Consider the following 138,321-nt stretch of genomic DNA (forward strand, 5'->3'; position numbering starts at 1 on the left):
TTTAGTACTGAGTACTCCGAAGTCTCTCACTCTTTACACATTGTCCAGTTGTGGGTCTCTATGTCAATTTCCATCTACTACAAGAAGCAGCTTCTCTGACGTGGGTTGATCCAGGCACTGACCTGTGAGTATAGCAGTGTGTTATTAGGAGTCTTTTTAAAAATTTGTTTAGTTTTTTTTTTTGTTTGTTTTTTGTTTTTTGAGACAGGGTTTCTCTGTGTCATCCTGGAACTCACCCTGGTCTCAGGCTGGACTCAAACTCAAGAGTTCCACCTGCTTCTATCTCCTGAGTGCTGGGGTTAAAGATATGCACCACCATGCCCAGTGTGGGGGGTCATTTTATTGCTATGTTCCTTTAGTAGAATAAGGATAGTAAGTTTTCCCCTAGACCATGATCTATCTAGTTTCAGGTTCTTGGCCACTTTAACAGTGAGGGGTATGAGTTCCATCTCATAGAGTGGGCCTAAAATCCAACCAGAAAATGGTTGGTTACTCCTATAACAATTGTGCCACTATTGTACCAGTCTATCTTTCAGGCAGGTCACTGTTGAAGGTCACAAGGTTTGTAGCTGGGTGATATTGATGACAATCTTTCCCCTCCAGTAACATGCAGAGTACATTCTAGTATTGTGTGTGCTAGTTGATAGGGGTGAAGCTTCTATCAGGGCATCAGATCAACTTCTCCATGTTTGATGGCATAAGCAAGTATGTCTTAAGTAATAGAGCCTTACCATCAAGTTGTGAAGAACAACCAATAGCTTTGACAATAGCTTGTGATGTTTGGAGGTTTCCATGGGGCCCTTAGGCCAACATTTATCACCTTTCTAAATGTTATCCCATACCCACACTTGCAGCTGTTACGTGTGTGTGTGTGTGTGTGTGTGTGTGTGTGTGTGTGTATGCTTTATAGTCATATGAGGGAGAACATGCTGGTTTCTTTTCCTCACTTAATATTGAACATTCTAAGTCCATCTAATTTCCTAAAACTTTTGTGATTTCATTTTTCTTTGTCACTGAATAATTGTCATCTCTCTCCTGCCCATGCTGCCACATGACTGGTGAGTAAAGGTGTCGTTAGAGTTTTCCTGCCTGGCCCACAGTCAGGACAAATCTCTCTCATCCGCCAGTCCCACAGTCACTCAGACCCAACCAAGTAAGCACACAGAGACTTATATTACTTACAAACTGTATGGCCGTGGCAGGCTTCTTGTTATCTACTTCTTCTATCTTAAATTAACCCATTTCTATTAATCTATACTTTGTCACGTGGCTCGTGGCTTACCAGTACCTTATGTCTTTTCTGTCATGGCGATGGCTGGCTGTGTCTCCCCCTCAGCCTTCACTTCCCAGCCTTCTCCTTTTCCTTCTCCCGCCTACCCTATGCTTCCTGCCTGGCTACTGCCCAATCAGCACTTTATTTATTTTAACCAATCAGAGCAACACATTTGACATACAGAACATCCCATAACAAATAATATTACATTTTATATACATACAAGATTTTCATTACCCTTTCATTTGCTGATGACATCTTGGTTGGTTCCACTTCCTTGCTAACGTGAATAAAGCAGCAATAAACATGGGGTGCTAATATCTGTGTAGTAGGGTAGGGGGCTCTCAAGATGTGCCCAGGAGTGACATAGCTGAGTCATATGGTAGTTCTGGTTTTCGTTTTTTTGAGGACTCTCCAAACTGATTTCCACAATGGCTGTATTAATGTGTACTCCCACCAATGGGAAATAAGAGTTCCTTTCTCTCCACTTCTTCTCCAACATTGTTGACACAGAGAATTTGTTGGTGACAGCCATTCTGACTGGGGCCAGGAGGTATCTCAGAATAGTTTTAAATTGTATTTCCCTGATGATAGGGTGTTGAACACCTTTTAAAACACAAATGACCATTTGTATTTCTTCTTTTGATAATGTCTAGTCAATTCATCTGCCACATGTTCCTTGATATTTAATTTCTGCAATTCAATATAAATTCTAGATATCAACTCCTTCTTTTAGGGGTTTTGTTTTGGTTCTGGTTTTGTTTTTTTGTTTGTTTGTTTGTTTGATTTTGTTTTGTTTTGTTTTGTTTTTGAGACGTGGTCTCTATATGTAAGCCAGGCTGGCCTTGAACTCACAGAGGTCTGCATGCCTCTCAAGTGCTGCGTGCAACCATGCCCAGCTTCTAATAGTTTCTTTTGCTGTGCAGAAACTTTTATTTATGTGTTGTGCCATCTTTAATACTCAGGACCAGTTCCTGTTGTGCTGGTATTCTGTTCAGAAAGCTCTTACCTACGCCAGTGTCCTGCAGAGCATTCCTTATGTTTTCTTCTAGAAGTTTCCATGTTTAAATTAAGGTCTTGGATCCATTTAAATTGATTTTTGTCCAAGATGAAAGATGTGATTCCAGTTTCGTTATTTTGCATGTGAATATCCAACTTTGCTGGCACCATTTCTTGAAAAGGCTTTTTCCACTGGATGTTTTTGTCCCTGTTGTCAAAAATTCAGGAGGCACAGCTTCGTGCGTTTGCTTCCACAATCTCTGTGCCACTGCACTGGTCCGGTCTTCTGCTTCTATGCCAGCTCCAGGATGCTTTGATCACAGCCCCGCCTGAAGCTGGCTGTTGCAATGTTCCAGTTGTTGTGTTCTTAGTCTTTGGGATGCTTTGCTATTTGTAGTCATCTGTGGTTCCAGATGAATTCTTGAATTGCTTTTTTCTGGATCTGTAAAATATGACATTGAGATTTTGTAGGTATTGCATTAAATCTGTAGATTAATTTTGCCAGTACAAACATTTCACATTATTAACTCTGCCAGCCTAGCACCATCTAGAGCCTACTTTGGTTTCCTTTTTGATGTCTTGTAGAGGCCTTGCTCTTCTTTGGTTAGGTGTGTGCCTACTACTTAACTTTTTGGAGCTATTACAAATAGGATATTTTTCTCTCAGAGAGTACATTGTTGGTATATATAAAAGCTACTGTTTGGGTATTGATTTTGTATCCTGCAATGGTGTTATTAGATCTAAGAGTTTTCTAGTATATTCTATAGAATCTTTTCCTTTTTTTTTTCTTTTTCTTTTTCTTTTTTTGTTTGTTTGTTTTGAGTGTCTTTTGTTTTTGTTTTTCGAGACAGGGTTTCTCTGTGTAGCCTTGGCTGTCCTAAAACTTGTTCTGTAGACCAAGCTAGCCTCGAACTCAAAAATTTAATGGCCTCTGCCTCAGAGTGCTGGGATTAAAGGCCTGCACCACCGCTGTCTGGCAAGTCTCTTCCATTTCTAAGTAATGTTAAATACCATGTAGTGAGTCATAGACTCTGGTCTCCTTGGTTAACACCAAAAGATGCAGAGGATGCCTCCTGCTCCATGTGACCTGCTTCTGGTACCCAGTTCTACCTCTTAAAGGGCCCACAGCTTCCCAGGACAATACTCACTGCCTGCTTGGAATCCTATGTTCAAAGTATGAACCTGTGGGGACAGTTCAGATTCAACCACAACTGCTAATCCTGCCGCTTCTAACAGTGACCTGTGTAGTTAGAGAATCACTTGAGGTGGCTTAGTGTTTCCCTAATCCAACTCCATTATCTGCTCAAGGACGGATGTCAGGCTCCTTGAACTCAGTGTCTCACGGATCTCATATGGCTAAAAATAAGTCCCCCCCAGCCTCCAAAGCAATGGCTCCATGGGCAAAGCTCCTGCTGTACAGGTTTGTGGACCAGAGTTGGGAGCGTCAGTATGCGCATAAAAACTGGGCACATGTCTGAAACCTCAATGCTGGTTTAAGGGGAGATAGGTGAGTCTCAGGGGGTTAACTGACCAGTCAGTCCAGCTGAGATTATAAGCTCAAGGCTCAATGAAAGACCCTGTATCAAAATATAAGGCAGAGAGTGGATGAGGAAGATCTTGTTTCACCCTTTAGTTTCCATGTAGACACATGAGTAAGTGCACCTGTGGTATAACACATATATCACATAAACACAGACACATACACACAGCAAAATTCTTCCAGAGTCTAACCCACATCCTTCCTGTTGCTGCCCTGCCCCTCCATCCTTATGTCTCTCTGCAAAGTAAAATTCTGACTATGAATCTCTGAGAACCGGTAGAAAGCTTTCAGAGAAGGGAGAAAGGTCAGATAGCAAGACCTCCTCGACACTTAATAGAGTAAGCCACCAGCACCCGCCGCCGGCCTTCCAGGGCCAGGACTGTCTGCCGTCTTACTGGGCTTTCCATGACGTGGGTCCTCTTCATGACAGAGGAGGTGGGTAAAGCGACGTTTCCTGTCCCTGGGGGAAGGAGTGAGAGAAGAGATGAGCTGCTGCCGAGTGTGCACCTCTTTTGAGAGCACACACACCTGCCTCTATGGAGTTCTGCTTGGCTCAGACATGCCCCCAAGGTACGTGTGAAGTTCAAGACTCTCCTACCCCTTCGGCCTTCCTGGGCCTGAGCTCCCACATCACAGTTACAGCAGCTGACCCAAGCCAGAGCGGCCATAGTGTCCACAACTCCTGCTTCATCTCGGGAGCTCCCTACTATGCATCCCTGCAGGCAAGGGATGGGGTCTTCTGAGATGTTTAGGAGACTGGAACAAAAGGGTAAAAGAAGACAACAGGTGGAAGAACCTAGACAGGGCCTGGCTGAAGGGATTCACCTCTCCACACAGCTTCCGTGCCGTCAGAAGGCCAGCCTGGTTCCCAGGGTTTCTTCTTTATTGACAAGCCTCCTTTTGCCGTCAGTCCCTCTGGACTCCCTTGACTCTTTACTCCTGAGATTCCCACCCACTTCCCCAGTACACACTTACACTTACGCTGTCGTCATGACGGCCCCTGTCAGGAAAAGCTGCTTCAGGCATGTTTAAGAAACACTCTAAGCCTGGGGTGCAGGAGAGAGGGAGAGGCAAACCCCCCCCCAGAAACTCCGGCAACCCCCTTCATTCCAACAGGGCATCATGAAGCCCCCTCCCCCACCTTCAGCACCTTCCAGCCCATGAACTTGACCCAGGGGAGATGCCAGGACCTGAATTTGGGGAGCAAGCCCAGCATGCAGGCTCTGAAGGAACAGGAGGTTCAGCTCAGCCCCAGGGCCACACACACGGTGGTAAGTAGAAACATGGAGAGTTACAGCTGCCTCATCCACTCCCACCCCCTCAAGGATGAGGGCATGTGCATGGATACAGGTCAAGAAGAAAGCTAGCAAGAATGAGTGGCTGGCTGAGGACAGGGACGGGTGCAGAGGAGGAGGAAGTGGGGGTGCCTCCTTCCCGTGCACGGCAACCCACCTGTCCTCAGTTTCTGTGGCTCTGGAAAGCTCAGGCCCAGTCAGCAGGCAACTAGGATATGGTCAGGCACTGATCCTGGCCAGATGCAGCTGTCTGCATTCTGGGTTAGCACCTCCATGAAATGCCCAAAGCACGTAAGATCCTGATTCAGTCCCTTGCCCTCCCAGCTACCAGCTCAATGTCCTTTACCAGAGAAGCCACCCTCTCCTGCCTGGGGCGACGTCCTATACCATCCCCTGCCCTCTGAGGCATCATCAGAAGGCCAGAAGAAATTTAAGTCAGTGGCCTTGGGAAGAACTTTCTGGACAATCTGACCCTAAAATAGGTTGAGGGACCCATATGAAGATAAAAAGGAGGCAGCTTGGGGTCCAAAGCCCTCTAATCATGGCTGTTTCTGTCCCTGACGTCTCTCATGTCCAGGCTTCTGCCTCAGCCCCAGGAGCTGCCTGGGTCCTAGGGAATGCTGACAAGGAGGAAGAGGTACCTGGGAAAGGTGGCCTGTCTCTGCAAGCTGAGATCAGAGCATGGGTCCAGAAGACCCAGGCCCACTGGCTCTTGCTCAGGACCGCCCCTGTTTGGTTCCACGGCTTCATCACCAGGAGGTGAGTCACAGGGGACAAAACCCCCGGAAGGCACGGGGGCTGTGGATCTGAGTCAGTCCGGAAATCACACAGCTAGGACTCTAGTTTCCCAGGCCTTTTGCTGAGGGGGAGCTCTGGTTCAGTCCGCTCGATGCCTCAGTTTCTCTCCCGAGGCTCACTTACCCTACTAGCTGCAGGCCTTGTATTTTCAGCCCCTCTCCCTCCATCTCTGTCGGCTCCGTCCAGCCCTCTCCTCTTTCTTCCTACCCTTGCAGACCCTCCATTTCTCAACCCCACTTTTCCTTCATCTCCTCAGTCCAGCTTCCCACTTCTAAACTCCAGCACGGCAACTGCTGTGTTTGTTGAGGCTGCAGCTCCCCCTCCAGACTATCCTACAGGATGAAGCCCAGGGCCCTCTAAGTAGGACCCCTCATCTCCACCTAGCCGTGATATACTTGCTTAGCGGGAGGTGAGGGTTCCCTTAGGAGAGCCTGAGAGACCGAAATGAGGTCACAAGAGTCAGAACTGACCCCACGCTTCTCTCCAACTGTACAGGGAAGCTGAGAGGCTGCTGCAGCCCCAGCCTCAAGGATGCTATCTGGTGCGCTTCAGCGAGAGCACAGTGACCTTCGTGCTATCCTACAGGTAAGGGGCAGTCCTTGACCATCTGGATGCCGGGCTTTGTGCTAACCAAGGGGCGGGCTCCTGTGCTGACCTGCTCTCTCCAAGGAGGGTTCGGGGCTCTTCCCTCAGCATGGTAGCGGGAGAAATTTGGTATGTCTGACTCAAAGTGGCCCCTCCAGGAGCCGGACCTGCTGCCGTCACTTCCTCCTTGCCCAGCTAGGGGACGGGCGTCACGTGGTGCTGGGCGAAGACAGTGCCCACGCGCAGCTTCAGGACCTGCTTCTACACTACACAGAGTGTCCCCTCAGCCCCTATGGGGAGACGCTCACCCAGCCCCTTGCCCGCCAGGTGAGCCCTTACCCTAAAGCCACAACTGAGGCCGATGTCGATGCCGTTGCTGCCCCCTCCAGGATCACAGTCAGGTCCAGGCTACTAGCACCTGCCTTTCTCATCCCAACCCATGACCGGGCACACTTGCCTATCCACACCTCTTCCAGAAAGGCCCATGACCAGACCAGCAGGGCAAAGGGAGGCAAGCGAGGCAATCAAGTTAAATTAAGCTAGGTGGACGGAGTCTCCGGAGCAAGGTGAGGAGGAGAGGTCCTGTAAACAGAACTATGGCCATGACAGGTGGGCATCTCACTCATAAACCTTACTTACAGTAGCAAGGACAGGGAGTCTGACGATGGGGTCAAGTGCGGAGACTGATGGGTGCCAGGGCATACAAGGTCCACCACTTCGCTTGGCAGGAATTGTCAGGGAGCCCCCACCTTCGAAAGGTGCAGGAGCCCCTGACCACCGCGTGTTAAGAGTGGTTCTAAACCCTGAGGAAATAAACAGTGACCAAAGGCTATCCTGGGCTTCACAAGGCAGCCGTCCTAGGACAAGACTGACTCCGTGAGCAATATAGAGAACACACTGATCGCAGAGACAGTGAGGGCTAGGAAGAGAGCCAAGCGGTGATGGAGAGTACCAGGGTAGGCACTGTCTCACATAGGGACAGCAGAGGAGTTGGGGACATGGAAACAGAGACCCGAATGATTGAAAGAGGGAGGTTTGAAGACAGCTGGAGGAAGAGCATTTGGGGCAAAAGTAACAGCACAGGCGGCCAAGGCCCTGAAGTGGGAGGTTCTTTGGTGTGTTTGGAGAATGAAGAGCAGTGAGGGAGCTGCCATGGGTGGATCAGGATGGTTGATGGATGGAGAGCCGGAAATGGGGTCAGAAGAGTGAGGTAAGGGGCCTGCGCATCTTCCAAGGGTCTGAGGTTCTATTCCAGGTCCGATTACACTGGAGAGTTGGAAGCAAAGGCCTGATCAGACAAATTCATGAGGGCGAGACAGGGCGGCTAGAGATGGAGACGGCTGTAGTGTTTCAGAAGGTGAGGGGGTGGGCTAGTGCAGGGGAACAGCCTGCTGGTCCAAAAGGGCGTGCTGGCTGTTGAGAAGGTGGAGCTGACTGGGTCTTTGCAGAACTAGATGAGGAAGCAGGATGTTTGGATGAGGACAAGAAGAGAAGCCTGTCTGATCCAGAGAGAAACACCATGGAGTTTGAGATGTCAAGTAGGAAGCTGGGGGTTGGGGCATAGCTGGATGGCTTTGTCTAGCTCCAGGCCCTGGGTTCAATCCCCAGATCCACAGGAGAAAAGCAGCTGGAGCCCACAGAGCTGGATCCAGTCTGGAACAGAGGTCAGAATGGGAACTGGGCCCAACACTAACCAAGCTTGAAGGTCTGGGTTCTTCTAGAGCAGGAAGCCCTGCCTGTGGACGGAGAGACAGGACAAAGAGGCTGCAGAGAGTGGGAGGATTCGGTGTGGGGCGGGGGAGTCATGTGCCTAACGATGGTGCCGGCTGTGTGTGAGCCTGGAGAAGATGTGCAGATGTGAAAGACCGATGGTGAGCAGAGCTGATCTCGGGTTGGGTTTGAGGTAGGAGGGTGGTGAGGAACTGAGGCTGATTTTCCTGCCGAATGGGCAGCAGGGTGAATATACCGCTTCCTGGGGGAAGGGCAGGGAAGTACAGGATGAACACCAGAAAGAAGAGTGCTCCATTGGATCTAGAAAGCCTTGAGTGGATTGTAGGAGCCTGAGGAAGCCCTATGGTCTTGGCGTCTGAAGCAGAGGGCACATGGAGCCTTTCATAAGGCCAGCCTTAATGCTAAGCTAAAAGCTTAACCACCCAGGGGTAGTTACCAGGGAATAACTACCTAGGGTCAGTTACCAGGGAAGGCTCATCTTTCCTGAGGTGGTCTCTGCCCCTAAACATTTAGTCTCTGTCTTCACATATTAAACTTCTTGAGCCTGAAGAAATAAGGCCCAGCTGTCATGGAGGTTTGTCCCCATGCAGATTGTTTTGAAGGTAAATTCTCCTCAAGCCTCCTGCTTTGCACAAGCATAGAGACTGTCTTGGCCCTGTATTCTAGATGAATGAAGTCCAGTGCTCGACACACCTGTGACCAGAGTTCACTTCCATCCACAGTCCCCAGGCCTCCTCAACACCTTCTCTTCCTCTTCCTCACACAGAGAACTGGGCCCACGGCACACTTCTCTCTTCATCTCTCCCTGCCTCTCAGACCTGACTGTTTTTCCTCCACTACCCGTCATTCCCACCCCACCTCAGTCCTTCAGGCCTCCTCCTTCTTTCCCTGCAGACTGCTGAGCCAGCTGGACTTTCCCCGAGGACTGAATCAGACTCTGGAAGCAAAAGACAGGAAGATCCAGACAGCCAGCACAGCCTGCTCATCCAACAGGGGCAGGCCCAGTCCCCAGCACACAAAGAGAAAGTGTGGGCCTCCCAAGCCAAGGAGGTACTATATGAGATGAGTGAGCCTGATGGCAGAGGGGATCAGCCTCTGGAGAGGGGATCAGCCTCTGGAGAGGGAGAGGGGACACAGGACAGAGGGAGAGGCCAGGAAGGTAGGGACCTCATGGGTAGAGGCTCAGACGAGATAAGCCTGAGCTTAGACCTCGTCTCTGTGGTTCTTATCACGTCTCTTCCCTGGCCTTGCCTTTTCTCCTAGACTTCACAGGTGTCCAGACCCAGGCCTCCCATCCCTGCCAAGCCTCAGCTTCCTCTTGAAGTCTATACACGTCCTTCTTCACGACCCCATCGGGCTCTACCCGTTCACCCCATCTACCAGGAGCCTGATGAACCCATAGCCTTCTATGCCATGGGACGGGGCAGCCCTGGAGAAGCCCCCAGTAATATCTATGCTGAGGTAGAGGGGCCATCGGGAATGGCACCCACTGGGCACCCCACCCTCCAGAAGTGCTGGTCCAGGCCTATCTCAGGAGGCCAGGCAAAGGGGGTACAGGGGAAGAAAAGTTCAAGAAAGCCAGCAGAAAGAGGGAGCCCCTCCTGAACAGAGGACTGAAGCAGGATGGAGTGGTCCGTGCGGTCGGAAACCTTTGCCCAGCTCCAGGCCTGAGGCTGCTCTGTCCACTCTCCTGGACATTCACACGGGCTCACCTTTGCCAAGCCCTCCCTATCCCTACTTCAGAAAAAAGATTAAGGGAGACAGGGCTCCCTCAACCTTCCTCCTCCCAGCCTGCCTCTTGACTGTCAGGCCTTCCTTGAACAGAGAAGAACACTTAGAACCCCACATGTCAACCCCAGTGGACTCAGAGGAAGTGGCTACTGCACTGTGTGCTCACCCCTTTCAGTCTCCCCACTGAGAGTTTCAGTCACATCTGAAAGTGGTATTGCTATGCCATGAGTCAGACTCCCATACTTCAGGTCCTTCCTCAGACTTCCTCTCTGTGGGCACCGAAGTTGCTCTGCCTGTGCCCGCTGAGCTCACCTGTGCCCCCTGCCACCTTCTGTCTTCACAGTCCTGTCTCCACCCAGGCTTCCCCATGTAACCAGCTCCCAAATAAAGACATGGAGAGTTATTTATGAAAGCTCAGGCTTAGCTTAGGCTTGTCCCACTAGCTCTTAGGACTTAATTTAACCTCTTCCTATTCGTCTATGTTTTTGCCTCGGGCCTTTTACTTGTCTTTCATTCTGTATATCCTACTTTCCTGCTTCCTCCATGGCTGGCTGACTGGCCCCTGGCGTCTCCCTGGCGTCTCTTTTTCTTTCTCCCCCAAGCCTAAATTCCTCCTCCTACTTATTCTCCCTGCCCAAAGTCCCACCTACACCTCCTCCCTCACTATTGGCCTTTCAGCGTTTTACTTATTTATTTATATTTTATGTGTGTTGGTGTTTTGCCTAAATGTGTGTCTGTGTGAGAGTGTAGGATCCCCTGAAACAGGAGTTAGACAGTTGTGAGCTGCCATGTGGGTGCTGGGAATTGAACTCAGGACCTCTGGAAGAGCAGTCAGTGCTCTTAACCACTGAGCCATCTCTCCAGCTCCGTCATTCAGCTTTTTATTAGACCAGTCAGGTGCCGTAGGCAGGCAAGGTAAAACAGCAACACATCTTTACATAATTAAACAAACATTCCACAACATAAACAAATGAAAACACATCTTTACATAGTTAAATATTCCACAACAAACAAATGCAACACATCTTTACATAGTTAAACAAATATTCCACAATATCCCTCTGGTTCCAAAGCCACTCAAATGTCATTCAGGCTAATACCCCCCCCCCTCTCTCTCTCTCTCTCACACACACACACACACACACACACACACACAGGAGTGTCCTCCTGTGTTCCACATCCTGACTGATTACCTCCCAGAACCTAGCTCTCCAACCAGAGATATGGGGTCCCTAAACATCTCCACCCTTTTTACTTTAATCTCTGTAGGCCGATAACATCTGCCCTCTCCCCCATTTCTAGCCCCTGCCATCTTCTCATCAAGACTTTTCTAGGAACTATGTTTTTGTTGATGTTATTTTTGAGACAGGGGCTCACTGGCTGGCCTGGAAGTCACTATGTAGACCAGACTGGCTTAGCATTTACAGATAGTTGCTTGTTTGAGCCTTCCAAAGGATGCTGGGATGATGGGTGTGCATCAAGCTTCCATCTTACTATGAAGCCGATAGACCTTGAACTTCTGACCCTACAGCATCTACCTCCTGCATGCTGGGGTTGCAAATGTGTGCTCCCGAGCAGCTCATACAGCACTAGGGATCGAGCTGGGGGCCTGTGAAGCTAGACAACCTCTTTACTATCTGAGCCATACCCAGTTTCTCTAAGAGCTTCTCACCTGGTCTCCTTCGGACCAAGCTTGTCACTTCTGACCCATTCTTCCCAAGGAAGCCAGATGGGCTTGCTGAAGCACCTGCCTGCTGCCCCTCACCCCCAGGTCTTCCATACTGAGGTGAGATCCCACTTCATCAGCCCCACTCTGAGCTCTCCCGTCACATTTCTCCGAACTCACCAAGAGCTACCAAGCCTCTTCTAGTTTACACATCTGTTCTGCCCACAGCAACTCCTACAAGCTTATCGACCTGCTGCCTGGCAACCCTTAACCCCACATCAAGGCCATTTGCCCTTCTCCCTGGAAAGCCTTCCCTGGCCTGACCTCGGAACACACTTGCTGGGCCCCTGGCCAGCTGGGACACCCCTTCTTCCTTTTTATCTTGTCTTCCCCTTTCCCCACTGAGCATGACTCACTAGGGGTAGTCCTGGGGAATACTCAGCTATCTTTAAAGTACTAGCCCAGGGCTTGGCACAAAGCAGGTGCTTTAGGAAGGGAGGGGAATGGAGAGGAGGAGAGACGGAGGAATGATGGACATGGGTGAGAGTCTAAATGCCCTCTCTGGAGGCCAAAGGGTTAAGACCTTTGCCTAGAGAGAGCGTATCAGCCAAAGAGGCAGCCGGTCTGACTCAGGGCTGTCCTTCTGTCTGCAGAAGACAGGTGGTCCAGAGCTGCATTCTGAGGACTCTGTGACAGAGCAAGGCCCTCTCCCTCCTCATCAGCCCTACCCCTGGAAGCATCATACCCTTTGTAGACAGGTGTTTCAGAACAGAGAACAGGCATGGCTCCTCTCCGACCTCATCAGCAGGTAGTATGTCTGACCTGAGAGAGGCTAGCTTGGGGTATTTTGTGCCCTGAGACCTTCATATTCACCTGGTCCTTTCTTAGGAAAGGCAGGTGGATAGACTACAGGCGAGCTGTGCTCCTTCATCCACCGCAAGGATGGCAAGGAGGTGTCATCCCGCATGCCAACTCCAATCCATTGGTCTCGGCTGCCTAGAGCGCGGCATTGGAAAGGATATTAAGGTCACGTCCAAGCTCAGCAGAAAAGAGCACCGTGACTGATGAGTGATGTCTGCTGTGGGTGCAGGAGCAGCATTTCTTTTGCCTCTATCAATTAAGTTCAATTCCCTCATTATGCAAATAATGAAACCAAGCCAGAGAGGGAGAACGTCTGGGCCAAGGTCAAGGGTTAAAACCTCTGTTCAGGGTTCTCTGTCCTCAGCCTGAATCCTCTCTTCTCCACAAGAGACAGAAGAGATTTCCTCAACTAAGAAGCCTGCTTGCTTTCCAGAGTTCTGTACAGGGGCCTCTCTGCACCCCAGCTTCTCCTGTCCCCTTAACAAGCCTTAACAAAGCAGCCTGGAGGTCACAGGAACAAATGTGGGATCTTCATCACAGCAGCGCACACTCTGGTTCTCCTGACAGTCTCCATGAACCCAATGCAAGGAAGTGTACTAGGCAAGTGGACAGTATCCTGCCTCCTATGCCCTGGTTTTTCCTCCTGAAGAAACTGGACTTTAGGAAACCTTGGCCCTCTGAGCCTTCAAATCTGGGCCCTAGTCCAATGCTACTGTTGTCTGAGGGATGGTTTGGTGAGAACAGATGTTAGAATTTGTTTGTTGGTTCCTGTCTGGCTAATAAATCATCACCAACAATCTCCCTCCGCAGAAATCTGCCCTTCCAGCTCCTCCTCCACCCTTTCCTCTCTCCCACTGTGCTTCCCAGGGCTCTAGGGGTTCAAAGACACTTAGGCAAAGTTATAGATCTTTGGGCTGGATGTTGAGAATCACTAGGGCAAGGCTCCCTTTGCCAAGCGCTTCTCCCCTAGCTGGGGTAGGCTGAATGGGCAGCCAGGGGCATGGGAGTGGATGCTATAGAGATGGGGCAATGACGTAAGACTCAGAAGAGCATCTTACGAGTTTGTGAACCCTTGGAGGATGCAAACTCCTGAAACAGCTCCATGATTCTCTTGGGACTTCTGACACTCCTGGGCTTAGGCCCTTGGCTCACTCAAGAGCCCATTCTCTGCCCTGCTCCACCCTGGAGTGTCTTCTCCCTGCCCTGCCCCACCCTGGGGTGTCTTCTCCCTGCCCTGCCCCATCCTGGGGTGTCTTCTCCCTGCCCTGCCCCATCCTGGGGTGTCTTCTCCCTACCTTGCCCAGACTCACGTCAGACTGACCTCCTGCCCCAGAGCAAAACTCCACTCTGGGGTTGTGGCCAGGCAAAGATCTACCCTAGGTCCCACTTCCATCTCACTGGAGGCTTTCCGAGGCTGGCCATGCATGATCCTGCTAGCTCCAGACAGAGTCTACCTGAGTCCCTGGATGTGACCTTTGCCGCTGCTCCCTACCAGCTGACATCCTGATTCTGCTAAAGCTCATTTAAGGCAACACATGCCCTTTGGGTCACAGGCTCTTCCCTCCAGTTTGTTCCAGACAGCTGGATACTGCCACCATCGCAGCTCCCCAGCCTGGCACCAACACCAGCTCCGGTGACTAGCCAGTTCTCTCTTTTCCACTCCTGTGCTGAGGCTGAAGAGCATAGGTGCTGAGTCAACAGTTAGGGCTCCTTGTCTGCTGAAGATCTAGAGCCCTCCTAAGCCCTGGAGGATGAGAGTGGGGAACACATGCCCCCACCCCAGAATCAGAGAGGAGGCCGAAAGCACAAGAAAGGTCTCACAGGACACTTGGGTAGTCACTTCAGGGGAGGTCCCGAGCAGGCAGAAAAGAAAAGGCTAAGCTTCCGGATAGAGCGTGGTGGGCAGGTATGTCTCCTTAGGGCGTTCTACTGTTGAACAGTGCAGGCTTAGACCAAAGGTAGCCCCCAAAGACAAGGAGGGACTGAGGCCTCACCAGCATATATGTGTCTCACATGAACAGCTCTGACTAGTAGGGCTACTGAGAGGCTTTGGAGATCCTTCATGACATCTAAAGAGGGTTGTGGGGTCAGAGCGGGAGGTGGCAGAGTCTTGATACCAAGAGGTCCCACAAATAGAAGGCTCTCAGAGGTATCCCAGCCCTGAAGATGGAATCAGGGCGGAGATAACTCTGAAGTAGGGCACCTGCCTTGCACCCATAAAGGCCCAGGGCTCAGTCCCCAGCTTATGCATACAGAAATGAAACCCAAGGGGCTGACTCTCTGTGCCCTGCCGGCTTCGCTACAGACAGGTCTAGGGCTGCAATGCGGCCGAAGATGAAAGGTAGAATCACCCGAAGTCAGAAAGGGAGTTGTACAGAGCAGGCTCTTCTCCTCCCCAGTCAGACTCCTCACATGGGAGGTGGGGACCAGCTCAGTCTTCTCTGGCCATTCCATCTGCTAGGGCTAGTGTCATCCAAGGACAAGCCTCCAGGCACTCCTGTGCTGTGCGGACAGTGTCTCTAGATTAAGGCCAGCTTCTAAGAATGTCTGTGAGGGACTACTGCTCATTAATGTGGGAAGACGCACCTTAATTATGGATGGAACCTGGTTCTTCGGTAGGGGATCCTGGGCTAAGAGGAGAAAGGAAGCTAAGCAGCACTCACTGCTGTTTCCTGCAAAGCTGGAAGCAGCGGCTTCAGGCTCCTACTGCCTTGGCTCGCCTGCCATGACACGTCTGCAGTGGGAGCCGGAATAAACCCTCTCCTCCTTGATGTTCTTGTCAGAATATCTTATCACACCAATAGGAAAAGAAACTAAGACACCAACCCTTCTGCCCATTCCGACTGCTCCACATCTGCCAACAGTCTGCTCCCCAGCGGAAAGCCTTGCTGAGTGCAGGCAGTTCCCACTGCAGATCCAGCAGTCCTCAGACCCAGCCTTTGGCCATAGTGACTGATCCTCATGACTGCCGTTTCCCCGGATCCCTCAGTGAACAGACATCAGAAATGTCACTTGTGGTCCTCTCAGGGCAGGGAGATTGGAAAGCAGCAGTGATCTATCTATCCACAGATGCACTCAAAAAGGGCTGTGGGGCCGAACGGTGGTGGCGCACGCCTGTAATCCCAGCACTCGAGAGGCAGAGCCAGGCAGATCTCTGAGTTCGAGGCCAGCCTGGTCTACAAAGTGAGTTCCAGGACAGGCTCCAAAGCTACAGAGAGAAACCCTGTCTCGAAAAACCAAAAAGCAAAAAGGGGAGGGGGGCTGTGGGCTGGTCATCCTTAACTACCTCTCTATAGTCCTCCCCTGAAAGCAAGCTATGACCCTATCCTATGTTATGTCAGCCAACTGCTCAAATCCCCTCATGACAAGATCCCCATCTTTCGCCGGGCAGCGCCCAGCACTTGGGAGGCAGAGGCAGGCAGATCTCTGTGAGTTCGAGGCCAGCCTGGTCTCCAGAGCGAGATCCAGAACAGGCACCAAAACTACAGGGAAAAAAAAAAAAAAAGATCCCCATCTTTCTGCAGTTTGAGTCCAATCTTCAAACACCTCAGCCACCTCAGTTCCTGTCCTGGTCAATGTAACTCAACATAGGGCTATTGTTTGGTTTTGAGGTAGGGTCTCATTCTGAAACCCAGGCTAGCCTTGAATCCAAAGCAGTGCAACACCACAACCAAGGACCCATTTGTGGTCAAGGCCTTCTCACCTCCTACCCTTGACTGCCACTGTTGGGCCAGTTTAGCCAAGTATCCCTACCGCTCTTCTCTCTAATCCACACCCGTCTTCTCTCCTGTTAACCAGAGGCGAGGCTATCACCCCTGGGAAGTGCCTGTTTCTTTCCCCCTTTTCTTGACCCCCTCCCCAACCCCTCTTAGAAAGGGCCTCACTATGTAGCCTTAGCTGACCTGGAAATCAGAGATCCACCTGCCTCTGTCCCCACAGCGCTGAGATTAGAGTGTGCCACCAGACCCAGCCTACCTTTTGGATCTTGATAGTCTCACACTCTAGGCCTCACACTCATGGCAGTCCTCCTGCCTCCACCTTCTAAGTGCAGAACTAAGGTATGAACTAAGATACATATCAGCTTTTCTCTTGGTGACTAGGAAATTCCAATCACCAAATAAATGTCATCTTTGGTAGGATTAAAAAGTGGCTTTTCAAAAATATGTCTGGGAGCTGGTGAGTCGCCTCAGCAGATGAGCACTTGCTCTTGCAGAAGACCTGGGATTTGGTTCCCAGCACCCACACATGGTAGATCACAACCATCCTTAACTCCAGTTCCTGGGGATCCTGATGCCACATTCTGACCTCCATGGGCACTAGGCACACATGTGGAGCATATACACATGAATGCATGCACATAAAACACAATTATGCAAAAGAACTTTTAATTTCATGTATACCGGCATTTTGCTCGTATGTATGTATGTCTATGGGTGCTGGGAATAGAACCCAAGTCTTCTGGAAGGCAGCCAGTGCTCTTAACCTCTAAGTCATCTTTCCTGTCTGACAATTATTTTTTCTAAAGCCGGGCGATGGTGGCACACACCTTTAGTCCCAGCACTCATGAGGCAGAGACAGGCTAATCTCTGAGTTTGAGGCCAGCCTGGTCTACAGAGTGAATTTCAGGACAACAAAGACTTAACAGAAAAATCCTGCTTTAAAAAAAAAATCATTTTCTTTCTAGAGTGGGGCATAGTGGATTATGCCTGTAACCCAGCACTTGGGAGACAGGATTAAGCCCTGGTCCCAGCTATATGGTGAGTTCAAGGTCAACCCAATTCTTTTAGTGACCATTATCAAAACACAAACTTCTTCTAAAAGGGCTGCAGACTCTTTGAGAACTGAAGGTAAAAGGCTCATCTCCTGCCGGGCATTGGTGGCACACCCCTTTAACCCCAGCACTCGGGAGGCAGAGGCAGGTGGATCTCTGTGAGTTTGAGACCAGCCTGGTATACAGAGTGAGTTCCAGGACAGCCAGGGCAACACAGAGAAACCATCTCAATTAAAGGGAAAAAAGGTGGGGGTGGGGGCTCATCTCCTGCCTCCCAGCAATGTAGGGCACTTCCTACTCCATCACAGTGCAGACTCCTAAGACAAGACACCAAATGTAGGGTGGTAACAGACAAAGGCTGCTCTTAGAGTACACTGGACACAGAGAGCAACTGGCACAAAGGGGCCTCAGACTTCTCAGCCCCGCTGGGTCAACTATCACCTAAGACATCCATCTGGAGGTAGACCTCAGCCTTGCCTGGCCAGAGCCTCAGTGGACAGTGGAGGATCATTGGAGTTGATGCTCGCTCCCTACTGAGACTGGCTGGATGTGCAGATCTGAACAACTACAATCCCTGTGGGACTTGGGAGCCCTGTCTGGCTCCAACCCGAAGTAGGTCAGATTTCAGATAAGCGGGTAGTTTTCCTGTAAGTGAAACCCTACAATGTACTTAATGAGAAACAGACTCCTCGACTTACCTCAGCACACAGAACCAGAAAGTGAGATGTCTCATCTGCTGGGCCCTAGTCCACACCACACCCTATTCAAACTGTTCCTCAGGCCATAGCCTTGCCTGTCCAGGACAGCCCCATTAGCAGTGGACTGAAGCACCTGTCTGTCCACAGCTCCTCTGCCTGGCACCCACAGGCTCTGGAGTCTCTCTAGTGCTCCATTCCTGCACACCAGCTAACTCTTGGATGCCTGACATCTGACTCGTGGTTTGACGTGCTATCTTTGTGATCATCCCTACTTGAGTCTTGACCTGAAAGGAAGACACTGCATAGTACACTGTTGCTGGTGTGCACATGGTGCCCTGCAGCTCCTAAGTCTGCATTCTCTTCCATATGCCTTCCCCAAAATGGCTAGAGATTTTGAAGTCTCCAGGAGATATATCTAGCCCCCACCTTCTATGCCTAGCTTCCAAATCAGCTCACAATCTGTATTGGTGGTACAGTGGTGAACACAACTCTCTCCAAACCAGTCCATGCCACAAACCTCAGTGCAAATTTGATTCACTTTGGGAACCGAGTGTCACTTCTATGTATCACAGATGCTTTTCTTTTTTAAATGGTAGGGTCTTGACACTGCGGCTCAGGCTGACCTTGAACTTTTCATCCTTCTACCTCCTCCACCTCCTGAACGCTGAGATTACAGGCCTGCAGCGACCCAGTTTACCAAGGCTTTCTTTGTCACAGGGCCCCTTCTAGTCCATCAGGGCCCCTTCTAGTCCATCGAGATCCCTGAGATCAGCATTACCTCCACATTTGGAAGCCCAGGCCTCGGATTACCATCCTGCCCCAGGTAAAACTACCAGCAACTGGGATGGTCATGGCCACAAAGCCCATGTGCAAGCTGGGCAGAGAGGGTAAAAAAGCAAAGCAATGATAAGGCAGCTCAGGGTGCTGGCAGGGGCACTCTGCACAAGCTGATCCAGACACAGTGCGGGCGCATCTGTCACACTCAATGTTTTATTTCAACAGACATCCCTGGTTTAAAAAAAAAAAAAAAAAAAAAGACTGTGGGAGAGTTCGACGTCTCATCACACCGACAGGGAGCAAAACTCCCAACCAAGAACTCAGGGTCTTTGGGGCAGCAGTCTCTCCAGCCCCAGCACAGAAAGGAGCTGGATTTTCTAACTTAAGAAAAATCTATCAAATCTGTTCCTTCTCCCAGAGGTGAGGGCTGGGTCCTCAAGGTAGAGGTCCTGGACTTGGAGCAGCTGGGGTCCTGGAGGTGAAGCTGGGGGCTGGGCCAGCAGAAGATCCCGGGCCATCGGTTCCTGAGCCCTAGAATCCGTATTTGGCTTGGGTCTGCCGGCGACTGAGCTTGTTCTCTGACCAGGTGTTCTTCAGCTCCAGCTCCCGTTCCTTAGCCTGGGACAGGAAAGAAGCAGGTGGGGTCGCAGTGAGCACCTGCTCCACTGACAGGACAGGGTCACACAGCCTCTGTTCCTGCTAGGTCCACCTGTACCACTGTACATCCCAGACCCAGCCTTCTATTCATTTATTATTTTAAATAAAACTGATAGCCGGGGGTGGGGATGGGGTGGTGACATATGCCTTTAATCCCAGCACTCTGGAAGCAGAGGTAGGGGAATCTCTCTCTGTGAGTTTGAGGCCAGCCTGGTCTACAGAGCAAGAGCCAAGACAGGCTCCAAAGCTACACATAGAAACTCTTGTCTTGAAAAGCCAAACCAAACCAACCAACCAAACAAACAAACCAAAAACAGATAAAGTTGCTATTGAAAAAGCCTGCTTGGGGGAGGGGGGCCTAACAAGATGGCTCAGTGGGTAGAGTGCCTGCCACCAAGCTTGATGACTGAGTTCAATCCCTGGGACCTGCATAGTGGCTAGAGAAAAACAGGGACATTTGTCTTGACCTCCTATAACTTACATTTTGAGTACACACACACACACACACACACACACACACACACACACACACACACAGATGAAGCTCAGTTGGTAGAGTTCTTGCATCAAGCACGGGGTGCTATCCCCTTCACCTTACAAACCAGGCAGAGAACCACATGCCCGTAAATCTTGGCACTCAGAAGCTAAACTCAAGAGAATCAGAAGTTGAAAGTCATCCTGGGCTATAGCCTGGGATGCTTGAAACTTGTCTCAAACAACCAAAAGATTCCTATAACAAACCATGTCACTTCCCTCTGACATAACATGGTTTCTCTAATCACCTGTACCAGAGACAGAGGGAATGATACCAAGGACGCAGCCTCCCCCTAGTGGCCACACGGAGGACAAAAGGGAGCCTATCAAAGGGAGTCTGATACTGGGCCGCCTTTGACTAGCCCCACTTCTCATCCCCAGGTTTAATTGGATCCTGTGAGTGGGGCCCGGAGCATCCTCACCTGATGAATCAGATATGTGATCTGGTGTTTCCTCCGCTGCTGGCCAGTTGGCTGCTCACCTTTCTTCTACAAGAGAAAAAAACAAAAACAACAACAAAAAACAGTCCAAGCCAAGCAGTGGTGGTGCACGCCTTTAATCCCAGCACTTGGGAGGCAGAGGCAGGCGGATCTCTGTGAGTTCGAGGCCAGCCTGGTCTACAGAGGGAGATCCAGGAAAAGGCGCAAATCTACACAGGGAAACCTGTCTCGAAAAACCAAAACCAAACAAAAACAAAAAAACAAAAAACAAACAAACAAAAAAACAGTCCTTAGTCCACAGATGGAAAGACATAAATTTCTCATGTGCCAGGACAGTGTAAGGCTGGTGAACTGAAACACTAAACATATAGCCTAAATCTTTGGGGAGAAAAGTCAACTTGGAGCTACTTTTGCGTCTACATACTTTACAACGCAGACATTTTATCAGTACCATTATGAAAAACAAATCTGACTGGCTACACTTTGAGGTCAGACTGGGATGCCTTTATCTCCCTGATAGCCCACTCTATCTCTAGCCCAGGCCCTAGGCTCTGCCTGTGCACACCGGCCTGTACTAAGTCTAGGACAGCTTTCATGTCCTAGGTATGTGACCTGCTGACCCCTCCAGACCTCCTTACTACCCCTCATCCATCTGCCCCTTAACCCACTTCATTTCTGTGCTCTTCTCCCCAGTCTGACCAGATGTCTAGTCTGACTCCTACCTACCACTTACCAAGCCCTCCATCCATCACCTTTGGCTGAAACTCTGCTGTCCTGTCCTGGGACATGTCAGCCACCTCCCTGGAATTACAAAGTTCACATCTCGCTCTTCCTCAACCCATCTTCCAGCCTCCACCAGTAACTACATCTAACTCCAGACCACACTTCGATGCAAACGATTTACTGTCAAAATCTATACTGGTCTGAGCTTTCACGGTGTGGTTTTTCTGTCCTCTGCCAGAGCTGTCTCTAGCTAGAAGCTTCCTCGCCAGCCCCACCCAACTCTCAACGACTCCTCCCCAGAGTCTCCTCAGCACTTATGTAATCAATTTGCACTGTAATCATTTACACTCAAGTGTCCTTAAATCTCTTCCCAACCATGCGCCAACTTCTTGGGGATAGGGACTGTATCTTTTCTTCTCTTTTGAAAAGCAAGCTCAACAAAATGAAATGGGACAAAACCTGGAGCTGGGAAAAGACCAGATGCTAATTGCTGGTTGCTACTGAATGTCATTAAATGCTACAATTAAAGATGATATACATAAAACATTCTCTCCATTCCACAGTGAGCATCAGACCAGCAGCCACTTGTGTGACGGTGCCTCCCAAGCCCAACTCAGCAGAGCCCTTTCTCCTAAGTGGTTTTTCCAGTAAACAGTGATAGATCTAAGCTGCTCTAACCACAATCCTTTGCTCTATCCTGTATGACCGCCAACATTCAGTTAAAATAAATGATGGAGGCCTGGATGGCCATCTGTGACCATAGAACAAAGAAAAATCAAAGGGGGAGGGGGTAAAAATCCTTGACCTTGGTGTTGCTGGCACGAAGCTCATATTCAGCCACGCCCACTCATGGCCAGCTCCTAAGTGTCCACACTCGCTGTGCCTAGTTGCTAAATGAAGACACATTCACCACACTAACTAAAGAAAATAAGCACAGGGAGGCCAGTGGGGTGGGAAACAGGAAGAAGAGCCTTCAGAGACAGCAGCTGGCCACAATGAGCTATGGAGACAGTGGCAAGAGAAGAGCAGTATGCCTGGCACCCAGGGCCTAGAACCCTCTGAAGATCTGCTATGCCCGCTCCCCAAAGGCAGAGCCAGCTCCCACAGTAAGAGCTGGAGACTGATGTGATTACAGGGAGAGCAGCTGTAGATTCTGACCAGTGAGGAGAACCACACACACCAGAGACCTTCACGGAAACTGTGAAAATTATATCAAGTCCCGAAAGGCAGTTTCCCATGAAGCTTTTATACTCCACCCCCTTGGGCTACAGTATCTGCTAAGGTGTGTCAAGTAACAAAAGGTGAGGGGGAGCAGGACAAGCCCACCTTATGGCCGTCCACGCAGCCACCCAGACGGTCCTTCACACTTACTTTGCTGAAGGACTTCATGGTTTTCTCTTCTGTCAATGACTTGGTCATCCACTGCTGAGCCCCACTGAGTTGGTCATCCCCTTTGATCTCCACAAAGTTGATTTCCTCTCTTCCTCGATTCCTCTTGCCCTGAAGCCGCTTAAACTGAAAGTAAATAAGTAAACAAAACAGAACTGCAGAGGTCTGGAATGTGGGTGAGGACAGCAGAAGACACTGCTAAGGATCCAGAGTCTCCAGAGCATCGGTTCTCAATTTGTGGGTCCAGACCCCTTTGGAGTCAAATATCACATGTCCTGATTTCAGATAGTCACATTATAATTCATAACAGCAGCAAAATACACTTATGAAGTAGCAACAAAGTAACTTTATAGTTGAGGATCACCACAACATCAGAGACTATATATAGTACAGTAAAGGCCGCAACATCAGGAGGTTGGGAATCATGCTCTAGAGCTGGGCCTAGCAGACACACTGCCTGTTTCTCTCTGTGAATACTTCCTTTCCACCCTGCCATCTACTAAACTTCTATGGTGCCAGGGGACATGGGCTTCTCAGGAGGGCTCTTGTAGTCAGAGCCAGGGCAGCCAAGAGTATTTGTAGAGATCCAGGAATACAAACCAGATCACTATACCTTCCTGAAAGGTCTACCACAGCTTTTTTCCTTTCTGTTTTGGACCAACCATGATGGCCTCAAACTCAAAACCCTTTTGCCTCAGCCTACCAAGGACTAGGATTACAATTTTTTTTAAATGAATGTCTTTTTTTTATTTTTTTAAAAATGTATTTATTATTATTATGTATGCAGTATGCATGCCTGCGTGCCAGAAGAGGGCACCAGATCCCATTACAGATGGTTGTGAGCCACCATGTGGTTGCTGGGAATTGAACTCAGGACCTCTGGAAGAGCAGCCAGTACTCTTAACCTCTGAGCCATCTCTCTAACCCCTAGGATTACAATTTTTAAATTAAGAATTGAGGGTAGGCCAGGTTGTGGTGGCACACCCCTTTTATCCCAGAACTTGGGAGGCAGAGGCAGGTGGATCTCCATGAGAGTTCAAGCCCAGCCTGGTCTGCAGAGCTAGTTCCATGACAGCCAGGAACCTGTCTCAAAAACAAAAACAAAAACAAACAAACAGACAAACAAAAAGAATTGAGAATAAGAGGCTAGAGACATGGCTCAGCATTTAAGAACATTGACTGCTCTTGCAGAGGATCTGGGGTTAATTACTAGCATGCACAGGGTGGCTCACAACTGTCTCTAACTTCAGTTCCAGATGACTGAAGCCCTCTTCTGGCCTCTATGCGCAATGCATCTGTATGTACTCGGTACACAGACATACGTGCAGGCAAAACACTCAAACACAAAATATAAGTAAAATCAAGCATGCGCGCGCGTGCGTGCGTGCGTGCGTGCGTGTGTGTGTGTGTGTGTGTGTGTGTGTGTGTGTGTGTGTTTTCAAGGAACTGAGGGTAAACTGAGTGTGATGACAGACATCTGTAGTCCCAACTACTTGGGAGGCAGAGGCAGGGGTTATTTTTGTCTGTTTTTATTTTGTTGTTGCTTGACATTCAAACCAAGGCATGCGTGTGAAGTCAGAGGACAACTTGTGGGCAAAACTCAAGCCATGCGGCGTGGCAGCAGGCCCCTGTACCCACTAAAGCTGTCCATCTCATCAGCCCTGAATCCAGGAGTTTAAAGCAAGACCCTGAATCAAAACTAATACTCTGCAAGATTTCTCCTGTGAAGATCAATTCTCCTTCAGGACCGGGGAGTGCTTCACTAGAGTAGGAACACAGTGTGCACTAAGCCCTGTTCCATCTCCCAGCACTACATAAACTGGCACACGTGTGCAAGCAAAGCCCAGCATTCTGGAGGTGGATGGGAGAATCAAGGTGATCCTTGGCTACACAGAAGTCCAAGGTCAGCCTGGCTGCATGAGATGCTGTCTCTAAGCTAAACAAAAACACACAAGCCAGCAGTTCTCTTCCCACACTTCCCTTTTCACTGAATTGGTGTCATCCATCATCAGATTCCACCCCAAGAATCCACAGACAAAGAGAATGTGGGATGGAGAGCAATGGAACCGCAAAAGGCCAAAGAACTCTCTTTACTATTCCTGTTCTTTCGTCCTCGGGAAGAAGAAAGGGAAGGAGGGAAAGATTAACAAAGATTACTGAGGGGAGGGGAGGGAAGGGAAGAGAAGAGGAGGGGAGCAGAGGGGCAGTGCAGGGCAGGACAACAACCACATGGACACATAGTCCATACCTATAATACCAACAAGGCAGGAGGATTGCCATGACTTTGAGACCAGAACCCCAATGTGTGGGGGGAGGGTACAGGGAGGGAGGGAAAGAGGAAGAAAGAGAGGGAAGGAGGGAAAACCCAGACCACCTGCAACAGAAGTAAATCCCAGCAAGCCTCAAGACCTGCTCTGACCACTGGGGAACGCAATGCTCACGTTAAATACAAGAAACTGAGCCTGGCTACTGAGTGCAAGTTTGCTGCTTCCAAAGATGAGAAACTGAGGGACTCAACCACTGAACTTGCCTAGAAGGCAATACTCAAGGGAGTGAATACACAGATGACCAATCAGAACAAAGGTTAGCAAAGGACACACACCTTTCTGGGGAAAGTGAACATCAGTAATTTTACTAAGAACCTCCACCTCTTGTAATAAACTGAATCTCCCCTGCAATGGGACAGATCTCCATCTTGGGCTGAAGGACACACACAGGACAGGCTTCATTTTGTCTGTCAGTCAAGTTGAACCCAGGGTTACTGATCACAGCTGCCAGGTGTCTTGAAATCCATTCTCCCCTTCTTTGGTGTAAATGAACCAATAATTCGGCCAGATTATCACTCAACTAAAACTTTATTTCATAGGCCCCATTGGAACTAGATCTAGCCATGAGAACAGATCCTTACCTAGTCATAAGTCCTAAGGGCAAGTACCCTAAGGAGTTTCAAAAGTCCTCCAAAGAAAAAAGAGCTGTTCTTCCTTTCTTTCTCCAGCCTGCTGACTGCCATGAAGATGTGATGGCAGGCATTCCGGCTGCTACTGTGAGAATCAAAGCCCCAGTCTAGAGACAGCAGCACAGTTCAGAAAAAAAAACAGATCTCTAACCACTTTCTTTATGGAGCTGAGACTCCAGCCCTGGCCTGCCTACCCCAAACCTTCTTTCATAAGGAAAAACCTAATTGTCATTATACAAACTATTGTTGTTTTTTCAGTTTTTTTTCGTTCTCTATTTTGAGACAGGGTTTCATGTGTATTCCTGGCTGTCCTGGAACTAGCTCTGCAGATCAGGCTGGCCTTGAACTCATGGAGATCTGCCTACCTCTGCCTCCCAAGTGCTGGGATTAAAGGTGAGCAGCACCACTACCCAGCCTCAAACTACTGTTACTTAATTTCTCACTCACATGTTGCCAAACATAATCATAATTGATAAAGCTAAAAATAAATTTCCTGGGGCAGCAAGCTGGCCCAACCTGTGTTCAATCCCTGGTAGAAGGAGAAAATCAGCTCCTGCGTGTTATCCTCTGACAGCTGTGACATGCATGTGTGTGCTGGATAGTTTATGTCAACCTAAGACAAGCTAGAGCCATTTTGGAAACAGAACCTCAATTGAGACAATAACCCCAGCAGACTGGTCTGTGGGCAAGCCTGGAGTAAACTTTCTTGATGACTGATGTGAAAGGGCCCAGCTTACTGTGGGCTGGTGGTTCTGGGTGCTATAAGAAGACAGGCTAAGCAAGCCATAAGGAACAAGCCAGTAAGCAGTGTTTTTCTATGGCCACTGTATCAGTTCCAGTCTTCAGGCTCCTGCCTTGAGTTCCTGCCCTATCTTCCCTAGACGACAGACTACAATCTGGAAAGATGAAATAAACCCTTTCCTTCCCAAGTCTTTCCTTTTGTCATGGTGTTCTATCATAACATCAGAAACACTAAGACAACAAAAATTTAGAAGCAATAAAATTCTTTTTAATTAAAAATAAACTCTCGCCGGGCGCTGGTGGTGCACGCCTTTAATCCCAGCACTCGGGAGGCAGAGGTAAGTGGATCTCTGTGAGTTCAAGGCCCGCCTGGTCTACAGAGAGATCCAGGAAAGGTGCAGTGCTACAGAGAAACCCTGTCTCCGAAAAACAAACAAACAAACAAACAAAACCTCTCACTGGTCATGGTGACCAACAGGAGGCAGAGGCAGGTGATCTCTGTGAGTTCAAGGCCAGCCTGGTCTACAGAGCTAGTTTTTTATTTGTTTGAAGATTTATTTGTTTGTTTGTTTGTTTATTTAATGTACATGAGTGCTCTATCTGCATGTACAACTTTATGCCAGAAAAGGGCCTCAGATCCCACAACAAAGGGTTGTGAGCCACCACGTGGTTGCTGGGAATTCAACTCAGAACCTCTCCAAGAACAGCCAGTGCTCTTAACAGCTCAGCCATCTCTCCAGCCCCAGAATTAGGTCTAGGACAACCAAGGCTACACAGAGAAACCCTGTCTCAAAACAAACAAACGAACATACATTCATAAAATAGTAACAATAAACTCCTATAATCTCAGCTGTCAGAAGACTGAGGAGAAGCCTGCAAGTTCAAAATGAGGCTGGCTACATAGTAACACCCTGTCTCAAAAAAATAACTAAGTAATGGTCATTTGTGGGGCTGGAGAGATGTCTCTGCTAAAAGAGAGTACTGCCCTTGAGAGGACCTGAATTTAGCTCCCAGCACCCACATCAGCTCACAACTGCCTATACTCATTCCAGGGGGCGCTGACTCCTCTGGTCTCTGTAGCTACCTGCACTTATATACATGTACCCTGACACAGATTCACAAACAAACATACACACACACACACACACACACACACACACACACACACACAGACACACACATATACATATAACTGAAAACAAAATAAATCTTAAGTTAAAAAAAGCCACTTGTGGGCTCAGTAATCCACTGTTGTCTAGCAAACACAAGGCCTTGTGTTTGATCCCTAGCACAAAAAATAGAAGTCATTTTGGCTGCGTCTCCCATAGGCTCAGTTTTTGAACACGGTCCCTAGTTGGTAATATTCATTGTGGAGATGGTCCAGGCTTGATGGAACACTGGTGGCGGGTTGAGAGTTTATAGCCTTGCCTGACTTCCAATTAGCTTTCTCTGTTCTCTGCTTTCTTGTGTGTGAATGAATGGAGATGTGAGCTCTCAGCGTCCTGCCTGTTGCTCCTGCCTTGTCTGCTGCTTGACCCCATGCCCTTCCAGCATGATAGTCCCCCATCTCTCTGTAACTGTAAGCCTTTCAAATAACCTTCTATAGGTTGCTTTTAGTTGTGCTATTTTCTCATAGCAACAGAAAAGTAACTGATACATTGTTAACTCACTGCTTCATCATCAATGAAGGAGGCATCTGGGGCAATTTCCTGGGGAGGGACCAGAGCCGGGTCCGGTGCAGGATAGTAGCCACCACTGTAATAATCCTAGAGTCAAAACAGAAAACATACAACTGAAGGCACAATGGAGACAAAACAAAGCAAACTACATGGCAAATGCAGGAGAGATGCCCACATCGAAGTCTTCCGATGAACAAGCAGAGGTCCACCAGGCCCTGCAGCTCCTTCATCTGCACCATCCAGGCAGAGGGGCACTTGTTTAGGAAGGGTGACAAAGAATGCACATTCTCTCCTGCTGTGCCCTGTTCCCTTAGCTCCTTCCCAAGATAACCCACACCTCGCCTCTCCAGTGCCTTAGCCAGGCCTGACCTGTTCCTGAGATCCAACAAGCTCTGCCATTCCATCCCCCTCCTGCCCCCACTGGACAGTTTCACTGACTGGCTATCTGGTGTCATCCTACAGTCAGAAAAGGCACAAACATGTACCATGAGCTACTTGTTGCTGGACATGGTGGCACACACCTTTAATCCCAGCACTCAGGAGGCAGAGGCAGGCGGATCTCTGTGAGTTCAAGGCCAGCATGGTCTATGTAGTAAGTTCCAGGACAGCCAGAATGACACAGGGAGACCCTGTTTCAAAACTAAAACCTATTTGTAAGAGTGTGCACTTGATGACATGGATGCAGAGTCTAGAGGAACACAAGGTGAAGGCAAGGGCAAGCCTGGTTCCTGTGCCTAGCAACCGTTTCCTCCCTGCTGCCATTACTTGTTTCTTGAGATAGCACCTCATTATGTAGCCCTAACTCTCCGCCTCTGCTTCAGTACACCAGTACACTCAAGTTATCTGTAATGTCCTCTGCCTGAAAGGCCCCTAAGAGGGTACATTCTTTGTGTTTTTGTTTTGTTTTGTTTTTGTTTTTCGAAACACGATTTCTCTGTGTAGCTTTGGAGCCTGTCCCAACTTGTTCTGTAGCCCAGGCTGGCCTCAAACTCACAGAGATCCGCCTGCCTCTGCCTCCCAAGTGCTGGGATTAAAGGCGTGTGCTATCACCGCCCAGCCAAGAACATTCATCTTATAATGAACTAAATGGAAAACATGCTTCAAATTCATCACACAGAAAAGCAGAACACAAAAATCCAAAGCGAAGCTGGGTGTGGTAGTGTACACCTGTAATCACAGCACTGGAGAGGTTGAAAAGGGCAGGAAAGGAGGGAAAAAAGAGGGAAAAAAAAGGAGGAAAAGGAAAATATCCACTGTGAAAAAACTTATTTTTTCATATCAATGGTAGTTAGTCCCACAAGAGTCCATAATCCCTGAACCAACCCCTTTCTCTTAGTCAATCAGATTGTGAAGTTGAGTGTCTACCAATGGGATAAGATATAAGTCACCACCTGAGTTAAGGATAAAAGACAAGAGGCCATCTTGGCATTGTGTGCTGGCTAGCTAGGTGAGCTGTTAGGGACCTGTTTTGTTTGTGTGCTCCTTTATGTGAAAATAACTGCTACTCAGAAGCGTACACCAAACTTCCCTGTTCCTCAATATCCACATTCAAAGAGGCATTTCTTAAGATTATAGACCATGCCTCTCGGAAAAAACAAAACAAAACAAAGTCACCAGCCTGTGATACTGCTGGGAAGTGGTGGCACCTTTAAGAGGTGGAGCTTATTGAAAGGAAGGAAGATCAGCGGTAAAAACTGTCAAGAATACTGGGACTCCTTTTCTCTTAGCTTCCTCTGAGGCAGTCTCATGATACACTGCCCAAAAGTAATGTAGCAGATGTACACCCAGAGGCCCAAAAGAAACGGAGCAAAGCAACCATGGACCACAGCCTGAGAACCCGAGCCCAGATAAACTACACGAGTTCTCTAACAGACACCTCAGGTATTCCATCACAGTGACAGGAAGTTGACATGCAGAATGAAAGGATCAAAGTCTGATAGGGGAGTCACTCTATCAGCCTTCCAAATACTTGGGCAATTTAGATCCATAAGAATAGAGGTGGTATGTTTTAAGACCTAGTGGGTGTAAGAAAAAATCAAGCAAAGTGATACACAGGCCATATCACTGGTTCAAATTCTCCTTTAGCTCTGTGTTCCAACAGTCTTGGGCCTGCCCTCTGTCCTTACCCACCTGATAATAAGCACCAGCGGCATTGGCATCGCCATATGTGGAAAACTGATTGTAGCTGTAGTCATCCCCAGGCTTCGGCATCCAGGGAGCCCCACTTGACCCTGCTGCCATCTTAAACTCAAGGGGGGCATTGGCCGCATCGTCCTGGAAAGCTGGCTCTGGTTCTGTGCCTGGAGGCAGCTCTTCAGGGACAGTGGGGACAGGGTAAGTGTATGGCTCAACTCCAGGTGGCTCAGCCTTGTCAGGGAGGGAGAAAAAGTTCTCAGGAGTAACTTCCTCATCACTGTCGTCCTCCTCCTGTGTGATCTGCTTCGTCACCTGCAGGGCAGCACTCTTGGCAGCAGCCTTGATGGCAGAGGGTGATGGAGTGGTGGTTGTGGTGCCCAAAACAGGAGCAAGTGAGGCAGGCTTGGTCTTAGAAGCCAGTCTAGAGGGCTTAGCATCTGAGGAGACATCTGAGGGTTTCCGGGAGAAGGCATGGGGCAGGAGCAACCTGTTAGTCTCTTTCACAGTCAGGTTTTTAGGTTGGGGAAGCAAGGCAGACAAACCAGTCCCCTCGCCGGATCCCTAGTGAGCCCAGGTTTGGAATGAGAGGGAAGAGAGACAAGTGAGACTTCATGTTATGCACCAGCAACAATGACAAACAAGATCATAGGTTTGTGCTTCTCCTGAGAGCCTCACAGCCCTCGAGGGTTTGTTAGCTCCATGTTCTTAATCTCTGAGCCTTCTCCCCAGCCCTCAAGTGCAGATTCTGCTCAAGAGACATCGTACCTGTTGCTAAAAGTTCTATCTGCCAACCCCCCAAGGAAAGCCCTCTGCAGAGTCAAGCACTTCCTACATCACTTTGTACACTAACTGGCCCACCCATCCAGAGTTCCTCTTACTCATACCAATTGCTTGGGTTCTGCTTTCTGTCTGCTGAAGAGCCAGTCTGTCCTAAGTGTGGGGAGGCATCATAGGAAAAAGAGAGTGGACTAAGGTCACTGTCCTGGAGCACTAGGGGTCTTCTCAGCCAAGAAAAGCCCAGAACGAGTTAAATAAGACCTCTGAGGCAAACAGGCCAGGCAGGAGAGGTGTTCAGCTGGAGAAGGGTCCTTCTCACTGCTCTCTGAGTTTACAGTACCGGAAGGAGGTGCTGGGGGGCAGGTGGAGAGCACTGTCAGGCCACCTTACAAGCGTTCCACTTCTCAGCACCATCTGGGATCATGGTGACACCCCTCTGCAGGGGCAGTTCCCACTCCGCTTTCACAGGTCATCCCTTCGTGCTCATCTTTTTTTGCCATCACTTGTGGAATGCCTTTCAAGTAAGTCTACCTTCTCCAGGAAGCCACCTGACAAGGGAATCACTGGCCCCATTCTTCAGTGCCCCTTCCTTCTGCAGTCACTATAAACACACACCCCAATCACCCTCACCAATAGTCTTTTTGACTTCCACAGGACTCTGTCCTAAGACCTGCAAAAACTAGAAGTGACACCTTAACAAAGTGAAGAGAAGGGACAGCGTCCATACTGCCTATGTGAATTCCAAGACAACTACTTTCCCCCAAGATTTAAGAGCAACATGAGAGCAGACAGTGCAGAGGCAACTGGAAGACACTCTGCAGCAGAGTACAGGTGCTGAGATGAGTGGTAGCCAGCCAACAGCAGGGAGGTCACTCAGCTGGTCTGGACCACAGAGAAGCAGCCAAGGACAACAGTTTCTTGGACTCTCCAGGGCTGGGCTGGACTCTGGAGTCAGCACACCAGACACCGGAGTAATCCCAGCTCCACCTATGTTAGCTGTCTAACTCTGGGCCAGTCCCTCAGTTTTCTCATGTAAACTAGGATGATCATAAGCTAGGATTTAGTCCCTATGATGAAAAAGGAATCGGCTAGACACAGGTAAAGCATTTAGAATGTTACCTAGAGCGAAGTAAGCACTACTGGAGTATCTACTTCCAGGTTAGAAACACAACAGGAAGAACAGGCAATTTTACAACACGGATGCTCCTTATCATCTGACCAGCGTGCTTACACCTCCCTATAATCCTTCTGCCTGAAACCTAATGGACTGAATTAGGTTATAGTTCCTCTTCCTACACTGCCTGTCCTTCCAGAAAAGTCAACTCCAATCGTGCTAAGGCCAGGAAGAAAGGAGAAAAAGAGGGGTGCATCCGATTCAGAGCTACCTCAGAAAGCAGTCGGACCAAGCAGTCCTCAGACACCCGCAAACATGCTAGTTCTCAAATGAACACCTTGGGCACTTTAAGCCCTAGCTCTAGAAACAATCTGGAGAGAAGGAGGAGCTTACCTGCAGGACAGTTTTCTTCTTTGCAGGTTCATCTTCCTCCGAATCTGACTGAGACAAAAAGAACCAGAATAAAGCTTAACTGTTTTAGAACAGTAGAAGAAACACCCTCAGCAAACATCTATAAAGACTGGACCACAGAGGCCACCGTGTGTGCCCACTTCTGCAGAGCTGCAGCCACACTAGCCCTAGCCAAGTGTTCTCTCTGGGCACTGCAACAGCTACAGAGGATGAGTATGCCTTGACCGCCTCAGTTTCTACTCTGTTAAACTGAGACCACTTCCTTCATTTGGTCCTTGGTGCAAAGAAATGCTACACCTATTTTTATAAATGCATCCACTAGAAGATGAATAGGATTTGGCCCACAATCTCACCCAATATCAGCCTCACTTTTAAAACCACTTACATAGACTACAAGACCACAGAGCTGGGGAGCTCCAGTGGGATTAAGTGGTGTGTTAACTACTTCTCTATGAGGCATTAAAGGTCAAAATCGTTGGAGAAATCCATTCCCTCTCCAAGTATGATCTATTGTCTGCCAGACACCATCACTCCTGGCTGGGAAGACAGGCAAACGATGGCTGAAAGGTCCTGGCTAAGAAAGGAGGCCACTAATGTTAACCTTTGGACTCAACAGGACTGGACCACACTGAAAAGACCTGCCTGAGCTTTCTGCCAACTATGGTGTATGCCTTTACTCTCAGCACTCAGGAGGCAGTGGTGAGCTCTTGGCTAGCCTCATGTATACAGCAAGTTCCAGATCAGCCAAAGCTACATAGTGAGACCTGGTCTCAAAACAAAAAAACAACAACAACAACAACAAAAAAAACCTTGCTGGGTGGTGGTGACAAACGCCTCTAATCCCAGCACTCCAGAGGCAAGAGGATCTCTGTGAATTCAAGGTCAGCCTGGTTTACAGATCGAGTTCCAGGACAGCCAGAGCTGTTACACAGAGAAAACCTGTCTCAAAAACAAAACAACAACTTGAGTTTTTGTTTTGTTTTTAGATTGGGACTCTGTGTAGTCCTGCCGTCCTAGACTCACTATGCAGATCAGGCTGGCCTCCAGGTAGCTACACTGGCGACCTTGGGCTTGAATTAGCTTACTACCAGTTTCTTAACATCTCCAAATTAAGGAAAGATGAAAGGTACACAGATAGCAAAGGCTTTTTTTTTTTTTTTTTTTTTTTTTTTAAAGATTTTTAAAATCTTGCCAGGCAGTGGTGGCACACACCTTTAATTCTAGCACTCTTCAGAGGCAGAGGCAGATCTCTGAGTTCAAGGCCAGTCTGGTATACAAAGTGAGTTCCAGGACAGCCAGAGCTGTTACACAGAGAAACCCTGTCTTACAAACAAACAGGAAAAAAAAAATCTTTAAAACAAATCAAGCTTAAAATTAAAAACTACCTCCCAAGTAAGTAAGAAGACGATCCCACCACCGATAACAACCATGGTCTTGGTCTAGCATCTGTAAAGTAAAGGTAAGGCTGGCATGGTGGTGCACACCTTTAATCCCAGCACTCAGGAGGCAGAGGGAGGAAGAGCAGCTCTGTGAGTTTAAGGCCAGCATGACCCTGTTTCAACAAAAAAGCAAGTTCCCAATAACTGTCATGGCAAAGCCTAGGCATCAAGAGTACTAGATACTCAGGGCAGGAGAGATGGCTCAGCCCTGAAGAGCACTGGCTGCTCTTCCAGAGGACTCAGGTTCAATTCCCAGCACCCACATGGCAGCTCACAACTGTCTGTAACTAGTGCCAGGAGAACTGACACCAATGCACACAAAATAAAAATTAATTATTAAAAAAGTTTAAAGGGCTGGAGACATGGCTCAGTAGTTAAGAGCACCATCTGCTCTTCCAAAGGTCCTGAGTTCAATTCCCAGCAACCACATGGTGGCTGACAACCACCTGAAATGAGATCTGGTGCCCTCTTCTGGTCGGCAGGGATACATGCAGACAGAATAATGTATACATAATAAAATAAATAAATTTTTTTTTTTTTAATTTTTAAATAGTGGGCTGGAACGCCGGGCGGTGGTGGCACATGCCTTTGATCCCAGCACTTGGGAGGCAGAGCCAGGTGGATCTCTGTGAGTTCAAGGCCAGCCTGGTCTACAAAGTGAGTTCCAGGAAAGGCAACAAAGCTACAGAGAGAAACCCTGTCTCGAAAAAAAAAACAAAAAAAGGGGGGGGGGGGGGGGGGGGGGAGGGCTGGAGAGATGGCTCAGCGGTTAAAAGCACTGGCTGATCTTCCAAAGGTTCTAAGTTCAATTCCCAGCAACCAAATGATGGCTCACAACCATCTGTAATGAGACCTGGTGCCTTCTGGCCTGCAGGCATACATGCAGGCAGAACACTGTATACATAATAAATAAATCTTTTAAAAAAAACAAACAAACAAACAAACAAAAAACAGATGTAGTTCAAGTGTCCCTCAGTGAGTACAGCCATTATGGAAAACCACAGCACCTTATGTGTATGGAGTTTATGTGTGTGTGTTTGAGGGAACTCTTGGTGACCCTGAACTTGTAATGATCCTCCTGCTTCGGCCTTCTGAGTGCTGGGCTTAGGGGACACACCACCATATCTGGCTTCAGAAGCTTCTAATAGCTAAAGCCTCAGGGGGAAGGTGGAACAGTGGTAGAGCTCACGGTCAGCATGTGGAGGGCCCTGGGTTTAATCCATACACTCTAATAAGAAAACTACCAATCTACTCTGTATCTACCTACCCCCAAACTGGAAAGCTGTGCAGTGAGGAAAACATGCCCATGTTCACAGCAGCAGCATCCACAGTAACCGTTACACAGTCAACCTAAGTGCCCATCAACAGGTAAGTGGATAAAGAAAATACAGTATCTATAACAATGAATAGCAGCCTTTAAAACACAGGGCTGGGGGACGGCAAGATGGCCCTGCAAATATGGGTGTTTGCCACCAAACCTGATGACCCGAATCCAAATCCCTGGGATTTAGAAGATGGAAGGAAAGAACTGACTCCCACAAGATGAACATGCTCCATGCCATGCACACACCCACACCTATACCCATACACAAAATAAGTGTAATTTTAAAAATTTTAAGGAAGGCTTGTGATATAATTCAGTGGGAGAGGGTTTGTTTAACATGCACAAGACACTGGTTCAGTCCTTAGCCAGGCCAAAGGGAAAAAGCAGAAAGAATGACCATTATGAAGTTGTGAAATGGGAAGAATGGAGACATGATGATGCTGTAAACTGAGTACTTACATTCCAGAAATACTAAAACGGTGAACTGCACATGTTCTCACCACAAAAATAAGTATTTGGCACAATGAATATGTTAATTACCTTGATTATACCACACTGTTCATAAATTATGATATCATCCTACGCTCCAAAAAATACCCACAATTAATTATAAACTGTCAATTGACAGTACTTTAAGCCCTTCCCATTCTCACTGACTCCTGGTGCCAAGATGACTGGTGTCTCTCTGTGTCCTTTCAGTGTGCTTTGGTATGGTTACCTGTTCCTGACTCTAAGATCCCAAGAAGCCTTCTGCACTGTGTCCTCATGTGCTTATCTGTCTGCAGTGACATCATACCAACGTGCTCACCAGCACTTGCTGTGCAAATGTGACATTTTTCACACGTCTTTCTGTCTTTATTCTGACAACAGTGGCTGTATCTTACACTGGAACCCCACCACCTGGCAATGATTTTCACTGCTAAATGCTCCCAAAATATTAAAAACAAAAAACATTTAAGAGGGAAATCTGTCTTAGACCTAAATGTGAAAAATAAAGGGCAGCAGAGGGGACAATGGCCACTGAACAAGTACCTGCTGTATATTAACTGTGACTTTTGGTTTGTTGTTATTGTTGTTGTTTTCTTTCTTTCTTTCAAGATTTATCTATTTATTATATATATACAGTGTTCTGCTTGCACATATCCCTGCAGGCCAGAAGGCCACACCAGATCTCATTACAGATGGTTGTGAGCCACCATGTGGGTTCTGGGAATTGAACTCAGGACCTCTGAAGAGCAGCCAGTGCTCTTAACCTCTGAGCCATCTCTCAAGTCAGGGTTTCTGTGTAGCTTTTCGACTGTCCTGGAACTCTGTAGCCCAGGTTGATCTCAAACTCACAGAGATCCACCTGCCTCTGCCTCCCAAGTGCTGGGATCAAAGGCGTGAGCCACCACTGCCCGGCAGTGATCCCTCCAGTCCTGGAGCTTTGATCTTTGTTTGAGAAATGATCTCACGTAGCCCAGGCTGCCCTTAAACTCCCTAAATAGCTAAAGGATGACCTTGAATTCCTGATCCTCCTGCTGGTACATCCAAAGTGCTGGAATTACAGGTATGTATGTGGTGCTGGGAATCAAACCCAGGCCCTTATTTGCATGCTACTTAAACACTCAAAGCAACTGAGCCACACCCCGGCCCTCCTTCCAATAGCATGATTTCAGGTTCATAGCTCAGAAGTCCAAGAGTGGCAAGGACACGACAGAACCTGTGCCAGTCTTGGCGTTTGTGTTTGGAAAGTAACACCACACTGACGGTGCACAAACCTGAGGGCCACACTGAAGTCACATTGGGTCTCTCAGGGAACAGCACAGGTCAGAAGACAGGGTTTCTGTCCGCCCTCACCCCCAAAGCTAGCTAGAATACTACTTCTCCCTGTCACCGTGGTGCTGAGACTGCATGGGCTACTGTCCATGAAAATGCACATAACTAAGGTTCCTAGCAGAGCTCAGGGGCTATTATTCTCTGACTCACTACAATGACATAGTCAACCAAGAAAAAGGTGTGAACCCCAGGATCTGGGCATGTTCAACCCTTTCTCTCTTCAATCCCCATTTCTTCTACCCACCTACCCCCAACAACACCCCACACCCCAACTTCTTCTGATCCTGGAGAGCCTAGCCAACCCCACCCAGCACCCAGCCCCCTGGGTTAGCATGGAGTCCTGGGAACATCTATACTAAAGCACCTGCTATAATAGGTCTACTGGCAGCACTGGGGCAACCAATGACCATTCTTTGTGCTCGTGAGGTTTCTCATTTTTTTTTAATTATTTATTTTTATTTTATGTGCATTGGTGTTTTGCCTACATGTGTATCTGTATGAGGGTGCTGGATCCTCTGTAACCAGAGTTATAGGCAATGTGAGCTGCCATGTGGGTGCTGGGAATTGAACCTGGATCCTCTGGAAGAGCAGCCAGTACTCTTAAACCTCTCCTGCCCTGTCATTGTTTTTTTGGTTTTTTTTTTTTTTTTTTTTTTTTGGTTTTTTTGAGACAGGGTTTCTCTGCAGCTTTGGAGCCTGTCCTGGACTAGCTCTGTAGACCAGGCTGGCCTCGAACTCACAGAGATCCACCTGCCTCTGCCTCCCGAGTGCTGGGATTACAGGCGTGTGCCACCACTGCCCGGCCCTCTCATGGTTTTTTGGAGACAACATTTCACTCTGCAGCCCAAACTACACTGAACCCTCAGCAATCATGATTCAGTCTCCCTAGTGCTCGGATTACAGGCACGACATCATGCATCGTAAAAGCATGTCCTCATTTCTCAGATCCTGTGAAACACAGTGGCCACTGTGACAGTGGAGACAAACTGTCCTAAGGCTAATACGAGTGAAGGCCAGATCAGCAGTGAAAAGAAAATTCAATTTCTCTTTAAATGTCACAGACTGTTTCCAGTATACTGACAACCTGAGGTTTTTGTTGGGTTTTGTTTTTATTTATTTATTTAAACAGGGTCTCTCTAAGAAGCTCTGGCTGGCCTCAAACTTAGATCCACTACCTTTGAGAGTGCTAGGATTAAAAGTGTGCCAATATCTCCCAGCTCTGAGTTTATCTGTTAGACACATACAAACAACCCTATATGACTGACCATTTCTAATGTCACTCACTACTTCTGGATCTAGGATTTGCTGACTACTCATATACGTGCGTGTGCACGCGCACGACAGACAGACGGACAGATTGACACATATGCACATGAGCATGCCATAGCATTAGTGTGGCAGAGGACAACTTTTCAGAGGTGATTCTTTCCTTTTTCCCTGTGGGTCCTGGAGATTGAATTCAGCTTGTCAGGCTTGATGGTAAGTGCTGAGCCATCTTGCTGAACCTCATTTAATGATTTTTAATGAAACTCAAATGAGTAATTTTAATTTTTTCTTTTCTTTTTTTTTACATTTTTATTTTAGGGGGTGTGAGTACACTATGTCTATGAGTAGAAGTCAGAGGACAACTGCTCCCAGTGCCCCTGCTCCCCATCTCTGTACAAAATACCAAGACATGCTAAGGAACGATAGCAAAATAACAAAAGCTCTGTTTTTCATAAGTAAATCATATATTCTTACAGGAGAAGAAAACTTCAAATAAACAGTAAAAAATACCACAATTCAGGTCAGGAGCTGACTTGGTAGGTAAATGCATACAAGCATTAGGACCTGAGTTTACTATCTACAGCCTAGATTGAAAAAAAGAAAAGGGGCTGGAGAGATGGCTCAGAGGTTAAGAGTACTGACTGCTCTTCCAGAGGTCCTGAGTTCAATTCCCAGCAACCACATGGTGGCTCACAACCACCTGTAATGAGATCTGGTGCCCTCTTCTGGCCTACATAATAAATAAATAAATCTTAAAAAAACAAAAAAAAAAAAAAAAAAGGAAGGAAGAAAAAACGAAAAAACAGACACAGTAGTGGACACCTGCTTCTGACCTCTACACAAGGGCACAAATACACACACACACACACATACACAAAATAGTTTTATATTTATTTTTCTTTTCTTTAAACAGAATCTCTCTACATATTCCTCACTTTGCTGGGACTAGCTCTGTAGACCAGGCTAGCCTTCTCAGAGATCCACCTGCCTCTGCCTCCCAGTGCTGGTATTAAAGGCTTGTACCTTCGTGCCCAGCTCAACTTTTTTTTTTTTTTTTTTTGGTTTTTCAAGACAGGGTTTCTCTGTATAGCTCTGGAGCCTGTCCTGGATCTCACTTTGTAGATCAAGCTGGCCTCGAACTCACAGAGATTCGCCTGGCTCTGCCTCCCAAGTGCTGGGATTAAAGGCTTGTGCCAGCACCACCCAACCTCAACTTTTTTTTTTTTTTTTTAAGTACATTTTTAAAAAAGACTAGCCAGGCAGTAGTGGTAAATGCCTTTTATCCCCCAGCACTCGGGAGCCAGAGGCAGGCATAACTTTTTGTGCTAAGCCAGGATGATCAGTTCCAGGACAGCCTACACAGAGAAATCATGTCTCAAAAGACCAAAAAAAAAAAGGGGGGGGGGATACCAAAAACCTCAGGAAATAAAGAACTCACAAGTTTCAGGAAGTCCCTGAAATTTACCAAGTTCCTAAGACCTTCTCCATTCCCCAAGGTTATATAAAGAGTATAGACAGTACAGATGGCTGCAAAGTAACTCTCTAAGCTGTGGAGCTGCTTCCATGTCCTGAAGAGCTCTGGAGTGTCAGCTTTTGTGAACATTCGACAATGAACTTTCAGTGACACACCTGCTTCTGAGTTGTGAATACTTATAACCCCAGTGAACTCAATGATGTACCAAGTTAGACTCTGGTAGTATATTTTGATCTGTTGTAGGCTCCCTATCTGGGTTAAGGAGACGTTTGTTCAGAATTCCCCAGGAATAATGCCACACAACAGGAGGCCAGCCTGGACTACTGAGTAAGACCACAATGGAGAATGGTGTTATTATATTTCTTTTTAGCCTCATAGGAACTTTCTAAAGCTCAGGGGCCACCACTGTCCTCTCCAGCTGCCGAGAGTGACACTACACACGAAGAGACAGCTGAGCAAGAGCGGAAACAGACATGTTCCATTAGGCTAGGTCCAGGGGGATCTGCTCCTCTCTCCATGCCGCGTCTCCATGGCAGCCCCCCTCTTATCTTCTCAGGCTCTGGTTCTCAGAGACTCTCCAAAGCAATTGCTAGCTATCAGGGCCAGGAGCCAAGGAGGAAATCGAGGCTAAGAACAGACACCCCACCTCTCCAGACTCCAAATGAATTATACTTTTATCCCATTAGCTAGACTCATCAACTTCTTGAACTCTTTGGTCTCTTATTCGCCCTTGGGTTAGGATTTTGTTTTCTCTATTTTACTTCTTGTTTATCTTCCTTTCTGATTTCTGCCTACCTGTGGGCCTTCTCCTTCCTTTTAAGTAAATACCAAGACAGAGCAAAGCACCCCAGGTTCAAATATAACCTCTGCCACCACTTCAAAACTGTGGTTTGGGGCAACCTGCCTGTGTTCTCTAAACCTGTTTCCTTCTGGGTGAACTGGAGTTATGAGTCTAGCACAAAATGGGTGAGGCAGAGCACATGCATGCCAATAACCCTAGCACCTGGGAGGAGAGAAGCAGATGATCCTCCACTACATAGGGGAGGTGCTGACAGCCTAGGCTAGACCTTGTTTTGAAGGGGAGAGAAAAGAGCTCTGTGCTGTGCCAACACCTTCAGCAGGTCCCCACAAACATTAGCAGGCCCCAACCCTGAAATTTATTGTTGTTGCTATTTGAAACAGGGTCTCACTATGTAGACCAGGTTGGCCAGAAACTACTGAGTTCCACCTGCCTTTCCATTCTAAGTGCTGAGAATTAAAAGTGTGTGTGACCATGCTCCACAAGGAACCAACCCTAAAATTTGTGTCAGAATATATTATATGAGAAAAAACTCTCATAACATAAGAATTGTTATCCTAAGTCTGTCTTTCTCAGTATCTTTATCCCCTGGGCCTAGGAAATCAACCAATGGCCTTTCAGTAAGAACAAGAAGAGCAAGAAAGGGGAAAAAGCAGATAACCCCCACCATGGGTCATTTCCTGCTTAGGTCAACAGGTGAGAGAAGCTGAGCGTGCAGGCACTTTCCTACAGTCCCAGCTCTAGGGAAGGGGAGGCAAAAGGGGTCTTGAATCCAAGGTGAACTGGGGACTGGGCCACACACACAACACAGGCATCGCCCGTTACACACACGCACGCACGCACGCACCCGTTACACACACACACACACACAACACAGGCATCGCCCGTTACACACACGCACGCACGCACGCACCCGTTACACACACACACACACACAACACAGGCATCGCCCGTTACACACACGCACGCACGCACGCACGCACGCACGCACGCACGCGGGGTGGGGGGGCAGAAGATGACAAAAAGAACAGATAATTGAGGTTGGTTGTGGACTGCACCCCTGCATGCCATTCCTCTCCCCTTGATCACAGACAGCTGGTAACCTGGAAACTGGGAGGGCCCAGACCACAGTTTACTCTGAGATGAGCTATAAAAAGAAAGAAATAAAAAATCAAGATGCTGTAGGTGGCTTTCCCCTGCAGCAAAGGTAAGAAGCACCAAATTCTAAGAAAATTCTTTAAGGCAGTGAGCTTATCCTTGTGTGGTGGTTTGAAAGAAAATGGCCCCACCCAGGCGGTGGTGGCACACGTCTTTAACCCTAGCACTCAGGAGGCAGCCAGGAGGATTTGTATGAATTCAAGGCCAGCCTGGTTTACAGAGTGAGATCCAGGATGGGCACCAAAACTACACAGAGAAACTCTGTCTCAGGGAAGAAAAAAAAAAAAGGAAGGAAGAGGTTGGGGATTTAGCTCAGTGGAAGAGCACTTGCCTAGCAAGCACAAGGCCCCGGGTTCAATCCTCAGCTCAAAAAAAAAAAAAAAAGGAAGGAAGGAAAGGAGGGAGGGGAGGAAGGGAAAAGGGAAGGGAAGGAAGAAGGGAAAGAAAAAGGGAAGGGAAGGAAAAGACAAGGGAAGGGAAGGAAAGGAAAAAGGGAAGGGAAAGGAAAGGGAAAGAAAGGAAAGGAAATGGCCCCAATAGCTCATAGGGAGTGGCACTATTAGGAGATGCTGCCTTGCTGGAGTAGGTGTGGCTTTGTTGGAGGAGGTGTGTCACTAGGGGGTAGGCTCTGAGGTCTCAGAAGCTCAAGCCAGGCCTAGTGAGTCTCAGTCTCTTCCTGCTGCCTGGAGGGTCCAGATGTAGAACTCTCAGCTACCTTTCCAGCACCATGTCTGCCTGAATGCCAGCATGCTCCCTGCCATGATGATAGTGGACTAAACCTCTGAACCTGTAAGCCAGCCCCAATTCAAAGCTTTCCTTCCTAAGGGCTGCCTTGGTCACAGTGTCTCTTCACAGCAATAGAAACCCTAACTAAGACAGCTTGCAAACATGCACTGAGCACTGTAGAAGGGTTTGTTCCACCCATGACCGTGGGCTATAGGGCCCGAAGGAGGCAGTGCTTCCTGCTGTTGTATGTGACCACGTAAAAGGAGAGGCAGAAGGGTCACATATCCCTTCTCCCTGCTCCTGCCTGTGAGGTGGATTTGTGAACACTTCAGCTGCCTACCCCACTCTGTATTTGTGAGTGTATTTCCTCAGTTTATATCTTAAAAAATCCCTATTACCCATTAAATAGACTCCACGTGGATTGATCTTAATAGAGGGCCCATGCACAGCATGGGGTTCAGAATCAGAGCTCTTAGGACCAGACAGGGCACAGCTCTTTAAAGACCAGGACGCAGAGGTGGAGAGATGGCTCAGATGTTAAGAGCACTGGCTGCTCTTCCAGAGGACCAGGGTTCAATTCCCAGCACTCACATGGAACTAACAACCAATTTTGAGGATTCCATGCTCTCTCTTCTGGTCTCCATGGACACTGCATGCATGGGTATACAGACACAATCAGGCAAAACACCTATTAACGTAAGGCTACAAAAGACCAGGTAGCCAGGTGTTATATTGCACACCTTTAATCCCAGCACTTGGGAGGCAGAGGCAGGCGGATCTCTGGGTTTGAAGCCAGCCTGGTCTACAGAGTGAGTTCCAGGAGAGCCAGGACAACACAGAGAAAGCCTGTCTGGAAAGACAAAGCAAAACAAAACAAAAACCCTCAGGAAATAAAGAGCTCACAAATTTCAGAAAGTCCCTGAAATTTATCAGGTTCCCAAGACCTTCAAGGTAGAGTCTGCCTCTGCCCGCTGAGTACTGGGATTAAAAACATGAGCCACCACCATCCAGCTGAGAAGGCCAGGTCACATACACCTGAGCACATTCAATATTCTTAGGCTGCCTTTCTCCAAGAGTTATGTTCAAAGAACAAAACTAGCACCTTGAATAGAACACTGGGAAACAAGCAGCTAGGGGCTGGCATTCCAGTGGACCATCCCTCCACACTCCAGAAGCTGCCTGGGTCACATAAGTCAAGTCCTCTGCTGCCTGCCACTTTCACCAGCTTAACTGAAGAGCCTACAGCTTCCACCACAAATCTTTTTCTCTTTTTGGGTATTTGAGGCAGGATCTTGCTATGCAGCCCTGCTTGTTATGTAGATAAGGGGTCCCAAACTCAGGCATTTCCTGTGCCTCAGCCTCTGAAGTGCAAGGATTACAGGTGTCTCACCAAGTTGTTTTAATGCTACCTCCATGAAGAAAGGAGCTGTCACTGTGGAGAGAAACACACTGGCTTAGGTGACACCAGCCTCATGCATTCCCCAAACATAACAATTAAGCTGAGGTAAAGTTGGAGGGGGAGCAGCAGCCAGACCATGTTCTATTCCATCCATGGACGGACCTTTCTTAAGCCCAGTTAAGTCAAGACCAAGGTTAGTTTCAATGGCAAACAGAAAGCTTTTGTAAACTCTCAGACCGAGACATGACAAACTCAGAGGAGAATAAAAGGACAAGTGATCTGAAAGAAAGCTCTGAAGGAGATGAGATTCTAGAATAGCCTTCCAGAAAGAACTCATGTGAGTTCCTCCATTTAGAGAATAAACTTACAGAGTGCTCCCCTCACCAAGAAAATTTCTCTTTACAACAGACAGAGACAACTACAGAAAACCACACCAACCAATCCAAATGCAGAGTTGTGAAACTCCTTCCCAACACCTACAGCTACGAAACAGCTCCGACATCTAAGGCTCAGATCATGGCAGTTGTGAGGCTGTCTCCTAGTAACACCAGAACCTATACCTATACCTAATAACCTACACCCATCAAGTTTCAACAACATGAATGCCTAACTAGGAGCTGAACAAGGACAACAGCAGCAACCCAGGACGCCTCAACCCTACACAAAGAACTACGGGCAACTGAGGAATGAATGCTGAGAGGGAGAACCCGTCTCCCCAAGGAAGAACATACCAATCAATCCGCTGTCCAATACCAAATGGTCAACCCTAAAAACATATACACACTACCATACAGTGTGAGATCATATTTAGAAATATATATGTATATACATAAACATATGCATGTAACAACAATTAATGAAAAAAGAGGCCATGAATTTGAAAAACAGCAAAGAGGTACACATGGAAGAATTTGGAGGGAGAAAGGAAGGGAAAATAATATAATTATAACCTCCAAAATAAGAGAAGTAAGCTGGGCAGTGGTGGCACACTCCTTTAATCCCAGCACTCGGGAGGCAGAGGCAGGTGGGTCTCTGTGAGTTCAAGGCCAGCCTGGTCTACAGAGCTAGTCCAGGACAGGCTCCAAAAGCTACAGAGAAACCCTGTCCCGAAAAACCAAAAAAAAAAAAAAAAAAAAAAAGAAAAGAAAAGAAAAGAAAGAAGTAACCTCTGCTCTGTCTTCATGGAGTCTGCACACTAGAGGAAGGAGAAAAGCTAAGTATATAGTATGCAATATGGTGGTTAAGCTACAGAGAAAAACAAAGCAGGGCCAGGCAATGGCAATGCACACCTTTGACTCCAGCACCAAACTACATCTATAGTTCATGAATGAATCTGTATGAATTTCAGTTTCACTATCTAGGTTCTGTCAAGGTTAGATGAGTTTGGACATGAGGGTACACTTTCTAGAAGAGGCAGTCAGAAGACAGAGAGGCAGATGGATCTCTGAGTTGGAGGCCAAGCCTGGTCTATGTAGCAAGTTCCAGGCCAGCTAGAGTTACATAGTAGGACTGTGCATCAAAAAACCCAGGGAGAAGCATGTGAGAGGCAACCACATGTAAGCAGGTAGGCTAGCAATGCTCCTGAGAACATGCCATTTAGCCAAGACTGGCAGAGAACGGGCAGCACACTGGGATGCCTACTGGGGGAAACTGAGAGAACATGAAGTACAAAAACAGAGCTGGCCCATGCAGGAAAGAACGCTAAAGAAAAGCAGAGCTAGCAAAGGGAGCCCAGGATGGAGCAATTCATGTAGCCAAAGGTAGAAAGCAAAGAGCTCTCGCACGCCTTCTTCCCGAGGGTTACTGTCTGTCTCCCTTATCAAAGGAAGCCTTCATTCCAAGAGGCCTTGTCTTTTTCTGCTCAAACATCTGAAAACAACACAAAGTCAGACATGGCGGCACATCTTTAATCCCAGCACTTAGGAGGCAGAGGCAGAAGGATCTCTGTGAGTTCAAGGCCAGCCTGGTCTACAGAGTAAATTCCAGGGCAGCCAGGACTACATAGAGACCCTGTTTAAATAAATAGACAAATAAACAAAAAAAAAACAACATAAGCTTGTGGTGATATTGTGTTCCCCAAAATATTGTGCACCCTAATAAATTTATCTGGGGGTCAGAGAACAGAAGAGCCACAAGATATACAGGCCAGAAAATGGTGGCACACACATCTTTAATCCTAGCATTCTAGAGGCAGAGATCCATCTGGATCTCTGTGAGCTCAAGGTCACACTGGAAACAGCCAGGCGTGGTGACAAGAGCCTTTAATCCCAGGAAGTGATGGCAGGAAGCAGAAAGGTATATAATATAAGGCAGTGAGGACCAGAAACTAGACCTGGTTAAGCTTTTGGCCTGGTTAAGCTTTTAAGCTTTTAGCAGCAGTTCAGCTGAGATCTATTTGGATGAGGAAACAGGATCAGTTGAGGAACTGGCAAGGTGAGGTGGCTGTGGCCTGTTCTGCTTCTCTGATCATTCAGCATTCACCCCAATACCTGGCTCCAAGTTTGTTTTTATTAATAAGACCTGTTAAGATACTTGCTACAGGGCTGGAGAGATGGCTCAGAGGTTAAGAGCACTGGCTGTTCTTCCAGAGGTCCTGAGTTCAATTCCCAGCAACCACATGGTGGCTCACAGCCATCTGTAATGAGATCTGGTGCCCTCTTCTAGTGTGCAGGCATACATGCACAAGCAGAATACTGTATATATAGTACATAAATAAATCTTAAAAAAAAAAAAAATCATTACCTCCATTTAGAAGATTCAGTATCAGCTTTAGGACTCCCAAGTTAGCTGATACAGCACAATCAGATCAACCTCTCCATACCCATTCTTATGACCCAAGTAGCTGCTACACTGTAAGTCATCTATGCACTTCCAGTTTAAAAAAAAAAAAAAAGATACTTGCTACATAAGCTTGACTGCCTCTTCTAGAAAGTGTACCCTCATGTCCAAACTCATCTAACCTTGACAAAACCTAGATGGTGAAACTGAAATTCATATAGATTCATTCATGAACTACAGATGTAGTACAGTTGATAAGAGTGTTTGCTTGGCTGGCCAGCACTAACACACACCTTTAATTCCAACACTCGGGAGGCAGAGGCAGGCAGATCTCTTCTGTAAGTTCGAGGCCAGCCTGGTCTACAGAGCGAGATCCAGGGCAGGCTCCAAAGCTATACAGAGAAACCATATCTGGAAAAACCAAAATTAAAAAAAGAAAAAAAAAAAAAAAGAGTTTAAGGCTAACCTTAGCTACATAGTAAATCTGAAGCCAGCCTGTGCTACCCAACCCTGGTTGTGTAGGCTGTAATCCACCTACAGGAGAGAGTGAAGCAGAATAATCTAAAATTTAAGGTCATTATAGACAATCAAGAAAAACTATTTCTCAAAATAAAAATTGGAAATAGGGCTGGGGCTGTAGCTCAATGTAAGAGTGTTTACCTAGCATGCATGAAGCCACAGGTTCAACTCCCAGAGTGTGTGTGTGTGTGTGTGTGTGTGTGTGTGTGTGTGTGTGTGTTGAGGGGGGGGGGCGGATTCTCAATTTCTTAAGCCAGGGACAGTGTAGTTACTTCTTAATCCAACACGAGGAGACTAAGATCATAAACTGGAGCCGAGCCTGGGCTACACAGTGAAACCGTCTCAAAATAAATATTTCCATTTCTTCTCTAACGCCCCTCAAAAACAAGTCCAAGAGTCGTGTCCTTTAGCACCTTTATCAAGCCTTATTATTTCAGGGATGGAGCAAAGGATACGGCTGGTCCTGGGTGTTCAACATGAGCACTATGGTCCCTATCAGCGGTCACTTCTGGTGCCCACGTTGTACCTGACCTCAATATGGGAAAGAGGAGGGGCCAGCCTGAGATGAAGATGCTAAAGGGAAGGAAGTGTCCCTATGCATGTACCTTGGCCTGTCAGTGCCAAGGATACCATTTAACCCTTTCTGCAAGCCAGCCCCGGGTTCCAAAATGCCCCGTGGCCAGTACCCTAACTCCCCAAAGTTGACAAGTAAGTTCATCTGAATTAACCGCCTTCTAAGAGGATTCTAGCGGCCTTGAGTCAACGGGTGAGTCTCTAGGGCTCCATTACGGCCACAAGTCCCTCCTACCCCCAAACTCAAACCCAATGGGGCTTGCGGTGGCCCCCTCGGTACTCACATCGCCCTTATGCAGCTCCGGCGCCGCGATCCTCACCGGCTCGCTTCTCTTCTTTGGCCTGGGAAGCCCCAAGGGGGGTCCGACACTGCCCACGGCTGGGGGCAGACTGAGACCGGGGCCTTGGGGCGACGGCAGCCCCAGCCCCTCGCCCACGCCCGCAGCCTCGGCGGGGCTCACTCCTGCAGGTGGCGGGAAGCCGCCCAAGCCGAAGGGCAAAGGCGGAGGAGGCTGCAGCCTGGGGTCTCCGGTGGGCGGGGGCAGCAAGAGCGGCGGGGGAAAGGCTGGAGCCAGCATCTGGGGGGGCGGGGGCAGCAAGGCCGGACCCTTGGGTGCGGGCAGAGAAGCGAACAGGCCTCCTAACGTGGGCCCGGGCATAGGAGCCGCCGCATCCTCTTCCTCCGGCTCCGGCTCCGGTTCATCCGGCTCACTCTCATCGCTGCTGGCATAAGCAACCAGAGACATGGCGCCTCCCGCCTTTGGGACGCCCTTGCCCGCAGACTAGGCCTACTTGAGACCCGGGATGTCCCGGCGGCCTAGTAGGCCCCACCACTGGGCAAGGCGGGGAACTGAAAAGCGCCCCCTGCTCCGTGTTCTAGGGCTACCCTCGGCAGGAACCCATGGCCAGGGTTGATTTACACCGAGTAAGAATTCCCGCTTCACTTAAGCTCCGAGCGCCAGGCAACTACACACAGCTAATGGCCGCCGAGTCACTCCGCCTACTACTCGCCTCACAAACATAAGAACTATAATTCCCAGAGAACACTTTTGCAACAGCCCAGTCTCTACCTCGGGGAACTCAGTGCAGAGCATGGCGGGAGTTGGAGTCCGAAGTTGGAGTAAATGGTGCGCTGAAAGGCTGGGAGAAGCCCTCCTCTGACGCAGGGATTCTTGGGATTCGTAGTTTGTTTATTTGTTTGTTGTTGCCGTGAAAGTCCTAAGTTACTACAAGCCCCATGGATCAGCGCGGTAGTCACGGAAACACTTAGAGCATTTCGGTACTTGAAGTTAGTTCCTTAGAGCCCTTAAGGTTTATGGGAGCTGTGGTACGCTTAGAAACTGCAAGTGTTGTCGGGAAAGTGATGGCGTCTGGGAAAGTGGACGAGCAACTAGCTTAAAGGGAAAGTTACCTGTAAATAAATGGTGATGCTTCCAAGGCTACCTGGGAGTTAGAACAAAGCACTCCAAGAAAAGCCCAAGCCCAAGGGACGTGTATGAAATTAAGCTGCAAAACCAGAAAGAAAATGAGGCCGCAGGCATCTGAGAACTGAAGTAAATGTGACATAAAAAAGGAAAGAGGTGATCTCCTTTGCTATGGCGGGTACACATCCAGGAACACATCTCCCCTGAAGCCTGCCTACCAAGAAGTCTGGGGCTTGGGCTCCTTCCGCAGCAACCAGTGAGACAGAGAGGTGGCCAAGGCGCGGGAAGCTAGGGTGAGGCAGTAAAGGGACAGACTTGGGTATGCCGTCTGTTCTGCCGGCATCTGTATATCCACCCACGTTTATGATAGGCTTTTTCACGTGCTGTCTGCCTGTGAGGATGTGTTTTGCACCTGTTCTTCCCTGCCTACCTGTGATTCTGGATCACATTCTGTCACCCTGTAACGGAGTGCCCGCTACTTGTCAGTCTGTCTGTGCATATCCTCTACATCCATCGCTCTGGGTACTCCCTCCCTGCTCCTAAGAGCAGAAAACTATTGAGATCAGCCAACGAAAGCGCTGTTGAGATTTGGCAAGGAGGCTAAAAAAGATAGTGTGTGCCGAGGTGGTGGCGCACGCCTTTAATCCCAGCACTCGGGAGGCAGAGCCAGGCGGATCTCTGGGAGTTCGAGGCCAGCCTGGTTTACAGAGTGAGTTCCAGGAAAGGCGCAAAGCTACACAGAGAAACCCTGTCTCGAAAAAACACAAACAAAAACAAAGATAGTGTGCTTTGAGAGAAGGATGATGGAGTAAAGACAGCTAAAGGACAAGCCTAATGGGACTCTTCCTCATCATCATCCTCACTATGTCTGAACATCTGGCTTTACAGACAAATTTATACCACCTTCTCTAGACATCTACTTAGATCTGCCTAGAGTAACTTGTGTGCATCTGTGTTTCAACTAGACTGTGGGTCTAGGCAGCTCCATAACAAATTGCTTATCTAACATGTGCAAGGTCCAGGATTTGATACCCCACTGCTACCTGCCCCAAAACAAATTTTAATGTGTATAAGGAAGAAAGTTAGTGTGTCCTAGGAAAAAAAAAATTGAAAACTACATGCCTGCCTGTGCCCAGCATTTGGGAGGTTGGGGCGGGATCAGGACTTGTCTACATAGCAAATCTGAAGCCATCCTGAGAACTGTCTCATAAACAAACGGAAGCTAGAGAGAGAACTCCCTTGGTAAAGTGCTTGCCCATCAAGCATAAGAACCTGTCAATCCCCAGCAACTGTGTAAACATGCAAAGCACAGTATATGGAATCCCAGCACCAGGGAGTAGAGACAAGAGGACCCCAGGAGCTTACTGGCTAAACGGCCCAGCCTTGATGAGGCCCAGGTCCCAGTGAGAGACTCTGTCTTGAAAGGCAAGGTTGAGGGCTGGAGAGATGGCTCAGTTAGTTGTTAAGTTGCTACTCTTGCAGAGGACCTGGGTTCTGTCCCCAGCTCACAACCATCTGTACCTTAACTCACAGAGAATCCAAAGCCCTCCTTCTAATCTTTCAGGCACCAGGCATACATGTGGTGCACGTAATTATATGTTGGCAAAGACGCATAAAGATGAAACAAGGGGGCTGGTGAGATGGCTCAGAGGTTAAGAGCACTGACTGCTCTTCCAGAGGTCCTGAGTTCAGTTCCCAGCAACCACATGGTGGCTCACAACCATCTGTAATGGGATATGATGCCCTCTAAATAAATAAATAAATAAATAAATAAACAAACAAACAAATAAATCTTGAAAAAAAATTTTAAAAGATGAAACAAAAAAAATTTTTTTCCCCAAGACAGAGTTTCGCTGTGTAGTTGGGAGCCCGTCCTGGAACTCACTTTGTAGACCAGGCTGGCCTCGAACTCACAGAGATCCACCTGCCTCTGCCAACTGAGTGCTGGGATTAAAGGTGTGCACCCCTACTCCTTGGCTAATAAATTCTTTTTTTTAAAGGTGAGATAGTAGCTGGATGGTGGTGGCACACACCTATAATCCCAGAACTCGAGAGGCGAGGCAGGCAGATTTCTGTGAATTCAAGGCCAGCATGGTCTACAAAGCAAGTTCCAGAACAGCCAGAGCTGTTATACAGAGAAACCCTGGAAACCCTGTCTCCGGGGCAAGGGGGGTTGCTGAGGGCCACAGGAATATGTCATAAGAACTCAGCTGGTTATGGCAAAGTCACTACCTGGAGGGATCAGGGAATTCCTCCAGAGGAAGCCAAATTCCAAGGAGCTTTTGGTGTTGCTTGGCTTGTTATATATCAGCTGTCTTCTGTTATGAAAATCATGTGTGCCTCCATAGTTTCCCCAATTGACTTTTCCCTAAGAAGGGCTAACAGTGTGGACTGATTCAAGGTATTTGGAGAACAGCCTCAGGAAAGGCTTCCTCTGGAATCTGATATCTCCCTTAGCCATTTTCAAGGACTAGCAGTAATAACAGTCCACAAGCTAGTCTCCTGACTTAAGGTAAATTCCACAAGGAGACACCGCCTAGGTCAGATGGACGTTAAGTAATAGCTTTACACAATTTAGCTCGCACCCTCCTTTCTTACAGCCTTACTAACTTTATAGGCCTCTAACTCCTTGCCTAACCTCTTCTAGGAATATTTAGATAACCTTCTGCGCTGACAGCTATGCTCAGCCAGAACACCAGTTCAAGCCTCCCTGTAATTATCACCATTGGCAGTATCCGGCCAGGTCCATCCCCAGGTGGAGGAAAGTACCTTATCAGAGACACCTCTGTACTCTCTAAGAACAGACTTAAGCATCCAGGCTATCTGTTTGAGAAGGCCTGGCGGATGTGCCAATTAAGCTTAACTTCTTCCTTTACCAAATCTTACCTCTAGTTCCAGATTTCCCTTTAACTATCACCAGAGGCATCTAGCTGTACACAGGTTGCCTAGCGACCGAGCACACTTTCCCCCACCCTGCAGAAAAATGGCAAATAGCTTGGACAGATACAAGCCACAGGAAAAAAGAAGGCAATTTTATTTTCTCTTATTGACCTAGCAACTTAAAGATTCTTTTTTTTCCCCGCTTTAGAGCCTGTCCTGTAGCCCAGGCTGGCCTCGAACTCACAGAGATCCACCTGCCTCTGCCTCCCAAGTGCTGGGACTAACGGCATGCGCCACCACCGCCCGGCAACTTACAGATTCTCAACATTTTATTCCAATCACGTTTAAGACTTTAGTTGAGCACATAAGATCCTCTTCTTAGATATTACCCAAATTTAGCCTTTAGTTAATTCATTTCCCCATTGGCCACTTCCCTTTGGGGGTGCAAGTGATAATTAACAGTTACTGCCCCTCTTTGTGATTCTTATCACCCCTCCGTTTGACCCTGGAAGCCTGGCTTTGCACTGCCAAGGGATTACTGCTTGTAAGTGTGTAAACGGGACTCCCAGGGCACGGGAAGGAGAGGAAGATCTGGAAGAATAAGAGCTCGGTGTGCTGAGATTCTACTTCCTGAAAACAGTCCTCGCCGTTAGGAGTTCTCTCTCCTGGGCCCCTGGGATGTGTAATGTTAAGGAATAATACCCAATATTGAGTTCTGTCCTCTACATGGTTTATTTCTCTCTCTCTCTCTCTCTCTCTCTCTCTCTCTCTCACACACACACACACACACACACACACACACTCTACATCTACATGTTATCTCTCTCACACACACACATACACACACATTACATGTTATCAATCTCTATCTCTAACACACACACACACACACACACACAGCAGATTATGTTAGGAGCCTACCCTCACTCCTGCACATGCGTAGCTCGGGGTCTTGTGTCTTAAGTCATCAGGGGGTGCTAGCGACTACTTACGTCCAGCATGGTCCCGCAGCAATCTGGGGACCTTAAAAGCTGGATGCAGACCCCACACTCTCTCTGCTCTCTGCTCTGCTCCCTTCTTCCCCCACTCCACCACCTTTCTCTGTCACCAGGCCTGGTCCCCTTTCCTCCTAATAAAGTTGTGAATACTGATACTGGGTTCTGTGGTGACCGTGACGGTGACCGTGACCTTTCCACTCAGTAACCTTTGCTGCCACCAGCGCCAATTATCATCCTTTCAGATCTTAGTGGCTCATGCTTGTAATCCCAGCACTGGGGAGGCTGAGCAGGAGGACCATTCATGACTTAGAGAGTGTCTATAGAGTGAGTTCCAGGATAGCCTGGGCTACATACTAGGTTCCAGGACTACAGAGTGAGTGACACGTTGTCTAGCAAGATGACAGCACAGGTAAAGGCATGTGCTGACAAGCGAAAGGAAAGACTGACTCGTACAAGTCTACAGGTTGTTTTCTGTGTCTCACATGTGTGCCATGGCACACACATGTGCAGAGGAAATAAGTAAATACTGTACTCTGACCTAATAGCTTCCTACTGAGGAGATGTGGGGTGGGGCCCAAAGTCTGGCTCTTCAAGAAATGACTCAGTTGACTGCAAAGCAGGCATACAGAAGATTATACTGAGAAACGAGACCATCAAGTCCTACCTCGCAGCTGATGTGGATTACACAATGCTGGCCTGTTTTTTTGTTTTGTTTTTGTTGTATGTGTGGTTTTTGTTTGTTGGTTGGTTGGTTGTTTGTTTTTTTCAAGACAGGGTTTCTCTGTGTAGTTTTGGAGCCTGTCCTGGATCTCGCTCTGTAGCCCAGGATGGCCTCGAACTCACAGAGATCTGCCTGCCTCTGCCTCCCAAGTGCTGGGATTAAAGGCGTATGCCACTGCCACCCGTCGACAGCGCTGCCTTCTAAGACCTGCTTTGAGATCCAGGTTCCTCAGCCTGCCCTCTGGTGACCTGGGACCAATGTTATTCTTCTCTCAGTCTCTCTCATTTTCCTCCTTTGGTTTTGTTTTGGTAGTGGTGGTGGTTTTGTTTTGGTAGTGGTGGTGGTTTTGTTTTGGTAGTGGTGGTGGTTTTGTTTTGGTAGTGGTGGTGGTTTTGTTTTGGTAGTGGTGGTGGTTTTGTTTGTTTGAAACAGGGTCTCATCAGACAACGGTGGCCCACACCTTTAAACTCAAGAGGCAGAGGCAGGGGGATCTCTGTGAGTTCAAGGCCAGCCTGTCTATAGAGTGAGTTCCAGGACAGCCAGGGCTACACAGAGAAAGAAAAAGGAAGGAAGGAAGAGAGAGAGGGAGGAAGGAAAAGAGAAAGAAACAGGCTCTTACTGTGTAGCCTAGGCCAGCTTGGTAGCTTTGAACTCGGCAATGATTTCCTCCCTCCACTTCCCAAGTGCTTGAATCATCAACATGTACTAGGGATCAAACCCAAGGCTTTAGGCATGCTACACAAGAACTCTACCAGATGAGCTACATCTCTAGCCCCACTCAAAATAATTTTTTAAAAAGACAAACTTTTTTGAGTGTTTTGTTTTGGTCTTGTTTGTTTGTTTGTTTTAGGGTGTTTTTATTTTGAGACAGGGTCTCTCTGTGTAGCCCTATCTGTCCTAGAACTCATTGTGTAGACTAGTCTGGCCTCGAACTCAAAGAGATCTTCCTGCCTTTTCCTCGAAAGTGTTAGGATTAAAGGCATGTGCCACCATGCCTAGCTTCAACTTTGTTTTTATTTTTCCTTGTTGGTTTTTTAGGAGAGGTTTTGGTTTTTTGCTTGTTTGTTTGTTTAGTTTGGTTTTTCGAGACTTTTGAGACAGCCATCAAGTGGTTTCTCTGTGTAACAGCCCTGGCTGTCCTGGAACGCTGTAGCCCAGGCTGGCCTTGAACTCACAGAGACTGCCTGCCTCTGCCTTCCAAGTGCTTGAATCAAAGGCCTGTACTTCAACTTTATTTATTTATTTATTTATTTATTTATTTATTTGGAGCTAAGGATCCAACCCAGGGCCTTGTGCTTGCTAGGCAAGCACTCTACCACTGAGCTAAATCCCCAAACCCTCAACTTTATTTTTTAATATTTGTGTGTGTGTGTGTGTGTGTGTGTGTGTGTGTATGAGGAAGTCAGAGGGGTGTTGGATTCTATGGGTTAATCCTTCTGTACACTGTGAATATATATTACTCTCATTGGTTAATAATAAAGCTAATTGGCCTATAGCAAGGCAGGATAAAATTAGGCCAGACAATCAAACGGAGCGCTTGGAGGAAGAAGGGCAGAATCAAGGCAAACTGCCCAAGAAACAAGATGCTGGTAAAGCCATGAGCCACGTGGTAATACATAGATAAATAAAAATGGCTTAATTTAAATGTAAGAGCTAGTTAGTAATAAGCCTGAGCCAAACATTCTGTAATTAATATAAGCTTCCATGTATTTATTTGGGACCAGGCAGTCAGGACAGGAGAACTTCCGTTTACAGTCAGATTCCCTGAAGCTGAAGTTACCCCAGTTGCAAGCTTGCTGATGGGTGTGCTGTGACTTGAACTTGGGTCCTTTGCAAGAACAATATGCACTTGTGCCTACTGAGCCATCTCTCCAGCCTCTAATGTTGTTTCCGGTGTAGGTTTACTAGGGTCCCTGGAGAAAAGACAGAGGCACTCTAAGGATGATTTTTTTTTTAGCCTTTTCCAGCATCTGGTGGACTGCCCCTCTGCCATGTTGCAAAGGGCCTTTTTATTTATACAATTCACACCTTTACAATTCAATCTCCGTATACCAAAACTTCTTGGGGGTTGGGGATTTAGCTCAGTGGTAGAGCACTTGCCTAGCAAACGCAAGGCCCTGGGTTCAATCCTCAGCTAAAAAAAAAAAAAAAAAAAAAAAAGGATAATAATAAAAAAAAAACTTCTTATCTAAGTTCCCCAGACGCAATGCAAATTTTCAGTTCAGAGACACCTCAGTTGGAGTCCTCTTTAGGAAACTCTCAGAGATGCCTTAGTGGTTAAAAGTACTTACCGTTCTTCCAGAGGACCCAGGTTCAATTCCCAGCACCCACATGGCAGCTCACAACTGTCTGTAACTCCAGTTCCAGGGTACCAACACGCATGGCACAATATCAATGCACATAAAATAAAAAATAAAAAAGATTTACGGAGTTGGGGATTTAGCTCAGTGGTACAGCACTTGCCTAGCAGGCACAAGGCCCTGGGTTCAGTCCTCAGCTCTGGGGGAAAAAAAATAAAGATTTATATATTTCAAACAGAAGGTACCAGAGACAAAAATGTGGCAGTCACAAAAGGCAGATCAAAGCTAGGTGCTAACACTCCAGAATCAAACCAGCTGCAGAAATCTGTAGGAACTCCCCTAACACTCTAAATAATAATAATAATAATAATAATAATAATAATAATAATAATAATTTTGAAAAGATTTAAGAAAAGGTTTAAACCTGCAAAGAGGCTTTCAGAAGAGGAGACACTGGAATGTGGACAGTGAAACATCAGGAATGTGTTGAAGGTGACCGAGTGAGACATTTAAAGAAAGCCATGCTGGTGGCAGGGAATACTAAGAAGCGATCTACTCAACACTGCAGAAACAAACATCCATATGTGTTCAGGAGTGGTGGCATCTAGTGGCTCTAAAAAGGAATCGGAGAGAGGTGGGGAAAGTGATTGGTTAAAAAACTGCCAGAGTAGCCGGGCGGAGGTGGTGCATGCCTTTAATCCCAGCACTTGGGAAGCAGAGGCAGGCCTGGCAGATCTTTGTGAGTTCGAGGCCAGCCTGGTCTAGAGAGTGAGATCCAGGAAAGGCACCACAACTACAAAGAGAAACCCTGACTCAAGAGAGAGAGACACAGAGAGAGAGACAGAGAGAGACAGACAAACAATAACAACAACAACAACCCTGCAAGAGGGAGGTCCCAGTGTCACATGCTAGTGTATTCTAACCCCAGGAGAAACACAGTAGATGATTTCTTCTCCAAATTGGCAAAAATGAAGGTTTCTTCAATAGGGAAACCCAGGCACCGTCAAGAGCAGGGCCATATAGATAGCAAGGCAAGTGAAGCAACATTCAGGGGCTGGGCTGGAGCCCTGGAATAGTGTACCTGTCTGATATACAGACAGCCCAGGGTACTGGGCCCAGCATCAAAAACTAAACAGCAATATGTACACACATACTGAAGCCTTCTCCCATATTTATTCCAGAATACAAACTACCAGGACGTTATCCTCCAGAGAAAGTATTTTGAAAATCTCTGGAAAGTCTAGTCAACCTAAGAGAAACTCAGAATTCCCCTAGAAGCTTCTCAACCAGATTACGCTGACATAAAATTTTCTGTTGTCTAAGTAGGCTCATCCCGTGGGGATATTTTGTTTGTGATCTAACAAATAAAGCTTGCCTGAAGATCAGAGTGCGGAGCTAAACCACTAGTCAGCCATAGAGGCCAGGCAGTGGTGGCGCACACCTTTAATCCCAGCACTAGGGAGGTGGAGACAGGAAGTGACATGGCTGGGTAGAGAAAGGAATCTAAGGCAGAAGGAGACTTGTTTTGAATAAATAAAATGTTGATTGGCCAGTAGCTAGGCAGGAAGTATAGGGGGGACAAACAGAAAAGAGGATTTTGGAAAGTGAAAGGCTGAGACAGAGAGACGCTGCCAGCCGCTGCCATGACAAGTGAGATGTAAGGTACTGGTGAGCCACGAGCCACGTGGCAACTTATAGACTAATAGATATGGGTTAATTTAAGATATAAGAACTAGATAACAAGAAGCCTGCCAAGGCCATACAGTTTATAAGCAATATAAGTCTCTGCGTGTTTACTTGGTTGGGACTAAGTGTCTGTGGGACTGGTAGGTGAGAGAGATTTGTCCTGACTATGGGCCAGGCAAGACTGGAAAAAAACACTAGCTACAAATGGTGCCCAACATGGGGCTCGAACCCATGACCCTGAGATTAAGAGTCTCATGTTCTATCGACTGAGCTAGCCAGGCCAAACAATTTAAATAATATAAGTGTTTATATGTTTATTTTATAAATGAACTGTCAAACTACAGGGCTTAACGGGACCAAAAAACAAAAAAATCTCCAACTACAGAGACTGGAGCTCAGTCCTTTTCAGCTAAGGAGTTGGTGAGGTGAGAGGTGGCTGTGGCTTGTTCCTGTGTCTCTCTGATCTTTCAGCATTTACCCTGATGTCTGTCTCCGGGTTTTGATTGACACCAATTAGGATTTGGGCTACAGTCATGGGTAAAAGATGAGATTTGGAGAAAATCAGGAGCTTCCAAACTGGCCCACTGAGGTCATGGTAAGGACAGAGTGTGCCCAAGTGACTAGCAGAATGGAACTGAAGAGCATTCTATTCAACCAACTATCCCTTTCATCCTTTGTTTGTTTGTTTGTTTGAGACAAAGTTCTCACTATGAAGCCCTGGCTGGCCTGAAACTCACATTGTAGACCAGGCTGGCCTGGAACTCAGGAAGATCTACCTGCTTCTGCCTCTCAAGGACTGGTATTAAAGGTGTGTGCCACTACACCCTGCTGTCCTCTTCCATGGGATACCATGCTCCAGCACTGACTCAGGGCCTGCCATCCAGCAGACCAAAAATGATTATGAGAGGAATGAATGAATGACCAAGTGAATGAGTAAAGCCCTTGAGCCCACGGGCAACATGTGGTGACAGAAATGGCCTTCAATACCCATCACACCACCTGTCTTCAACAGAAACTGCTCTCAGCCTTCTGCAGCAACACCAGACTTTTGGCCTGCTGTCCGAAGAGGTTATCATCCTGGAGAGGGAGGCAGAGAACCCACCAGGGCTCAACATTATCACCCAGAAGGGGAGACACAGTCCCTGCGCCTCTCACTTCCTGTCCCCAGGATCTCTGCAGCAACACCCTGTAGCAGGCTTTCTTTGGGGCCACCAACCAGCTCCCAAGTCATGACATGGAGACTTATTACTAGTTATGAATGCTCAGCCCACCACCATTCATAACTTATGCTTGTCCCACCAGCTCTTATAACTTAAAGTAACCTGTTTTCTTTCACTTTCTTTCATTCTATATGTCCTACTCAGTGTCTGGCTGGTTGGTGGCTGCCTGGCTACCAACAGGCACCTCCCTCTCGTTCCCCCTTGCTCCTCTTCTAGATCTCTTTCCTCAAGAGCCTAGATCCTTCCTCCTATTTATTCTCTCTGCCTGCCTATGGGAATGACCTCAAACCTTTTCTAGCTTAAAAGTAAAAAGAAAAGCAGCAGGAAGTCTCACTCCTGAGGGGGAGAAGGTGGATGGTAATATTCATATCTACAGAATTGATGTTATCTAAAGAAAGTAAACCATTCAGTCCTACAACCTACAACAGAGACATGGTGTGAACCACTGCTACTAAGTTAATGGATGGCCTTCATATCATCACAGGAAGGAATCTTAGATGCACTGCTAAGAATAAGAGAGGAAATGCAATGAATGTGCTATAGTAAAAATTGTTCAAGAGTTCAAGGCCACCCTGGTCTACAGAGCAAGTTCCAGGACAGCCAGAGCTACAAGGAGAAACCTTGTCTCAAAAACAAAAGCAAAAAAAAACACAAACAAGAACAAATTTGCAAAAGAAACACACACACACACACACACACACACACACACACACACACACACACGAAAATGTATCTGCAAGAGTGTTATGAATGGGCCGGGCAGTGGTGGCACAAGCCCTTAAGCCCAGCACTCAGGAGGCGGAGCCAGGTGAATCTCCGTGAGTTCGAGGCCAGCCTGGGCTACAGAGTGAGATCCAGGACAGGCTCCAAAACTACACGGAGAAGCCCTGTCTCCAAAACCAAAACAACAACAGCAACAATAACAAAAAGGGTGTTACAAATGAATAACGTCATACAAAGTGACATCAAAACATTGGATTCTACCATGACCAAGGCATTTTATTTTATTTTACTTTTGTTTTTTTGAGACAAGGTCTTATTGTATAGCTGTGGCTGGCCTGGAACTTGCTTTGTAGACCAGAACAGCCTTAAACGTACAGAAATCCACTTGCCTTTGCCTCCCCAGTGCTGGGATTAAAGGTATGATCACCATGCCTAGCTTGGGCCAAGAACGAAGTCATCACCTAATCCAAGGATTCCTTGAAACTATTGGTGCTATGATAATGTTATTTCTTTATTTATTCATTTATTTTGGAGCTGAGGATTGAACCCAGGCAAGCACTCTACCACTGAGCTAAATCCCCAACTCCCTTTATTTGTTTTGTTTTGTTTTTGTTTTTGAGACAGGGTTTCTCTGTGTAGCTTTGGAGCCTGTCTTGGAACTCACTCTGTAGACAAGGTTACAAGATCTCTGTGAGTTCGAGGCCAGCCTGCTCTACAAAGTGAGTTCCAGGAAAGGCGCAAAACTACACAGAGAAACCCTTTCTCAAAAAACCAAAAAAAAAAAAAAAAAAAGAAAGAAAGAAAAAAGAAAAGACAGAAAGAAAAGAAACTGACAAACTTACATTAAGTCAAACAATCTAAACAATCTTGGGTATGTCTAAGCACACTACCATGAACAGCAAAGATGTAGCCTTGCTTTTTTTTTTAATATTTATTCATTGACTTTTTATGTGCATTGGTATTTTGCCTGTGTGTATATGCTTGTGTAAGGGTGTCAGGAACTGTAGTTACAGACAGTTGTGAACCACCATGTGGGATCTGGGAATTGAACCCAGGTCCTCTGGAAGAGTAATCAGTGCTCTTAACCTCTGAGCCATCTCTCCAGCCCCAACCCTGCTTTTTTACTTTACACATTAATTTGAAAACATATTTTATGATTTCTGGGAAAATAATCAACATTTTGTATATTTACACTTCATATTCATTAAATATAAAAGAATTACCTGCCTGTTTTCAAACAGGATACACAGAACTGTAGCCCAGCTTCAACCTAAACTTTTTTTTTTTTTTTTTTTTTTTTTTTTTTTTTTTTTGGTGTTTCAAGACAGGGTTTCTCTGTGTAGCTTTGCACTTTTCCTGGAACTCACTTTGTAGACTAGGCTGGCATCAAACTCACAGATCCACCTGCCTCTGCCTCCAAAGTGCTGGGATTAATGGCTTGTGCCACCACTGCCTGGCCTCATATTTCTTTATTAGACATTTAAAAAAATTTTGTCTTGTTTTGTTATTGTTGTTTTGTTTTGTCTTTTTGTTTTTCAAGACAGGGTTTCTCTCTGCAGCCATAGCTGTCCTGGAACTCACAGAGATCCTCCTGCCTCTGCCTCCCAAGTGCTGGGATTAAAGACATACACCACCACTGCCTGGCTAAGATTTTTTTTTAAATGTGTACACGTGTTTTGTCTGTGTACCACATATGTGTAGTGCCCCAGGAGTCTAGAAGAGGGCTTCAGATTTCCTGGAACTGGAGTTACAGATGGTCATGAGCTGCCATGTGGGTGCTGGGAACTGAACTCAGGTCCTCTGAAAGAGCTGACAATGCTTTTAACCGCTGAGCCATCTCTCCAGCCCTTTGTTAGACTTTTATAGGGTCTATGTTCTTAGAGATACAAAATACCCGAGACTCTCCCTGAGAACTAACTCACTGGGAAGTTCAGCTCCTTCCATTGAAGCAGATGTTGATGCGTCAGTTTCCCAAAGCTCAAACATCTCCCTGGTTTACGTTGCCATCTTTTCTGATAACCTTTTTTTGTTTTGTTTTTAGGATTTTATTTATTTAATTTGTTTTTAGGATTTTATTTATTTTATTCATTTATTTTTATTTCATGTGCATTGGTGCTTTGCCTGCAAGTACATCTATGTGAAGATATCAGATCCCCTGGAACCAGAGTTACAGACAGTTGTGAACCACCATGTGTCTGTTGGGAATTGAACCCGGGTCCTCTGGAAGAGCAGCCAGTGGTCTTAACCATCGAGCCACCTCTCTAGCCTTATTTAGGATTTATTTTTTATTTATGTGGTTGTGTATATGTGTGTGCACATGTACGTGCCAGCCTGCAGAAGTCAGAAGAAAGCACAGGTACTGGGAACTGAACTCTTCTGACCCGTTTTTTCCCAGCCCCTTTTGTTTTTTCAAGTCAGGGCCTCATGCCTCTCAGGCTGGCCTCAAACTTGTTAAGTCTTTGAGGATGGCCTGGAACTTCTGATCTTCCAACCTCTACCATGGGTATTCTATACCATTCCAGGTTTATGAGGCTCTGGGAATCAAACCCAGGGCCTCAGGTATGCTATGCAAACACTCTACCAACAGACTACATCCCCAGCCCTCTCTTACTTTTATACTAAAAAATTAAAGTAAAACCCCCCCCAAAATAAAGGAAGCTTTATTACTTAGATATGTTCATTTCCCTTATTAGTGATCATAAACCTTGGCTATGCTGTCACTTTAAGGAGAGAGGCTGTGAACAGGATCTGTACAGTTAGAATTAGTATGTGAGGACTTTTTTTTCTAACCTGTGATGGTCTTTATCACAGGTTTGTTTATTTATAGATGAGGTCTTAACTGAAAGCCAGAGAAACCAAAAGGCTGGGTACCCCATCTCAGGGCCTCACTGCTCCGGGTGGCAGAACGCAGGTGTGGCTGTGCATTAGAGCTTGTTAGAAATGCACACACATCCCAAACCCAACACATTCAAATCTGCTCTTTAAGAAAATTCCCAGTCTCAAAGAACAACAGAAAGCCTGAATCCCCAAGGGTCCAGGCTTCTGCTCATGTTGTAACTGAGCCTGAGGTTCATGGCTTGTGGTGCTTGAGCAGTTGGAGGGGTTGATCGAAGAACTCGGATATTAAATTGCAGCCAAAGCAGGGAAGGTTACTGCAACAAAGGGAACATTGCTTGTGGCCTGCTGTCTCCCTCACGGGAGAGGCCAAGGGGCTGGCTGATGCCATGACAATTTTTTCTTTGTTTCCACGTGTGGTGCTGGGGCTCATGCCCAAGACTTCTTTCTTGTTCTGCCACTGAGCTCTATTCTCAACTCCACCAAGAATTTAGAAGTCTTATTGACACCTTTCAACAAAGTGGAGAAAAGGGCAGGACACTGAGTTTTAACTCATTTGGAATGTGCACGACTTGAAAAGTTTAAAAACATGTAGAACTTCATACTAGTAGGACACGAAGGAAACTGTGGAATATTATTTTTTTTAATTTTATTTATTTACTTGTGTGTGTACATTTGTCTGTGTGAGGGTGTCAGATCCTCTGCAAGTGGAGTACAGACAGCTGTGAGCTGCCACGTGGTTGCTGGGAATTGAACCCAGGTCCTCTGGAAGAGCAGCCAGTGCTCTTAACCACTGGATCACCTCTCCTGCCCCCCCCCCAATATTATTTTAATTGGGCAAAGATGTGTTACATTTGTTTATGCTGCAGCATATTACTTTAACTGTATGAAGGTGTGTTACTTTTGTTTATGCTGTATTTGTTTAACAATGTAAAGATGAGCTGCTGTTTCATCTTGCTTGCCAAAGGCACCTGCTTGGGCTAATAAAAAGCTGGACAGCCAATAGCTAGGCAGAGAATAAATAGAAAGAGAAATCTAGGCTACAGGAGACAGAGGAGAAGGAAGAACAGGCCCAAGGCAAGAAGTCAGGCAGCTGTCAGCCAGCCAGACATAGAGACGGCAAGAAAGTAAGAAAAGGTAAAAAGCCCTGATGCAAAAGGTAGATAAAGAGAAACATGTTAATTTAAGTTAAAAGAGCTACCCAGAAATGTGCCTAAGTGAGGCTCAGCATTCAAAACTAGTAAAAAGTCTCTGGTCATGATTTGGGAGCTGGTTGGTGGCCCAAAAGAAAAAGCCTGGTACAGAAACCTGTTGACACTGGACTCACTCATGAACCCCCCCCCCCCCCATTTGTTGTTTGATTTTTCGACTCAGGGTTTCTCTGTGTAGCTTTGGAGCCTGTTCTGGAACTCACTCTGTAGATCAGGCTGGTCTTGGACTCCTGAATGCTGGGATTAAAGGTGTGTGCCACCACTGCCAGGCTCATGAAACTTCTTTAAGAATTTGTGACTAGGGCTTGATATGTGGTTAAGAACGCTTGCTGCTCTTCCAGGAGATACAAGTTCAGTGCCCGGCACCCATGTTAATGGGCTCACAATAGCCTGCAACTCCAGCTCCAGATCTGACGCCCTCTTCTGCACACATGTCGTACAATCACAAACACAAATAAAAACTTAAAATCTCTTTAAAATGTACAGTAGGGTGTATATCTTTTAATTCCAGCACTCAGGAAGCAGGGGAAAGCTGATCTCTGTGAGTTCCAGGCCAACCAGGGCTACACAGTAAGACTGTCTCAGGAAAACCAAAACCAAACAACAAAGAAGCCATTCCACAAATAGAAATGTAATTACAGAAAAAATCTTGTTTGGGTTGAGATCTGAGGACACATTTTGGGACCATCGTTCCCATCACAATCTAAGACGACAACCCCAAGCAGTAGTGGCTCAGGCCTTCAGCACTTCAGGAGGCAGAGACATGCGGATCTGAGTTCAAGGCCAGCCTGATCTACAGAGTGAGTTCCAGGGCAGCCAGGGCTACAGGAAGAAACCCTGCCTCAAACATCCCCACCACTCACCGCTGCCCCCCCCCCAAAAAAAGAATGTAACCCAGGACAGTATCCCAGAATTTGACAAAGTCCTATTCATTCTCAAAGACACTGCCCTCTCAGATTACCAGGAATATAAATTTCCAAACTGGATTTAGTGGTATTCCACTGTCTTTACTTTAGGACCTCCTCATTTTGGTGAGTTTAGCTGAAGTCCAGATCTTTTACTAGGCAGCAGCACTGATGATTAGCATTTACTGCACCCCGAAAATGGCCACCATCTCTTCTTGCACACCATGGGACTGCTAATTTCAAACCTCTCCTCTACTGCGTGTAGGCTGACCTAGTAGGATTCGAACACCCCAGCCCACAGAAGCACGTGGACGCCTAGGATGGACCCTACACCGCCGAGCCGTACCCACGCTTCTCGCCTTGGCCGGCTAGCAGCCATCGGCGCCGACCAGATACGTGGGTTGGGACACGGCACCGGGTCGGGGGCACACTGCGCAACCAGGGTTACAGTAGGCCCCGCCCGGCCCCGGGCTGGAAGCACCCCGCGGAGCCAGGGGAGGGGCACGTGCAGCTTGTCCAGCAGGCGCCCGCTCCTCGCCGCCTGGCACTCACCACCCGCCCGCACACAAAGCCCGCTCGGCGCGCTCGGCGCTCGGCTCCTCAGGCCTGTGCCGCTGCGCTCCGCCTGCGGCTTCCTGGTTGGGCGCCAGGGCCCGGGCAGGCAGCAGGCGTCGAGCGGCTGAGCGCATCGAACCGCCGCGGGCGGGGGCGCAAGGGGAGGAGTGGGCCGCGGGGGGGGGGGGGGGGGGGGGGGGTGGAGGAAGCGGCCTGGCGCTGAGGAGGGAGCAATTGAATTTCAAACACAAACAACCGCACGAGCGCGCCCCGAGCCGAGCGTTGCCCACCGCGCCCGCCCCGTCCGAGCGGCGAGCGGGCGCAGACGCCGTGGCTGCTCCGGAGCTCGCGCCGGGGGCCACCATCGAGGCGGGGGCCGCGCGAGGGCCGGAGCGCAGCGGCGCCACAACCGCCGCACGCGCAAACTTGGGCTCGCGCTTCCCGGCTCGGCGCGGAGCCCGGGGCGCCCGCGGCCCCGCCATGTCGCGATCCAACCGGCAGAAGGAGTACAAATGCGGGGACCTGGTGTTCGCGAAGATGAAGGGATACCCACACTGGCCGGCCCGGGTGAGCAGCAGTAGGGCCATCGCGGGCCGGGGTGCGGTTGCATAACGCTCGGGAGGGCACGGGCGCCGAGCGCCGAGCGGGCGGAGCGGCAGGGGCATCGGGCCTGCTCGCCGGGTCGGAGCCCACCGCCGCTTACATAACGGAGGCGGCGGGGGCCGGCAGCTGGCGGGCGGCGCCGCGTGCTCGGTCGGCCCGCATCCCTCCCACCGGCCGAGGCTTCGGGCGCACGGTCGGGCAGCGGCCCGGCCGCGACTCCCAACCCCTTCCGGGAGCCCCGTCTGAGCCCCAGATCTCCGTTGATGGCTGGGCAAACGGTTGTGAAGGGTCTCCGTCCGCGGAGGGTGAAGTGGGGGTAGAGCTGGCGTCTAGCAAACTTTCTTGGAGTGTTTGGTAGGAGGTCTGAAGTTGGGAGGGTCGTGGAGGGGTTGGGGGAGACTTAAGAAATGGTCTGCCCTGGCTGGGGTAACTCGGCCACAACCCGTTGCTGGCCCCGCAGCTCTACGAGAACACCCCTCCATATGCCGCCAGCTCAGGTTTGGAACTGTAGGCAGCAGGGCCCCGTGCGCTTGGGAAATGCAGTGCAGATCGCCTTGGTGAGGCGGGGGGGTTGTTGGGAGATGGAGTTGCCTCGACCTCCCACCAGTGAGCGTCCCCAGCCAAGAGGGCCCGTGTCAGCCATGTGGTGGTTTTATCCCGCCAACAGAAGGGCCTTCCCCCTCCAGCACCTGGCCAGGTGGGAGGGTGGGGCCGAAAGCCTGATGTGTTTATCATCTTTCCTCCAAGGAAAAGGTTAAGTGAGTGTGTGGGTGCTTCTGGCAACTTTTCAAAGTGAGTGTAGAGGGGCCCTTGGTACTGGGTGAGGGCATGACTCAGCCCCTTAAGGTGTGGGACTTGTGTAAAGTGAAATCTAGGGCAGAAAGACCTGAAGGGGAGGGGTCTTGAGCAGGATTGCCTTAAGGCTTTGGCTTTTCCAGTATGGCTGACTGTTCATCTGGCTCGGTACTACTCTGAGCCTGGGAAGTTCCTCCGTGCTCTCTTGGTTACTCTTCAGGGTTTCAGCCCAAATGGATCATTGAGAAAACCCAAGCAGCCCTCCATACTCTCTCCCCCTCCCAAGGAGTGTGTCCAATCCCACTTGCCCAAGATCCTTGCGCTGTGAGGCTTTCAATTGGGTCAAATGAGGCCTGGCCTCTGGCTTGGGAGTGGAGTGCAGGGAGAAGCCAGACTCTTTCCAGAGCCTTAGAAGGGCCTCAAGGGCCTGACTGAAGCTAGGCAGTGTGTGTGTCATGTGAACGCTCATGTACTTTACTCTGCACCCTCGGATCCACTGGGTTCCTGGCCCAGATGCCGAGGATTAATGGTCAGGGCAAGTATTGAACCCAGGTCTCTACTGCTTCTCCTTGCTGGGGATGAGACAAAGTTCAGTAGTAAGCTATGTCCGAAGAAGGAGAAATAGTTATAAAATGGGGATTTGGGGATCTTCTGGTATCTTATTCCCGGAGACCTACTGCCCCATGAGAGAGCCCCTCTGATTTCTGGTGGCCTTTGGACAGGGATACTATCCATTTCTTTTCTTTATGAACTTCTTCCAGGACAGAAGGGGAATCATCTTCTTTCTCTATTGAGGCCTGGATCTTTGAGATACAGTTGTGAATGCACCCCAACACTTGGCCTGGCTTGGTTGTGACACTTAAGGGGAGGGGTACACCCAGGGCTGTCACTTCTTCAAGACATTCCCCTTGGCTCCCAAAGGACAAAACTGAGTCTGTCTTCCCCACCTTCAACTCCTTAGAACCTGTCTTAGCTCTTCCTGAGTTGGAGTCTGAAGCCTGATGGCTGGCTGCTCCAGGGTGTAACCAGAATCTTCGGTCACGATGCAGGCCACCACGTGCACCTTGTGTCCTCAGTTCCTGCTTCTGGGGACCTGGGTGACTGAGAAAAGACTAAAGGCCCCAGAGTTTGAGATTGAAGTCATAGAGGCCACATGGTAGCAGGGCCTGGCTGGAAGAATGTGTTATGACCCCATCTTCCCTTCTTCCTTCTTCCTGCCTAACTTCCTGGAGGATCTGCAGGCACTTAACAAGGAACCACCCGAGCCCTGAGACCCCCACCCGAGCCCTGGGTGCCTTTCTTCTCTCTCCCAGTCCTGGAGAAGCTCCTGAGTAGCCCAGAGTCTCCCTCCATTTCTCCCGACTCTTCCCTTTTCTGCCTTTGGGCTTGCCACACTTGCAGCCCAGTTGTCTGAGCTGTCTGCTGTCCTGGACATTCTGGTTCCCCTAGGTCAAGTCAGCCAGGCCCTGGGTGTGGTGGTCAGCTAGTATGTTCTTAGCTGTGCTCAGCCCTCCTAAATGCCCGAGGATCTTGGACCTGCTTGTGCTCTGAGCGCATGGTGCTCAGTTCTCCCTGCTCCTCTGAACCCTGCAAATGGCTTCGAAGGCCTCTGGCCTGGACTGGATGGGATTTCTGATGCTTAGGGCCTGTCTGATAGAGGCAGGCAAATGCAGAGGAGTGGGCCGGAATGGTTAAGAAGTCTCAGAATCCTTCCTGTTGGCCAGAGGAGGAAGTGTGGTAGGGTCCCCAACACGTCTGGCCCCACCCTGACTTACTTTCCTTTGACTCACTGACTTTAGTCACAGTGTGGATATAAAGTCACCACCTGGGAGACAGCTTCAGGACAGACTTAATAGCCTCACTTACTATGGAAGAACTGCCCTTCACATCCAAGTTCCAGGAAAGAGTTCCTTTGTAGCTGGAGGGGTAGGGGTGCTGCCCCGAAGTGATTTCTCTTTTGTAGGGGGAGGGGGCTGGAAATTCTGTTGAGCAGAAAGCACTCCCATCCCCCAATCCTACCTGTTACACCTATATAAAATGGTTAGGGTTAAGGTTGGCAAACGAGTCTTAAGGAAGAGGCCCATCTGTTCTCATTCCTCCACACCCAACCTTTATGTGGCTGGGAGTTGGCAGGACTGGTGGAGTTGGTATGTCTCATTCCATCCAGTCTTGTTTCTGGGACTGGGCAGCTAGAGGCTTCCTGGGTCCCCTGCCACACGATTTAGAGTCTGCCTGTTGTTTGCTCTCCTTGGGAAGCTGGGGTGTCCAGTTTCAGTCTGTTCTTGGAGAGAGCCTCGAGCCTAACCCTTCCTCCATCCCTTCCTTTTGGAGTCTCCTCTTCCCTTTCATTAAACGTGAGTTACCAGACTGGAAGCACAGCAATGCCCTCCCTGCCTTGGGTATGGGCGCTCCCCCGGCTCCCTCCCGGGCATAGGTATCAGGCCTCTGAGAGAGCCTTTGCTACCATCGTAGTTTGCTAGTCTCCTGGGATCTCTTAAGCCCTGGAGGCCCTCTTTCTTTTCTCTCTCTCTCTCTCTCTCTCTCTCTCCCTCTCCCTCTCTCCCTCCCCTCCTCTCCCCCCCCAGAAGAGGGAGGGGACTGATAGCCAGAGGCAGGTATCCTGTCCAGCTCCTCCCCTGTCCCCACCCCTTAGAGCATGCGCCCCGCCCTGCCCCCACTCCCATTAGTCCTAGTTTGGTTTCACGTACAGCCTAAAACCTGCGTGCCAGATTACGGGCCTAGGGGGTGGGGTGCGTGTTTAGTATCCCCTCCTCCCCAATCCTGGATGGAAGGCCTGGGGGGAGGGGTGGTCACATTCCTGGTTGCTGAGTGGCCCCGGGGGGAGGGGTTGAGTTGTCATAGTGATGGGGATCACGGTTGTGGGGGAGCTGCATGCCTTTCCACCAGGTTCCCACACCCCAGCATCTCCTGATTGTTGGGCTGGGCCTAGTTTGAGTTGTGCCTTCCCAGAGGGAGGGGCTGGACCGAAGTCCCCAGAGGCCACGGGGCAAGGGGGAGGGGCCCAGCGGCCTAATGACTTCCAAGTCTAGGGCAAGACGCTCTTCCGAGTCATGCCCACTCAGCTCATTCTAGTCACTCAGCCTCCCTGTCTCCCTAGTACTCCCAGTTGCACCCTCCTCTCTAGTCACTGCCTTGGCCTGTCTCTTGGGTTTGGGTCTGCAGCCCCAGTCAACATGGCCACCTGGCCTCCGGGAGGAGGGCGGGCATCTGGGGTTGTTGCAAGGATTGCTGGGAGTTGTAGTCCCCTGTCCCAACAGTTTGGCTTGGCCTGGGCTTCCAAGACTTAATCTGAGACTGGCCAACGGTCCTCTCTTGATTTCAAACTTGACCTTGGACCTCAGCACTTTCTGCCTTTACTGCAGACTGCCTCCAGGGTCATAGGGCAAGGGATCTCCTCAAGAAATTAGGCTGAGATTGAAAAGATGTCTCGCTGTTTAAGAGCACTGGCTGCTCTTCCATTAGGACCCGGGCTTCTATTCCCATCTACATGACTGCTCATAAAAACCTGTGCTCCAGTCTCAGAATCTGACACCCTTAGGCATTCATGAGGTACACAGAAATAACCTTTGGGGGAAAACAAATATACACACAAAAAAATACATACATACATACATATATATTGGTTTTTCGAGACAGGGTTTCTCTGTCCTGGAACTCACTCTGTAGCCCAGGCTGGCCTCAAACTCACTGAGATCCGCCTGCCTCTGCCTCCCAAGTGCTGGGATTAAAGGCACACTGTGTCACCACTGCCAGGCAATAAATGATTTATTTTATTTTATTTTAGAAAATTAGAGCTGGATGGTAGTGGCACAGACTTTTAATTCCAATTCTGGAATTTTAATTCATTCTGGAGGCAGAGGCAGGTGGATCTCTTAGTTCTAGGACAGCCATGGCTACACAAAGAAACACTGTCTCAAAAACCAAAAAAAGGAAAGTAATTGGGCTTGAATTCCGGTCCTTATTATAATGTGCCATGTTTTTCTTTGGAACGGCATTCTTTTCTGCACTCAGTCTCCCCATCTGTAAAGCAGGTTTGACTTATTTTTCAAGACCAGCTTGGTCTACAGAGTCAGTTATGTAATGGCCCTGGGGAAGGGGGGACCCCGACTCTGTCATTGAGAAGAGGTGGGCTGTGGTCATGAGAAAGCATTGGAAGAGCTGAGATGCTTTGATTGACATTTCATAATTGGAGATGGGTATGTTGGCATGTTAGGAGGCGAGGTAGGAGGATCTTGAGTTGGAGGCCAGCCTGGGCTACATAGCAAGGCACTGTGACAAAACATCAAAGGTGACAGCATTGGGCTTGAGGGTGGCAGAGGTAATGGCACTTTGGCCAGGATTGGACACTGGAGAATATGTTCTCTGGTGAAGGGGAGTGAGGTAGTCCTGGGTTAGGCTCTCCTGTCTGATTTCATTTGGACAAGTTGTACTAAGAATGTTTTGCAAATTAGGTAATCTCTGGAGTCCTGTTATGCCTGGCTTTATACAAATGTCACCTTGCCCCAGAATGAAGGCCTTGGGACTCAAGTTCACATTTTCTCTCCCTTCCTTGCCCTAGATTGATGAGATGCCTGAGGCGGCTGTGAAATCAACAGCCAACAAATACCAAGTCTTTTTCTTTGGGACCCACGAGACGTGAGTGAGGGGCCAGTGGGATGCAGGTGGAACACTATTTTAGGAAAGGGGGGTGATAGTTGTTCTTGTCTGGCGTTTAGCTTGGGAACAGCTTGGGGCTTGAGAGCACAGCCTCCTATCTCTCACCAGGGCATTCCTGGGCCCCAAAGACCTCTTCCCTTACGAGGAATCCAAGGAGAAGTTTGGCAAGCCCAACAAGAGGAAAGGGTTCAGCGAGGGACTGTGGGAGATCGAGAACAACCCTACAGTCAAGGCCTCTGGCTACCAGGTGAGCAATTAGTTGCCCCCTCAAAGCCCTGGAAAGAGGTGTATTGTGGGCTCCAGGAGCCTTGCCCACAGGCAATGCTTAGTCTTCAGAATCTCAGGGCCTTTGGGGTGGTAGAGGCGGGACTTGTTGCCAGAGGGACCTGGGGGTGCGGGGTGACTTAGAGTTAGGGTCACGGTCAGTGGCTTTGAGGGCAAGAGTAGGGTGGAGGCGGTAAGTAGGGTAAGCCTTTGTTGGGCCCATCATTAGTAAGAGGACATGGCCTTCCAAGAGGAGGTTCTTGTGAGCCGGGCAGGACAAGGCGGGAGGGCGGGGGGAGCGGGGGTCGTGGGGAATGGGTCCCAGATCCCTTTGGGAGAAGTTGACCCGAGGTTTTGCCTCCTGCTCCAGCCCTCCCCCCTCCTGCACAGAGCCCTGCCTGCCCGGCCTGTGGGTTAACCCCAGGGCTAATCCAACAGAGGTGGGTCTCAAAACACTTGTGAGACTGGGCACCTGGGTGGGGGTGGGGGAGAGGTGGGCAAAAGAAGGAGTGAGTGTCTAAGGGGGTGGTTGGGGGGACTAGTCTCTGGTGCCACTCAGCCTCTGATGTCTCCGCCACAGTCCTCCCAGAAAAAGAGTTGTGTGGAAGAGCCCGGGTTGGAGCCGGAAGTCCCTGAGGGTGATGGCGATAAGAAAGGCAATGCAGAGGGCAGCAGTGATGAGGAAGGGAAGCTGGTCATCGATGAGCCAACCAAGGAGAAGAATGAGAAGGGGGTGCTGAAGAGGAGAGCAGGGGACATGCTAGAGGTAACTGCCAGGATGGGCCCTGCAGCATTTTCTGTGGCTCTGTCTTGGGGCCCTGAGTCTGAGGTATATAAATCCAGTCCGCAGTTTCTGGGAGTCCAACTGAGAACGGACACAGGCCTTCTGGGTAGCAGAGGGTGGCAGGACAGCATCACCCTGGAAAGAGGCATGGAGGCACAGTGGGATTAGCCCCTGTTTCTAGCCTCAGTTGACATCCTCTGATAATCTGCCTAGGACTCCCCTAAACGTCCCAAGGAGTCGGGAGACCATGAAGAGGGTAAGGAGATGGCGACCTTGGAGGGAGAGAGGCCCCTACCAGTAGAGATGGAGAAGAACAGCACCCCCTCTGAGCCAGACTCTGGCCGGGGACCTCCTCAAGATGAAGAGGAGGAGGAGGAGGAGGAGGAAGAGGAAGAGGAGGATACCAAGGAAGAGGCTGAAGCCCAGGGCGTCAGAGATGATGAGAGGTGAGTGAGCTACCTTGGCAGTGGGCTGGGAGGGCTCAGCCACTGATGGAGAGGAGGAGGATGCAGAGAAGGGCCTGCAGTAGTCAGCCTTTCTGGAGGCTGGGTGGGCTCTCCCTGAAGACCTGCACTGGCTGGGGTAAGGCCAGGCCAAGGCCACACCATTAACCCTTCTCCCTCCAACCCTCCCCTGCAGCCTGTAGCCACCAATGTTTCAAGAGGAGCCCCTGCCCCGTTCCTGCTGCTGTCTGGGTGCTACTGGGGAAACTGGCCATGGCCTGCAAACTGGGAACACTTTTCCCACCCATCCCACTCTCCTCCTTCACTCACTTTCTTGTTTTTTTAAGCCCACCTCTTGAGATTGGCTTGGCCCTCCCCTCCAGGTCCCTATACCCTAGGACCTGAGTCTGGGCCCTGGGCTGAGATGGGGCCGTTCTATCTCCTTAGCCTTGTCTCCTCGGGCTTGTTTTGGGCTGGGCTGTTAACCCACCTCTTGACACCTCTGCCCTCCTGCAGGCGTTCTAGACCTTGGGCTGGGTTGGGGCAGGAGTGGGCTGATGATGGACTATGAACTTGAGCGTGGGTTCTGGGGGATGTCTCCTGAGATCCTGTCTCTTGCTCCCACACCTATTTTCCCATCTGCCTAAATCCAAGCAAAGGGGACACTATGTAGGAGAGAGGCTCCTGTCCATAAATCCTTGGTGATTTTGAGAGCATTTTTCCCCCTGACCCCAGGGTTCAAGGAATTGTAGTTTAACATCAAGACTTTGGAGTTTCCAAGTGGTTAGGGCCAAGGACCTGGAGAGAGCTGATAATCTGAAGGGTTGACTTATCATTTGCATTGAGTAAATGTCTCTCTTTAGATCTCAGGTCAGAGAATGGGGTAACGTGGGGAGACCCTGCTGCCTTCTTCCCTCTTCCCACAATGCTCAAGGCCAGCCTCTAGTCAGATATATCACCCAGACATAAAGGAAAAGACACATTTTTTAGGAAATGTTTTTAATAAAAGAAAATTACAAAAAAGGAAAAAAAACAAACAACCTGTTAATCCCAACCCTTTGTGTGCCCCCCATACTGACCCTTTTCCGAGGTGCACTGAGAGGGTCCCCTTGTGTTGGAGTTGATGACTCTTCGGAGCTGGGGCTTGCTGTTCTTCCAGAGTTGGTCCTCTGGTGGTATCACACGTCCAGTTTGCAGCCCACCGAATACAGGAAAAGTGCTCTCCCAGCCTCTTCCGGGCTTTCTTCTGCCCCTTCCTTCTCTGTCTTTACTCCTACCCCTCCCTTGGGCTCTGAAGCAAACTTGCCGACTGTAGCTTTGGAAGTGTAGCTGAGAACCATGGACAGTTTGAGTTCTAGGAAAATAAAGCCGTTGACTACTCTCCTGGGTTCCGACTGATTCTTTGCACTGTCTGGGTCACTGAGGAGGGAAGGGAAACAAGTGACCTCCTCCTCCTCCTCGGGTTAAAGGAGGGACCGCATCTCCTTTCCCACACAAGGCTACAGAAACCACACCATCCAGTCTACCCTTGCGATGAATGTTTTGCCCACATTTATGTATGTGCACCACCTGCAAGCCTGGTACCTGAGGAGGTCAGAAGAGGCCATTGGGTCTCTGGAACTGGAGTTAAGGGTGGTTGTAAGTCACTATGTGGGTTCTGGTAACCAAAGCCAAGTCCTCCGCAAGAACAGGAACAGCAACTGCTTTTTGAGCCAGGTGTGGTAGCACAGATCTGTATTCTCAGCAGTGGGAAGGCAGAAGGATCACACGTTCAGTTCCAGCCTGGGTTTTATGAAAAAGACTGTCTGACACCCCACCCCACCCTGCTCCCCAGTCACGTACACACAAGAAAACTGGCTTAAGAAATAGGGTTTAAAGCCAGGTGGTAGTGGAACACACCTTTAATCCCAGCACTGGGGAAGCAGAGGCAGGTAGATCAGCCTACCAGGTCTACAGAGCAAGTTCCAGGACAGGCTCCAAAGCTACAGAGGAACCCCGTCTGGAAAAACCAAAGAAAAAAGAAATGGGGTTTAAGTGGCTAAGGATATATATGTAAAGACACACAAACCTCATTTGGTAGAGTGCCTAGTGTGCATAAATCAGAAGCCCTGGATTTAGTCCCCAAGCAAAAAGGTGTCATGGATACATGCCTGTAATCCCTAATACACTGGAGATGGAGGCAGGAGGACCAGTTTATACTTGCCACACAAGCCAGACAATGTCAATTTTCTCCCAGAGACCAAAAAAGCTGGATGTATTAGGCAGATGCAGAGAGTAGACTCATCTCTTCATCTGTCACCTGCCTCAATGTGGAAGGAGAAAAGTGATTTTTTCTAACTATCGTAGGTATGTGGTGGCCCAAGGGCCTGCACTCATGCCTATACAAATTATTTTTCTTTCAGAGCTGAGGACTGAAAACCAGGGCCTTTGCTGAGTTAAATCCCTAACCCTACTAAGTAAATAAATGGTTATTTGTTTGTTTGGTTTTTTTTTTTTTTTTTGAGACAGGGTTTCTCTGTGTAGCTTTGCGCCTTTCCTGCTTGGTAGACCAGGCTGGCCTCGAACTCACGAAGATCCGCCTGCCTCTGCCTCCTGAGTGCTGGGATTAAAAGACAGTTTGTAAGAAAAACATCAAAACCCAAACGCACACTATATGGTAATTGGAGAGCTGATTTAGCCGTTAAAGAGCAGAGGACCTGGGTTCAGTTGCCAGCACCTACACTGGCCCAGAACCATCCATAACTTCAGCTCCAAGGGATCTTATACCCTTTGCTGACCTCCCTGGGTACCAGGCACACATGTGGTACATATACATGGAGGCAAAATACTCCTACATCTTTTTATTACATTTTACTTTGTGTGCTTCTGTGAAGATCAAAGGACAATTTATAGGAATCAGTTTTTCTTTCCCTCATGTGGGACCCAGGATTGAGCCCAGATCATCAGGCTTGTAGGTGCCTTAACCTACTGAGCTATCTGAGCAGCCCAATAAAGTCACCTGCAGGTATGCAGCAATCTCTAGACATGCCTGGGGTATATAATACATGAGATCAGATATATACAGATGCTTGAGGACCTAGGTTCAATACCTTCCCAGTACTTCAAAAAAGAAAAAGAGATGGAGTGTGAGGACCTTCCACAAATGGTATGGAAGATGTGTGACTTTTGTCTGAGACAGTCTCGTGTAACCCAGGATACATACTAACTATACAGATGAGGATGACCTTAAACTGATCTCCCAAGTGCCGAGACTTCAGGTCTGCATAGCCATCCCTGGTTTTTGCTTTTGATAATAGGATCTCCCTATTGGTCTCAAACTCAATATCCCTTTGCCCTAGTCTCTAAATTTAGTGCTGGGGAAGAACTGAGTGTTTGGTGTGGTTCTAGAAATATCTTGGACCTTCAAGAGCAAGTCAGTAAGACTGAATAAATAATAAGGCAAGAATTATGACTTTAAAAAATATTTTTTATGTGTATGACTGCTCTATTGACTTTATGCCGGAAGTCAGATCCCACTAGAGATGGTTGTGAGCCACCATGTGGTTGCTGGGAATTGAACTCAGGACCCCTGGAAGGGCAGCTGAGCCTGTTCTCTAGCCCATGACTTGATTTCAAAGTTCACTTGAAGGTCTGCAGATGGCTTGGCAGTTGCAGAGGATCCTGGTTTGGTTCCCAGCACTCACATCAGGCAGCTCACAACCGCCTGTAACTCCAGTTCAGGGCTCCCAATACCTCCGTCTTCTGGCCTTCATAGGCATTACCAGCACACATTTGGTACATATAAAATTATGAAGGCATAACTGGTGGATTTCTAAGTTCAGAACAGCCAAGGCTACACAGAGAAACCCTATCTAAAAAAAGAAAAAGAAAAAATGACACATACGCATAAAAATATTTAGAAGAAAGAATAACTGGGGAGTGCGGGTTGAGATGTAGCGGATAAGAATACTTACTGAACACACAGTAAGCCCTAGGGGTGGATTCAGTCCGGAGTACCACATAAACCAGGCTTGATGCTAACTCCAGCAGCTGGGAAGATAGGGCAGAAAGTAGCAAGTTTGAAGTGAGCCTGGGCTACATGAGACACTGTCTCAGCAAAAACAGTTGAGAAAACAGACTCCAACTCCATATTGCTGAGAAGAGGCTGGTTTAGGGATAGGACAGGCCAGCCTGCCTTCATAAGTCTCAGGCATAGAATGATCAAACTTTAGGGGTGCCGTCTCAGAGATGAGGTGGAGGTGTGAGATTAATGACACACATCTGATGCTGATGGGCTCAGGAATCCTTTCCTAGTAATACATACCCTAAGAACAAAGGCCATTTCTTCAGGGTTTTCTAGTCACTGAATAGTTCACTAACGAAGTTCCTGATACTACATACTGGGCAGGTTAGGAGGATAGCCCATCCAAAGCTCTCAATCACCATCAGACTCAGTAATGAAAAACATACTTGATCTGATCAGGGCAGGCAGGTGAGTGGTCAAGGAGCGAGCTGATCAGGACATCTGATCAGCTCAATGCTAGGCTTTGCTAGGGATGCCTGCCAGTCCACTCACTGATGGTGGGAGGGCAGGTAGGAGGTTACACGGTGGTAACCTCCCCGTATGCTCTCCTTTCCGTAGAATGATTAGCTCATCTAGTATCGGAAGGACCCACGATTATCCCTTCCTCTACAAAGGTGGGGCAGTTTTTTAATCTGCCTTGGTACCTCAAGCAGAGAAGAACAAGGACATAATGGCTGTAATCTCATCTAGAAATGGGTCCTTTGCTTTGACTAGGAAGCCCTAACCTAGAAAATGGAGCCATGTTCTCGGTGAACTCCAACTCCCAGTGGCCACCACCAGAGCACTTACAGGAAAGTACCCAGCGAATCCGCCTATCTTTCGCCTTCAATTCCCGACATGCCTCTCACCCTCGAGATTTCCTACTTTGGGCCAAATTTCCTGTTTTCAGGTCATTTTGTAGCGACGGAATACAGTTCCCAGCAGGCTGAGAGGCTGGCTGCGTTATTGAGCTTCCGCTCTGCTATTGGACTACATCTCCCAGAAATCCAGTGGGCGGAGACTGCCAGAGTAGCACCCACGTGCTAAGAGAGATTGGGAAAGGTGAGCCCGCTCGGCGCCGGTGGTCCTCAGAAGGCGGATACTCGAAGGGACTTCTTTTTCCTAGCCGTAAATTGGGGCGCAGTCCTCCTCCTTGGGTTTCTCTTTACTAGGAGGTTGGAGCTATCCTTGGATCTGGGTGAGTCCGACAGGGGAAGTCCTTGAGGCCTTGACCCGAGTGCTTGCATGGAGAAGAAAGCTCCACCGCGGAAGTGGCGCTAGCATCCGGTGGTGTGGGGAACCGAAGGGAAATATGGAGGGGGGCGTGTCCGGGCCTGCTTTCTCCTCGCAGAGCCACAGGCCTAGAGCGACTGAACCAGCCTTAAGGATTTTTTGAAACACACACACACACACACACACACACACACTCCCGTGAATCTGCGTGAACTAGGACAAGGCAAGAAGCTGCCTTGGGCCTGTTTTTCGTGTTAGTGAACAGGATCTTAATGATACTTGTGTCACTTCCTGTGTGCTTGTGAAGACCAAATAAGTTGAATTTCTCAGTCCGTTTTGGACTTGTCAGGTCCTTAGATCAGTGTGTTGGATCTGAATAGAAATATTTAAGCTCTTGTGCCCCTCTAGCATCATGGATAACACTGGGCTTTCCCCGATCTCCTACCCTGAGATGTATAAAGAAGGAGTAGCCCACTTACACAAAAATTACTTGCCCATCATATGTGAATCCCCAAGTTTGATGAACACACACCCCCCCACACACAGCACACAAAAACAGAAAACCCAGTGACGAGCTCAAGAGCAATTTCATCGCTGCTCTTAGGATTCTGTGAGATGCTGCTTAGCATGGTACCAGCTAAGCTATTTATAAAACTCACTGCATGCTAGATTAGCATTCTACATTGAGATTTTTTACTTGGTTGTTTTGATTCAGATAGGTCTCACCTTGTAGCTCAGACTAGTCTAGGTACTGTATAGGGCAAGCTGGCCTTGAACGCATAGTAATCCTTATGCTTCTGACTCCCACAGCATGAGTCATCACACTTAGCATTTTATTTTATTTTTGTTTGTTGAGACAGGGTCTCATTATGTAGTCTTGGCTGGCCCAGAACTCACTGAGATCGGCCACCCAAGTGCTGGGATAAAAGGTATGTCCTACTGCACTCATTCTTTTATTTTGGTTTTTCGAGACAGGGTTTCTCTGTGTAGCTTTGCGCCTTTTCCTGGCACTCACTTGGTAGCCCAGGCCGGCCTTGAACTCACAGAGATCCACCTGCCTCTGCCTCCCGAGTGCTGCGATTAAAGGTGTGCGCCACCACTGCCCGGCCATTTTACCATTTTTTAAAAATTGGATTCATTCATTCTTTTAAATGTGTGCTTTGCCTACATGTATGTATATGTATTACATGCATGCCTGATGCTTATAAAGGCCTGAAGAGGGCATTGGATCCTCTGGAACTAGAGTCACATGTGGTCATGAAACACCATGTGGGTTGCTGGGAATCAAACGCAGGTCCTCTGGAAGAGGAGCATGTAGGTGGAATTTTCCTGTCCCACAGCTGCTGTCAGATAATCACTCAGAGGCTTAATATAAATTATAAATGCTTGGCTGATAGCTCAGGCTTGTTATTACCTAACTCTTACTTTTAAATTAACCCATATTTCTTATCTATGCTTTGTCTTGTGGCTCATGGCTTGTTACCTCATTTTCTACATGTCCTGCTTCCTCAGCAGCTGAGTAGCATCTCCTCTGACTTCACCCTTCATCCCAGCATCCCCAGTTTGATTGTCCTGCCTAACTTTATCCTGCCTTGCTATAGGCCAATCAACTTCTTTATTAACCAATGAGAGTAATACATATTCACAGTGTACAGACGGATTATTCCACAGCAGGAACAACTGTTCTTAAATGCTGAGCTGTCTCTTTAGCTCCCTTTTTTACTTTCTGAGACAGGGTCTCACCAGATTATTCAAGGGGGTCTTGAGCTTGTGATCCTCTACATCAAGTAGCTGGAAGGCTTGGCTTAAAGCACTTTTACCAATTATTTCAGTCATCTGTTAATTTAGTCCACTGTCCGTTAGCACATACTTAGATAGGAAACTTAGGAATCAACAACCTTAGAGTGTAGCCTTGGGGTCTTTAAAGACTTAAGTCTTAGAGAAAAAGCTATCTTTAGGGAGGAGCGGGTCTTTCTTGTGTGAGGGTGTAAGTGGAATAGGTGTTAGGAGGGGACCACCAGAAAAGACTGCTTGGACACAGGTTCAGGCAGATAGAAAATCTTCACTAGCTGGCTGGTGACTGCACTGGAGTGTTTGGGATCCCAGTGTAGCCCCAAGCATTTCTCAAGGTTAGTTTTTAAGCACAAAATTACATATCCTGGGTTGACATTCTTCAGTTAACAAGAACAATTAGCCAGAAGCAGAACTACAAAACCAAAAAGAAAGGTTAGTACATTTAGAGACTTTCCCAGAACTGTGGACTTTGATAGATTAGGTCTTGGTTTTCATTTTGGCTGGTGGTACTGTCTGTGTGCTGAGTTTTATGGCCTGAATGGTACTTCCATCATGGAGTCAATTGTGTGAAGGTCTGGGGCCTGTTACATAGGTCCACTGTAAGCTGTTCTTATCCCTGCTACCACTCTGTTCACTTTGCCTCATGACTGCTTGCCTTCAGGCTGTCCTGGTGCTCTCCTCCCTGCCCTGCTGATCATGCATTCATTTAATAACTATCTAGCCGGGTGGTGGTGGCACACATCTGTAATCCCAGCACTCAGGAGGCAGAGGCAGGTGGATCTCTGTGAGTTCGAGGCCAGCCTGGTCTACAGAGCTAGTCCAGGACAGGCTCCAAAGCTACAGAGAAACCCTGTCTCAAAAAACCAAAAAAAAAAAAAAAAGTTTCTTCCTTAGTTTGAATCTTCATTCTGTTTCTCTTGACTCATAGCTGACGAAGTTTTTGAGTCTTCTGCTGCTGAGATTTCTTGCATCTAACCATGCGTCTTTCGGCCCTGCTGGCCTTGGCATCTAAAGCCACTCCCAGTTTCCACCACCGCTATGGGATGAGCCGTCCAGGCTCCCTATCAGACAAGAGGAATCCCCAATGGAGCAGCCAGTGCCCAGGGGTGGTAGAGCCCATCTCTGATGAAGACTGGCACCTATTCTGTGGAGACAGGGTGAGAACCTCAAGACAGAGTGTCAGGAAGGTGTGTGGGCAACAGTTTCCTGCCCTGTCCTCTCATCTTCCTACAGGTGGAGATCCTAGAAGGCAAGGATGCTGGGAAGCAGGGCAAAGTGGTTCAGGTCATTCGACAGCAGAACTGTGTTGTCCTGGAGGGGCTGAACACGGTGAGTGGAAGGATGATGGAGAATTGAGACGACTTCTCCATCTGTCCCCCATAAGAGCAGCATGCAAAGACAGGAAACCGGCTGAGGGGCAGATTGTACAACTGGGCCGGGCTAATCGAGCTTAGCAGTAGAAGGTAACCCTCTCACATTTTGTTTTCTGATACTGCCTTCTCTTGGACAGCATTTCCGCTATATTGGCAGAACCAAGAGTCACCGAGGGACCATGATCCCTAGTGAAGCTCCCTTGCTTCATACCCAGGTCAAGCTAGTGGACCCTGTGGACAGGCAAGCACAGAGGCCTCTGGTTAAGGGGCTTCTAACTCCAGCCCCCACAGGTGTTGGGCAGACCCATTTATTACATGAGAATGGTGTGTTGGATATGCTGGAGCTCAGGGGGTCTGCTTCCTTTTTGGGGTGGTATGTGGGGATTTTGAGACAGGGTTTCTCTGTGTAGGTCTGGCTGTCCTGGCACTCACTCTGTAGATCAAGCTGTCCTGGAACTCAGAGATTTCTCTGCCTCCTGAGTGCTCGGATTAAAATGTGTACTAACACTGCTCAGTGAGGTCTGTTTCTTGCACACAATTCTGTCAGTAACCCTGACAGAAATAAAGGGAGTGATCCAGTGTTCTCAGCCACTGCCTTCAGTTTTGGGTTGGAGGGTGGTACAGGGATCTGGCTCTAAGTTAGACTCATTTTTTTCTACTTACCAGGAAACCCACTGAGATCCAGTGGAGATTTACTGAGGAAGGAGAGCGGGTTCGAGTCTCTACAAGATCTGGGAGAATTATCCCCAAACCTGAATTTCCTAGAGCAGATGGCATTGTCCCAGAAACATGGACTGGTAAGCTGGGGATGGGCAGGAAGAAGACAGGGATGTGAGGTATGAGAGGAAAAGGGAAGTTGGGGCTAGGAATGTAGCTTGGTGGTAGAGTGCTTGCCTAGCAGTGTGCAAGGTCATGGGTTCCATCCCCAACACTGCAGGGAATAAACAGCTGGCAAACTCGTCATTTCCTTCTGACTCGACAGATGGCCCCAAGGACACATCAGTGGAAGATGCTCTAGAAAGAACTTACGTGCCCCGACTAAGGACACTAGAAGAAGATGTGATGGAGGCAATGGGGATCCAGGAGACTCGAAGACACAAGAAGGTTTATTGGTACTGAGCCTGCCTACCCAGTCTTCACCTTGAGGGTGGGGAGTCCTCTTCCTCCAGCACCAATAAAGAGCCAAGTGCAGCTGGTGTCCTGCCCCTCTTCCTTCCCCAAGTGCTCACATTTTGGGGAGCCCAGGCATGGTGCAGCTTTTCTTCTTGTCAGGACAGACTGGGTAGATGGTAGTCTTCCCAGGACAGGTCCTGCAATGTTTGGGGATAGAAACAAGGAGGATACCCCCAGTCCTTTTCCCTATTTACAGAACCAGGAGTTAAATTTTAAAAGTTTGTTTGTTTGGTTGGTTGGTTTGGTTTTTTTGAGACAAGTTTTCTCTGTATAACAGCCCTGGCTGTCCTGAAACTTACTCTGTAGCCCAGGCCGGCCTCAAACACAGAGATCTGCCTGTCTCTGCCTCCCAAGTGCTGGAATTAAAGGCATATGCCACCACTGCCTGGCTTTAAAAGTTTTAATAAATAAAATTACATAGTACATTACATATGTAGGGAGAGAAAGGGTAGCAATCTGAAGTTTGCAGAGAGCGTGAATTCCAGCAGGATGCAGGCACTCTAAACAGTAAGACGTATTAATCACATCGGCACTTTGTGGTTTTGGACTGTCAGCTAGCTGTCTTCAGTCTCAAGAACAGAGAAGGCCTGACCTAGGGGTGTCTTGGTTGCCACCAGAACCAGATTTCTGGGCGAGAGTTCAGGGCTGAAGATGGGCAATAGCTCAGCATAGAAGCCTAGGAGGAGAAAGTGAGTTAATTAGAAGGGAAACAAGCCCGACCCAGGCCCTTCCTGTCTATCCAGTAGCACAACTCCTTAGTCCAAAGAGAAGACACAAGCTTGAGAGGTAGTGCGTGTGCTTTCTTAATGCCTGGGACACTTGCTTAAAGCCCACCTCACTGGTGCTGGATGGGGGTCAGTGGTTAAGAATGCTCTTCCCTTATTCTTAAGTTTGGTTCCTAATACCCAGATTGGATGAACTGCTTGCAACTCCAGTCCAGGGGATTGAACATCCAAAAGCATGAGATTGTATGTATACACACACAAATCTTAAAACCAAAACCTGTGGTGATATATTGTGTACCCTAATAAACTTGCCTGAGGATCAGAGGAAAAGAGCCAGCCACTAGATTAGACATAGAGGTCAGGCATTGGTGGCACACACCTTTAATCCAATCACTCAGGAAGGAAGAAATCCATTTGGATCTCTGTGAGTTCAAGGCCACACTAGGCTACATGAGATTGATCCATTATAGAAGAGCAACGGCCAGGCAGTGGTGACACACACCTTTAATCCCAGCACTTGAGATCTCATGCCTTTCCTTGGGAAGCACAGATGCCTTTAATCCCAGGAAGTAATATGGCAGGGCAGAGAAAGGTATATAAGGCGTGAGGAAACAGGAACTCTCTTTAGGCTGAGGATTTTGTAGAGGTACAAACTAGTGGCTGGCTGTTCTGCTTCTCTGATCTTTCCGCTTTCACCCTGATATCTGGCTCTGGGTTTTTTAATAAAGGACCATCTAAGATTCAAACAACAAAAACCAGCCTAGGGGGAAAGTGCTGCTAGGAATCTACATTTGTTAACAAATTCCCCCCTCATTAGGTGGTGTCCAGGCCGAGCAAACTGGACAAGGACTCACCTTGCTCCTGGAGATAGAGCAGCCGGTCTAGTAGAATCAGCGTCTCCACCAGTGGGGCCAGCAGGAGGGCCAAGCTGAAGAAGGCCACCACACGATTCCCTTGGGCTTGCTGGGCCCGAAGGGCAGCCAAATCCAATGGCAGCTGAGGGTCCAGACCTACTCGCTGCAACCCTTGTTGCACGTATCTGTGGGGCCAGTCATAATACAGTTAGCTCTAGCTTTCATCCCCCACTTAAACTTTTGTCTCGAAGCTGATTCCTACTTTGATTTGCTTAAATAGGCATTTTATTTATTTTTATTTTTGGTTTTTCCAGACAGGGTTTCTCTGTGTAGTCTAGCTGTCCTAGAACTCACTCTGTAGACCAGGCTGGCCTCAGACTCAAGAGATCCACCTGCCTCTGCCTCCCAAGTGCTGGAATTAAAGGCGTGAGCTACTATGCCTGCCTGTTTTGTGTTTTTTAGACGTAGTTTCACTCTGTAGTCTAGGCTGCCCTCAAAATAAAATGGAAGCAGTCCTCATCCTTGACTCTAGAGCCAGAGTGCTGTGGCCACAGACATATGCCACTATACTCACATAAATAATGTTTCTCAGGTTGTGAGTTATCTGCTCAATAGCAAATAGTCCCAAAATTTATTTTCATCTAGTCTTTTACAAGTTAGCCATATTTTTAGTAGTTATAAACTACTGGACTGATGTAATAGTTAGCTTAGTGGTAGAAGTACTTGATTACCTAGCATATACAAAGTCCTGGATTTGATGATTTCCAGAGCTTAAAAAAAAAACCAAAAAACAAAAAACAAAAGAACTGTGCAACAGGCAGTAGGGCAGTGGCACACTCCTTTAATCCCAGCACTCCTGAGGCAGAGGCAGGTGGACCTCTGTGAGTTCAAGGCCAGCCTGGTCTATAGTTAGTTTTCAGGACAGCCAAAGATGTTATACAGTGAAACCCTGTCTCAAAAAACAAAACAAACAGAACTTGGGATAACTTTGACCCTCTGATTCTCCTGCCATGTCCCCAGTGCTAGGGTTACAGGTGGACGTCATCACCCTCAATTTATACAGTGCTGGGAATTGAACCTAGGCTCGTGCATGCTAGCCAAGTATTCTACCAACTGAGTTACATTCTAGTCCTCGGAGGACAATTTCTTTCAGAGGAATTTGGAGCAGTGTCCCTGGTTAGAGAAGTTCATGCCATTCCTCTGGGCTCACACATTTTCTGTGGCTGCTGGGCTAACAAGTGGGGATAAGTGGGGAGCCTCCCCAGACCTCACTCTTCAATATTGAGTTCATGGGCCCTGGGGATTCCTTGCACGCCAGGCCTCCGAAGCTCAGGGCAGACACGTCGGATGACTGTTTCTAGTGCCGCACGGAAGCAGTGTGTTTGCAGACCAGGGCCTGCTTTCTGTAACCTCTCCGCATAGTCCTCCAGGGCATGGCAGGCCCCCTCCCGGAGCCTGTAGGGGAGTTCATGGCCAGGCAGCCCAGCCACCCACTGACTCAGTGGGTAACTGCCAGGGTCACTGAGTTTCATGTAGCAGCAGCCCACTGAGGCCAGGGCCACCACTTCAGAACAGCAGCAGAAGTGTCTCAGCAAGGCAACACTCAGATCCCCACAAGCATGGAGGCCTGTGAGTAGCAGGCGGGTACTACCCTGGCCTGGTGTCTCCAGAGGAAGCAGAAGCTCCTCACACAGGGCTGTGGAGCTGACCCACTGAACCACATGGCGGGGGGAGTGGCGGGGGCCTCTTTGCACCACCTGTGGGGAGAGGGAAAAAAAAGGCAGATGCAAAACTGGGTGGCTATCCTCGGGCCACAGGAGTGAACCTGTCTTCTGAGTTCCATGGGAGAGAAGCTGGGCACTAGAGAGCTAAACTGTGAACCACATGGGACCATCATTTCAGACTGAAGACCTTTTCATTTCGCCTACCAGTTTTCTTTTTCTTTGGGGTAGGTAGGAGTGACACAAGGTCTTTGAGGTCTTTGCTGCTCTTTCTGACCTGGAGCTCATTATGTTGAACAAGCCAGCAAATCTGCATGGATCCTGTCCCCGCCTCCCCAGTGCTGGGATTACATGTACCACCATACCTAGCTCAGTTTCCCTTTTTCTTTTGGTGGTGCTGAGAACGGAACTCAGGGCTGGATGGATGGTTAGGCACCTGCCCTGCTGCTGAGCTGATCCCAGCTCTTCAACTTCTGTTGGTAATGAGTCTAATGCCTGCGTGCAGGTTAGTGACTCAGCCAGTGGCGCTGGCTCCATCCTGAGCACAGCAGCTAGTATCATCCATCTGCCCATCATAGCTTACTGTGAGAACACACTGGCGTGGGAATCACTCACACAAACTAGAAATGCCTCGGAGATACGGGGATGCTTTGGGGAAGGGACAAAAAGTAGCAGAAATAAGTAATGACCATCTCGAACCAAGAAACTTGGAAATAAAAAAATGAGTTTTTTATTTTTTTTATTTTTTTTATAAGATTTATTTAGTATATAGAAGAGGGCGCCAGATCTCATTACAGATGGTTGTGAGCCACCATGTGGTTGCTGGGAATTGAACTCAGGACCTCTGGAAGAGCAGTCAGTGCTCTTAACCTCTGAGCCATCTCTTCAGCCCCGAAAATGAGTTTTAATATGCAGTTCCCGCCAAGCACAGGGCTCCTGTAGTGCAGGCTGCAAGAAGGGCAGCTTACCTTTGGGTGCTTCTTCTCCATTTTGTGTAGAGCCTGCAGAAGCTCCTGGTCTAGGTGCTGGGCTCTCTCTACCAGCCTCTGATTTCCTTCAAGGCTCTTAACCATCAGCCCCAGCCCGAGAGACATGAAACGGGAGAGATGGCCCTGGAGTCACGAGGGAAAACCACATTGTTCAGTGCCTGACTGACTGTCACCCAAGCAGTGGTGTAGACAACTGGGTCCCAGGCCCCACCAAAGGCTTCCTTTCCCCACCACTTCTCACCATTGCTTCCATGGGCATTAGGCCTGCCTTCTTAAATAGACAATATGTTAAGAGTCTGGCTCACCTGGCCTGAGCCCACATCCACAACCTGGGTGCAGCCAGTGAGATCACTCAGCTTCTTCACCAACTGAAAGAAGAGGAAACAAAAGTCTCTTCTTGGCACTGGCTCCTGACTCCTGAAGCCATAAGGATGGTAGATGAGCCAAGGTGACAGAAGGAAACACTGAGGGTGCCACAGACACACGAGATGTCAAACCAGAACTGAGGATGATGGTAAGTGTCAAACCTAGTCTGTTTGCTCCTTAAGTCAATGACTCAAGAGCAAGAACCCTGTAGGCTGTGAAACCAAAAACTGACTGCAGTGAACAGGAGTAAAACCGTCACCCCCACAGCTGCCAACCAACTCAGCAAACAGATAGGAAAGCCTCCCAGCATCAACAAGACAGGATCCTAGCATGTCTGGAAGGGGGGACTTCTGTGATTGCTGGTTCCTGCACGTGCAGTGAGAGCCACAGGCCTTCCTCACCCACAGTCAAACAGTCTCCTCACCTCTCCCAGCCTCCGGATCTCATGCTGCTTCTTGGGCTTGACATGTTTCCGAAAAGGCGCTGTTAGTCGGGAGCTTTGGCTGGGGTTCTCCAGGAATTCTGACGGGGTCTGAAAGCCAGGTGTCCGGGTAAAGGCAAGGGCACAGGCTGTGGACTTCAGGGCCAGCAGGGTGAGTGGCCACACGGACCTGTACCTGAGATAGTCCAGCCCAGGCTGCCAGTGAATAGCCCACAATCACATTGGGAGTGTACAAGCTCACAGCCCAGGAAGATCCAATGAAACTGTCTACCCAGGGCTCAATGCCCGGCTCAGTGCTCTCCCTCCCCAGCACAAGGCTCCTCTGCTTGCACATACCTGATCTCCTCCCCTTCCCTGGGCATCCCCAGCAGCAGGGTGGCCAGCTGCGGTGGGTTTAGTCCCTCCAGCGCTTCTTGCCATGAGCTGGGGAGTGTGCTCCACAGGCTGTCGGTGAAAAATTCCTGCAGAAGGAGCCAAGCAGTCAGAAGAATCCTACTACTGTTCACATCTTCTCAGCCCCATTTAAACTCTCCCTTGGCCTCACCACCTTCCTTTCTCTGGCACTAGTGTCCAAGACAACCAGACGCCACCAGGTCTGTCCTGTTCATCTACATCAGCTCAAATCCACCCCCAGCCTCCACTAGTGCCCAGGTGGTACAGAGACTGCATTCTGAACACACTTCTCATTCTCTTAATGTCCCCGTTTATTTGTTTATTTGTGTCTGCTTTCTCCATTCAGTTTCTTTTTTGGTTTGTTGGTTTCTTTTCTTTTTTTTTAATTTTTCGAGACAGCGTTTCTCTAGCTTTGGAGTCTGTCCTGGACTAGCTCTGTAGACCAGCCTGGCCTCGAACTCACAGAGATCCACCTACCTCTGCCTCCCGAGTGCTGGGATTACAGGCGTGCGCCACCACCGCCCAGCCGGTTTCTTTTTTTTGAGACAGGGTTTCTTTGTGTAGCCATGGATGTCCTGGAACTTGTTCTATAGACCAGGTTGGCCTCTGCCTCTGCCTCCTTGGAATTAAGGGTGTATGCCACCATACCTGCCTTACCTTATTTGGTTTTTTTTTTTTGTTTTTTGTTTTTTTTTTTTTTTTTTTTAGACAGGGTCTTTCTATGTAGCCCTGGTTGTCCTGAAACTGAACTGTATAGAAGTTTGGCCTAGAACCCAAGATCCACCTGTGCCCCAAGGCATATACCACAATGCCTGGCTTGACCAATTTTTTTCACATCTGTATCCCTAGCATGATCAGTGACTGACACACAGCATTAACAAATAACCATTAAGTAACCTGCTATTTTATGATACAAACAGCTGTGTATTTTAACTCATTCATTTGTTCTTTTTAAACTCTGGGGCTTTGGGGACCAGGCGTGGTGGTGAATACCAAAGAACCCCAGCACTCAGGTGGCAGAGGCAGGAATACCTCTGTGAGTTTAAGGTCATCCTGTTCTACATAGTGAGACTCCTTCTGAAAATAATCAACTAATTAAAAAACAATTTAAAAAGCCTTAGTTGTTAGAGAAGTTACCTATCAGTGTATCAGACTCTGGTCTCCACAACCCGATAGCAAGAACACCTACCCTGTCTTCTGGCAAATGGCCTCCAGAAAATGGTCTGCAGCTTGGCATAAAGGCACACACCTTTTCCCAGCATGCAGGAGGCAGAGGCGGGAAGATCTCTGTGAGCTCAAGCTCAGCCTGGTCTATATCGTGTTCCAGGACAGCCAGATCAGGCCAGCCTGATCTACAAGGTTAGTTCCAGGACAGCCAGGGCTGTTAAAGAAAGAAACCCTGTCTTGAAAAACCAAACCAGCCGGGTGGTGGTGGCACATGTCTGTAATCCCAGCACTCGGGAGGCAGAGGCAGGTGGATCTCTGTGAGTTCGAGGCCAGCCTGGGCTACAGAGTGAGTTCCAGGAAAGGCACAAAGCTACACAGAGAAACCCTGTCTCGAAAAACCAAAAAGAAAAAAGAAAAAAAGAAAAACCAAACCAAACCAAAACAAGAAAGGGAGAAAGAAAGGACGAATGAACAAAAACCAAAACAACAAAGAGTGCTTGATGAGCATGCACGGGAGCTTGGGTTCCATCTCCAGAATTGCAAACTAATGCAAATAATGATTTCAGCTAACATAAATACTACATTCGACAAAACACTCATGTAAACTTTAACAGAGAGCTTAATGGACAACTACTGTAAATGCCATAGAGAAAAAATGTGTGCACTAACACTTCAGGTTCAGAGTTATCAAGTAAAGAAAATGCAAGCAAAAGTAAACACACATATATTTTCACTATTCTGGAAACACTCAGCAAGTATTTCCTTTTTTTAGTTCAGAGGATTTTCTGAGACAGGTCTTACTACATAGCCCTCACTGGCATGGGGCTCAAAGTGGTGCACCACCACAACCACCTTCAACTTCAAAAGTACTTTTATTATTAGTTATGTGTTTTGTGTGATATTTTGATTGTGTTCTAATAAAGCTTGCTTGGAATAAGAGGGCAGAGCTAGCCACTAGCTGATCATAGAGGTTTGGAGGACTGCAGACAGGAGACAGTAAGTGGTAAGGCAGAACTGAGAGAGGATCATGGATGGAAGCGGCAGGAGGGACTGGCAGCTGCTTCTTACATCTCTGATCTTCCAGGTTCTTACCCCAATATTTGACTTTCAGTTTTTATTGATGAATGCAGGTGTCCATGGAAACCAGAGGTATCACATCCCCTGGAAGTTCGGTTAAAGATGGCTGTGAGCCGAAAGTTTTGTGGGTGCTGGGTACAGACAGAACCGGTCCTCTGAAAAAGCAGTTCATGTCTTTTTTTTTCTTTTTTTGGGGGGGGGGGGGGTTTCAAGACAGAGCTTCTCTGTGTAACAGTCCTGGCTGTCCTGGAACTCACTTTGTAGACCAGGCTGACCTCAGAGTCACAGAGATCTACTTGCCTCTGCCTCCCAAGTGCTGGGGTTAAAGGCACATGGCTCAGTACATGCTTTTAACCACATCGACATTTCTCTAGCTCTAAACAAGCATTTACTCAAAAGCAGCAGTTCTCAACCTATGGGTTGAGACCTCTTGGGGGGTGGCATAATAGATACCTTGCATATCAGGGATTTACATTACGATTCCTAACAGTAGCAAAATTAGTTATGAAATAGCAACAAAATAATTTTATGGTTGGGGGTCACCACAACATGAGGTACTGTATGAAAGGGTCGCAGCATTAGGAAGGTTGAAAACCACTGTTCTAAAGTTACAGCTCCCCACCAACAAGCCTTGTAGGTGTTTTTCTCTCTCTGTGTGTGTGTGTGTATGTATGTATGTATATATGTATGTATGTTTGTATATATGTATGTATGTATATATGTGTATGTATGTGTGTGTGTGTGTGTATGTATGTATGTATGTATGTATGTGTGGGGTGGAATAAGGAGTCTTAACACTAGTTTCGGCTGGCTGAAAATCAAGGCAATCCACCTGCCTCTGTCTTTTGAGGGGTAGGATTACAGGCAGGCACCATTAGGAAGGCCTGGCCTTTTTTTTTTTTTTAAAGTAATATAGTCCAGTCCAGGCTGGTCTGGTACTTGTTTTGTGTGGTGATATATTGTGTACCCTAATAAACTTACCTGAGGAAAAGAGCCAGCCACTAGATTAGACATAGAAGTCAGGCAGTGGTGGCACACACCTTTAATCCTATTACTCCTGAGGTAGAGATCCATCTGGAGCTCTGTGAGTTCAAGGCCACACTGGGCTACATGAGATTGATCATAGGGGAGAAACAGAGCCAGGCAGTGGTGACACACACCTTTATAATCCCAGCACTTGAGATCTCATGCCTTTCCTTGGCATGAGATGCCTTTAATCCCAGGAAGTAATATGGCAGGACAGAGAAAGGTACGTAAGTCGTGAGGAAACAGGAACTCTCTCTCCTTAGGCTGAGTATTCTGTAGAGGGAAGAACTAGTGGCTGGCTGTTCTGCTTCTCTGATCTTTCAGCTTTCATCCTGATATCTGGCTCTAGGTTTTTTATTAAAAGACCATCTAAGATTCGAACACCAGTTTTGTAGCCCAGGTGAACCTGGACTCCTGATTCTCCTGACTCTAGTTCTCAGGTGCTAGGATTACAAATGGGTACCACATCTGGCCAAGCACTTCCTTTCATCAATACACTATTTATTGCTATTTAGTGGAGGCACATTCCAGACAGCTCAATGACTGCAGAGTAATCAAAGTGGAACGGCAGCAAAATCTGATGGAGACAGAAGGGCAGCAGACACTAGATCATGTAGCTAATGGTTAAAGAATTAGTATTCCGGCTGGGCGTTGGTGGCGCATGCCGGAATTCCAGCACTCGGGAAGCAGAGGCAGGCGATCTCTGTGAGTTCGAGGCCAGCCTGGGCTACCAAGTGAGTTCCAGGAAAGGTGCAAAGCTACACAGAGAAACTCTGTCTCGAAAAACCAAAAAAAAAAAAAAAAAAAAATTAGTATTCCATTAAAGCACCCCACCCAAGAAGCAAGAGGGGCTGGACAAATAAATAGCTCAGGAATTAAGAGCACTTGCTGCTTTTGCTGGGGACCAGGGCTTATAACCCAAGCTCCAGACCCAACATCCTATTCTGGCATCACTGGGCACCCACACATATGTGCACATCAATAAAAATAAAATTAAAAAAAAATTAAAAGCACCGGGTGGGGGTAGCACACACCTTTTAATCCTGGCACTCCGGAGGCAAAACCAGGTGGATCTCTGTGAGTTCGAGGCCAGCCTGATCTACAGAGCGAGATCCAGGACAGGCACCAAAGCTACACTGAGAAACCCTGTCTGGAAACAAACAAACGAACAAAAGTACAAAAAAAAAATTTTTTTTTAAAGCAAGGTTGTGACGTGCGGTGGTGGCACACACTGGTTGCTATTCCAGAGGACCCAGGTTCAATTCCCAGCACCCACATGACAGCTCACAGCTGTCTGTAACTCCAGTTCCAGGGCATCTGATACCTTCATACCAATGCTCATAAAATACAGTTAAATAAATTAAAAAAAAAAAAAAAAACAACAGCCCACACACACAAACCCCAAGCTCCACCGGACACCCAAAAAGAACAGGATTCACAATGAGTTCTATCTTTGGCCAGGGGTGGTGCCTCATTCTTGTGATCTCGGTAGTTAGGAGGCTGAAGCAGGAGGATCACTAAGGGTTCAGACTAGCCTGAAACAGAGTGAAACCCTGTCTCCAAAATAAAAGAGAGGGAGGAAAAGGGGGATGAATTTCGGGTGCACTGGGAAGGTAGAGGCAAGACTGGGAATGAATGAATGGTAGCTTGAGAAATTCTAATCTGAAGATGGTGACACTGACACATAATCTCACCCCTCCCCAATACCCTCCAGATAGAGATCAACTTGATAGTCTAGAAAACCGGGATAGGAATCAACAGGATAAAATTCAATATTAACAGTAGAGACAACATTCTAGTTCAATTCCGTCTAATATCAAAGCGCAACTGCTCGCTATACCACAAAACCAGAAATGTACTCAAAGCCAGAACATGTATGCTCTGGAACACCTCGTCTGTGTCTAGTTAAGGTCCACGCAATTGCAGCACAGCCCAACAACTTATTAGAGAGAAGGCTGGGGGAGGAATTATCTAGTCTTCAGCTTTCCTGTACAGGCTGAAATTCGGAAGAGATGAAAGCTGTCTCCAGATTTCCTCTGTAGAAGCCTTCTAACCACCCCACCACCAGAAGCACCCGGTCCTCAGCCCAGTGGCCTCACAATGATGTAGGCGTCCAGGATCGAACGGTAGAGCGCTAGGACGCGGGTGAGGTTCACAGCCAGTTGCCTTCTCTCCTCAGGCGAGAGGCCGCGGGCCGAAACGCCCGGCATCTTGGGGGCCGACTGGCGGTGAAGGAGGGAGAAGGTCCGCGGTCGGTGCCACCGTGAGGGCGTGAGACCCGAGCTGGACTCGGCAGGCCCACCGCGAAGCGAGTCCTCTGAACTCGCCGGGACAACACCTCTTCCCCCAATCGCGTCCAGGTTGAAGGGACAAGGCTCACTTGTCAAAGGTCACGGCCTCCGCGGAGCAAGGCCATTGGCGCTGGAGACGCCGGGGGTCCCGGTGACGTCACAGAGGCGCGCCCAGCACCGGCTTCCCGCGGGGCGCCCAGCTGCAGGTCCCGCCCTCCTTCCCGGAAGTTGGGGCCCACGGTTCCGGCGCGCGCTGTTCCGCTTTCCGCGGCCCACCACCTTCGAGTTGTTCCTCCACGGGGCCCGAGGGGCCGGGGAGCGCATCCCGCCCCCGCCCCCACCCACGCCGCCGCCGCCGCCGCCGCCGCTGCCGCTGCTCACACACTCCGAGTCGCTGGCCTCGCTGCCGGAGGCGGGGGCGCTGCGGGCGCGTGTGCGCCGGCCGCCTTCGCGCTGCCACCCGCGCTCCTGCCGTCCCGGTATACGTCGGCGCGCGCCTGCGTCCGCATCCGGCTCCGGACGCTTGCGATCTTAAAGTGGGACCCAACCTGGAGGTAGGTGTGTGGCGTGTTCGGGGATGGCCTGCACCGTCAGAGTGTGCGGGACTAGGTGGTCCGCCTAGATTCTTGAGTCTCCTCCACTCAGTCCCTGTAGTGGTGTGTGGTGTCACAGGTCCTTGCTATGGGGGTCGGCAGGGGAGACGGGAAGGGGACGACACAGACGAGGTGCGTGAGAAGATCGCCCCCACGTGGAGCCGAGGAAGAGCAGTGCCTGGATTTGCCCTTCCTTTCTGGTGCCCTCCTTCATTTCTGAGGATGCCTGCCTGGGTAATCCTCTCACCGATGATGGCAAACATACTTAGGAGTTTTACTTCTCTACTGTTTTCACAACTCCCTTGTTTTGACTTCATAGACTTGGCAGAGTTCGAACTCCGTGGGCTCCGCAACCCCTCTTTTGCCCCCAGCGTCAGCATCTTCACTTTATGTTACTACTAGATTTATTATATGCGTGAGTGCTCGGCCTGCGTGTGTATATACACGCACCATGTAAGTGCCTGGGATCCGCAGAGATCAGAAGGCATCTGATCCTCCTGAAGCTGGAGTTATGGATGTTGTGAGCTACCACATGCGTGCCGGGAACTGAACTCTGGGCCTCTGCAAGAGCAACAACTGCTCTTAACTAAGTCAAATCTCCAGCCCCAGTATCTTCTTTTTTTGGTTTTTTTACGAGACAGGGTTTCTCTGTAGCTTTGGAGGCTGTCCTGGAACTCGCTTTGTAGACCAGGCTGGCCTCGAACTCACAGAGATCCGCCTGGCTCTGCCTCCCCAGTGCTGGGATTACAGGCCTGCGCCACCACCGCCCGGCTTTTTTTTTTTTTTTTTTTTTTTTTTTTTTTTAAGACACTGAGATCTGGAGAGTGGAAATATCCCTCTTAAGATCTACCCCAAGTTGAATTATAGGGCTTTTTTGGTATCTGGGCTTTGTGCTTGCAGTATATAACTTAAGCTTTCCAGAACTGGTCTTATCTTATTCCCTCCCCTCACCCCCCAACTCCCACCCCTTCCCAGGCCTATGGTACAGGTATCAGGATTACTTTTGTCCCCAGGGCTAATTGCGGACCTCCACATGTTGGACTATGGGATTCCACAGAGAATGAGCCTCCCATCCTTCTTCCATTAGTAAGCCAGTCTTCCCAGCTGCTCTCCCACCATCCACTGTCCTCATGTCCACCATACTCCTGAATTTGGATTTTGGGGAACCTCCAAAAAAGGCATTTGGAGGAAATGCCAAGCACCAACGTTTTGTCAAGAAGCGACGGTTCTTAGAGCAGAGAGGATTTCTGAATAAAAAGAACCAACCTCCTAGCAAGGTGTCTAAGTTGCACTCAGAACCTCCAAAGAAAGGGGAAACTTCTGCAAGAGTAGATGGCATTTTGAAGATCCTTTCATGCCCAAAGAAGAAGGAAGCAGCTGCCTCCAAGAGGGAGTCAGAGCAGTCCACAGACAAGAAAGCATCGCCGTCTTGGCTGACGCCTGCTCCTTCAAAGAAGACTGATTCTGTTGTGGCTAAAATAGATTTGCTAGGGGAGTTTCAGAGTGCCCTTCCAAAGATTAAGAACCACCCATCTCACACCCAGAAGAAGAGCTCCAAGAACAAGAAGCCCTTGAAGAAAAATGCCACAGAGAACTCCACCCAAGCTCACTCAGAGAGTAAGGACTCCAAGAAGCCCTCCCAGAAGAGTTCTGCGCAGAGCGCCACCCAAGCTCAATCAGCGAGTAAGGACTCCAAGAAACCCTTGAAGAAAAATGCTGCACAAAACTCCACCCAAGCTCGGTCAGAGGATAAGTGCCTTAAAGTCTCCCAAAACTTGCCAGGGAAGATGGTGGCACTCGACTGTGAAATGGTGGGCACAGGACCCAAGGGGCGTGTTAGTTCCTTGGCTCGCTGCAGCATTGTGAACTACAATGGAGATGTGCTTTATGATGAGTACGTCCGTCCCCCCTGCCATATTGTGGACTACCGGACCAGATGGAGTGGCATCCGAAAGAGCCACATGGTTAATGCTACACCCTTTAAGATTGCTCGGAGTCAGGTGAGGAGCATGGTACAAGACAGTAGAGAGAGGGGTCGGGAGAGGACTTTCAGCAAGCGACATTCTGGGGAGGTGTCAAGGATTGAGAAGGGAGGGAGAGTAATGTCACGTGACTAAGAAGGGTACCTATTGGAGTAAGGAATTTTTTTTCTGGTTGTTGGACCAGAGGAATTTAACAGATAGATGTGTTTGCCCATTTAAGAATACATCCCATCATGCTCAGAAAGCGAGGCAGCCAGAGCAGGATGTGGCTACTGAGCAGTCAGGAAGCAGAGAGAAATGAATGCTGGTACTCCGATCTTTTTATTCAGCCTAGGACGCTGGCTAATGGAATGAATAGGTTATTTTTGTTTTCTTTTGCTTTACTATGGGTCTTCCCACATCAGTTAACCCAACCTAGAAGCTCACAGACACACTCAGAAAGTTGTCTTCTAGATAATTCTAGGTCCTTTCAAGTAGACAGTCCTATCATGCGCTCACCCCTTGTCAATTTGGTGCCCAAACGTGACATTTTTTAGCCACAACCTCCCATCCTCGGGCCTCATAGGCACATAGCCATCTCATAATACAAAATGGATTTAGGTCAACTTCAAAGTCTAGATAGTCGGTAACTGTCCAAGCACTATTCAAAAAGAGAAGGACAGAGTCTCTCTGAAACTTAGGCAGGCTCTTAACTGTGAGCCCCATCACATCCAAAAACAAAGGCTGAGCATGGTGAAGCACACCTTTATTCCCAACACTTAGTATGTTCCGCCGGGCCAGCTAAGAATTACTGGTGAGACCCTGTCTCAAACACAGATGTAGAGCTGGAGAGATGGCTCATTGTGTGCAGTGCTTGCTGCACAGGCATAAGGACTGAGTCTTGAAGATTCCATCTTAAAGTTATAGTCTGCCACGAGGAAAGTTCAAGCTGGAACTCAAGGCAGGAACTGAAGCAGACTCCGTAGAGGAGTGCTGCTGACTAGCTTACTCCCGCCTGGTTTGCTCAGCCTGCTTTCTTATAACATCCAGCGTCACCTGCCTGGGGGTGGCCCCACCCACAGCAGTCACCATAAAGGAAATGCACCACAGACTTACCTACATCTTGTGGAGGCATTTTCTCAGCTAAGATTCCCACTTCTTAGATACAAGTTCACATAAAACTAGTTGGCACAATCGACCTTGTCAGCTTGACACACAAACACGTCATTGTTAATCAAAACCTTTCCTTTGTTGTTGTCCCCAGGATGTCATATGGATGTCAACGTCACAGTGTAGAACATATCCCAGACTTTTTTTTTTTTAAGGTTGATTTATTTATTTACTATGTGCACAGTGATCTGTCTGCATGTGTCCCTGCAGGCCAGAAGAGGGCGCCAGATCTAATTGCAAGTGGTTGTGAGCCACCATGTGGTTGCTGGGAATTGAACTCGGGACCTCTAGAAGAACAGTCAGTGCTCTTAACCTCTGAGCCATCTCTCCAGCCCCACATATCCCAAACTTTAAAAGCCCCAAACTTTAAAAGTTCAGTCTCTTGCTGGGTGGTGGTGGCTCACACCTTTAATCCCAGCACTCAGGAGGCAGAGGCAGGTGGATCTCTGTGAGTTCGAGGCCAGCCTGATCTACAGAGCTAGTCCAGGACAGGCTTCCAAAGCTATACAGAGAAACCTTGTCTCAAAAAACTTAAAAACAACAACAACAACAAAAACCCCAAACAAACAAAAACTTCAGTCTTTTTAAAACATTTAAAGTCTCTTTAGAATTCCGAAGTTTCTTAAGGTCTCATAACTAAGGCTTCCTGAAAAATCAAAAACAAGTTTACTTTCTTATTTCAAGAGGAAAGAGCCATGGCAGTCACAATCAAAGGAAAACAAAACTGAAATCCAGTGGTGTGAAGCTCAAGTGTCGTATTCTCAGACTCACAGTCTTCTAGGCTCCAAAAGGTGTAAAAGGACGTTTCCTGTCCTGACCACCTGGTCCCAAATAATCAACTCAGAGGCTGGATATGGATTATAAATGCTTGGCAGATAGCTCAGGTTTGTTACTAGCTAACTGTTACATTAAAATTAACCCATTTCTATTAACCTATGTATTGCCATGTGACTTGTGGCTTTACCTGTCCTCTAGCTTGTCTTGCTTCCTGCACAGCTGGCTGGCTGGCATCTCTTTTGACTCTACTGACTCCACCCTTCTTCCCATCATTCTGTGTCAGGCTCTCTCACCCAATCTCTCTTCTTGCTCTGCTATCAGCCAATCAGTTTTTGTTTTTGTTTTTTTAAACTATGAGCGTAATTCACAGCAAAAAGGCTTGCCACAGCACACACAGCTTTTCCCCTAGCTCAGGCTGGTACCCCATCATTGCTGCTCTCCTTTGTGGTCATCCCATGGTACTAGCATCTCCAAAATGCTGGAGTCTCCACTTCAACTGAGCACCTTCACCAATAACCTCTCCTGGGCTTTCTTCAGAGACTGTGACCCTGTCACATGGTGCCAGGCCACACACAGCTTCTGCCCATGATCCCTTCAATCTTGGGCCTTGTACTGCAGCGTGATGCACCTTCACAAGTGCCTCCATGATCCCATCATGACTTCGGAAGCCATGCCACATGAGTGACTCTTGTTAGCAAGTTTGACTGCCAGTGTGAGATGCAGCCTTGGCCCAGTCTGGAACCCCGCTTCTGTGTGCGGACCTTAGGGAAGTGCTTGCAAGAAGAGTTCACCAGACTCCGCCTTTCTCTTCCCTGTCTCTCGGACTTCCTGCCTGCCTCTAAGCTGCCTTACCATAGACCAAACAGCTTATTTATTAACCATTGGGAACAACATACATTCACAGTGTCCAAAAGACAGCCCACAGCAGTTCTTCTCTATTAGTTACTTATTGCTGTGACATATCAGTCTAAGGAAGAAAGGGTTTATTCTGGCTAATAGTTTGAAGGTTCAGTACATCATGGCAGCAGGAGTGTGAGGCAGCTAGTTACTACCCTTAGGGTGGGTTCTACCTCCGGTAACTCAGTCTAGAAACCCCTCCCTCCCAGATGTGTGTCTCTCCGTGATTCTAGATCTTGTCTAGATCAACCGTCGTAGGAATGCTGAGGTCAGGAAGTTACAACTAGGTGGTGGAAGTCATTTTACTAGTTGAGATCCATTTTAAGTGTGGTGGAGTTGACCTCGAGAGTCATCAGCCCTGGGTGATAGAGGTGGGCAGGCCGCAGGTGTGAGAGTGCTTGGAGCAAGTGTTGAAAGTGTAGCCAGCGGGGGCTGCACGTTTCCAAAACAAGATGAAAATGGGCTGCAGAGCTGGCTCCGAAGTTCAGAGCACTTGCTGCTCTTGCAGAGGACCTGGATTCTGTTCCCAGCACCCATGTGCCCATTCATCTTTAACTGTACCTCCAGTTCCAGGGATGCTCTTCTGGCCTCCTTGGGCATCAAGCACACATATGGTGCACATACATAAACAACCTTTTAAAAGCTGAACTAGAGCATAATTGTACTGGTTGAGGGGCATCCAGGTGGCCTGCAGTAAAAGACATACAAGGCTTGTTAGACGGTTCTCATCCCTCCCTTAGCAGACCTCTCTCTCTAGCTAGAGCACGTTAACTAGTAATGAACAGGAGTGGAGGGTAGGGTGTTAGAAATAAATGGAGAAAGTGAGAGGAGCGAGCTGGTCCTGGGTGGCCACCAGAGGGCACTCTTGATTCTCTTTGCAATTTGAAAGCTTTACTCTTTCCTTTCTCTAGACAACAGTGCTGATGATTCTTTTTCCGGACAGGGTTTCATGTAGCCCAGGCTGGCCTCAAACTGGCTTTATAGTCAAGAACAACCTTGACCTCCTGATCCTCCTTCGTCTACCTCTTGAGTGCTGTGGTGCTGTGATGCTTGAGGCACATGCTACCACACCTGGATAACACAGTGTTGGGAATAGAACCTAAGGCTGTATACATGCTAGGCAAGCACTCTACCAGCTGAACCCTATCCCCAGCCCCTCCAGTGATTCTTTATAATGGTGGACAGTGCATTGAAGGAGGTTTATCAAAGATGCAGTAGCTAGGTTGAGCAGACTTGTGGGAGGTGTTGGCGGGTCTGCAAGTGGTCCCAGTTTCAGTAAGAGCAGGGGGGTGGACAGGACGAAGGGGATGCTGGGTAGTAGAATGTGGGCATAGTCACAGCCAGCACCGGGGTGAAGCATACCTTGTGGCTTTCGTCATAAAGCGTTTCACTTGCCTAAGCTGGGGTTAGGCGTCCAAGATGAGCCTGGATGTATCGCTGGGTGGGCTCCCCTTGCAAACCGCAGGGCTGTTGCTGTTTTCAGATCTCAGTTTGAGTGTGGCCTCCAGAACCCATGCCCTCATTCATACTTTTAAGTTTTTTGTTACTTTGTTTTTGTGGGGTTTTTTGTAAAGTATAACAACCTTGGCTGTCCTGGAACTTGCTTTGTAGACTAGGCTGGCTTTAAACTCAGAGAAACTTGCCTGTCTCTGCCTCCCTGAGTGCTGGGATTAAAGGCATACTTTAAAATTTTAAAAGCTGAGACATTAGTTAATTTCAAGATAAGTATGCAGAAAACCCCACCTGCAGCTTTACTCTTTAAGTGGTTATTGTTTTGTTTTCCTAACTTTTTTCTAACTTATTTTGTGACGATAGAGGTGTGTCATGACGTGCATGTAGAGGTCAGAGGGTAACTTGTGGAAGTTGGGTTCTCACCCCCATATAGGTTTCAGGGATCGAACTCAGATCATCAAGCTCGGTGACAAGAACCTTTACCTTCTGAGCCATCTCATTGGCCTTTCTCCCCCCTGACGCAGAGTCTCCTATGTCCCGGGCTAACTTGGTATATCTCAGGCTAGCCTCAAGCTCGCTACAGAGAGCGCCAAGGATGACCTTTCAACCTCAGTTCCTCTCACCTCCACCTCCCAGTGTGGGGTCACAGGCCTGTGCCGGCGTGCCCAGTTGTCGTAGTGCTGGGTTCCAGCCCAGGGTTGCACGTATGCTAGGCAAGCACTCTGAGCCACATCCCCAGATCCAACCCCTTTTTCTGAGAGGGATCTCAAGTAGCTCAGGCTATGCTGTAACTTTGTAACTTGCAGTTCACCTGCCTCAGCTTTCTGTGTGTTGGGATTGTAGGTTTATACAATCTTGCCTAGTGATTAGTTTTTTTATTTTTAATTATGTGTATATGTTTTTATACGTGAGTGCAGTGCCTTCAGAGACCAGAAGAGGGTGTCAAATCCTCTGAAACTGGGATCACAGGCAGTTGTGAGTCACCTTACATGATGGGTACCAGGAGCCAAACACTGGTCCTTTTGGACCTGTACACACTCTTATATGCTTAGTCATCTCTTCAGCCTATGACAGCATCTTTAATGTGTGTGCCATCAAAGGCTGGAGGAAGCAACTAGGGATATAGGTCAGTGGTTCTGGGGCGGGGGGAAGAATACTAACGACCATTGTTGGGATGGAAATGAATAAACATGTAAGGAACCTCTGGTGATGTAGACCCAAACATGATTACACAGGGCGGTTCTCTAGGGAAAGGAGGTGGGTCTCTGAAGGAGGGGCACTTGCGGAAGAGAGCATTTCCAGACTGGGGCGGGGCAGGGTGGGGTGTTGATGCTGGCCGTAGTGGGCCTTCAGGGTATAAGGAGTGCCACCTTTAAATGTCCCTACATCACCCCCTTCTGTGCTCATTCCAGATCTTGAAGATACTCTCAGGGAAGATAGTGGTAGGCCATGCCATCCACAATGACTACAAAGCCCTACAGTACTTTCATCCCAAGTCTCTCACCCGAGACACTTCCCAAATACCACTCCTCAACCGGAAGGCTGACTGCCCAGAGAATGTCACTCTGTCACTGAAGCATCTCACCAAGAAGCTGCTGAGTCGGGACATCCAGGTAACTTCTCTCCAAGTGCCCCCACCACACAGACAGTTCAGGACCCAATAGTCTGTAAGGAGAAATAGTAATTCCTGTTTACATCATAGACTATACCAGGTGGTACAGTGGGAAAAGAAGACCACTCAGGCATTTCACATGCTCAGCAGTTAAGGACAGTAGCTACAGAATACAGAATACATGTCACACAGAGAACATGTAAGAACCAAGACTCAGAAGGCCTCTCTTTGACCTGAAATTTCCGCCTCTGCAGAACTTAAGTAGTGTATGATACATATACATTGCCTCAGAAGTGGGTGTATTAGCAGGGTGGTGGTGGCGCACACCTTTGATCCCAGTGTTCTGGAGGCAGAGGCAGGTGGATCTCTGTTCGAGGACAGCCTGGTCTACAGAGTGAGTTCCAGGACAACCAGGGCTACACAGAGAAACCCTGTCTCAACAAAACAAAACAGGACAAAAAGAAAGAAATGAGTGTATTGGACAGTAGCAGGCTGGCTAAGAGTTGAACCTCAGATGTGATAAGCAGTAGAGCCCAGCAGAGTTCTGACTACAGCTCAAACTATAGAAGAAAATATGAGGTGGCTAGCAGGTTATGAGGTTCCGGAGTTTTCTTCATGTTCTTTTCCCCTTTAGGCTGGACAAAGTGGACATTCCTCCGTGGAAGATGCCCAGGCTACCATGGAGCTGTACAAGTTGGTTGAAGTTGAATGGGAACAGCACCTGGCCCAGAATCCTCCAGAAAATTAGCTGTCCCGGGGAGACACATGCAGTAGACCATTGCACAACTCCACCAGCTGCACACCTGTAGAGGCTGGCATTGTTGGAGAGGGGCTTGACCAGAGACTTGATACCATTGAATTTTCATCTCAGCTCTTGTGGTCACTGTGTGGTTAAGTGTCTCATGGAAGGGGAAGAAAGCCTTTATGTTAAAACCCACCTCTAGGCCAGGCAGGTGGCCCAGGTCTGTAATCCCAGATACTTGGGAGGTTGAGACAGCTTACAAATTTAAGGTTGGCCTAGGATACAGAATTAGCTCAAGGCCAGTGAGACTCTGTCCTAACATAAAAAGAGGGCCAGGAGTAGAGCTCAGTGCTAGAGCATTACCTAGCATGCACAAGCCCTTAGGTTCAATGTCCAGTAGTGGGGTGGGGGAGGATGGAAAGAATGGAACACAACATGAATTAGAGACTGTTTACTTTTTTAGTAGTGCTAACCACATGTTCCAGGGTGCTTGTGCCAGTCAGCTTTCTGGACTTTGAGGAAGCAAGGCACAGCAGAGAATACAGATTCCCACATTACCTTATCAGTGGGCCACATAACATAGATGTGTCTCCCTTTGGTGGGGCTTGGGGTAAAGGAGTTGTCTGTTGTATTGCCAGGGTTGGCCTCAAAACACTTGTGCTGAAATGACTTCTTCCTCAGCCCCATGAGTAACTGGGACTACCGGTGTGTGTTCACCACTGTGCCTGGTTCTTTGAATTTTATGTTTTTTGTTATAAAGTAATTAATAGTATCCTTTCACTTTCAGAAGTGTCCTGATTGGAGGTAGGCATGGTGGTCTGTAAATCCAGGACTCTGGATCCAGTTCAGGCCAGGGAAATCAAAAGTTCAAGGCCAATCTGAATACCTAGAGAGGCTCTGGCTCATAGAAGTAGAAAAGAGAAGGGATGGATTGTGTGGCTGGTGGCTGAATTGTATAGCCACATTATATAGCACAGAAGAAGAGTTTACTTAATTTACGTTCTGTTTAGTTTACAAAGAATTTACATTGTTTTAATAGTCTTTCAATCTTTCACCTTGCAAATGAAGCCTTTTAAAAATTCAAATGATTCTTTTTATGGATTTTTATAATAGAAAACAAGTGTTTTTTTTCATAAAGATTATTTTTATTTTATTTATGTGTATGTGTTGCAGGCTTTCTTGGACCGCCAACCAGCTCCCAAATCAAGACACAGAGACTTACTAGATTATGAATGCTCAGCCTTAGTTTTGGCTTGTCCCACCAGCTCTTATAACTTAATTTAACCTGTTTCTCTTCATCTTTGTTTTGCCTTTTTGTTTTGTTTTGTTTTGTTTCTATTTTTTTGTTTGTTTGTTTGTTTGTGACAGGGTTTCTCTGTGTAGTTTTTGCGCCTGTCCTGGATCTTGCTCTGTGGACCAGGCTGGACTCAAACTCACAGAGATCTGCCTGCCTCTGCCTCCCGAGTGCTGGGATTAAAGGCGTGCGGCGGCGCTGCCGCCACCGCCGCCACCTGGTGCCTCAGGGCTTTTTTTTTTTTAACCTTTCTTTCGTTCTGTATGTCCTGCTTTCCCGCTTCCTCCATGTCTGGCTTGCTGGTGGCTACCTGGCTGGCTGGCCCTGGATGTCACCTCTCCTTATTCCTCATTCTCTCCTCTTCTCTCTGCCCACCAGCCATGCCTTTCCTCCTCTGCCTAGCTATTGGCCATTCAGCTTTTTATTAGACCAATCAGGTGCCTTGGGCAGGCAAGGTAAAACAGCCACACATCTTTACATAATTAAACAAATGCAGCATAAACAAATGTAACACATCTTTACTTAGCTAAACAAATACTCTATTCCACAAGATGTATGTTCATACTTTCTGGGGCTGAGAGAGGGTGCCAGATCATCTGGAACTGAAGTTATAAGCGTTGTAAGTTTCTGGAAAATGGGTGCTGGAAGTCAAGCCGGGATCCTCTTGAAAGAGCCATCTCTCCAGCTCATGTGGTGGGTGGATTCTTTTTGGCTTCATATTAAATAACATCAGAAGGTGTTAACTACACAAGGGCTGTAGAGGATTTCCAGGCTCTCTGGATGGCTCTCACTGGAGACCGTATTGTTGGATGATCTGAAGCTTTGGTAAATCAGTGTGATACAAGCAGCACTTTGCCTTTCCTGTCACAATCCCATCTGAAGTGACACCCTCAGCCAGTGGGCCCCTCGGGTAGAAGGTGTGTGAGCAGGGCAGTGAGGTGGAGTGACTGTGGGCATAAGGGAGGGGCGGAGTGGAGGAGGAAGGGTGTTTGGTGACAAGAGCTTGGCAGCTGGGGACAGCTCTTAGTGGTACACCCTCCCCATCTCCAGAAGGTGAGTCATGGGTCTGACCTTTACTGTCCCCATGGGTTTCATTTGCCATTCAATTGTTTGTGGCAGTGAAATTACTTTGATTCTTAGGGTGTTAACAGGTTTTGCCCCAAGTCTTGAGTTCTAATCTTGATATTTTAAAGGGGTGGTATTTGTAGATACAGTAAGACTAGTTTTCAGTGAGAGCGTCACTGTGCCATGGACTATACTGAGCCTTTGAGGTACACCATGTCACTCTTAAGCTGGATGGCGGTTTTTGGTTAGTTGTTTATGTGTATGTGTGTTTTGCCTACATGTATATTTGTGCACTACTTGTGTGCCTGATGCCCATGGAGGTCATTAGAATGTATCAGATCCTCTGGAACTGGGTTTACAGATAGTTGTGAGTTGTCATGTGGATGCTGGGAATCAAACACAGGTCCTCTGCAAGAACAGCCAGTGCTCCAGCCCTTCGAGTAATATTCTAACAGTTGAGGAGAATGAGGTTAACTAAAAAGGTAAGAAACCTTTCCTTGGTTTCCTTTGCAAGTGTTAAAGGTTGGCAGCATTGGCACCCAGATTTGCTGAGTAGGCCTGCATTAGCATCTGAGTGGTATCTGACCACTCAGATCCTTGCCCAGGGTCTGTTCTGTACCAGGCCCTGTCCTAGACACTGGAAATGGTATTGTCTTTGGCTAAAAAAAGGGCAGGAAATCTCAGTGCACCACACATTTGCTGTCTAGAGCCAAGTAATTTAATGCTGTGGTTCTGGATGGCAACGCTGGCTGCTGTATGGAAGCTGGATTGAGTAAGGGCCAAGAGGTGAGTGAGTGTGGGGAGAGGAGCGTGTTGAGTGGGGCAGGGGGATAACCAAGGTGCAGTGACCAGCGGAGGATGTGGGGAAGTAGGCTTGAGGGAAATGAGGTGCGTATTCCCTGGCTGCCTGAGCGGCCTAAAGATAGGCAGGTGGATAGATTGGACAGAAGTTCAGCAGATTAAAGAGACCTGCAGCTAAAAAGTCAAGTTTTGAGCCAACATTGAAAAACTGCATTTTGGTGGCTCCTATCTGTAATCCCAGCACTCATGAGACACAGATGGGAAGATCACGAGATTTGAGGTTTTGAGACAGGTCTCACTATGTAGTCCTGGCTTGACCGGAACTCACGTAGACTTAGCAGGCTTAAAACTCTTAAGAGTATGGGGTTGGGGATTTAGCTCAGTGGTAGAGCGCTTGCCTAGCAAGTGCAAGGCCCTGGGTTTGGTCCTCAGCTGGGGGGGGGGGGGGGGGCGCGGGCGACGGGGACTTAAAGAGTATGCCTCTGCTAGGATTAAAGGCTCCTGGCCTCCCAAAAGGAAATCTTAAAACACGTCTCCAAGGCCTCAGTACTGACCACTTATCTGGCTGTCTTCATTTGGATCTTTATAGAACTTGTATGTACATAATACACATGCATGTACACATACAATCTCAGCACTTGGGAGGCAGATGCAGGCAGGTCCCTATGAGTTCAAGACCATAGTGGTCTACATAGTTCCAGGCTAGCCCAGGGTTACATAGACCCCATCTTTAAAAACAAATTGTGTGTGTGTGTGTGTGTGTGTGTGTGTGTGTGTGTTTGGGGTGACGTGAGATGACTTGGCAGTTACAGGTACTCGCTGCTCTTATAGAGGATTCAAGTTTGGTTCCTAACACCCATATCTGCAGCGCACAGCCTTCAATAACTAGTGCAGGGAATCCAGCACCCTCTAAGCACCTGCACGCACATGCAGATACACGTACAGATGCACACATAAACGCATGGGGGCGGGGAAGCATCTGTCATTTGTAGCAGTTGGGTTGCCCCAGGTCTCAGCACTCTAGTACTCAGACCGAGAATGGCGGATGCTGACCTGTACTGTTTTAACACAGACCTGGGGTCACAACCATTCCAAGGTCTGTGGCTACAGGGAATGAGCTAGAGGAGAGAGGAAGAGGAATCCAGACTCCAGCCAATGTGAGCACCTGAGAATCCTGTTTGTGAGTCAGAAGATCCTGAAGTACTTATAGTCAAAGGGGATAAATGGTATGAAGAAAAGAGGGTATGGATGTGTGCACCACACACAATGCTACATGCACTTGTAGGAAGAGCTTTTGGAGATGGTGGTTTATGCAGACCTGAAAGGTAAGAGGAAGCCTGTTATGTAGATCCAGAGGAAGACTGCCAGTAAGTAAGAGGTGAGGAGGCCTTGGAGCAGATGAGTGCTTGTGTGTTGAAGGAGCAGTCTAGGGAACTTGCATGCCTGGAGCAGAATCGGCTAGGAAGGAAAGGGTACGTGGTCAGAAGTGGGGAGGTCATAAGCAGATAGCTGGACCTGCTGTACATTAGGAGGATTTGAAGTTTTACACCGCATCAAATGGGAAACCACGGTAGGATCTAGAGCGGAGGAATGATACCAATTAATGTAGGATTACCCGTAGCTGCTGTGAAGGAGGGGATGAGAACAGAACCAGTGTAGAAGCTTTTGCTATAACCTAGGAGAGGCATCTGGTCCCATGGCAGTGGAGTTGCTGAGAGGTGGCCAAATTTGGGTAAGTTCAACTTTAGGCAAGTGTTGAACTTAAGTGTGATGGATGGTGAGCAACTGTTTAATTTGAGACTTACATCTCTGGCTTTTCAACCCTCTTCAGGCCCCTGTTCCTGTTCTGCCAATGAACACTGAGTGCCTCTGCCCAGAGAGTGGTGGACCCAAGCAGGTATGGTCAAGGTTAGAGGCTGACTACAGACACTCTGGGCAGTCATCAGGGCAGAGAATAAATGGGCAAGTCAGATCTAGTGGCACTGCTGGGAAAGCTGAGCATTTACATGGGTGCTGCAGACCCAGACCTGGAGAACTGCGCGGTCTTATAGTAACCCCCACCTCTTACCCTCCTAACACTTAGCCATGCTGGGGGCTTCCCGGTTTTCTTTTTCTTTTTTTGTATGACATTTCATCTTATTAGAGACATTGTCAAACCCATCCACTCTCAGAGCTGTTCCCATGCAGAGGGATCAGTATACGTCACCTGTCCTGTAGTTTTTCTTGCTTTATTTCTTTATGTCTGTAGCCAAGATTTTCAGGAAGTCTCCCCCATCAGTCAGACCTGATCTCTATTAACCTTGAAGAAGGACAGCCTTTCATTTCCTGTGGAAACAAAATGTAACCTCTCCCTTAATGCAATACATTTTCTGAATTTCATTTTGCATTCCATATGAAACGACTGCTTCCTTAAATCTTCTCAAATCTAACATTTCTATAGGATTCCAATTAACTTTTACATAATCTTCAGGGTTCCTATCTGGTGGTGGTTCTTGTAATTGGGTGTATTAAGGTTGGTGTTCTAATAACCTTAGGCCACTCCTCTTCAGTTTCATAGTGTAATGTTGCAGTAGGTTCTACTCTAAATTTCTCTGTGAATATTTTTCTTATTTTCATTAGTAGGTCTTTCTAAGGCTTATATCTTTGGGGGGGGGGGGTTTCGAGACAGTGTTTCTCTGTGTAGCTTTGCACCCTTCCTGGATCTTGCTCTGTAGACCAGGCTGGCCTTGAACTCACAAAGATCCGCCTGCCTCTGCCTCCGGAGTGCTGGGATTACAGGTGTGCTCCGCCGCTGCTGCCACCACCCGGCTAAGGCTTGTATCTTAAGTATAGTGTTCTGCCTGCATGTGTCCCTGCAGGCCAGAAGAGGGCGCCAGATCTCTTTACGGATGGTTGTGAGCCACCATGTGGGTGCTGGGAATTGAACTCAGGACCTCTGGAAGAGCAGCCAGTGCTCTTAGTTGCTGAGCCCCTCTGCAGCCCTAAGGCTTGTTTCTTATCAAATTATCATATTTGGAAGTTACCAAACTACTTTTCTAAGGAGAAAATATTAATTACCAAACTGATAGCAATTACAGTAGACATTATGTCCATTCCAGTTGGTCACTTACCCCATGTTCACATTTTCCTTCACACCATCAACAGTAGCACTGTACAGGGTCCTAGCACCCTGCATTGTCATGTTCCCCCTTCTTAACTGGGAAAGATCTGACCTAAAGGATTTCCCAGGTATCCCACCAAATCTGCTGAATCTCCAAGAGTCCTGGCAAGTGGTAGGCACCTGCTGTGAATGCTCCTACAGAAAGGCCCAGACTGCAGCTGCCAGAGCCAGCTGGTGTTGACCCCTCCCTCTGTGTGGTTGTGCCAACGTTGGGGCACCAAAATGCTGTTTTACCTTCACCTCAGTGATGCACTTTAACTGCAGCAGACCGGCTGCTCAGGCCGTAGTCTAGAGGGAATCCTGTCCCCAGACAGTGGCTCTGTTGCTGCCACCAGTAGTAGCTTTAACTAAATCTCTATCTTTTAATAAAAGATTCAAAGACTAGGGTGTAAACCTGTGAACTCAGAGTCAGAGTAGCAACTGGCTAACTTTCTGTCTTTGCTGCTCTCCCCGGAAGCCTCTCTCCTTCGGAACGACCCCCACTAATAAACCCACCTGTGCGCTTCCCTGCTACTTCCTGTCAACTAGTTGTTAACCCTGCCTCTCTGAGCCCAGGTTAATTTTATTTAACTAAAGCAATGCAACACATCTTTACATAGTTAAACAAATGCAGCATAAACAAATGTAGCACATCTTTGCCTAGTTAAACAAATATTCCACAACAGAATTCTGCTCAGTTGGTGTCTCCGTTTATTACTGCTATGATGAAACACCATGGCCAAAAGCAAATTGGGGAGGAAAGGGTTTATTTGGCTTACACTTCTGTGTCCATAGTTCATCACTGAAGGAAGTCAGGACAGGAACTCAAACAGGACAAGAATCTGGAAGCAGGAGCTGATGCAGAAGCCATGGAGGGGTGCTATTTGCTGGCTTGCTCAGGCTGCTTATTTTGTTTTGTTCTGTTTTTCGAGACAGGATTTCTTTGTAGCATAGACTATCCTGAAACTCCCTCTGAAGACTAGCCTTGAACTTGGAAATCTGCCTGCCTCTGCCTTCCAAGTGCTTGGATCAAAGGCATTTGCCACCACTGCCTGGCCACAGCCTGCTTTTTAATAGAACCCAGGGCCTCCAGTCCAGGCTTGGCCTCAACTAACTGGGCTGGGCCCTCCGCTATCAATCACTAATTAAGAAAATGCCCTAAGGGCTAGCCTACAGCCCAATCTTATGGAGGCATTTTCTCAATTGGGGCTCTCTCCTCTCGGATGACTCTAGCCATAGAATTAGCCTGCACAGTTGGTTACTTATTTGTAAATAGAGGCACCAGATCGTAACTCAAAGGAAGAAGGCAGGGATGCCATGATCTGGCGGCTGGGGAGGGAATTGGAGCCCACACCCAGAGAATCCAGCCTGGCTGCCCTATACCGGGCCAGCTGGCAGAGTAGGTAGCAAGGTGTTCCTGTGAACCCTGGCCCTAGGACATCTCTGGCTCTGAGCCAGCTGCTGGTGTAGTAGGAAGACCCACCTCTGACAACCCAGATCATTGGGAAACCGGAGCTACCAGGGTTTGGGAGGTGTGAGACCAAGGCCAGGAGACAGTTAACAGAGAGATTGGCAGCTAGGAAATCCAGGAAATACTGGCCTCTTTGATTCCCCAGGGACATGTTCTTGCCAATCCCCAAGTTCCAAAGCTCCCACTTAGATGGCCCAGGTTAGTAGGGGAGTGGCAGGCAAGAGAAAGTTGGCTACATCATTTGGACAGCTGCTAGGCTAACAAGTTTACAGGCCTCAGGCCAATGCCCTCTGGGAGTGGGGCAGCCTGGGGCCCTGACAGACCAGGTGAGGTAGGGGTTTGAGATGGTTCTGGGCAGTTTAGTTTTTCTCTGACAGCTGCCATTTCCAAAACTGGTACCCACAGGGAGGAAAATCAGAACTTGCCACTTCATACATCTTTTTCACCTATGTGTATATGATTGACTTCGTGTATAGTGCACTGCATAAATGCCTGGTACCCAGGAAGACCACAAGAGGGCATCAGATCTACTGGAACTGGAGTTAGAATTGTGAGCCACCACATGAGTGCTAGGAATCAAATCCAGGTCATCCGGAAGACAAGTTCTCTTACCCACTGAACCATCTCCATGCCCAGACTAAAGCCCTGTGACCCTGCTTATCTGCTGGTTCAAGAGGACAAAGTGGAGCCCAGTATCCGGCCTGCTTGCCTCCATCTCTTTTTCCTCCAGGAACCAGATTATCTCAGAGGTATGGGGGGAATCCGCAAGGGGCCCTAGATCCCAGCTCCTACTGTCTCCTACTTTGTGGGGGCAGCAAAGGCAGCACCAGAGAAGTGACTGGATTGGGGTTCTCTAGGCCCAGTGCCCTGGGCAAAGTGGCAGAGTTGGAGGAGGCTGGGCTGTCCAGAGCTGTGTGTCCTTTTCAGAACAGGCCACTTTCCCCAGGTGCCATAAAACCCACTTGCCCTGCCTGTTGGACTTGCCCGTGTCTGTAACCTATCGTTCCTGGCCTGGTTGCAGGACAGTGTTCGTGGCAGGCAGATGGATACAGTACTAGGAACCAGACCGTAGAGCCAACCCAAGTGTAACTGCAGGTCAGTCTCCATGCAGGGGACTGAGACTCAGTCTGGACACGTCCTCAGCCAGTGCATCCCTACCCCACCCTCCTGTCTTCCTGGCTCAGCCAGCCCAACCCAGCCCAGCCCTGAGGAGAGCGTTGGCAGCTGGAGCTGGGAAAAGCATGGCAAAGCCAAGAACAACAGAGGCCCCGCCTAGATGCTGCACAGACCCTCTTCTGGCTTGGGGTAGCCCCTCCTCCTGCCTGGGCCCTTGCTGTTGTTTCCTCTTGGGCTCCTATGCTGTCCCCCTGGCCCTCCTTGCCTCCCTTTTGCCAGGCCCCAGGCTGGCCCTGCAGGTCATTGCATCCTCTGCCTCTGGGTGGAGCCTCCCCTTAACATCGGGTTTCTCAGGGTCCTCTCTCATCCTTTCCTAGTTCTCAGAGTTCCCTCCTGGACCCCAATGTTTCTAGGAGGTGGGTTGCTTCCTTCCTGGGTCTCTGACCCTGTCTTTCAGCTCTGAGGCTCTGCTGCCCTCCATTCTGCTACAATGACAGGCTGGGTCCCTAAGCCAGGGAGACAGAAGGCACAAGAGTCCCTTTTGCATGGAGGACTCTAATGGAACCGAGGGTGCAGGGGCTCAGGAGACACAAGGCTATCGAAGCACAGCTTCTCTTCTGACAGAAGAGACACTGTACAAGTGTCCAGCTCCGCCTGGCTGACTCACTTTGGAGGTCCAGGTCGACAAGCACTGACCCAGTAGAGGCAGTAACACTGCCCTGAATGAAGGCCTCCACCAGCACTGGCCTGGGCACAGAATCTTCCTAGTCCTGGTTGGGGGTGAGTGTGGGGATTTTGTGACTTTCTTATCCCCCAGTCAACCCTGGCCTCTTCCAGGATGGACTGGGTGGTTCCTTATCTTTCACACAGCCTCGGGGAAGGGATGTAGAGGGCAGAAGTGTCTCCTTTTCCAAGTCCCATACTGCAGCTCTCCAGCACACAGTCTACCCTACCTACACTTGTTCGTTGGTACCATCTCAGCCCATCTCTGTCCTCTGCTCTAAGCCCACCTTCTAGCAGCACAGTGGAACAAAGCACCAGAATGTTCCTGCGCCGTGCGCCGAGCTTGTCTGTCTGTTCCCCACCCCACCCTCAGCTTGCCTCTGCTTCTCCATTGTGTCTCCAAACTCCTGGTAGGACAGGGAGCCCCAAGAGGGGTGTGATCATGGAACGGGGTCACGGGGCAGAGCTGCAGCAGATTTGGTTCTAATTGAAAGGCCAGAGGCACCGGGAAATTCCTTTCCTTATTGATCCCAGTGGGAAATTAAAGCCAGTAGCTGGGCATGGACCGCTTATTGGCTGCAGCTCCTCACAGCTCTGGGGCCCTAGCCCCTGCCCCTTGCCGGCTGCATCCCCATCCATGTCTGCTAGCCCTCCCAGTGCTTCCCAGGCCTCCTCATCCCTCTGTCTCCTCTTCCCAGCGGCTCACTTAAACACCCCGCCTATTCCCCTGGAATTAAAGGGCTGCTGAAGGCTGAAACCCCCCGCCTGAGTCAGTCCGTATATTGCAACCACCCTCGCTCTCCTTCGGCAAAGTCGGGGTGCTTGGAGCTCTGGCCTAAACTGCCAAACCACAAACACATCTGGAAAGAATTCCCCGCCCAGTCCCACTTCCCTTTGTCTTATTCTGATTCTGGAAATCCCAGCCAGTTGCTAGGGGAGGGGGTGGTGGGGATGAAGAGTAGGGAGTGGGCCCAGGGCTCCACTCCCACCTGGGGGAGCCTCCTCCCAGGCTCTAGCCTCTGTGGGACTGCCCACCTGCCCTGTGTTCCTCAGAACTGCCATCCCAGGCCTCCTTCCTAGGCTAGGTGTCTTCATCCTGGTGACCAGCTGTGAGGTCCTCAAGGCTCTTGGAAAGAGGGCTTGCCTTGTGCTTTTCTCTTGCACCAGGGAGAATGCCACCCGAGTAAGAGAATGGGCTCCAGGGAGATGGACCCTGGAGAGAGGACAGCAGGCGCCTGTTTTCTGCCCTGTTCCCTCCTCAGACCTTTCCTCATTTCTTGGGCTATAAGCTGGATTTCACTGTCAGAACCCAAAACCTCCTCAATGTACCCACAGCAAGGCGACGCTGGGGTGGGGAGGGGAGCTCCGACCTGTACTCAGAGCACTACCCAGAGCCCCCCTTCCTCCCCGTCTGCCTCTGTAGCAGTCTGCGGTGAAACTGGTGCCCTTTCTTCCAGAAGCCTACACCCCTGTGTCATCCCCCCCACCCCCAGTGAGCTCTCCCCTTTAAAATCTGGAGTCTCAGACTCAGGCCGAAGTGTTTCACTCCCTTCCGGGTGGTGATGGATGCGCGGGGGTGGGGTGGGGTGGGGTGGGGGATGGGGGCGGTCCAGAAGCCCTTGTGAGAGGCAACCTCCCTCCCTCCACCTCCCAAGTTTTCCACACCCCATTATTCGGGGATTGCCTCGACCTATGCCTGACTCGCATGACACTGGCCTGGCGCTGAGGTGAATCCCCCAGGCCCTGTCCCCAGCTCAGTCCGATTCCCACCAAAGCCTGCCAGTCCCGGTTCACCCGCCGGGTCTAACCTTGGCCACGCTGACATGGAGGGGCCAGGCAGGGACCTTGTTTGAGATCCTGTGGGGGATACAGGGAGGATCCCGGGAGGCTGGTGGAGGACTCCGAAGCAAGGGTGAGCGCTTCCCGCTCCCGCACCCACCGAGCGGCGGCGTTGCCTCTGGCCTCGGGTTGCCCGCGTGCCTCCAGGCCCTCCTGCAAGCCCTTTCTGCTTCCTGATCTCTTCTGGGTCCTTCCACTAGGGCTTCACCCACTTAATAACTACCCTCGGAGGGGCCAGGCCCGCCTCACTTTCGGCTCAGGATGGGGATATCTCACGTCCAGGCCCACCCCTTCCCCCGCTCAGCCAGACTTCCCCCAACCCCAATGGCTTCGTGGCGCACAGGGGGCTCCACGTCCGCCTCCGCCTCCATGTGGCCCAGGGGGCCTGGGAAGCGGAGCCACAGAGAAAACTCCTTAATAAAGAGTCGTGTCAAGTGATTGGCTGTGACCTCTGCCCTCCTAGCCTCGCGCTCGGGGGCTCCAGCTTAACCCTTCATTGTCCGTCCGGTGCTTGGGGAGGAACGAATGAGGTGCCTTGTGCTCACTTAAGGCGTCCCCAGGTACTGCTCGAACCCAGAGCTGAGTCAGGGGGTGGGGGACAGAGCGGCTCCTCCCAGTCACCCAAAGGAACGCCTGAATTCCAAGGATCCAGTGGGGTCTCCAGATGTCTGTCTGGCGCCGAGCTGTCCAGAGCACCGAGTTTGGTAGAGGGCTAGTAGGAACTGGCGAGACGGGACCTGTGTTCGCTCTGTAGGCCGTGAGACCGGAGCATCCATGACCAGGCAAGGCGTGCCCTGTTCTTGCCAGAGGCACAAACCCTGTGCTAGTCTTCTGACGCTTCCCCGTCCGCCTACTGATGCGGGAGAAGGGTATCTTGGCCCTTAGAGAACCCTAGACCCACCCACAGTTCTAGAAACAGGCGGGATTCGGAATGGACGGGGGTGAGGTGGCCGCAGAGCAGGGCCCCCAGGTGGGGTAGAAGGCGGGGCGGGGGCGGGGCCGCCTCATGCACCAGCTGGGTATAAAAGCCAAGAGCGCCGGCGCCCAGCGGCTTTGCAATTGTCCTCCACGCGGCTCGGACCCGGGTGCAAGGATTAATTCTGCAAAGGGCGCAGCATCCAGTGCTCCAGCTGAGGATCTAAAGAGAAAGCCACCTCGCTGCCACCATGCCTAACTTTTCTGGCAACTGGAAGATCATCCGATCGGAAAACTTTGAGGAATTGCTCAAAGCTCTGGGTAAGGAGGTTTTCGAGTGCTGGGGAGGGGGCAAGATGGGCGCTGGAGTCCCTGGAGCCGAGGGAGCGAAGGCCTTAAAGAAAAGGAGGCCGAATCAGGGCTAGGTGCCTGGGAGTCTGCATCCCAGAAAAGGGGCGTGCCAGACTCCCTGGGTCCTGAGGCATCAGGCCCGGGACTCTTAAATCCTACTTTCTGAGGCTGGGCGCCCACCAGTGCCAGCTTCAACGGTGACTCAGAGCCTGTGAATCAAGCAAAAACCAGAAGCACAAGGTTAGTCTGGGGGTTGGGGGGTTGGCTAGCCTCGGCACCTTGACCTGCTGACCAGGGAGGGTACCTGGGTCAGCTCTGAGAATCCAGTATCCAAGCAGGGAGCCCTAGGAGCCATTCCAAGCTCTTTCCACGTACCCTAACAGTAACCCAATCCCTGCGACAGGTCCATTACCCCCAACACTTGGCTCCGCCCACCAGGTGGTCCACCGCTTTAGCTCCCGGACCCTCCCCCACTTGCGTTTCCACTCTGTTCTCCCCACCCTACCCCTGCCTGTGAGACAAATATTTTCCTACAGCAAGCGGCTCCAAAGCCCTCAAATCGCTCTGGACAATTACCACTTTCTTAGATTTCAACAAATGCCCTCGTGTGAAACACCAATCCCCATTTCCGAAAGTCCCTCCTAGTCAGGGACCAGCTGCACCCAGCCTAGCTGGGCTCTTAGCCAAGGGCGGGAACAGAGAACCCACCCAGACGGCCCTTCGGACCTTCCCTGCCCACCTGCTGCTGCCCTCCAGGGTGGGACTGGGCTAAATGTATAGGAGAGACATCTGAGGAGAGAGGGGGTTAGCCACCCCAGGCAGTGGGAACAGCTCCAGAACCTAAGGGTCAGCATGCCTTCCATTTCTGGACTGGAGAGGAGCCTCGGTTGGGAATCAGGGGATACCCTCAAGAGCTAGGGACTATACAAGAGTGAGTCTGGAAGGGAAAGGAATGTTGTGAGGGCAGCAGGGCCTCCGTTCTCATCTTTCCGTGCTGTTGGTCCTTTGTGTCAGCTAACCGCAGTGGTTCTTAGAGTCATACCCATGTTGCTCGCTCCTCCCTTGCTGAAATTAAAGATCAAAGGATAGAAATTTTCTTTTCTGAAAATCTATTGCCATTTCCTCCCCATTTGCTCTGAATTCTGGACACTTCCCCTGGTGGATGTGGGAGCCTGGCATCACCCCCAGGTTCCAGCTGGAGAGAAAGGGCCAACCCTATTATCTGTCCTAAGAATGTTTGTCTTCCCTGCAGGGTCTCTGAGAGCCACGCGACTTGCTAGGGGGCAGATTGAAAACAGACCTGTTACACAAACTGCCCTGTGTCAGCCAAGGTCATCTGAGCCAGGCCCCCAGCTCTGCAGGCACCCAGGACTGGGTGGAGGGAGCTGTCTTCTGAACCCAGCCTCTGCAGACTTCTCTGTCCTGTTCAAGGGTCCATGTAAAGGAGGCGGCTCCAGGCTGGCCACGATAGTCAAGGCCAACAGAGCAGGTCTTTTTGTTGAGACTGGATGAGCCAGCCTTGGGCCTGAGTGTAGAGTTTTCTTCCCAGGAACTGTCTTGGAGCTGTGGGACGCATGTGTCAGGCAAGGGGGGGGCAAGGGGGGGGGGCAGTGGCAGTTTGAGTGTCTTGTCCCCTGGTGTGCCCTTAGAGGGTTGGTTCTCCTTCGCTAACAGGCTTGCAGAGGTAGGGGGAGGGCCTCATGTTGATGCCCCTACCTTCTGGTTGTGCCCGCAGAAGGGTGTTCTCCATCCACGGGGCCTCTTCATAACTGGGGGCAGGCAAGGGAAAGTCTATGAGGACACAGAGACTCTGGATACACAGAGGTGAGGTGGGAAGGCCTAGAGGATCCTGGGGCTTGAGACATCAGAGCAAGGGAGGGAACAGTACCCTTTCTTCCCCTTTCCTCTTCTCAGGACAGCAGAGAATTCCTCTGAAGGAGACCTGGGGATATTACAGGAGCACCAGAGGGCAGTTTGGCACAGGGAACTTTGTCCAAACCTAGTTTGGGCTTTTTCTTTTTCACTTGCGTATGTTATGTGCATGAAATAATGGGCTTCACTATGTTCTAGCTTGCATTTCCTTCCTTCCTTCCTTCCTTCCTTCCTTCCTTCCTTCCTTACTCATTTTTCTTGAGACAGGATTTCTCTATATAGCCTTGGCTGTCCTCTTGCTCTGGAGACCAGACTGGCCTCAAAACTCCAAGATCAGGCCTGGCAGTGGTGGCGCACACCTTTAATCCTAGCACTCGGAAGGCAGAGCCAGGCAGATCTCTGTGAGTTCAAGGCCAGCCTGCTGCTCTACAGAGAGAGAGATTCAGAACGGGCACCAAAACTACACAGAGAAACCCTGTCTCAAAAAAACAAGAACAAAAAAAACTCCGACATCTGCCTTCCTCTGTCTTTCAAGTGCTGGGATCAAAGGTGTGCCCCATCACACCTTTGTCTTGGCTTTTTCATTTGATTTGCTTTTATCTACAATAATGTTTTCAGAAAACATGAAGGTGTACTTGACCTTGTGTATCTTAAGTTCTTAGACACGGAGCCATAGGATGCTTTGAGGGAGCACTACTGTCTCCATTTGAGGAATCAGAAACTGTAAAAGGTTAAGCTGTCTGCTCAGTGTCACTCAGCCTGGAGCGGGGAGTATCCCAGCTTCTGGAACTTACTCCCTGAGCCTCTGGCTTTCAGTAGAAAGGAAGTATCTTCCTCAGCTGAGCATCTGCTCCTCATTTTTGGGAGGGACAGAGATTTGCAAATGAGGACCTAACCTCATGCCAAACAGGGTAGACAGCTGGGTCAGAGAGGACAGTAACCTGGTCTCCCCTGCAAGTGGGCACAGGGCACCTAGTAACTCTGACAAGCCTACCTCAGCAGGTCTCGAGCCCAGTGGTGAAAGGCCACAGTGAGGTAAACTGAATGCTGGCCAGGTAGCCCATGGGGGAGGCTTCCTCTAAGGAGTGGGTTGCTGGGACTTGGTGAGTCCCGTCCACTACTGGCCATAGCCCAGGTAGTATTCTCTGCCCCCCCCCCCCATCTCTCTGTCTCTTCTCCCTCAGCCTATAGCCTGTTTTGCCACCCTTATCACCATCCCCACCCCCATCACCTACTGCCCCACACACTGTCTGGGCTCCATGAGGCTGCTCCAGCTGTGTGTGGGGGGCAGGGTGTGATGGGCCAGTCCTCTCTCTCTCCCTGCAGGGGTGAATGTGATGCTGAGGAAGATTGCTGTGGCTGCGGCATCCAAGCCAACAGTAGAGATCAAACAGGAGGATGACTCTTTCTACATCAAAACCTCCACCACTGTCCGAACCACGGAGATTAACTTCAAGATTGGGGAGGAATTTGAGGAGCAGACTGTGGATGGGAGACCCTGTAAGGTGAGGGACAGGGAGAGTCCCTTCCTGTCACAGCATCTCCTTGCCCTGCTTCTGTGTCCGGTTTCCCTGGACTCTTGACCCTTGGGAAGGAGTTCCCTAGGAAGTGCAGGGTGCTGGAAAGGGGTCTAACTCGCTTCGGCCCTGACTGTGGGCTCAACCCATTTGGCCTCTGGTCTCTTACAGAGTTTGGCAAAATGGGAGAATGAAAACAAAATGGTGTGTGAGCAGAGGCTTCTCAAGGGAGAGGGCCCCAAGACCTCCTGGACCAGAGAACTGACCAATGATGGCGAGCTGATCCTGGTGAGCCCTGCCCCATCCAGTCCTCTGGAAGACCCCTGCTGCCTTCAGCCTTCTCTGCCAGGCTCCAGCAGGTTCTAAAGCAGCTGTGGCCATTCTCCTCAGCCTCCTGACGGGGCTGTTGGAAAAACTAACCCTTTTTGTGCAACAAAGATGTGCCCAGAGGAGCCCACAGTTTTCCAATGGGCTATCCCTGACTGCCTCTGGACTCCAGGAGGAAGTGGGTTTCTGCTTGCCCCCTAGCAATGATGCCCAGGCATTCTTGCATTTGCTCTTGCCTGTTTGGGCTTAGAAGTAAAGCAGTCTGCCTTCAACCCTCCCTTTTAAGACCAAGGTGCCAGGTGCCTCACCAACTAACTATTTCTATCCTTCTAGACCATGACGGCAGATGACGTTGTGTGCACCAGGGTCTACGTCCGAGAGTGAGTGACTATGGGTCCAAGAACTGCCACAGACTTCTTCCCCTCCCCCACAGGCCACTAAGCCCTTCCCCTGTCTATCTACAAGCTAGCTCTCCCCTTACTCCCGAGGACCACTGCTTCCTGCAGGGCCTTTTGTTCTTTGTTTGCTCTATGCCAGAGAGGAGCAGATTGCATAGCCTAGAACCCCTTCTGCCATCTTGTGCCCATCCCCGGGTTGGCGGTCTCAGCTCCATACCAGAGTCCTTCTTCCTGGAGGAGACTGTCTTTCTGGCCTCTACTCTTTATCCCTGTAGTCTGTATGATTTAGAATATTTATTTGTTCATTTTATTAAAATGTTTGAAAAAAAAAGTAAACTCCTGTGGCTCCCTGGGCAGTGATAGACAAGTTTAGCCTCGTCTGAAGTGCAATGGGAGACGGTACTGTCCCAGCAGGTCAGACTTGTCCAGTGTGCCTCCTTTGCTTGCTGTGAGTATCTCCTCTATGCTCTTCCCCAGCCCTGGTCCCCTAATCAGAGTGCTGGGTTCTAGGGAGCTGACTCCCACTCTCCCCACCTGTTTTCCATGGTGTTGACATGCGCTGGCTTCCCACGTGGTTCCAGGTGAGCCCAGTAACACCCACAGGCTGACCTTGCTCCTGCCTAGGTCTCTCAGAGAAAGTTCTCCAGTCAGTCAGCACCTACATCTGCATTGTCCTTCCTCCATGCCTCCAGATCTCCCACATGCCTGTTCTGCTCCTGGCTTCACCGAATCCAAGCTCCTTAGGTGCCACTCCCAAGCCTGCAGAGTACATACTCAGGTGTTTCAAGGTGTGACCACAGGCAAATTATTCAAACATCTTTGGGCCTTTCCTGTTTCTAAAATACAAAAATGTTTTAAAGCATGGCGGTTTAGACCTTTAATCCTAGCACGTGGGAGGCTGAAGCAGTCAGTGAGTTCAAAGCCAGCCTAGCTACAGTGTGACTCCTGTCTCAAAAGACAGGACTGAGCCTGCCTAGCTCAGTTGGTAGACCATGAGACTCTTAATCTCAGGGTCATGAGTTTAACCTCCTGTTGGACGCCAGGTATAATGAGAAATCCATGGGAGTCTGCTTAAAGGGCAAAAGGAATTTACTAGGAAAGAAAACTCACTAAACAGAATGGGAGAATCAGGCTGTATTTCAAGGTCGTAGGTAGAACAGATATTCACTACAATAACAGGGCTTCGGAGATGGCTCAGTGGATAAGTGCTTCCTATGCAAGATTGAGTGCCCAGATTTGGATCCTTAGAACTCACACGGTACAGCTGGATGTGGTATAGCTAGATGTGGTAGCAGTCTTCCAGGGGGTTAGGAGGCAGAGACAAAGAGTCCCTGGAGGCTCGTGGGCTAATCTGGTGGTCAGAGTGATGAACAACAAGAGAACCTGCTTCAAACAAAGTGGAAGGCAGGACCTGACACCTGAGGCTGTCCTCTGACCTCCACTTGTGTCATGGTATGTGTCTATCTTCATACACACACACACACACACACACACACACACACACACACACACCACACTACCACCACCACCAAAGACGAAAACAACTTAGGGCTGGACATAGCTTGCCAGTGCAATGAGTGCTTGCCTAGTATGTACAAAGCCCTGGGTTCAATCCCCAGTACTGGGGGTAAAATAATCACAAAGTTCGGGCTGGGGCTGTAGTTTAGTGGCAGACGACTTGCCTGTTATGTACAAGGCCTGGAGTTCCATCCCACCACCACCACCACACACACACACACACACACACACACTCACACACACACACACACTCACATACACACTCACACACACAAACACACACACTCACACTCACAAACACACACACAAACACACACTCACACACACACACACACACACTAAACCAACCCCACAAACTCACACAGTGTTTGGCTTATGTACTAGTAAATTCTACCTGGGTCTAGGGGTAGCGGGGTCCAAAGTCTCAAAGACGGTCACGTCTCTCCTTGTCCCTCTGCCGTGCCCCTCTCTTGAGCTTTTGCATGCCACATTCAACTCTGTCCCACAGATACTTTTCTCCAGTCAAAATGAGCTTCCTAGGCAGCCAGGCTGACAAAGTTACAGCCTGGGACACACTGGCAGGAGACACGCTCTACCTGGGCCCACCTCTTCACATCCCAAGTGATCAGGTTCTGATCAGACTGTAGAACCACCTTGCACTAGTTGATAGCAACAGGGCACAGGGTCTAGTGATGGGTCAAAGCTGGATCTTACAGCTGGGTGGTGGTGGTACACACCTTTAATCCCAGCACTCGGGAAGCAGAGTCTGTGAGTTCGAGACCAGCCTGGTCTCCAAAGCAAGTTCCAGGAAAGGTGCAAAGCTACACAGAGAAACCCTGCCTCAACCCCCCCCCCCCAAAAAAAAAGCTGGATCTTGAGTCACATGTGGCCAAAGGACAGGTGGACAGACACTAAACTAATCATTCCTCAGAAACCTAAAGGGTAGTAAGGAAGTTTTTCAATGAAGAACAACGCAGTGTTTATAAACCTCTCACAAGGTGTTAGAGTTAAAGGAAATCTTGTTATGCACATAGCACTTAGCAATAGGGAGCTTTCAAAAAATAAATGATGGTTTAGAGCTGGGCTTGGTGGTGCTGGAGGGGGAGGCAGGAAGATCAGGAGTTTGGAGCCCGCCTAGGTGGCATGAGACTCTGCCTCAACAAAGCTAAACCACAAATTATGAGTTCCACTGAGCTTAATGGTGCACACCTGAGTTCCCAGCATGTGGGGCGCTAAGGCAGAAGGGATGACTCCAAGACCCAGGCCACCCTGCTCTACATAGGAAACTTGGCTCAAAACCACGGGGTTGGGGGTGGGGGGAGCCAGACCTGTTGGTCTACACCTTTTACTCCCAATGCTTGGGAGGCAGAGGCAGGCTGACCTCTGTGGGTTCAAGGCCAGCAGTCTACATAGGGAGTTCCAGAGCAACATAGAAAGGCCTTGTCTCAAAACAACAGAAACCTTTCCAGAACAAAAGAGGGCTAATGAGATAGCTCCACAGGTAAAAAGCAATTGCTGTGAAAACTTGACAGCCTGAGTTTGGTCCCTGGAACCTACAGCCGAAGAACCAACTCCTGAATGTTGTCCTCTGACCTTCAAGTGTGTGCCATGGCATGTACAAACCCTCACTCACATATCACAGGCCATAAAATAAATAAGCCCAAAACAGTGCTCACTTGGACAACACCTACGCCAAAACTGTAATGAAGCGTACCGTATTTTTCAGAACACCAAAAGAGTTGGGTTTTGTTTCCTTTCTTTTTTTTTTTTTCCCGGGACAGGGTTTCTCTGTGTAGTTTTGGTGTCTTTCCTGGATCTCACTCTGTAGACCAGGCTGGCCTCAAACTCACAGAGATCCACCTGCCTCTGCCTCCTGAGTTCTGGGATTAAAGGCGTGCGCCGCCACCGCCCCACCTTGTTGGTGGGGGTTTCTACTTCTCTAATTCACTACACAGTTCTAGGGAAATCTTCAAAACCTTATTTCAGTACTCTGTGTGAAAAATTAGCAAGGGGTTGGATGGATGTAGGCCAGTGACATTCATGTTCAGCATGTACAAAGCCCAGGTTTCCATTACCAGCACAGAAACAAAATCAGATAAAACAAAAAATTACCTTAGCTACCTGTTCATGTCCAAAATGAAATATAAACTGGTATTAGATGACTTCAAGTAGCCCCTACCCTTTCTACATTTAGCTCCTTCAAGCAGGCTTGCAGTCTTATCCATCCGCAAGCCCTCAGTGAGTCTCTCTGGCTCTGGGTAGTGCAACAGCCTTTCCTCAGTCAGTGTTGCCACTGGAATGCTCCATTACTTCCTTTCCTAGAAGGTCAGGGTGGCTTGAGGTTAAGTCACCAAAGGGATCCACGGTGTTTTATTGGGCTCCTAGGAGGAACTGGGTTAGAGAAATGGAGGAGTAATTGAAGAGCAAGCAGGAGGCTGGTACTATGTCTGTATCCAAGGTAGAAAAAGTATGGCATAGACTGTGGATTCTCTCTACAGATGGAAGGAGGGAGGCATGTTGAGGGGGCCTTGGGGCACCTGACTTTGGTTTTTTCACAAATGGGAAAAAAAAAAGTCTGTTGAGGACTGGCTGATAAAAGGGTCTTTCTCAGCACTCAGGAGGCAGAGGCCTGTGGATCTCTGTGAGTTTGAGGCCAGTCTGGTCTATAGCTCGAGTTCCAGGACAGCCAGAGCTTTACAGAGAAACCTTATCTCGAAAGACATAAACAAACAAATAATAAATAGGGTCTTCCTCCTACTGGTTTCTTGCTGGAGTCCAGGACTCAGCTCCAAGCCTTGGTTTCTTCCTTCCTTCCTTGTCTGTTCCCCAGCCTTCAACATGGCCTCTCCTCTGCCTGACCCTGGTCCTGGGGTCTGGACCTCAGCGGATTTGAGCTCCTCAGAGTCAGACTTCCTGAGAGCTGTCACGTCTGTCTCTCTGTTGGCAGCCAGGGTGACGGGGAAGTTACAGTCCTGGTTAGGGTGATGGGAGCAGGTGTTCCCATCTGACTCAACTGTGAGAGAGCTGCTCCAGCTTCCTGCCCTGATGCAGCTGAGGCAGCCCAGCAGAGAGCCTCTTTCCCACCTTACCTGACTGACTAAGTCTTTATTTATTTATTTGCTTGTTTGTTTGTTTGTTTGTTTGTTTTTTGTCGGAGTTGAGGACCGAACCCAGGGCCCAGGCTCTACCACTGAGCTAAATCCCCAACCCTGAGTAAGTCTTCCTTACTCAACAGTGCTGCTGGGCACAAGGGCCTCGAAGGTCCTCACCCCCCACATCCCTGAGATTCTGCACCGTCTCTGTAGATAGAGCCTTTTCTCTCTGGAACCCAAATTTCCAAGAGTTTAGGCACAGGAGGACCAAGCCTCCGAGACAGCAGAGTGCCTCAAACAAAATGGCATCCAGAGAGAGAAACAGCAGAGACAAGGGAAGGGGGCCTGTGTGAAGAGATGGTAGGGAGGCTGCCAGGCACTGGCGGAATCTTTATACCTTAGGCGAGAAGTAGAGACAACCTTATCTTTGCCCTCCAAGAGACAGGAATGTGGAGTTAGGGAAAGGCCCATTAAATGTCAAAACTTAGAGATCGTGGACACAGATGAAGAGACCAGAGAAGCTCCAGAACAGGGCTCAGTGGACCTCTGCAGTCCCAGCACCAGGCACCAGTACCGTGGGTGGTGTTGATGGTCAAGGTAGGGGAAAGTGGCAGGTGGGGGAAGTACAGGGAGTGTAACACACACACACACACACACACACACACACACACACACACACCCTAGAAACAGAGGCAGAAAACAAAGAAGAAGAAAAAGACAAAGAATAAGAGAGAAAACTGGGTGGGCAGGGAGCTGAGAGTAAGAGAAGTCAGGAGACCTGGACCCCAGAGGGCTGAGATTTTCCAGAGGGGCAGGCCAGGGAAGAAAGGGCCAGGCCCTATGACCCCAGGGCCTAACAAAGAGCTTATGGCCCTTACTGGCCAAGATGGATGGGCCTGGATGCCAGGGCCTTTGTGGTAGAGAAGAAAGGAAACTGCTCTAAGGAGGTCCTTGGAGGGATGGGGTGGGGTGGGGGTGCCCCAGACCCTCTCCTTCCCTGAAGGAGCTTCAGTGTTGGTGAGACTCCGGGAATGGGCTGAGTCCAACCAGGTGTTTCTCCAGGCTGGGCCATCTGTCCTGCTTGAGCAGGACAGGGGACAGGGTAGAGGGTGTGACCACAGAGAAAGTGATTCAGTTATAGGCGAGTAGGGGCAAACGCGGCAGAGAGAGGCCCCTGCAGAGGCTACTGGAAATGTCCTAGGGACCAGCGAGGGTGCCCTGGACAGGTCTTCTCGCCCTCCTTTGGGCCTGGCACTGCCCTCCTGACCTCTTGGCTTCCTCTTGCTGTTCCCTGTTGGCGCTGGTAGTCGAGAAACCAGTTCTGTTCCTGCCTGGATAAGGATCTTAGCAGGCTCTTTCCAGGCCACTGCAGAGACCTGTCAGGTCAACAGCACCTATGACAGCACCCGACAGCTGTGAGAATTCCCACCACACCTCCACCCAAGCCCTGTCCCACCTACTTGGGCTAGCCACAGTGGCCTCACCTACTTCACCTTTCCCTTAGTGCCCTGCTTCAGGGTAAGCTCTCATGCCCCGGAAGTACTTCCTGCTGTCTACCCAGTCTCTGCCTGGAACCCATATGCTCTTCAGAGCAGGTGGAAAAGGCAGAGCCCTCCCTTGGCTTTTCCTTGAGTGCCCAGAAGCCAGGCCCTGCTTCTGGCTATCCCTGTTCCTCTTTAGCTGCCTGAACCCCTTAGTCCCTCCCCCAGCTCCCCATAGGTGCCCTCCCTAATCAAGTGTCCCCCTTAGCAGGCAGGGAGCCCCTCACACAGTTACCGGCCTGAAGGGTTGACCTCACTTAACCCCAGCCCCCCTGGGTGCCTCTGAGCCATCATTCATTTCTCATGACACCCTGGCCTCTTTCTTATCCTTTGGAACAGCAGCCTCTCACTCCTCAGGGAAAAGACTGAAGGGTCAACTCTAGTTTCTTCTTCCTCATCAGTTTTCCCAACCCCCGACTTTGTCAGGCACACCCTGAAACCTCAGGTCCCTCCTTGTTCCTCTCCCAACTTCCCTTAGGGGTCTGGCCATATTGGGGGGGGCATGCTAGAGCAGCAGATAGAGGATTGGAAGCATCTGGAGGTGTAGGTGTTGAGCAGTGACTAGCCTGGTCCCATCTCCACCCCTTGAGGTAAGCCAGTGTGTCAGGCTAGGCTGGGAATCCAGCTGGTGACTCAGGCCCCAGCAGCCCACAGCTGAGCTGTCCCTGGGCTGATCCTGTTACCACCCGTGGGGTCACAGAACCAGAGAACAGAGTCCCAGAGGAAAGGAGTCCCAGGATTGTGCCTTTCCTTTATGTGAGAGAAAACCAAAAACAAGAACGCAGCCAGTGTGTGGGGTCACTCAGATGTCAGGGAGAGCCTGGGTCACATGGGTTCGGGACAAATCAGCTTGGTTCCAAAGATGGCAGTGACCCCCCCCCTTTCTTTTTCCCCTTCAACAAGGGGAAGGCTTTTTTGTTTGTTTTTCGAGACAGGGTTTCTCTGTGTAGCTTTTTGCGCCTTTCCTGGGACTCACTTGGTAGCCCAGGCTGGCCTCGAACTCAGAGATCCGCCTGGCTTCGCTCTGCCTCCCCAGTGCTGGGATTAAAGGTGTGTGCCACCACCGCCCGGCGAGGGAAGGCTTTTTTTGGGTGGAAGGGCATGTTGGTCATCCCCAGGTCCTTTCCACTCACAGCAAGTCCCTGACTGGATGCTATACCTCATAGTCCTTCCAAGCTCAAGTGGGAATCACCAAGCTGATTCAGGAGGGATTTGGTGAGGCAAAAACCACCTTTCCCTGGCTTTGCCTGGGAAGGACCACTGGGAAAGACTAGCCTTGATGCTCTGTGGGCAAGGTGGACATCTGCTGACTCGACTTTCCCCTCTGCCTGCGAAGCAATGGCTCCCGAGGTCCTGGTAAAGACGTCCACGCAAGTTCCTGCCTTCTCCTCTCCCAGGGGCCTGCTGGGCCTGCACGGTCTCTACTCTGCCAGCCTCTGCTGGGCTCCCCGTGCCATGCTTCCCTGACTCCCGTTCTTCCCCTTCTTCACAGCGGCGGATAGAGGCTAAATCTTTCAGTGAGACCGACCCTCAGTCATCTTTGTCAGCCCAGACCCCAGACCCCGACTCTCCGAGCTCAGCAAGAACTGAACTGTGGAAATAGATGGAAAGGCCATCAGGCCCAGCGCCCCAATCTTGGGGCAAGGACAAGTCCCCCCAACTCAGCCGATGCCTAGGACTTCCCACAGCCTTCCAAAACTTTTGGAATTTCCAAAAAATGTAAAGGCCTTCCTAAAGGCTAACTTCAGCTCAAAGGTTCAGCTCCTCAGCGGGATGAGACACGGAGGACCGGGAAGAAAGGCGGACAGACAGGCAGATATTTTCTCCACCGCTTTCTCTTTGCTCTTTGTCTTCTCTTTCCCAGCCCTACTCTTTACTTAATCCCCCATTCAAGTCACTGCTCCTGGCAGGGAGCCAGCATTGTTCCAGCCGCCTCTGGTCTTCCCTCCTCCTTCCCACCCCGCGGTGGGGACCCACAGCAGCCCGGGAGGGTTAGGGCACAGTCCCCACTGCTGGCCCCGCCCGGGCCTGGAAAGTTGAGAGTTTGGGTTTCTCAGGGCCCCACTGATTCCGAATGCCATTAGCTCGGGCGGTAACTAGAACGCCCCCTCTTGCAGCTGCCGGGCACCCAGCGTCCCTCCCGTCTCCTAGCTGGTTGAGCTAGGCTGCAGGCACGCGGGGTAAGCCTGCAGGCTCGGGGTGGGCGGGGCCCGGGCTGCAAGCCCAGAGCCCTCGGCTCATCCCCGCTAATCGCCGGCGTCCTTCCGCAGCTCCCACTCTTGCTGGGGTCGAAAGCCGGCTCTGAGCATTGCCCAGGGCGGGAGCAGGACAGAGAATCGGGTAGCTCCAGTCTCCTGGCGAGACCTCTGCGTGCTCCCTGAACGGATCTCCAAACAGGCCTCTCCCTCCCTCTGGTGGCAGCTTTCTAAAGCACAGTTGATTTTTTTTTTTTTTTTAAATTTGTTAGTATACAAAGAAGTAGGTTTCACTGTGAGATTCTGACAGGCACATATGGTTACGCTTTGTTTGTCCCCCACCCCCATTGCTCTCCTCCCTCTGGCCAGTGCTCTTCCTTGACGCCACTAGCTTGAGAGAGATGCCTGGGAGTTCACCAAAGCACTCTTCCAGGTGTGTCTGGGAGGAGGCGCCATCCAAACAGCTGGGGGCTAGATGTAGCCCTGGCTGTCTTGGAAGCCACAGAGAACCGGTCTCAAAATACAAACCAACAAACAAAAACCAGCTAGAGAGGGCTGTATCGACGCCTCCTTGGTTAAGAGCAGTTGCTGCTCTTCCAGAAGACCCGGGTTGGATTCTCAGCATCCACATGGTGACTCAGAACCATCTGTAACTCCATCTCCAGGGGATCGAATGCCTTCTTCTGACCTCTTCAGACACCAGGCATGCTTATAGCTCACAGACATACACACAGGCAAAACACTTATGCACATAAAAAAAATCACAGAGAGAGAGACAGAGAGACAGAGAGACAGAGACAGACAGACAGACAGACAGAGAGAGGGGCTGAATAGTAGAAGGAGCAGGCTGAGGTACTTGAGTGACCGGCTGTAGCCAGGGCACCCACCCCGGAAGGATGAGGAAGGATGAGGAAGGATGAGGAAGGATGGAGTTTCATGCTCAGTCAGCTTCCTTATTCCTCCCATTCTGTCCCATCTAGCCCCAAGCCTCTCTCTTGGATGGCGCCTCCTCCCAGACACACCTGGAAGAGTGCTTTGGTGAACTCCCAGGCATCTCTTTCAAGCTAATGGAGTTAAGGAAGAGCACTGGCCAGAGGGAGGAAAGCTGTGTGTGTGTGTGTCTGTACGTGACAATTAAGAACAAAGTGTAAATGATATACATGTGTCAAAATCTCACAACGAAACCTATTTCTTTGTATACTAACAAATTAAAAAAGGCCAACTGGGTAGGAGAATTAAGAGCCCCAGCTGCTCTTCCTGGGTTCTATTCCCAGCACCCCAAATGGTGGCTGGCTCACAATTATCTACAATTCAAATCCCAGGAGCTCTGACACCCTCTTCTGACATCCAGGAAGACAGAGGGGTCAGATCCCCTGGAACTGGAGTTACAGGTGGTTGTGTGGGTGCTGAAAACCAAATCCAGGTCCTCTATAAGACCAGTAAGTGCTCCTATCAGCCAGGCCTCCAGCCTTATATTTTGAGGTGAAGAGGTTGGAGCACTGGGGACAAGATAAACTCGGTGAGTTCAGACTTCTCTGCCCACTGCCTGCAATAATGCTCTGCTGTTTTGCCTTCTCCTGTCCCATGATGCCATCCTTGGCATATCTCAGAACTTTCTGGACACTTCGGGATATAGAAAAGTAATATAGAGTGGTTTAGCATGTGTCAGCCTTGGCACTACAAATGTAAAGAACAGACACCCTCACTCTCCAATCCCAAGCAGAAGCACTTTCAGAGCCGGGTGTGGTGTGCCCACTTGTAATTCCAGCACTAGGCAGGCTGAGGCAGGAGGATGGTGAGTTAGAGGATGGTTTGTCTCAAAAATAAAGCAAACAAAAGAAAGTTCTTTATTTGCTAGCCAAGGTTTGGAGCCAGGGAAAGAAGAGATGGCAGAGTGGATGGTGGGTTCCTTGTCCCGCCTGTCTTTTTCCTGCAGTGGGATGGTTGCAGTCCTCCTGGGGTGCAGCCCGTGCTCCACAGCCTTCTCTCCTGGGATGCCTTCCCTGTTCAGTGAGGCCCAGAGGGCAGGGAAACAAGCCTGTGCCCTTGAGTCCTCCAGACAGACCTGCCCCAGAGATTGCCTACTCTCTTTGGAGGGTGGTATCACCCTCTGGGAAGGTGTGGAAAGCAATAGCTGGCCTGTCTTAGCCCCAGACATCACTCTGGGCTCCAGCACCACTACTATGGTCCCTTTACACTTCCAGTCTTCCCTCATGTGCCGGATGGAATAAGCCTGGAAAGTTCTTTGAGGACATTTGTCCTAGTTAGGTTTCTGTTATTGTGACACACACCATGACTGTCTTAGTTAGGGTTTCTACTGCTGTGAAAAAACATCATGATCATGGCAATTCTTATAAAGGAAAGCATCTAATTGGGGTTGGCTTACAGTTTCAGAGGTTTAGTCCATTTTGTCATGGTGGGTGGGGTGGCGGCATGCAGGCAGACATGGTCCTGGAGAAGGAGACAAAAGTTCTACATCTTGATCCGCAGACAGCAGAAGCAATTGTGTACTGGATGAAGCTTGAGCATATATGAGACCTCAAAGCCCATCTCCACAGTGACACACTTCCTCCAAGGCCACACCTACTCCAACAGAGCCACACCTCCTAACAGTGCCACTCCCGTGGGGGCCATTTTCTTTCAAACCACCACAAAGACCAAAAGCAACTTGGGAAAAAAAAAAAAAAAGCACACACATCCACAAGATAAATTAAAATGTAATATGAACTTTAAGTATCATCTATTGCTATTTATTGACTTGTCTCCCTAGTGGCCTGGGATGGCTCTGGGTGGTCACTAACAGCCTAGGTTGTCCTTGAATTATTATTATTTTTCTTTTTATGCTTTTCAAGACAGAGTTTCTCTGTGTAGCCCTGGTTGTTCTGGAACTTGTTCTATAGGCCAGGTTGGCCTCAAATTCAGAGAGATCCACCTGCCTCTGTTGAGTGCTGGGATTAAAGGTGTGCACACCATGTCTGGCTAAAAGTGTGGGATTTTACTGCTCTTCATGTATTTATTTTATAAGTGTCTTGCCTGTATATATGTATATGTGCCATGTGCATGTCCTCTTGGAGGTCAGAAAAGGGTGCTGGATCCTCTGGAACTGGGTTCTGGGAACTGAACCTGGGTCCTCTGGAAGAGCAGCCAATGCTCTTAACTGCTGAGCCATCTCTCCAGCCATGGTTTTGACCTCTTGACCTCCTGACTGAACCCTTTGTGGACTGGGATTACAGATGCATTCCCAGACCTAGCTCATTTCCCTCCTACTCTGTCAAGATCTCTCGGTTTTTTCATGATATGTAACTCTGATAAACGTGGTTTCTACGTTCCTCAAGGCTGAAATAAAAACAGTTAGCACGGGCGAGTGCTTGCCTAGCATGCATGAAGCAGTAGGTTCAGGCCCCAGCACTGCAAAATGAAAAACCCTTCCTGCCCACTTTTAATAGTCGGGAACGAGAGCAGGGCCCTTTCTGGGTTGCCCATAGAGCCTTTGGCTTGCTTTGGAATCTCTGTCACTGTTGGTCTGCCTTGTCTCTATCGATTGCTGCCTTTCTCTGTCTCTCTGTCTCTGTCACTGTCTCTGTCTCTGGTTCTCTGCCTCTCTCTGTAGTCTCTCTCTCTCTCTCTCTCTCTCTCTCTCTCTCTCTCAGTGGCTGCTGACCTGTTTTGTACTCTCCCACTGTAGTGGTATGTGCTGCAGTCTCAGGGAATATTAAACACTGCCGCTGAAGGCCTCACAGATTCCTCGAAGCCAAGGACAGTGCAGCTCAGAGGTAGAACACTTGCTTAGTGGGTTCCACCCATAACACCACAACAATCCTGTAAGCAATGCAGCCTCCAGAAGCAGAGAGGAAGCCCCCTGGCCCACTTAGGCTCTTACGTGTGTTCTGGGACAAGATATTCCCAAACCAGGTATTATCTGACTCTTAGAACAAACCTATGAGGTCATGGTGACCCTCCTTACCAAACAGGCCCACAATTTCCCTTTGAGACAGTATTTAACTTGCTCAAGGCTGTCCAGTGAGGGGCAAAGTCTGAGCTATAGGCCTGCACAAGGCACAGTACCATGAGGTATAGTTGGTTTGTTTTTAACTCTTTGGGAGCCCACTACCCAGCTCCCAAATAAATACATGGAGACTTATTCTTACTTATGAATGCCCAGCCTTAGCTAGGCTTGTTTCTAGCCAGCTTTTTCTAACTTAAATGATCTAATTTATCTTTAACTATGTTTTGCCTTGGGGCTTTTAACTTTCTTTATTCTACATATCTTTCTTTACTTCGTATTCTGTGGCTGGCTGGGTGGCTGGGTGGCTGGCCCCTGGCATCCTTCTCTCCTTCTCCTTTTCTCGCTCCTCCCTCTTTTTTTGCTTCTCACTCTTTTCCCTAGATGTCTCCCCCTATTTATTCTCTCTGCCTGCCAGCCCCACCTATTTCTCTCTCCTGCCCAGCTATTGGCCATTCAGCTCTTTATCAGACCAAGCAGGTGTTTCAGACAGGCAAAGTAACACAGTCTCACAGAGTTAAACAAATGCAACATAAAAGAATGCAACACACCTTTGCAGCATTGAACAAATATTCCACAGCATAAACAAATGTAACACATCTTCAGCTAATATTCCACAACACAAGAGCCAAGTTTGAGTACTTGAAGTCTCTTTAGAATATGGTAGGTGCTCAAAGAACTCTGTTGAGAACAGCAGAGCAGGAGGGCCTCTTACACTCTTCCCACTGGAGACTTCTTTGTTCCTGAGAAAACTTTACATGACCTGAGTAACAGGTAACAGTCATATAAACCAAACACTTACTGATAACCATGAAGACATCTACGTTAAAGCAACTCTTTGCTATGTAGATGATTTTTCCATTTATTAAAGATGAAAGCAGATTTTCCTGCTAATGGGAAAGATTCTTGCTCATTTTTATGTAAAGATGTTGTGGAATATTTCTTTAAGTATGAAAAGATGTGTTACATTTGTTTATGTTGCAGAATATTACTTTAACTATGTAAAAGTGTGTTACATTTGTTGATGCTGCATTTGTTTAACAATGTAAAGATGTACTGCATTTGTTTAACAATGTAAAGATGTACTGCATTTGTTTAACAATGTAAAGATGTACTGCATTTGTTTAACAATGTAAAGATGTATTGCATTTGTTTAACAATGTAAAGATGTACTGCATTTGTTTAACAATGTAAAGATGTACTGCATTTGTTTAACAATGTAAAGATGTACTGCATTTGTTTTCCCTTGCCTGACTAAGCACCTGATTGGTCAAATAAAAAGCTGAATGGGGGGTGGGTAGGGACTGGAGAGACAGCTCAGCAGTTAAGAGCACTGACTGCTCTACCACAGGACCCAGGTTCAAGACCCAGCACCCACATGGCAGCTTGCAGCAGTCTGTAATTCCAGTTCTAGGGTACCTAACACCCTCACCCAGACATACATGCAGGCGTAATACCAATGTATATTTAAAGAAAAAGCTGAATGGCCAATAGCTAGGCAGAGGATGGAGAGGCGGGTCTGGTGGGCAGAGGGAATAAGTAGGAGGAGGGATCTAGGCTTGAAAAGAGAGGGAGATGCCCAGGGCCAGCCAGCCAGGTAGCCAGCAGTCAGCCAGACACAGAGTAGGACATACAGAATGAAAGAATGGTTAAAATTAAAAAACAAAACAAAGGCAAAATGTAGATGAAAGAAACAGGTTAATTTAAGTTAATGAAAAAAAGATAGCCAGAAACAAGCATAAGCTAAGGACAAGCATTCATAACTAATTATAAATCTCTGTGTCATGATTTGGGAGCTGGTTGGTGGCCCAAAAGAAAGCCTGTTACATAAAGAGTTAAGTCTTGGCTGAACATTTGATACTTCAGGACCATGTGGAATATCTTCAGCATTTTCAGAGTTGATCCACACTTTGATTTAAAAAATATTTATTATTATTTCTTACGTATATATGTCTGTGCATGGGTATGTACACTTTTGTGTGGATGCATGCAGAAGTCAGAGGCCTTTGATACCCTTAAAGCTGGATGTGGGTGCTGGGAATTGAACTTGAGTCCTCTGGAAGAGCAACAAGTGCTTTTAACTACTGAGTCATCTCTCCAGCTCAGATATTTTGACTTTGTAATTGTCAATGCTGAGAATGCCAATTTGTATGAATTATTCGGCCCATAGCATAAGTATGTCTGGGGCCATTTCTGAAATTGTTGGGAATTTTGTCCTAACCCCAGGTCAAAATTCACTGAATCTTGCTTTTTTTTTTTTTTTTTTTTTTCTTTTGCTGCAGGGTCTTACTGTGTAATCCTGTTTGGCCTGAAACTTGCTCGCTGTGTAGATCAGGCTGGCCTCAAACTCAGAGATCTGCCTGCTTTTGTCTCCTAAGTGCTGAGATTAAAGATATGTGTCACCAAACTGGCCTCACTGAATGAGTTCTGATGAAACTCAAGTCAATAACTTCAAAAACTCAAACCGTTTTTTAAAAAAATATTTACATTTCTTATTTTGTGTGTGTATGTACAGGAACATACATGCCAGTTTGCATGTGAACGCCAGAGGACAACTTGTAGGAGTCAGGTCTCTCCTCACTATGTGGGTCCTGAACATCGAGGCAGGGGACATGGTAGCAGGCAGGCTGGCATGGCACTGGAGCATTAGCTGAGGGCACACATCTCAATCCACAGACATAAGGCAGAGAAAGGCAGCTAACCTCAGTCTCTCTCAAAGCCTGCCCCCGGTGACACACCTCCTCCACCAAAACCACACCTCCTAATCCTTCTCAAACAGGTCCACCAACTGGGGACCAAGCATTCAAACATTGGAGCCTAAGGGTCCCTTGTAATTAAGTTCATTATCTTTAGTCCCTTTTTCTCCAGACTTCACTGTTAGCCACCAGGGGGCTCCCCTGAGAGCTTCGTAGCTTCCTAACGGAGTAAATGACAATTATAGGAACGACAAACGACAAAAAAACTTTCTTGAACCTACGATGTCTCTTGCCATTCCCCTTTTCCTGATGCGGGGTTGGGGGGGTGCGCAATAGGACGTCCCTGTGCGGGTACGAACTGGACATTGTGTCTGTTAACATCAGCGGGGCTGGCTGGGCAGGGGGTGCTGGCGCAGGCAGCTGGGGAGGCTAAGGCAGGAGGATTTCCACGACCAGCCTCATCCACATAGACCGACCAACTTAAGAAAAAAAGAAATGGGGTGTGTGTCTACGGCCCAGGCTAGCCTCAATCCTACTTTAGCCCCCGGAGCACTGGAAGGCTTCTCCTAGTACCAGGGGGTTCTTCCTGCTTTGGGGTGTGTCTCTCTGCAATGTGGCCTCCCTCGGGGGTGAGTGTTCACTGTTTTACACAAAACACAGCATTGTCTGGTTTCTTTCAACAGTTCATGAGGTTTCCAACACCAACTCTTTTTGTAGATGAGAAGCTGCGTCTCAGAGGATTTGAGTAAAGGGTGTGTGGAGAAAGGAGGTCCGCAAGCCCAGTTCTGTGCATCTTAGGGTGCTCAAGGGGGGTTCTGGCTGTTCCTGGAGCCTCCACAGAAAATCACTGGCGTCGGACAGGATCTCTCCGGACCGGGCTGCCTCTTTAGTTCCACTCTCCTGCACCGCAATGAATCAGGGACTCGGGCTGCATTGTTGCACTGAGCCCTAAAGGGTTAAGGCCTGGGTGCCGCCCCCTTTCCCGCCTGGCTGGCGGGAGTATGAATACCCTCGCTCCAGCTCCCTGCTGGAGTCGTCCGCTTCCGCTGGGTCACTGTCGCCGCTACTTTTTCTCTCCCTTTAAAGCTCCGAAGGCCTCTCCCTTCTCCCGTGCCGCGCGTCCTCCCGCCCTCGGTGGGCCAGACCAGCGACATGGAGGGTTGCGTCGGGGAGGAATCTTTCCAGCTGTGGGAGCTCAATCGACGCCTGGAGGCTTACCTGACCCGGGTCAAGACGCTGGAGGAGCAGAACCAGCTGCTCAGCGCCGAGCTTGGGGGACTCCGGGCGCAGTCCGGGGATGCCTCCTGGCGGGCCCGAGCCGACGACGAGCTGGCAGCCCTGCGGGTCCTCGTCGATCAGCGCTGGCGGGAGAAGCACGAGGCTGAGGTGCAGCGCGACAACCTTGCCGAAGAGCTGGAGGGCGTGGCGGGCCGGTGCCAGCAGATGCGGCTCGCCCGGGAGCGGACCAGCGAGGAGGCGGCCTGCAGCCGGCGCGCGCTCGAGGCGGAGAAGAGTGCGCAGGGCTGGCTGAGCAGCCGGGCGGCCGAGTTGGAGCGCGAGTTAGAGGCTCTGCGAGCGGCGCACGAGGAAGAGCGAGCGCATCTGAACGCGCAGGCGGCCTGTGCGCCACGCCGGCTCCCCGTGCCTCCCCGAGGACCCCCGGCGCGGGCCCCCGAGGTGGAGGAGCTGGCCCGACGGCTCGGCGAAGCGTGGCGCGGGGCGGTGCGCGACTACCAGGAGCGCGTGGCTCACATGGAGAGCTCGCTGGGCCAGGCCCGCGAGCGGCTGGGCCGAGCCGTGCGGGGCGCTCGGGAGGGTCGCCTAGAGCTGCAGCAGCTGCAGGCTGAACGCGACGGCCTCCAGGAGCGCAGAGAGGCCCTGGAACAGAGGTTGGAGGGCCGCTGGCAGGACCGGCTGCAGGCCACTGAAAAGTTCCAGGTGAGGTGGCCACCGACCCGAGCGAGACCAGGCTCTAGAAAGTGCTTAGGATGCCAAGAGACCTTCGGGAAGGGAGTGGGACAAGGGCAAGGGCAGCTGTGTTCTGGAGCCCCTGCCCAGAACACACAGCCCTAGACTTTCCCGTCCAAGCAGGGAGGATGGAATTCTGAGACCTCGTGGCACAGCCCACTTGTAAGGCTCGCAGGCCAAGACCCACTGTAGCAGCTCATGACGCTTTGAAAGGCAGCTTCCCTTTAGGATGGCTCCCTGCGGCCTTCCCTACGCTATTGTCAATCAGAGGGTTCCAAGCACATGCTCCCTCAAGCGCCAGAAGGTCCCTAGCAACCAAGGTGAAAGAAGGCGGGGTGAGCCACCACTGACCACCAGCCTCTCTCCTGTCACGGCTTCTCGGCTCCCTGGAACACATTCCAGAGGCCTGGGGCACCCTCCCCCTCATACTGCACAGATGTGACCAACAGCTGAGAAAACAGCCTCTTGCCTGGCCCAGACAGAAGTCCCGACATGGCCACCTTCCCTCTCCTCTTGGAGGAGAAAGATTCCAGAACACGTGGGAAGTGGAAGAACCAGGCTCGCTCTGAGGAGCGGGGGGTGGGTGGGTGGGAGGGGGACAGGGAGGACCCAACTGCTTTCCTTCCAAGCCGACTCTTGAAAACTTGTTTTTTCCTTCTGTTTCCGCTTTACCCCTCTCCTCTCTGTAACCCATCTCCTCTCCTTTGCTCCATCTCCTCCCACGGGAGCTGGATTGTCAACAACATATGCTACAATTTGGTCAACATCCTCAGGAGAAGCCTGGTCTAGGAGAGGCTAGAGCGTCCCCTGTGCTTCTCTGGGGATCCAGTCCAGTGCTCTGGGCAGGGAGGATGTAGATAGAGGAACAGGAATCTGCCCTACAGAGCAGTCCTCAGAGCAGAAAGGAGGGGCAGGGCCAAGAGGGGAGGCCCCTTCTACTCACTCCTCTGGCTTGCTTTGCAGCTGGCTGTGGAAGCCCTGGAGCAGGAGAAGCAGGGCCTACAGAGCCAGATCGCTCAGATCCTGGAAGGTGGGCAGCAACTGGCACACCTCAAGATGTCCCTTAGTCTGGAGGTGGCTACATACAGGTACACAGATGCACACACAGGGCTGAGTCCTTGCCTGAAGGGTTCGGGAACTTGGCTTTGTTCTTTCTCTGTGACCCTCGGCTATTGCTTTATAAAAATAATTATTTATGTGTATTTGTGTATATGCAACATGTGTACAGGTGTCCTAAGAGGCCAGAGGTGGGCAATGGGTCCCCTGGAGCTGGAGTTAAAGGTGGTTATGAGCAGCTCCACATTGATGCTGTGAACCAGCCTCCTGTTCTTTGTAAAACAGCAATCACTCTTACTGATGAACCATCTGTCCAGACCTCAGATTCACTTAAACTTTTTAAGTTACATCTATCTGTCCATCCATCCATCCATCCATCCATCCATCTATCCATCTATCTATCTGTAATGGAGGCTTATGAGTCCCAGGGATCAAACAGGTTGTTGTCAGGCCAGACCTGACTGAGCCATCTCACCAGCCACTGCACCTGTCACTGTCACACCTAGACCTCCACCTGAGCCCACCTGCTGCCCCTGGAGCTCAGGACCAGAAGAGGTAGCGATGTTTAAAGAAACAGCTCAGTCTTCAGGGAGGAAACTGGAGGGCACAGGCATCTGCATCCGCCTTCTCTCAAAGACAAGCAATAGCTACAGTTTCTGTGCAGACATCCTGGGGATACCTGGGCAGTCTCAGAAAAGACCTTGCAGGTGTGCCTCATCATGCAGACCTGTCATCTGACCTAGCCTCAGCTGCATCTAGGGTAAGAGCTGGGCTCCTAGCCTTTGGATTCCTTTCAAGCCCCTGGCTTGAAAGAGTCCCTGGCCCCACCCAACTTCCTGCCCCCCCCCCCCCCCTTTTAGATTGCCTTGGGAAGGCCGAGCGCAACAGCTCTGTCAGTATAGCCTCTATATGTGTGTCTTGTGGGAAAAGACCCCGTCTGGGAGCCCCGCTGCTGAGGGCTGGGGCTATCACTCC

The 138,321-nt window shown here is 49.1% G+C and overlaps 8 protein-coding genes across 15 annotated transcripts in view; 6 read left to right on the plus strand and 2 right to left on the minus strand.

The window, feature by feature from the left end:
- The first annotated feature begins 4,348 nt into the window (after positions 1-4,348).
- On the plus strand, positions 4,349-12,490 carry Sh2d2a (SH2 domain containing 2A). Of its 3 annotated transcripts, XM_036189341.1 has the most exons (8): positions 4,349-4,382; positions 4,929-5,009; positions 5,677-5,866; positions 6,401-6,490; positions 6,649-6,817; positions 9,116-9,271; positions 9,485-9,763; positions 12,272-12,490. In XM_036189341.1, the coding sequence occupies exons 1-8, from the start codon at positions 4,349-4,351 to the stop codon at positions 12,428-12,430; spliced, it is 1,158 nt and encodes a 385-aa protein (XP_036045234.1). In that variant the 3' UTR covers positions 12,431-12,490. The 3 variants fall into 3 exon arrangements, with proteins under 3 accessions (XP_036045234.1, XP_036045235.1, XP_036045237.1); XM_036189342.1 differs by lacking the exon at positions 12,272-12,490 and having other exon boundaries at positions 4,929-5,083; positions 5,685-5,866; positions 9,485-9,826; XM_036189344.1 differs by lacking the exon at positions 12,272-12,490 and having other exon boundaries at positions 4,929-5,083; positions 5,685-5,866; positions 9,116-9,247; positions 9,485-9,826.
- Positions 12,491-18,917: 6,427 nt separating this feature from the next.
- Prcc (proline rich mitotic checkpoint control factor) lies at positions 18,918-48,575 on the minus strand. The gene is made up of 7 exons (XM_036190993.1): positions 47,840-48,575; positions 32,265-32,312; positions 29,975-30,541; positions 27,836-27,931; positions 22,451-22,594; positions 20,339-20,404; positions 18,918-19,343 (listed from the first exon to the last, which is right to left on the minus strand). The coding sequence occupies exons 1-7, from the start codon at positions 48,299-48,301 to the stop codon at positions 19,257-19,259; spliced, it is 1,470 nt and encodes a 489-aa protein (XP_036046886.1). The 5' UTR covers positions 48,302-48,575; the 3' UTR covers positions 18,918-19,256.
- A 16,635-nt stretch (positions 48,576-65,210) lies between these two features.
- Positions 65,211-73,962, plus strand: Hdgf (heparin binding growth factor). 3 transcript variants are annotated; one of them, XM_036190711.1, is made up of 6 exons: positions 65,211-65,580; positions 70,991-71,067; positions 71,197-71,335; positions 71,933-72,118; positions 72,350-72,582; positions 72,776-73,962. In XM_036190711.1, the coding sequence occupies exons 1-6, from the start codon at positions 65,494-65,496 to the stop codon at positions 72,780-72,782; spliced, it is 729 nt and encodes a 242-aa protein (XP_036046604.1). In that variant the 5' UTR covers positions 65,211-65,493; the 3' UTR covers positions 72,783-73,962. The 3 variants fall into 3 exon arrangements, with proteins under 3 accessions (XP_036046604.1, XP_036046605.1, XP_036046606.1); XM_036190712.1 differs by lacking the exon at positions 65,211-65,580 and adding an exon at positions 65,644-65,894; XM_036190713.1 differs by lacking the exon at positions 65,211-65,580 and adding an exon at positions 65,909-65,970.
- Positions 73,963-77,629: 3,667 nt separating this feature from the next.
- Positions 77,630-82,448, plus strand: Mrpl24 (mitochondrial ribosomal protein L24). 2 transcript variants are annotated; one of them, XM_036190513.1, is made up of 6 exons: positions 77,630-77,819; positions 80,577-80,805; positions 80,882-80,977; positions 81,159-81,262; positions 81,688-81,818; positions 82,004-82,448. In XM_036190513.1, the coding sequence occupies exons 2-6, from the start codon at positions 80,626-80,628 to the stop codon at positions 82,138-82,140; spliced, it is 648 nt and encodes a 215-aa protein (XP_036046406.1). In that variant the 5' UTR covers positions 77,630-77,819; positions 80,577-80,625; the 3' UTR covers positions 82,141-82,448. The 2 variants fall into 2 exon arrangements, with proteins under 2 accessions (XP_036046406.1, XP_036046407.1); XM_036190514.1 differs by having other exon boundaries at positions 77,659-77,683.
- A 132-nt stretch (positions 82,449-82,580) lies between these two features.
- Positions 82,581-93,557, minus strand: Rrnad1 (ribosomal RNA adenine dimethylase domain containing 1). Of its 3 annotated transcripts, none has more exons than XM_036190348.1 (8): positions 93,054-93,557; positions 87,628-87,752; positions 87,274-87,466; positions 86,789-86,851; positions 86,463-86,606; positions 85,046-85,530; positions 83,774-83,958; positions 82,581-82,870 (listed from the first exon to the last, which is right to left on the minus strand). In XM_036190348.1, the coding sequence occupies exons 1-8, from the start codon at positions 93,162-93,164 to the stop codon at positions 82,749-82,751; spliced, it is 1,428 nt and encodes a 475-aa protein (XP_036046241.1). In that variant the 5' UTR covers positions 93,165-93,557; the 3' UTR covers positions 82,581-82,748. The 3 variants fall into 3 exon arrangements, with proteins under 3 accessions (XP_036046241.1, XP_036046243.1, XP_036046242.1); XM_036190350.1 differs by having other exon boundaries at positions 87,274-87,381; positions 93,054-93,116; XM_036190349.1 differs by having other exon boundaries at positions 87,274-87,486; positions 93,054-93,116.
- Isg20l2 (interferon stimulated exonuclease gene 20 like 2) lies at positions 93,463-103,564 on the plus strand. The gene is made up of 4 exons (XM_036190352.1): positions 93,463-93,799; positions 94,852-95,838; positions 101,508-101,708; positions 102,342-103,564. Exons 2-4 carry the CDS (start codon positions 94,969-94,971, stop codon positions 102,453-102,455), a joined length of 1,185 nt encoding a protein of 394 aa, XP_036046245.1. The 5' UTR covers positions 93,463-93,799; positions 94,852-94,968; the 3' UTR covers positions 102,456-103,564.
- Positions 103,565-114,961: 11,397 nt separating this feature from the next.
- Crabp2 (cellular retinoic acid binding protein 2) lies at positions 114,962-119,560 on the plus strand. The gene is made up of 4 exons (XM_036190995.1): positions 114,962-115,133; positions 118,362-118,540; positions 118,724-118,840; positions 119,213-119,560. The coding sequence occupies exons 1-4, from the start codon at positions 115,064-115,066 to the stop codon at positions 119,261-119,263; spliced, it is 417 nt and encodes a 138-aa protein (XP_036046888.1). The 5' UTR covers positions 114,962-115,063; the 3' UTR covers positions 119,264-119,560.
- A 15,811-nt stretch (positions 119,561-135,371) lies between these two features.
- The window catches only part of Nes (nestin), an 8,899-nt gene continuing 5,949 nt past the window's right edge, over positions 135,372-138,321 (plus strand). Inside the window, exons 1-2 of the mRNA XM_036191577.1 lie at positions 135,372-136,260; positions 137,254-137,378. Of these exons, the coding sequence (XP_036047470.1) occupies positions 135,475-136,260; positions 137,254-137,378 (911 nt within the window). The 5' untranslated portion in view covers positions 135,372-135,474. The remainder of the gene's footprint in view (positions 136,261-137,253; positions 137,379-138,321) is intronic.

This window comes from Onychomys torridus, chromosome 6, assembly GCF_903995425.1.
Source record: "Onychomys torridus chromosome 6, mOncTor1.1, whole genome shotgun sequence".
Taxonomy (NCBI): Eukaryota; Metazoa; Chordata; class Mammalia; order Rodentia; family Cricetidae; genus Onychomys; species Onychomys torridus.

Excerpts from the sequence above, each read along its gene's own strand:
- Sh2d2a (XM_036189341.1), top strand. The coding sequence starts at position 4,349 with ATGGAGTTCTGCTTGGCTCAGACATGCCCCCAAG. Across the intron at positions 4,383-4,928 it reads GGCTCAGACATGCCCCCAAG|GGCATCATGAAGCCCCCTCC; the intron begins GTACGTGTGAAG and ends TCATTCCAACAG. Across the intron at positions 9,764-12,271 it reads GGCCTATCTCAGGAGGCCAG|AAGACAGGTGGTCCAGAGCT; the intron begins GCAAAGGGGGTA and ends TTCTGTCTGCAG.
- Prcc (XM_036190993.1), bottom strand. The coding sequence starts at position 48,301 with ATGTCTCTGGTTGCTTATGCCAGCAGCGATGAGAGTGAGCCGGATGAA. Across the intron at positions 32,313-47,839 it reads CGGAGCTGCATAAGGGCGAT|TCAGATTCGGAGGAAGATGA; the intron begins GTGAGTACCGAG and ends TTTTTGTCTCAG. Across the intron at positions 22,595-27,835 it reads CCTTCATTGATGATGAAGCA|TTTAAGCGGCTTCAGGGCAA; the intron begins GTGAGTTAACAA and ends ATTTACTTTCAG.
- Hdgf (XM_036190711.1), top strand. The coding sequence starts at position 65,494 with ATGTCGCGATCCAACCGGCAGAAGGAGTACAAATGCGGGGACCTGGTG. Across the intron at positions 65,581-70,990 it reads ACCCACACTGGCCGGCCCGG|ATTGATGAGATGCCTGAGGC; the intron begins GTGAGCAGCAGT and ends TCCTTGCCCTAG. Across the intron at positions 71,068-71,196 it reads TTCTTTGGGACCCACGAGAC|GGCATTCCTGGGCCCCAAAG; the intron begins GTGAGTGAGGGG and ends ATCTCTCACCAG.
- Mrpl24 (XM_036190513.1), top strand. The coding sequence starts at position 80,626 with ATGCGTCTTTCGGCCCTGCTGGCCTTGGCATCTAAAGCCACTCCCAGT. Across the intron at positions 80,978-81,158 it reads TCCTGGAGGGGCTGAACACG|CATTTCCGCTATATTGGCAG; the intron begins GTGAGTGGAAGG and ends TCTCTTGGACAG. Across the intron at positions 81,263-81,687 it reads CTAGTGGACCCTGTGGACAG|GAAACCCACTGAGATCCAGT; the intron begins GCAAGCACAGAG and ends TCTACTTACCAG.
- Rrnad1 (XM_036190348.1), bottom strand. The coding sequence starts at position 93,164 with ATGCCGGGCGTTTCGGCCCGCGGCCTCTCGCCTGAGGAGAGAAGGCAA. Across the intron at positions 87,467-87,627 it reads AGGGAAGGGGAGGAGATCAG|GTACAGGTCCGTGTGGCCAC; the intron begins GTATGTGCAAGC and ends GGACTATCTCAG. Across the intron at positions 82,871-83,773 it reads GCTCTATCTCCAGGAGCAAG|GCTTCTATGCTGAGCTATTG; the intron begins GTGAGTCCTTGT and ends TTCTCCTCCTAG.
- Isg20l2 (XM_036190352.1), top strand. The coding sequence starts at position 94,969 with ATGTCCACCATACTCCTGAATTTGGATTTTGGGGAACCTCCAAAAAAG. Across the intron at positions 95,839-101,507 it reads TTAAGATTGCTCGGAGTCAG|ATCTTGAAGATACTCTCAGG; the intron begins GTGAGGAGCATG and ends TGCTCATTCCAG. Across the intron at positions 101,709-102,341 it reads TGCTGAGTCGGGACATCCAG|GCTGGACAAAGTGGACATTC; the intron begins GTAACTTCTCTC and ends TTTCCCCTTTAG.
- Crabp2 (XM_036190995.1), top strand. The coding sequence starts at position 115,064 with ATGCCTAACTTTTCTGGCAACTGGAAGATCATCCGATCGGAAAACTTT. Across the intron at positions 115,134-118,361 it reads GGAATTGCTCAAAGCTCTGG|GGGTGAATGTGATGCTGAGG; the intron begins GTAAGGAGGTTT and ends CTCTCCCTGCAG. Across the intron at positions 118,841-119,212 it reads ATGATGGCGAGCTGATCCTG|ACCATGACGGCAGATGACGT; the intron begins GTGAGCCCTGCC and ends CTATCCTTCTAG.